The following is a 144,179-nucleotide window of genomic DNA, read 5'->3' as shown; positions in this document are numbered from 1 at the left end:
TGCCACCACTCATATCTTGTTTAATAGTAGTGTAAGTGTACATTTAAAAATCAAAAAAATATTTTGACTGTGAAACATCAGTCTGCTTTTTTGTGTCAGGCTCACAGCATATACTGTGTCCACTTGCCCAGTGCCACCACTCATATTATCTTGTTTAATAGTAGTGTAAGTGTACATTTTAAAAATAAAAAAACTATTTTGACTTTGAAACATCAGTCTGCTTTTTTGTGTCAGGCTCACAGCGTATACTGTGCCCACTCACAGTAGCTTGCACGCATAGTAGCACTAATTGAAAAAAAAAATGACAGGCAGAGGCAGGCCAACCCGCAGGGGCCGTCATGGTCTTGGTGCTGTGATTCCCTTTGGCCATAGAATAATGCCCAGTGTTAGGCCACGTACCATGAACACGAAAAGTTCTGATTAAATAGTTGACTTTATAACACAGGACACCCAATCTTCTACAGCTTCCGCTCGTAACCTTGACGCACCATCCTCCTCCTCTAGCTTAGCTTCGGGCACCTCTCAACTTACCACTCACCCGCCTGCCGCCACCACAGACACTAGCACCACAGCTGTCTCACTTGATCTGTCAGAGGAGTTATGTACACCTCAGTGTGAAGAAATGAGTGATGCGCAACCATCATTGACAGAGGATGTAAATAACTGTGATATGTCTCAGTCAGGCAGCATTACAGACATGGACGACGCACGGTATGATGATGATGATGATGTTGTACCCGCCGTTGCTTCCGTTGTTGAGTTGTCAGATACAAGTGAAGGGGTTGATGATGACGATGCGTCCGTGGATGTCACGTGGGCGCCCGGTAGAAGAGAAGAACAGGTGGAAAGTTCAGATGGGGATACAGAGAGGAGCAGGAGGAGGAGACGAGTTGGAAGCAGGGGGAGGTCGTTGAAAGGAGCTAGTGGCACAGTTAGACAGCATGCATCTGCACTCGGGGTCAACCAGACAGCACGCCAGTCAACGCATGCTGTTGCCACCACCAGAATGCCGTCATCGCAGAGCTCAGCAGTGTGCCATTTTTTTATGTGTCTGCCTCTGACAACAGCAATGCCATTTGCAACCTGTGCCAAAAGAAACTGAGTCGTGGGAAGTCCAACACCCACCTAGGTACAACTGCTTTGCGAAGGCACATGATCTCACATCACAAATGCCTATGGGATGAACACATGAGGACAAGCAGCACACAAACTCAAAGCCGCCATCCTCCTCCTGGTCCAGCATCTTCAGCCACGTCAACCACTGCTGTGCTCCTTGCCCCCTCTCAACCATCCGCTAATCCGTCTCTCTTCCGGAGCAGTTCCTGCTCATCTGCCCACAGTCAGGTGTCTGTTTGAGCGTAAGAAGCCAATGTCACCAAGTCACCCCCTTGCCCGGCGTCTGACTGCTGGCTTGTCTGAACTGTTAGCCCGCCAGCTTTTACCATACAAGCTGGTGGAGTCTGAGGCATTCAAAAAATTTGTAGCTATTGGGACACCGCAGTGGAAGGTACCCGGCCGAAATTTCTTTGCACAAAAGGCAATCCCCAACCTGTACTCGATTGTGCAAAAAGAAGTAATGGCATATCTGGCACACAGTGTTGGGGCTGGTCTGCAAAGCATGGTCAGGGCAGGTATATCACCTACACTGCGCATTGGGTAAACCTGCTGACGGCTGCCAAGCATGGAATGCCTGGCTCTGCAGAGGAGTTGGTGACACCGCCACGACTTGCAGGCAGGCCTGCTGTCACCTCCTCTACTTCTCCTACTCCATCCTCTTCCATAACCTCTTCCTTGGCTGAGTCCTCTTCTGCTGCTGCATCTTGCTCCACATCAACGGCACCCCCCCCAGCTCCCCAGGTAATATTCCACATCCCGGATACGGCAGTGTCACGCCGTCTTGAGGTTGACTTGCCTGAAAGCAGAGAGTCACACCGCAGCAGCACTCCTGTCCACCCTGAATGCACAGGTGGATCAGTGGCAGTCGCACCAACTGGAGAGCGGCAAAGTGGTTTCTGACAACGGAAGTAATTTGGTTGAAATTGGCAAGTTGACACATGTGCTGTGCATGGCACATGTGTGTAATCTGATTGTACAACGCTTTGTGCATAAGTACCCAGGCTTACAGGACGTCCTGAAGCAGGCCAGGAAGGTGTTTGGCCATTTCAGGCATTCCTACACGGCCATGGCGCACTTGTCTGATATCCAACCTGCCAGTGAGGCGCTTGATTTGCAACAGCCCGACACGTTGGAATTCAACACTCCTAATGTTCGACCGCCTGCTCCAACAACAAAAAGCTGTTAACGAGTATTTGTATGACCGGGGTGCTAGGACTGGGGATTTTTTTGCCACGTTACTGGACGCTCATGCGCAATGCCTGTAGGCTCATGCGTCCTTTTGAGGAGGTGACAAACCTAGTCAGTCGCACCGAAGGCACCATCAGCGACATCATACCATTTGTTTTCTTCCTGGAGCGTGCCCTGCGAAGAGTGCTGGATTAGGCCGTAGATGAGCTTGAAGAGGAAGAGTTGTGGTTTCCATCACCATCAGAAACAGCCTTATCAGCATCGCTTGCTGGACCAGCGGCAACGCAGGAAGAGGATTGTGAGGAAGAGGAGTCATAGGAGGAATGTGGCTTTGAGGAGGAGGAGGAAGACCAACCACAACAGGCATCCCAGGGTGCTCGTTGTTGTCACTTATCTGGTACCCATGGTGTTGTCGTGGCTGGGGGGAACAAGATACCTTCAGTGAGATCAGTGAGGATGAGGAACAGGACATGATTAGCTCGGCATCCAACCTGGTGCAAATGGGGTCTTTCATGCTGTCGTGCCTGTTGAGGGACACTTGTATAAAAAAGCTGAAGGAGAACGAACTTTACTGGGTGTCCACGCTACTAGACCCCCGGTATAAGCATAAAGTGACTGAAATGTTACCAAATTCCCACAAGTCGGAAAGGATGGAGCAGTTAAAAAATAAATTAAAAAGTATGCTTTACACAGCGTATAAGGGTGATGTCACAGCACAACGGGAATCTAACAGGGGAAGAGATGAAAGTAATACTCCTCCTCCCACGACCACGCCGGCAAGGACAGGACGCTTTCCAGACGTGTTGTTGATGGAGGACATGCAGACCTTTTTAACTCCTATGCATCACCACAGCCCTTCGGGATCCAGCCTCAGAGAATGACTCAACCGACAGGTAGCAGACTACCTCGCATTAACTGCAGATCTCGACACTCTGAGGAGCGATGAACCCCTTGACTACTGGGTGTGCAGGCTTGACCTGTGGCCTGAACTGTCCCAATTTGCAATCGAACTTCTGGCCTGCCCCGCTTCAAGTGTCCTGTCAGAAAGGACCTTCAGTGCAGCAGGAGGTATTGTCACTGAGAAGAGAAGTCGCCTAGGTCAAAAAAGTCTTGATTATCTCACCTTTATTAAAATGAATGAGGGATGAATCCCGAAGGGACTGACATTGGGCTATACATTCGAGTAAAAAAGGCCTGATGAGATGAGCTGCCTTGGGCTAAAAATGGTACACACGCTGCTGTATTTTATCTTCGAATGCCGGATGACTTGCGTGACTTATCCGCCAACAACTAGGGTTCAAGCCGCAATGTTTTAGGGCACTTTCTAACTGTCAAACAAACATCAATTTTTCTGGCTGCGGAAAAAGCAGCGGCTGCAACAATACCTAATTTTTCAGGCATGTGTACATGCCTAATTTTTCTGGCCTCTGGTGCTGCACTGTGGCTTCAAAACCCACTGGGGTACTGGGTGTCCAAGCATCTTTTTCCATCTCCCGGTTCCTAAAAATTATCTCCGGGTTCCTAAAATCGATGCCATACCTGTACTCGATTGTGCAAAAGGAAGTCATGGCATATGGGGTCTTTCATGCTGTTGTGCCTGTTGAGGGTCGGGGACCCTCGTATAAAAAGGCTGAAGGAGAACTACCTGTACTGGGTGTCCAAGCATCTTTTTCCTTCTCCCGGTTCCTAAAATCCATGCCATATACACGTCCCCTGATAGGGGACACCGCAGTGGAAGGTACCCAGCCACAATTTCTTTGCACAAAAGGCAATCCCCAACCTGTACTGGATTGTGCAAAAGGAAGTAACCTTACCATGGGTCGCAGAATGCATGTCTTGTAATTCTCTGTCTGGTAAATTATATATCTATCAAATCTATCTATTTATCTATCAAATCTTTCTAACTATCAATCGTATCTATCAAATGTATATTGCAACTATTGATCTATGTAATTCGTATCTATCAAATGTATATTGCATCTATTGATCTATGTAATTCGTATCTATCAAATGTATATTGCATCTATTGATCTATGTAATTCGTATCTATCAAATGTATATTGCATCTATTGATCTATGTAATTCGTATCTATCAAATGTATATTGCATCTATTGATCTATGTAATTTGTATCTATCAAATGTATATTGCATCTATTGATCTATGTAATCTATGTATCTATCTATCAAATCTATCAATCTCGTGGCCGGACTGTTTTGTGACAGCCACTTGTGTTTCGGCCAAATTTGAAGTAGGAGGACGACCAAGCATCTTTTTCCATCTCCCGGTTCCTAAAATCCATGCCATATACACCTCCCCGATAGGGGGAGTAACAGGTATTAAACTGATCAGAATAGTACTACTTAACACACCACTCATATCTGGTGGCACAATAGATTGCACGCGCAGTGCCCCAAATTTGAAGCAGGAGGACCGACCAAGCATCTTTTTCCATCTCCGGGTTCCTAAAATCCATGCCATATACACGTCCCCTGGCGCCACAACTGCCTCTGGGAACCTTACCATGGGTCCCAGACCGCACGTCTTGTAATTCTCTGTCTGGGAAATTATATATCTATCAAATCTATCTATTTATCTATCAAATCTATCTAACTATCAATCGTATCTATCAAATGTATATTGCATCTATTGATCTATGTAATTCGTATCTATCAAATGTATATTGTATCTATTGATCTATGTAATTCGTATCTATCAAATGTATATTGCATCTATTGATCTATGTAATTCGTATCTATCAAATGTATATTGCATCTATTGATCAATGTAATTTCTATCTATCAAATGTATATTGCATCTATTGATCTATGTAATCTATGTATCTATCTATCAAATCTATCTATCTCGTGGCCGGACTGTTTTGTGACAGCCACTTGTGTTTCGGCCAAATTTTAAGTAGGAGGACCGACCAAGCATCTTTTTTTCATCTCCCGGTTCCTAAAATCCATGCCATATACACCTCCCCCGATAGGGGGAGTAACAGGTATTAAACTGCTAAGAATAGTACTACTTAATACACCACTCATATCTGGTGGCACAATAGATTGCACGCGCAGTGCCCCAAATTTGAAGCAGGAGGACCCACCAAGCATCTTTTTCCATCTCCCGGTTCCTAAAATCCATGCCATATACACGTCCCCTGGCGCCGCAACTGCCTCTGGGAACCTTACCCAGACCGCACGTCTTGTAATTCTCTGTCTGGGAAATTATATATCTATCAAATCTATCTATTTATCTATCAAATCTATCTAATTATCAATCGTATCTATCAAATGTATATTGCATCTATTGATCTATGTAATTCGTATCTATCAAATGTATATTGCATCTATTGATCTATGTAATTCGTATCTGTCATGACTTATACCTGTGCCTTTAAGGATACCTGACACTAGTTGCCATCTGTATAAAAACCCCACCCACAGTTCATTCATTGCTTAGTAATTTTTTACTTTAACAGTCATCTACTTTATACTTTCCTGGAAGTTCTTTTACAAGCCTTTTGGACCGTTGACTCAAATCGTCTAACTTTGTTGCAATTACCTTTTGTGACTAAGTCTTACCAGCTTAGTTCTATATTACTCTCTGAACATTCAGTCTTCAGCTTTTCACGCTGCTGACAGTGTCTCCAGCTAATCACGCTGCTTACCGCAGCTGACTGTGTTACCATCGAAGCCGGATTGAGCGGTGACGTCACCCGCCTTCTCAGCTGTTCGCCTGTTACCATCTGGAAGCCGCAGCTCACGCTTGTTCCTCACGCTTTCTTAGCGTGTTTCAGATTCGATCCTCAATCTCTCCAGCTTACTTCTAAGCCTCCCAGATTGCAGTAATTCAAAACCTTTGCCTCCGGTTTTCATCTCACAGCAGCTTTAATTCCGGACTCTATCTGGTACAGTTATCTTATTAGGTTTAAGTTTTACTTGTCTGTTTGCTTACTTCCATACACCCTGCTTAAACCTCATTGAACCACTCTGTATATATATATATATATATTATTATAAAACTTATCACAAGGTTTTTAATATAATATAACCTGCCAAACTTGTTGCCACCCTTTGGCTATAGGTTATGATTATACTAACATTACCTAACAGTAAGGGTAGGATTGTTGCCTTATTAAATGAACTCAGTTTCATTTAAACTATAATTCCTTCCTAAGTCAACAATTCTTCCACAAACCATTTAACTCTTAAAGTGATACTATCTTTATACTAAGATAAACTTTTATCTACAGTTGGATTCACAAACTATTGTTGTACTTCTCTCTACAGGGAATTATAGGATCTTGACTGAGACCTGACATAAATTACTAAGCCCTTTACAATGAATCCAGTAGATATAGTGACCCATATGCAGACATTAACTGACAAGGTTGAGTCAATTACACAGGCACTAAACACTTTACAACATGAAAATTCAGCTCTTAAGGCCTATATAAAGGAAATTGCTGAAAAGCAAAAAACTACTAACACTTTAGAACCTAATGTTAGCCCACCTGAACATTTCCAGGGAGACAGAAAACATTTCAGAGAATTCAAGAACGCTTGTTATTTGCTTTTCTCACTTAAACCTCTCACTTACCCCACAGATCAGGTTAAGGTTCTTACTACTATCTCTTATCTCAGGGGGAACCTCGCATATGGGCCAACACATTTTTTGAAACAAATGATCCAATACTACAATCCTTAGAATTTTTTTTTAATGCAATGTCACAATTGTATGACAATCCCTATAAGCAGCTCACAGCTGAAAATGGTATGAGAGCATTAAAACAACTAAAAAAGCCTGTAGAGGATTATATAACTGAGTTGAAAAAAATTTTTAAGGACAGCGGTTGGAATGAATTATCGTTAAAAAACCAGTTCAGGTTAGGATTATGTGATTCACTTAAAGATGAATTGGCAAGAGTTCAATTGCCACAGACCTTGGAAGGGTTAATTAATCTCTCAATTAGCCTAGATAGATGTCTGAGAGAACGTAGATCTGAACGTAGTCCCAGTGATAATAATTTTAGACGTCCAAACTTTTCTACACCCTCTTCACAAAGCACACGTAGCCAAACATTACCCACACCTGAGGCCATGGACATAGGATTTGTAAAAGGTCCACTCAACCCCCAAGAAAAACTCAGAAGAAGGCAAAATAACCTGTGTATGTACTGTGGATCTGCACAACACACAGTAAAAGATTGTCCAATTCTGGGACGTCAGAAAAGGGGTAAGAAAACATATATAAATACCTGTTATAATGTACAAACTCCTAATTCTACAAACTGCTCACTCACACTTATTTTGCAGTGGGAGAACCAACGAGTAACCTCCAAGGCGATTATTGATTCAGGAGCTAGCACTAATTATATGGATTTGAATTTCACAAGCTTGAATAAAATACCACTTATTAAAAAGACAAATCCAGTGTTGCTCAGAGTTATTGATGGTAGTCAAATATCATCCGGCCCAATCTCACATCACACGATTCCCATAAAAGTGTCTATAGGGGGAACTCATATTGAATATGTGTCCTTTGACGTTATCTCATCTCCCATATATTCTTTGGTTTTAGGCTACTCATGGTTAAATTTACATGATCCCACTATATCTTGGAAAACCTCTGATATCTCATTCTTTTCTGATTACTGTAAAACTACCTGTTTTTCCAGTCATCACATTTTACAAACTGAGCCTAATAACATACCTTCTGAATACTCAGATTTTTCTGATGTGTTTTGTAAGAGAGAGTCAGAAAATCTTCCTCCCCATAGGAAGTATGACTGTCCTATAGACTTGGTCCCTGGGGCTGATATACCATGTGGGCATATTTTCCCTCTCTCAAAAAGTGAATTAGATTATTTAAAAACTTACCTAGAAGAGAATCTTCGCAAGGGGCTTATAAGACCATCAACCTCTCCAGCAGGAGCTGGAATGTTCTTTGTCAAGAACAAAGATGGCACAATCAGACCCATAGGCGATTATAGAGAACTTAATCGCAGAACAGTAAAAAACAGATATCCACTACCCCTGATTCCAGAGTTAATTGAAAGACTTGAGGGGGCTTCATACTTTACTAAATTAGATCTGAGAGGTGCATATAACCTCATAAGAGTAAGAAAAGAGGACAAGTGGCTCACTGCTTTCCGTACACGTTACGGACTGTACGAATATACAGTGATGCCATTCGGGCTCTGTAATGCGCCCGCCACCTTTCATTATCTAATAAATGATGTGTTTAAAGATCTGTTAGACATATATGTTGTCATATATTTAGACAACATACTCATATACTCAAAAAATAAGTCAGACCATATAAAACATGTTCGCACTGTACTCTTGTCACACATATGCAATTCACCTTTATTGTATACTACTGTCCCTTTAAGTTCTTATTACAAATTCCTTTAAATACCTCCCTCAACCTTAAGTCAGTGCTTGGTATTGATTTTCTGTCCACCCAAGCTCCACCCAAACCTCCCAACCTGCTTGGAGATCACTCAGTTCGGATACTGACAGCCTGTGCCTTCCTAGCTCCTCACAGACCTGCTACGCTAATCCGGAACTTGGCCTCTGTGACGTCACACGCCGTATTCAGCCGCCACAAGCCAGCTCTCACTGCTCTCACCGCTGACACCGCTGCTGCGGTTTACTCTCTACTACAGCCCGCTAAAGGTACCATTACTAAGAGGATCTCTCATAAGTTTTTGCCAATCTGACTTTAGTGTTTATTCCATATCAAGGTACTTGTTCCTTTTTTTCTGACACTTTGTTTTGCCTGACCCTCCGCTGCTTCAGTTACCTTATTTTTGGCCGTTAATTTTCATTTTGCGCATATATATTGTATTTCATATTTTCTACCTGTGATTTCAAGGAGGCAAGATACACTGCTGAAAACCTTACTTAATATTAGCTGCGTCAGCCATAGTTCAATCTGCTGCAACTTGCTTATCATATAACAAACTGCTTCATGTGTGTGTGCTGGGATTTTACTTGTTACACCGGGGTAATGCTCATGTAATTTCCTGCTACATACTTAGCAACAACCTTTCAAAATCATATATCAGCAGCTGTGGTCCAACTTCTATTTTTGTCTTCTTTCCAGACATTACAGGAATACCAAGCCCTGATAAAATGGACCCAACTGATATGTCAGCTCATATGCAAACATTAAGCACTAAAGTAGATATGTTAACTGAAGGGCTCACAGCACTCAAATTAGAGAATGATAATTTAAAAACATACATAAAGGAGGTAGTGGATAGAAAACCCCCTACCCAGGAACCCCAAATTAGTGTTCCTGAACCTTTTACAGGTGATAGAAAAACTTTCAGAGAATTTAAGAATTCATGCTACCTGTTGTTTACCCTCAAACCATATACCTATCCTAATGATAGGATAAAGGTTATGACCACCATCTCTTACTTAAGAGCAGAGCCCAGAGCATGGGCAAACACCTTTTTAGAGCACAACGATGACATCCTTAATTCCTTAGACTCCTTTTTCTCTGCCCTAGCACAAATCTATGATGACCCCTTTAAACAACAGACGGCTGAAACAGCTATGAGGTCCCTAAAGCAGAGGAAAAGAGAGGTTGAGGAATATATCTCCGAATTTAAAAGGTGGGCTCCTGACACCCAATGGAACAACTTGTCTCTGCGAAACCAATTTCGCCTAGGGTTGTCAGAAGCCATTAAGGATGAACTATCACGTACCCAAATACCCCCTACTCTTGAACAACTCATAGATCTCAGTATTTGCATAGATAGGAGGCTTAGGGAAAGACATCATGAAAGAAGTAGTCACGACTCACCCTATAGGCAAAAAACCACATCAACTCCACCCACAACACATTCAAAACCCCCAGCTGAACCTATGGATATCGCCTTTCTACGAGATCCTCTGAGCTCCCAGGAAAAGTTAAGGCGTCGCACAAATAATCTTTGCATGTACTGCGCATCAGAAGACCATGGGGTCAGAGACTGTCCCAACTTAACCCGTCAAAGAAAGGGTAAGTTGCTTACTCCCACTTCCTCAATAAAAAGCATTCTCAAATCTGCTCATTACTGTAAAATTCCTCTTGTCTTACAGTGGGACCAAACTCGGGTGACACTTCAAGGGATCATTGACTCTGGTGCCTCTCTCTCTTACATAGACGGTTCTTTCTGTAAAATTAATAAAATACCCCTGCATAAGAAACTGTCTCCTGTCTACTTAAGGGGGATTGATGGTAAGGTTCTCTCCACTGGTCCAGTTACCTTCGAAACCATTCCCATCTTAATGTCAACAGAATGCCATCACAGGGAGTATATTAAATTTGACGTTATTACCTCTCCTGATTTTCCTTTGATATTAGGGCTACAGTGGCTTCGGCAACATGATCCCTTGATATCATGGTCCTCACTCTCCTTACAATTTAACTCTGAGTACTGCAAAACTACCTGCTACCCACATCTACTTCTACAAAACACCTCAGAGAGTTTACAGTCAAATGTACCTATGGACTATGCAGAGTTCAAAGATGTATTTAGTAAAACCCAATCTGAAACTCTTCCTCCACACAGGCCATATGATTGCCCCATAGATTTACTACCTGGAGCAGTCATACCATGTGGTCACATATTCCCTCTCTCCAAACCGGAATTACTACACCTCAGATCCTACATCGACGAAAACTAAAAAAAAGGCTTCATCAGGCCATCAACCTCCCCTGCTGCAGCAGGTATCTTCTTTGTAAAGAATAAGGATGGTTCTTTAAGACCTATAGTGGATTATAGGCAGTTAAATAAAATAACCATAAAAAAACGTTACCCCTTACCGCTGATTCCGGAACTAATTGAGCGGTTGGTGGCTCTAAGATCTTCACCAAGTTAGATCTTAGGGGCGCATACAACTTGATCAGGATGCGGGCAGGAGACGAATGGCTGACTGCATTTCATACCCGTTATGGGTTATACAAATATGTGGTTATGCCATTCGGTCTCTGCAATGCCCCTGCCACCTTCCAGCACCTGTTCAATGACATCTTCAAGGATGTGCTAGACACTTACGTCGTTATCTACTTGGACGACATTTTAATTTTCTCAAAGACCCTCGATGAGCACAAGATGCATGTCCGTCAGGTTCTTACACGTCTACGAAACAATTCATTATTTGTGAAGGCCGAAAAATGTACGTTCCACGTAAACAGTATTCCCTTCCTGGGCTACATTATATCTGATATGGGAATACGCATGGACGAAAATAAGATCAAAACAGTATTAGATTGGCCTGTTCCCACAACTAGAAAACAAGTTCAAAGTTTTCTTGGTTTCGCCAACTTTTACAGAAAATTTATTAGGAACTATTCTACTCTGGCAAAACCACTCACTGATCTCACAAAACAAAATATCAAATTCGTCTGGTCCAACACCACCCAAGAAGCTTTCGACAAATTGAAGACAAGTTTCACATCTGCTCCTATCCTCAGGTATCCTAACACCGAACTCCCATTCACCCTTGAAGTAGATGCCTCAGACTTCGCTCTTGGAGCCATCCTGTCGCAAAGAGAGTCTCACCAACAACCACTGCACCCAGTAGCTTACTACTCTAGGTCCTTGACCTCTGCAGAAAGACATTACCCGGTGGGTGAGAAGGAGCTCCTTGCCATAAAGGCTGCTTTCGAACAATGGAGACACCTACTTGAAGGAGCCTCAACACCTACCATTGTATACACTGACCACAGGAATCTACAGTTTCTTAAATCCACTAGAACGCTTTCTGCCCGCCAAGTCCGCTGGAATCTCTTCCTATCACGCTTCAACTTCCTCATCACTTACAGACCTGCGAGCAAAAATGGCAAAGCAGATGCTCTCTCTCGGATACCACACACATTGGTAGATCATACCTTTAACCGGCACGTTATCCCAGAAAATAATTTCCTTCTCTTCTTGATAGATTCCCTACCGCTTCTACGGTCCGAACAAATCAAAGATCCATTAAAACCTCTACATCTCTTACGAAGGAATAACGACGGAGTTTATTGCCACAACCAGAAGTTTTACATTCCCCCTTCTCTACGTGACCAACTTCTACACTCTGCACATGACTCACCTCTTGGTGGACATTGTGGGTTGCAAAAAACGAAAGAACTCTTACAGAGGTCATACTGGTGGCCTACCATCCTTCCTGATGTCACTCAGTTCATAAACACCTGTCGAGCCTGTACCATCTCAAAAAGAAGTAAGAGGCCTCCCTTCGGACTCCTGCTTACCACACCTACTCCAGATAAACCCTGGCAAGAAATCGCCTTGGACTATATAGTAGATCTGCCAAAATCAGACAAAAACACAACTATACTTGTTGTAGTAGATCTGTTTAGTAAAATGCTCCACTTGATACCTTATCACAAGCTCCCAACTGCTGCTGAGACCATCCATTTATTGCTTGTGAATGTCATTAAACTACATGGACTTCCTAGTAAAATATTAACTGACCGTGGGTCTCAGTTCACTAGCTCTTTATGGTCTGCTTTCTGTAAACAGTTCTCCATTGACAAATCCCTGTCTTCTTCATATCATCCTCAGACAAACGGACAGACAGAGAGGTGCAACCAATGGGTGGAGCAGTTCCTACGAACATTTTGTCATAATAACCAACATTCTTGGTCCCAACAGTTACACTTTGCTGAATTCGTCTTCAACAATACTATACACTCAACCACTAAACAGACACCCTTCTATACCAACTATGGTTTCCATCCGAAATTCCAATATCTTCCAGACTTAGCCGCAAACCATCCTCACATATCAGACCTAACCTCTACCATGGATTCAAATTTCACTACTTTTAAACATGCCATTGAAGACGCAAAACTCATACAGAAAAGATACTATGACTTACGCCGTACACCTCCACCTGCATACTCTGTTGGAGATCTCGTATGGCTCTCCACCAAGAATCTTCGATTATCCACGCCATCTAGGAAACTCTCACCACTCTTCATAGGACCTTTTCCTATACAAAAGATCATAAATTGTAACGCAGTTCGCCTCACTCTGCCAACCACCTTAAAAATACATCCTACCTTCCACGTCTCCCTTTTGAAACCCTACCGCCATGTTCGTGACCGTGGCTTAGATGCCACTTTGCCTCCTGTATCTGTGGACCCTAACCTGGAATATGAGGTTGAGGATATTTTGGACAGCAGACTATCGAGGGGTGTGTTGCAATATCTTATTAAATGGAAAAACTACCCTTTGGAACATAACTCTTGGGAACCTTCTTCTAACATCTCCGCACCCAGACTGATATCCCGATTCCATCAGAGGTTTCCTGATCGGCCTCGATCTTGAGCTTCGGTGCCGCTCCTTGGAGGGGGTATCCTGTCACACATATGCAATTCACCGTTATTGTATACTACTGTCCCTTTAAGTTCTTATTACAAATTCCTTTAAATACCTCCCTCAACCTTAAGTCAGTGCTTGGTATTGATTTTCTGTCCACCCAAGCTCCACCCAAACCTCCCAACCTGCTTGGAGATCACTCAGTTCGGATACTGACAGCCTGTGCCTTCCTAGCTCCTCACAGACCTGCTACGCTAATCCGGAACTTGGCCTCTGTGACGTCACACGCCGTATTCAGCCGCCACAAGCCAGCTCTCACTGCTCTCACCGCTGACACCGCTGCTGCAGTTTACTCTCTACTACAGCCCGCTAAAGGTACCATTACTAAGAGGATCTCTCATAAGTTTTTGCCAATCTGACTTTAGTGTTTATTCCATATCAAGGTACTTGTTCCTTTTTTTCTGACACTTTGTTTTGCCTGACCCTCCGCTGCTTCAGTTACCTTATTTTTGGCCGTTAATTTTCATTTTGCGCATATATATTGTATTTCATATTTTCTACCTGTGATTTCAAGGAGGCAAGATACACTGCTGAAAACCTTACTTAATATTAGCTGCGTCAGCCATAGTTCAATCTGCTGCAACTTGCTTATCATATAACAAACTGCTTCATGTGTGTGTGCTGGGATTTTACTTGTTACACCGGGGTAATGCTCATGTAATTTCCTGCTACATACTTAGCAACAACCTTTCAAAATCATATATCAGCAGCTGTGGTCCAACTTCTATTTTTGTCTTCTTTCCAGACATTACAACTCTCTAGGTTACGTCAACACCACTTGTATGCAAAACCAGAAAAATATATTTTTAACTCCAATAGCATTACTTTTCTGGGTTATGTAATATCTCCTGAAGGAATTGACATGGAGAAAAATAAAATAAAAGCTATCTTGGATTGGCCTACCCCTACATCCAAGAAACATATACAGAGGTTTATGGGGTTTGCGAACTTCTATAGAAAGTTTATTAAAAACTTTGCTCATATATCCAAACCCCTCACTAGCCTCACAAAGAATAATATCAAATTCCATTGGACCGAGGAAGCACAAAAAACATTTGATACATTAAAACATAGATTCACTACTGCACCTATTCTGTCGTATCCTAACCCCTCATTACAATATGTCATTGAAGTAGATGCTTCAGACTACGCTATTGGTGCAGTTCTGTCACAAAGACAGAGTTTAAAACATCCCCTACATCCTATTGCTTTTTTTTCACGGGTCATGTCAGAATCAGAAATCAATTATGCAATAGGAGAGAAGGAACTTTTAGCTATTAAAGCCTCATTCGAACACTGGAGGCATCTGTTAGAAGGAACCTCTATACCCATTCTAATATACACTGACCACAGGAACTTGCAATATTTAAAAACAAACAGAACTCTTACAGCTCGCCAGGTCCGTTGGAATCTATTCTTTAATAGATTTAATTATTTAATAACCTATAGACCTTCTAACAAAAATTTGAAAGCAGATGCTCTCTCTAGAATGCCAGATAAACCTTTATCTCAAAACACTCAACACTCAATAATTCCCCATGATAACATCATAGGTCTCACAGAGGATATAACTAGTCTTTTAAAAACACATCTCATATCAGATTCTGATTTACCTAAAACACTAGTAACATTGGGAACCAATGGTCTTTACTATCATGACGATCTTGTATATGTACCACAGACCTTAAGAGAGAAAATCTTATATAGTTATCACGACACTCCTTTGGCTGGTCATCCTGGAATTTCAAAATCTATAGATCTGATTACCAGACATTTCTGGTGGCCAAGCATTAAAACAGATATTTCTAACTACATAAGATCTTGTAAAATTTGTACAGTCTCCAAGACACAACAACAACGTCCTTCTGGACAACTACTACCTCTTCCTATACCTTCACGACCTTAGAGTGACATTGCACTAGACTATATAGTAGAATTGCCTAGGTCCTCCAATTATACAACCATACTGGTTGTTGTAGACATCTTTAGCAAGATGGCACATTTTATTCCTGCCACCAAATTACCAACCGCTGCAGAAACAGCTCAGCTTCTCATACATCATGTCATCAAACATCATGGGTTACCACTTAGTATAACATCAGACCGTGGATCCCAATTCACAAGCAAATTTTGGCATGAATTATATAAAACACTGAAAATATGCCGCTGGTTAAGTACCTCTTTCCACCCCCAGACCAATGGGCAGACGGAGAGGACTAATCAATGGCTTGAACAGTTCTTACGTTGTTTCATTAACAACAAACAGGATAATTGGTCATCTCTCTTAACATATGCAGAGTTTGCGTACAACAACTCTGTGAATAGTACCACCAAGTTCTCACCCTTCTACATTAACTATGGGTTCCATCCAATTTTCCATCAGGAAGATTTACAAGATAGTTCTTGTCCACTAATCAATTAATTAATCAACACAATATCTGATACTTTCACTACTGTGAAAGACAATATTGCTCACTCTAAGACTTTGCATAAACTCTACTATGATAAAAAACATTTACCTTCGCCAAATTACAAAATTGGAGACAAAGTCTGGCTTTCCACACGTAACTTGCGGTTGCCATATCCTTCCCGCAAATTATCCTCCTTATACATTGGTCCCTATTCCATTAAAGCAATTGTGAATCAAAATGCTGTTACCCTCTCACTACCAGACAAATTCCGAATACACCCCACTTTCCATGTATCCCTGTTAAAGCCTTACAAACCTACACGGAATGATGATTCAACTCCTCAGGATCCTGATATACTCCATGAAGGGGACCAGGAATATGAAGTTGCATCTATCAAGGACTCTCGTTGTAGCGGGGGAAAACTGCAGTATTTGGTACACTGGAAGGGTTATCCAGATGAGGACGATTCTTGGGAACCTGCTACAAACCTCTCTGCACCCCGTTTGGTCTCTTTGTTTCACAGAAGGAATCCTGATAGACCCAAACCTTGATCCCCTGAGTGGATCTTTGAAGGGGGGGTTCTGGCATGACTTATACCTGTGCCTTTAAGGATACCTGACACTAGTTGCCATCTGTATAAAAACCCCACCCACAGTTCATTCATTGCTTAGTAATTTTTGACTTTAACAGTCATCTACTTTATACTTTCCTGGAAGTTCTATTACAAGCCTTTTGGACCGTTGACTCAAATCGTCTAACTTTGTTGCAATTACCTTTTGTGACTCTTACCAGCTTAGTTCTATATTACTCTCTGAACATTCAGTCTTCAGCATTTCACGCTGCTGACAGTGTCTCCAGCTAATCACGCTGCTTACCGCAGCTGACTGTGTTACCATCGAAGCCGGATTGAGCGGTGACGTCACCCGCCTTCTCAGCTGTTTGCCTGTTACCATCTGGAAGCCACAGCTCACGCTTGTTCCTTTCCTAGCGTGTTTCAGATTCGATCCTCAATCTCTCCAGCTTACTTCCAAGCCTCCCAGATTGCAGTAATTCAAAACCTTTGCCTCCGGTTTTCATCTCACAGCAGCTTTAATTCCGGACTCTATCTGGTACAGTTATCTTATTAGGTTTAAGTTTTACTTGTCTGTTTGCTTACTTCCATACCTCATTGAACCACTCTGTATATATATATATTTATTATTATAAAACTTATCACAAGGTTTTTAATATAATATAACCTGCCAAACTTGTTGCCACCCTTTGGCTATAGGTTATGATTATAGTAACATTACCTAAAAGTAAGGGTAGGATTGTTACCTTATTAAATGAACTCAGTTTCATTTAAACTATAATTCCTTCCTAAGTCAACAATTCTTCCACAAACCATTTAACTCTTAAAGTGATACTATCTTTATACTAAGATAAACTTTTATCTACAGTTGGATTCACAAACTATTGTTGTACTTCTCTCTACAGGGAATTATAGGATCCTGACTGAGATCTGACAGTATCTATCAAATGTATATTGCATCTATTGATCTATGTAATTCGTATCTATCAAATGTATATTGCATCTATTGATCTATGTAATCTATGTATTTATCTATCAAATCTATGTATCTCGTGGCCGGACTGTTTTGTGACAGCCACTGGTGTTTCGGCCAAATGTCCATCGGCTAAAAGTCCGTCCACGATTGCACGCGCAGTGCCCCAAATTTCAAGTAGGAGGACCGACCAAGCATCTTTTTCCATCTCCCGGTTCCTAAAATCCATGCCATATACACCTCCCCCGATAGGGGGAGTAACAGGTATTAAATTGATCAGAATAGTACTACTTAACACACCACTCATATCTGGTGCCACAGTAGATTGCACGCGCAGTGCCCCAAATTTGAAGTAGGAGGACCGACCAAGCATCTTTTTCCATCTCCCGGTTCCTAAAATCCATGCCATATACACGCCCCCTGGCCCCGCAACTGCCTCTGGGAACCTTACCATGGGTCTCAGACCGCACATCTTGTAATTCTTTTTCTGGCAAATCTATTTATCTATCAAATCTATCTAACTATCAATCGTATCTATCAAATGTATATTGCATCTATTGATCTATGTAATCTATGTATCTATCAAATCTATCTCGTGGCCTGACTGTTTTGTAACAGCCACTGGTGTTTCGGCCAAATGTCCGTCGGACAGAGCCGTTGTTGGGTCTAGCTGATAGGAATCCCCCCGCCCCATTATGACTTGTAGGATATTCTGCATGCCCTCCCAAAAAGGTGACAATTTAGGACATGCCCACCATATGTGTGTCATCGTCCCCCTTTCCCCACAACCCCTGAGATTTCCAGAGCCTAGCGACTAAGGACCTAGCAGAATTCAATGCCAACTGAATTAGTCATTTTCTTAATTTACATTTACATTTAGGTAACAGGTTCAGTAGGGCCGTTGTTGGGTCTAGCTGATAGGAATCCCCCCCGCCCCATTATGACTTGTAGGATATTCTGCATGCCCTCCCAAAAAGGTGACAATTTAGGACATGCCCACCATATGTGTGTCATCGTCCCCCTTTCCCCACAACCCCTCCAACAAAGGTCCGACGAGGCAGGGAAAATGCATTTAAGTCTGGTAGGTGTCAAGTACCACCTAGTCAGGAGTTTGTAATTTGTCTCTAAAAATCTAGCTGAGGATGAAGATTTTCTTGTATTATTAAAAATTTTAACCCACTCTGCTTCTGTGATAGTCTTATTCAATTCCCTATGCCAGCTTTCTATATAATCAGGAAGTTTCGAGCTCTGTGCATTAACTAGGAGTCTCTTAGCCCATGATAAGGTGTGATGTGCTGAACTTGTCATAGCGCATGTCTGTTCGAAGGGTGTGAGATTTCTTGTAAGTGACTGTTTGAGAGGGTGGGTATGGAGAAAATGGTGAACTTGGTTATATTTTAGCCACCTAACAAAAACTCCACCTAGGATGTCTGTAAGGTCTAACCTGTTTTTGAGTTTGCCCTCACTGAGTAAATTAAATAGGGGAACCGTGTAACCCATCTCCCAATTATTCAGGTTATTCCTGTCAAACATTACCCCCCCTAATAGCTCAGCATTCGGGGAAATTGGGGACATGGGTGATCTGAGTGTTGATATTCCTGGGAATCTCTTTATCAAAGTGTCCCATAATTCGAACACATGGTGTAAAAGCGGGTATGCCTTCAACCATGGGGGTCGATTCTGCCCTGCTATCCAACATAAAGCTCCAGGAGAGGGGGAGTGAAGTATATGTGAATCTATTGGAATCCAAGCCTTAGAGTCCCTATTTCTGTGCCACTCTATGATTCTCTGTAAGCCCGTGGCCTGATAATAGGTTTCTATTTTAGGCAGACCCAACCCTCCCTCTCTAGCTGACCTGTACATAGTTGCCTTCTTAACTCTGGGTTTTATGCTACCCCAAACGCAGGAATCTAAAACGTGTTGTATCTGAGTAAGGAGGCCCTGTGGTAGGGTGATAGGGACAGCTTGAATCGCGTACAGCAATCTAGGGAGTACATTCATTTTCAAAATTTGGAGTCTACCCCACCATGAAAAGGGACGGTCCTTCCAAGTCTTTAAATCTGTCAATATAGTATTAAGTAGATTAGTGAAGTTAAGCTCCAGGAGGGCTTTCATGTTTGGAGCAAGATACATCCCCAAATATTTGATCACTTGTGGTTGGTGTTTAAGAGTGCAGGACTGTAACAGGGTCTGAAATTCTTGAGGTGGGAGGGAGATATTTAAGATTTCTGACTTTTGTTCATTAATCCTGAAATTGGAAAAGTCACCAAATTGTTTGAGAACTTTCAGGACCTCAGGGACAGATGTCTGGGGTGATGATAACGTGAACAGGACATCGTCTGCGTATAGCGAGAGTTTACAATCTAGGCCTACTTTAATGCCGGAAACCAGCGGATTATTTCTTATTTTCTGTGCTAAGACTTCCATGCTGATTATGAACAAGATAGGGGAAAGCGGACAACCCTGCCTTGTGCCATTGTGGATAATGAAGGGATCGGACATCATATTATTTACTCTAACCCTTGCTGATGGTGCATGATAAAGGCTCTGAATTCTACGAAGCATACCCTCCCCCAGACCCACCTCCCTAAGTGTAGCAAATAAAAAATCCCAGTTTAGGCGATCAAACGCTTTCTCAGCGTCTGTGGAAATAACCACCATATCCGTGTTTGTATGTTTAGCGTGATCTATTAATTGAAGTGATCTGATGGTGTTATCCCTGGCCTCTCGACCAGGCACAAAGCCAGCCTGATCAGAGTGGATAATCTGTGGGAGTATTCGGTTCAACCTATTAGCCAGTATTTTTGTAAAGATTTTTAAATCAGTGTTCAATAAAGAGATGGGCCTGTAATTACCGGGATGTGTGGGGGGTTTACCTGGTTTGGGAATAACTGAAATCTGGGCTTCTAAGTATTCCAGGGGGATATGTCCTTCCTTATCTATATACCTATATAACTCTAATAGATGTGGCGCTAAGATATCCTTATATGTTTTGTAATATTTGTTTGAAAACCCGTCTGGTCCAGGACTTTTATGTGATGGAAGGTCATTAATAACTTTCAGTATTTCATGTAGTTTGAACGGTTCGTCTAAGCTCTCTTTGTCCTCTCTTTGAATCTTACTCAAATCTGCACTTTGAATATAAGTGTCTAAAAGTTCTGCTTGCGTTACCCGCTCATTACAGGGGAGATTGTAAAGATTCCCATAGTAGGTCATGAATGATTTAGCTATCAGATTTGAGTCCGTCGGCTAAAACTCCGGCCATGATTGCACGCGCAGTGCCCCAAATTTGAAGTAGGAGGACCAACCAAACAATCTTTTTCAATCTCCCGGTTCCAAAAAACGATGCCATATACACCTCCCCTGGCACCGCAACTGCCTCTGGGAACCTTACCCTGGGTCTCAGACTGCACGTCTTGTAATTCTCTGTCTGGCAAATTATATATTTATCAAATCTATCTATTTATCTATCAAATCTATCTAACTATCAATCGTATCTATCAAATGTATATTGCATCTATTGTTCTATGTAATATCTATCTATCAAATCTATCTATCTCTTGGTTGTGCAAATGGACTGTTTGCGGTTGTTTGCGGTGCGTTACACGGGGAGTTTGGTCTGTCACTGTGAAGCGGGCGTAACCCTTGCACTACCTGATCGATACATCATACCTGATGTTTTAAAGCACGTTATTCCAAACAATTTAGGAATGTTAGGTGATTTATGCCCTTTATGGCTTAAAACCAGACTCTGCACCAACTATGTAATTTTCCATGGGAGTTTTGCCATGGATCCCCCTCCGGCATGCCACAGTCCAGGTGTTAGTCCCCTTGAAACAACTTTTCCATCACTATTGTGGCCAGAAAGAGTCCCTGTTGGTTTTAAAGTTTGCCTGCCTATTGAAGTCAATGGCAGTTCGCCCGGTTCGCCGGTTTGCGAACAGTTGCGGAAGTTTGAGTCCGCCGTTCGCAAATCGAAATTTTTAGGTTCGCGACATCACTAATTATAAACAAAGTTAGATCCAATAATTGTGTTGTTATTAAAATTTTGGTTATGTAAGAAGTCTAGACTTGGTTATTTGTGTCACATCTGATTTATTTAACAGTGGATTTGCATGGTGCATGCGGGCAGGAGCTATATAGAACAGTGGCTGTACCATGGTTATCTGATCTTTCCCAAAATAGGATACTTAGGTGTTTGTGTGTTCCTTTGTAAGTTTATAGTTCGGGATTTTATTTGTAAATATGCAACTGGAGTTTATTGATCATCTGCAGTGATTGTGTCATTAGTATGATCTCATAGTATTGTGCATTGTAGAAGTTGCAGAACCAGGGTGTAGATGGTTCTTATAGGATTTTAATTCTGTGTAGTGTTTTGCGAGTGCTGTGTTTCAGGGAATGTCAGTATATGCGTTGAATTTCAGGTTAATTGTGGTTGTTTAAAGTTTGTGTCGGCTGTTAATGTTTTGTTTTGTGGAATGGACAAGTGGTTTTCACTGTTTTCTAAGAGATTGTTATGTTTTTCTCTTTTGTGACTGCGTGTGGAAGCGTGCTGTATGAATGGCATATTGAATAGTGAGGTGTATTTGATGTGGCTTGCTATTGAGAATAGTATTCTGCATGCATGAGTGGAGTGCATGATTTGTCTTTTAGTTTATTGTTATCTTGTGTTTGCATGCCACATGGGATGTTTCACGTAAACAAGGGGGAAGAATTGCTGAGTATCTTTGTGTGAGTTAGGTGATTATTATTTTAAGTAAGAAAGTGAACCTAAAATGTTTTTATTTTTCTATTCTGTTCATAACACAATATTTGTATTTGCAGGATGAGATCATACAGCTGTATCCAGAGATTAAAGACACTAACTTATTTATTTTTGAGTTTTCCATATTTAGGTAAAATCTGTACAGATAAAATTCCATAGTGCACTCTTCAAAAGATTGAAGATTGAATGCAAGTAAACCTTTTAAAGGGAGAACAAATGAAGATAAAAGACCTTTTGTCAAGCTTGTTTTAACCACCATACTGCAGTAAAAGTTGCTGAACTATCTTTGGATCCATTTTTTGCATTGCATGCTGGTACCAGCCCCAGAACTGGACTCTGGGTAATCCATGACTGTTTCCTCTGATGTGTGTCACCAGAACATAAAGACTATCCTTCTCTGGACTGTGCCTTGCCGGTTAATATTGAGGACCTGTTATGCTGTTACAGGGTCAACCAATTAATTTAGGGGAGTATTGTTTTAACTCGTTTACTTATATTTCTTGTTTTGTATGCTCTTGTATTGGTGTTATTTTCTGTTGATCATATTAGTTAGAAGTCAAATAGTTTTGTCTACAGAAAAGCATGCATTATTGGTATTAGTGCACATTGCAGTTTATGTACTTAAACAAAGTAACCCTTTAGATAAGCGTAACTCTAAACCTTGCAGTATTGTAACCTATTGAATGGCCCACTGAGTATAAAAAATATGTTTGCACCTTTATAGTTTAAAGAAAATGCTGCAATATATCAGAATATTTTAGACCCTTCACCCTATAGAACATAATGAGGACATTTCTCAGCTAGAAGTATATATTAATTATACAAAGAAATATTTATTTAGGGAGTAGCATAATTATAGTTTATGAAAGTAAATGTATTTTTCCCTTTTATTAATTGGTATGGTATCTGCAAAGTGAATTTGGTAATTCCAGATGTTTGTCAAAGAAAGGATTTATCTTACCATAAAGATGTGTTTATCTTTAAAATATTTTGTAGTTTTAAATGATGTTATGATTGTAATTCTTTCTTCATACAGGAGTGTGAGAGAATTTAGGTTGCATAAAATAATTAGTAAACTAGTAGTGTTTATATCAGATGAGATTGTTGACTATTAGGATCATAGTTGGAGAATTATAAACATTATAGATAGTAGCTGTGCAGAATAAAGCAACACTAGGTTCTTTTATTTTTAGTAGTTCAAAGTGACAGTGTAAAGAGATTCATTTATTTTTATTGACTGTTTTATTTTTTCATTTTTGCTACAGGGCAGGCCTTAGCATAAGTTTTAGCATAGCCATTCAGCCTCATGATGAAGTCTAGCAGTTTTCACTTGCTTAGTATTCATGAAGTATTGTTTAAAGCTGTTATGAGTTATTCTCTGTAAAAGTATCAATGTATTTAGTTTGTATTATATATCAACAATGTTATTTCTTGGTTTTAAATGGCATAGGATGAGTTAAGCTAAAGGAATTGTGATGCTTAAAAAAAGATGAAAGAAGTTTTATTTGGACATAATTGTGATTGTATTGGGGTGTGTACTCATCTAGTGCTGTTTCTGTTTCCTTCTTAGACTCCTTCTGACTCGAGTGCCTGCTTGCCATGGGGATCCACTGGCTGCCTTGTCTACCCCATGAATAAACCATCAGATTTCCAGCACCTCCCTGCGGAAGAGCATTGGATAAGCACCCCTACTGCAAATGAACTGTATTAAAGCAAAGTGTCTGAGGAAGGTGGATCGCTCTAAGAGGACAAAGACTGTTCTTAAAGTGATCAGAGGCCACCTACAGACAGTTGTGCTGTTGCCATGTCGTGCTTTACTGTGGAGAAAGAACTGTTGGACATATTGGGGGGGGTGCTAGCAATGCAGATGGAGAAATAAAAGATGCAGCGTTGTTTGGGTGTAGATGGGGGCTGGTTGGGTCTTTGTGCAGATAGACTGGAAGTTTTGGGGATGCTGGAAGGTAGACGGAAAGTATTGGAGGGGCCGCACCTATGTGCAGTGACAAATTGTGCCCTATTGGCCTATAAAATTATACACAACATGTGAATATTATTCTCTCGAGTATTCTCACATAGAGTTCTGTTACCGTAGCATTAGGCTCATACTGTTGATAAAGGCTTTCCTCATTTTCTGCGCCTGTCTATTTTTATGTTATTCTGTTAGAATAAAAGAGTGGTATGTTAGGAATTATTGTTAGGGTAAGTAGCGCCATCTTGTTCTTGAGCGCCATTTTGTCTTTTGCATCCATCTTGTAATGATTAATCTTTATTAGAATGGGTTATTCTGTAGTGAGAAATATATGCTTGTAATTTTACTCTGCAAAGCTAGCTAACCTTGTAAATGTCCCTGGCACTAGGCCTGGAGGGTACTATCTCTATAAGATGTTCAAACGACCTTGTTGTTCTCTGAGATGCACTGCTTATTATGACTATAGAATATTGTTTAGAGCTAGTGACTTTCCAGAATAACACTGTGTATAACTGTGTAAAATGATGCAGCCATAACGTCTCATCAAGTTAACCCTGTACAATGTAATTGGTGCCTATAAGACATGTTGTGTGTCTTTCAATAAACAGAATAGTTTTGGATCATTGCTGCAAGGTCTGAGTCTGTTCTAAGGATATCCTTATCAGGTAATCTACATCTGCTACAGGTGATAAAGTGGGCCAGAGGCTTAGGCCTGACCTGACACTCCCCCCATGAAACCAACACCTTACAGCTAGTGTTAATAATAATATATATTGTGTATCTGTTATGTGCTAGTGTTAATAATATATATTGTGTAACTGTTATGTGCTAGTGTTAATAATATATATTGTGTAGCTGTTATGTGCTAGTGTTAATAATACTGATTGTGTAGCTGTTATGTGCTAGTGTTAATAATATATATTGTGTAGCTGTTATGTGCTAGTGTTAATAATATATATTGTGTAGCTGTTATGTGCTAGTGTTAATAATATATATTGTGTAGCTGTTATGTGCTAGTGTTAATAATATATATTGTGTAGCTGTTATGTGCTAGTGTTAATAATATATATTGTGTAGCTGTTATGTGCTAGTGTTAATAATATATATTGTGTAGCTCCTAACGCTGGTTTTAGGCTACCGCCGGTATTTAGAGTCACTCAAAATAGGGTCTAACGCTCACTTTTCAGCCGCGACTTTTCCATACCGCAGATCCCCTTACGTCAATTGCGTATCCTATCTTTTCAATGGGATCTTCCTAACTCCGGTATTTAGAGTCGTTTCTGAAGTGAGCGTTAGACATCTAACGACAAAACTCCAGCCGCAGGAAAAAAGTCAGTAGTTAAGAGCTTTCTGGGCTAACGCCGGTTCATAAAACTCTTAACTACTGTGCTCTAAAGTACACTAACACCCATAAACTACCTATGTACCCCTAAACCGAGGTCCCCCCACATCGCCGCCACTCGATTAAATTTTTTTAACCCCTAATCTGCCGACCGCCACCTACGTTATCCTTATGTACCCCTAATCTGCTGCCCCTAACACCGCCGACCCCTGTATTATATTTATTAACCCCTAATCTGCCCCCCACAACGTCGCCGCCAGCTACCTACACTTATTAACCCCTAATCTGCCGTCCGCATGCCACCGCCAGCTACATTATCCCTATGCACCCCTAATCTGCTGCCCCTAACACCGCCGACCCCTATATTATATTTATTAACCCCTAATCTGCCCCCCACAACGTCGCCTCCACCTGCCTACACTTATTAACCCCTAATCTGCCGAGCGGACCTGAGCGCTACTATAATAAAGTTATTAACCCCTAATCCGCCTCACTAACCCTATAATAAATAGTATTAACCCCTAATCTGCCCTCCCTAACATCGCCGACACCTAACTTCAATTATTAACCCCTAATCTGCCGACCGGAGCTCACCGCTATTCTAATAAATGTATTAACCCCTAAAGCTAAGTCTAACCCTAACACTAACACCCCCCTAAGTTAAATATAATTTAAATCTAACGAAATTAATTAACTCTTATTAAATAAATTATTCCTATTTAAAGCTAAATACTTACCTGTAAAATAAATCCTAATATAGCTACAATATAAATTATAATTATATTATAGCTATTTTAGGATTTATATTTATTTTACAGGTAACTTTGAATTTATTTTAACCAGGTACAATAGCTATTAAATAGTTAAGAACTATTTAATAGCTAAAATAGTTAAAATAATTACAAATTTACCTGTAAAAGAAATCCTAACCTAAGTTACAAATAAACCTAACACTACACTGTTAATAACATATATTGTGTAACTGTTATATGCTAGTGTTAATAATATATATAGTGTAACTGTTATGTGCTAGTGTTAATAATATATATTGTGTAACTGTTATATGCTAGTGTTAATAATATATATTGTGTAGCTGTTATGTGCTAGTGTGAATAATATATATTGTGTAATTGTAATGTGCTAGTGTTAATAATATATATTGTGTAGCTGTTATGTGCTAGTGTTAATAATAAATATTGTCTAACTGTTATGTGCTAGTGTTAATAATATATATTGTGTAGCTGTTATGTGCTAGTATTAATAATATATATTGTGTAGCTGTTATGTGCTAGTGTTAATAATATATATTGTGTAACAGTTATGTGCTACTGTTAATAATATATATTGTGTAGCTGTTATGTGCTAGTATTAATAATATATATTGTGTAGCTGCTATGTGCTAGTGTTAATAATATATATTGTGTAGCTGTTATGTGCTAGTGTTAATAATATATATTGTGTAGTTGTTATGTGCTAGTGTTAATAATATATATTGTGTAGCTGTTATGTGCTAGTGTTAATAATATATATTGTGTAACTGTTATGTGCTAGTGTTAATAATATATATTGTGTAGCTGTTATGTGCTAGTGTTAATAATATATATTGTGTAACTGTTATGTACTACTGTTAATAATATATATTGTGTTACTGTTATGTACTAGTGTTAATAATATATATTGTGTAACTGTTATGTGCTAGTGTTAATAATATATATTGTGTAGCTGTTATGTGCTAGTGTTAATAATATATATTGTGTAACAGTTATGTGCTAGTGTTAATAATATATATTGTGTAACAGTTATGTGCTAGTGTTAATAATATATATTGTGTAACAGTTATGTGCTAGTGTTAATAATATATATTGTGTAGTTCTGTGCTAGTGTTAATAATATATATTGTGTAGCTGTTATGTGCTAGTGTTAATAATATATATTGTGTAACAGTTATGTGCTAGTGTTAATAATATATATTGTGTAACTTATGTGCTAGTGTTAATAATATATATTGTGTAACTGTTATGTGCTAGTGTTAATAATATATATTGTGTAACTGTTATGTGCTAGTGTTAATAATATATATAGTGTAACTGTTATGTGCTAGTGTTAATAATATATATAGTGTAACTGTTATGTGCTAGTGTTAATAATATATATTGTGTAACTGTTATGTGCTAGTGTTAATAATATATATTGTGTAACTGTTATGTGCTAGTGTTAATAATATATATTGTGTAACTGTTATGTGCTAGTGTTAATAATATATATTGTGTAACTGTTATGTGCTAGTGTTAATAATATATATTGTGTAACTGTTATGTGCTAGTGTTAATAATATATATTGTGTAGCTGTTATGTGCTAGTGTTAATAATATATATTGTGTAGCTGTTATGTGCTAGTGTTAATAATATATATTGTGTAACTGTTATGTGCTAGTGTTAATAATATATATTGTGTAACTGTTATGTGCTAGTGTTAATAATATATATTGTGTAGCTGTTATGTGCTAGTGTTAATAATATATATTGTGTAACTGTTATGTGCTAGTGTTAATAATATATATTGTGTAACTGTTATGTGCTAGTGTTAATAATATATATTGTGTAACTGTTATGTGCTAGTGTTAATAATATATATTGTGTAGCTGTTATGTGCTAGTGTTAATAATATATATTGTGTAGCTGTTATGTGCTAGTGTTAATAATATATATTGTGTAGCTGTTATGTGCTAGTGTTAATAATATATATTGTGTAACTGTTATGTGCTAGTGTTAATAATATATATTGTGTAACTGTTATGTGCTAGTGTTAATAATATATATTGTGTAGCTGTTATGTGCTAGTGTTAATAATATATATTGTGTAACTGTTATGTGCTAGTGTTAATAATATATATTGTGTAGCTGTTATGTGCTAGTGTTAATAATATATATTGTGTAACTGTTATGTGCTAGTGTTAATAATATATATTGTGTAGCTGTTATGTGCTAGTGTTAATAATATATATTGTGTAACTGTTATGTGCTAGTGTTAATAATATATATTGTGTAGCTGTTATGTGCTAGTGTTAATAATATATATTGTGTAGCTGTTATGTGCTAGTGTTAATAATATATATTGTGTAGCTGTTATGTGCTAGTGTTAATAATATATATTGTGTAGCTGTTATGTGCTAGTGTTAATAATATATATTGTGTAGCTGTTATGTGCTAGTGTTAATAATATATATTGTGTAACTGTTATGTGCTAGTGTTAATAATATATATTGTGTAGCTGTTATGTGCTAGTGTTAATAATATATATTGTGTAACTGTTATGTGCTAGTGTTAATAATATATATTGTGTAACTGTTATGTGCTAGTGTTAATAATATATATTGTGTAACTGTTATGTGCTAGTGTTAATAATATATATTGTGTAGCTGTTATGTGCTAGTGTTAATAATATATAGTGTGTAGCTGTTATGTGCTAGTGTTAATAATATATATTGTGTAACTGTTATGTGCTAGTGTTAATAATATATATTGTGTAACTGTTATGTGCTAGTGTTAATAATATATATTGTGTAACTGTTATGTGCTAGTGTTAATAATATATATTGTGTAACTGTTATGTGCTAGTGTTAATAATATATATTGTGTAGCTGTTATGTGCTAGTGTTAATAATATATATTGTGTAACTGTTATGTGCTAGTGTTAATAATATATATTGTGTAGCTGTTATGTGCTAGTGTTAATAATATATATTGTGTAGCTGTTATGTGCTAGTGTTAATAATATATATTGTGTAACTGTTATGTGCTAGTGTTAATAATATATATTGTGTAGCTGTTATGTGCTAGTGTTAATAATATATATTGTGTAGCTGTTATGTGCTAGTGTTAATAATATATATTGTGTAGCTGTTATGTGCTAGTGTTAATAATATATATTGTGTAACTGTTATGTGCTAGTGTTAATAATATATATTGTGTAACTGTTATGTGCTAGTGTTAATAATATATATTGTGTAACTGTTATGTGCTAGTGTTAATAATATATATTGTGTAACTGTTATGTGCTAGTGTTAATAATATATATTGTGTAACTGTTATGTGCTAGTGTTAATAATATATATTGTGTAACTGTTATGTGCTAGTGTTAATAATATATATTGTGTAACTGTTATGTGCTAGTGTTAATAATATATATTGTGTAACTGTTATGTGCTAGTGTTAATAATATATATTGTGTAGCTGTTATGTGCTAGTGTTAATAATATATATTGTGTAACTGTTATGTGCTAGTGTTAATAATATATATTGTGTAACTGTTATGTGCTAGTGTTAATAATATATATTGTGTAACTGTTATGTGCTAGTGTTAATAATATATATTGTGTAACTGTTATGTGCTAGTGTTAATAATATATATTGTGTAACTGTTATGTGCTAGTGTTAATAATATATATTGTGTAGCTGTTATGTGCTAGTGTTAATAATATATATTGTGTAGCTGTTATGTGCTAGTGTTAATAATATATATTGTGTAGCTGTTATGTGCTAGTGTTAATAATATATATTGTGTAACTGTTATGTGCTAGTGTTAATAATATATATTGTGTAACTGTTATGTGCTAGTGTTAATAATATATATTGTGTAGCTGTTATGTGCTAGTGTTAATAATATATATTGTGTAGCTGTTATCTGCTAATAAAGAATATAATAGGGACAATGTGCTCAGTTTCTGTCATTCTTATGAATTTGCAGCATTACTTAAAACATCAAACCCGTTTTTTAAATAGTTCCACATTTTCTTTTTGCCTGATAGGCTGCTGCTTGACATGTGACATATCAGTGTGTTTCTGGGAAATGTAGTTTTCTATAATCCCTCCCCTTACCTACTTCCTGTACAGCTGCATCTGGGTGAGTGAGTCGGGCTTTGTGTATTGTGTGATTATAAGTTTGTGTTTATTTCTGAACTGCTGAAAAATTATCAGTTTTTAAAAATGTTGTCCTTTTAGTGCAGGTTATTCACCTGCTTGTGCCAGACAATGAGATAGTAACTGCTATTTAATTGTTAGTGCTAGTGAAGGGTTATACACTCTCTCTCTGCTGTTCTCTGTCCTAGTAAAGGGGTTAATACAATCTGTGCTGCTCTCTGTGCTAGTGAAGGGTTAATACACACTGTGCTGTTCTCTTTGCTAGTGAAGGGTTAATACACACTGTGCTGTTCTCTTTGCTAGTGAAGGGTTAATACACACTGTGCTGCTCTCTGTGCTAGTGAAGGGTTAATATGCACTGTACTGCTCTCTGTGCTAGTGAAGGGTTAATACACACTGTGCTGCTCTCTATGCTAGTGAAGGTGTTAATACACACTGTGCTGCTCATTGTGCTAGTGAAGGGTTAATACACACTGTTCAGCTCTCTGTGCTAGTGAAGGGTTAATACACACTGTGCATCTCTGTGCTAGTGAAGGGTTAATACACACTGTGCTGCTCTCTGTGCTAGTGAGGGGTTAATATACACTGTGCTGCTCTCTGTGCTAGTGAAGGGTTAATACACACTGTGCTGCTCATTGTGCTAGTGAAGGGTTAATACACACTGTTCAGCTCTCTGTGCTAGTGAAGGGTTAATACACACTGTGCTGCTCTCTATGCTAGTGAAGGTGTTAATACACACTCTGCTGCTCATTGTGCTAGTGAAGGGTTAATACACACTGTTCAGCTCTCTGTGCTAGTGAAGGGTTAATACACACTGTGCAGCTCTCTGTGCTAGTGAAGGGGTTAATACACACTGTGCAGCTCTCTGCTAGTGAAGGGGTTAATACACACTGTGCAGCTCTCTGCTAGTGAAGGGGTTAATACACACTGTGCTGCTCTCTGTGCTAGTGAAGGGTTAATACACACAGTGCTGCTCTCTGTGCTAGTGAAGGGTTAATACACACTGTGCTGCTCTCTGCTAGTGAAGGGTTAATACACACTGTGCTGCTCTCTGTGCTAGTGAAGGGTTAATACACACTGTGCTGCTCTCTGTGCTAGTGAAGGGTTAATACACACAGTGCTGCTCTCTGTGCTAGTGAAGGGTTAATACACACTGTGCAGCTCTCTGTGCTAGTGAAGGGTTAATACACACTGTGCTGCTCTCTGCTAGTGAAGGGTTAATACACACTGTGCTGCTCTCTGTGCTAGTGAAGGGTTAATACACACTGTGCTGCTCTCTATGCTAGTGAAGGTGTTAATACACACTCTGCTGCTCATTGTGCTAGTGAAGGGTTAATACACACTGTTCAGCTCTCTGTGCTAGTGAAGGGTTAATACACACTGTGCAGCTCTCTGTGCTAGTGAAGGGGTTAATACACACTGTGCAGCTCTCTGCTAGTGAAGGGGTTAATACACACTGTGCAGCTCTCTGCTAGTGAAGGGGTTAATACACACTGTGCTGCTCTCTGTGCTAGTGAAGGGTTAATACACACAGTGCTGCTCTCTGCTAGTGAAGGGTTAATACACACTGTGCTGCTCTCTGCTAGTGAAGGGTTAATACACACTGTGCTGCTCTCTGTGCTAGTGAAGGGTTAATACACACTGTGCTGCTCTCTGTGCTAGTGAAGGGTTAATACACACAGTGCTGCTCTCTGTGCTAGTGAAGGGTTAATACACACTGTGCAGCTCTCTGTGCTAGTGAAGGGTTAATACACACTGTGCTGCTCTCTGCTAGTGAAGGGTTAATACACACTGTGCTGCTCTCTGTGCTAGTGAAGGGTTAATACACACTGTGCTGCTCTCTGTGCTACTGAAGGGTTAATACACACTGTGCTGCTCTCTGTGCTAGTGAAGGGTTAATACACACTGTGCTGCTCTCTGTGCTAGTGAAGGGTTAATACACACTGTGCTGCTCTCTGTGTTAGTGAAGGGTTAATACACACTGTGCTGCTCTCTGTGCTAGTGAAGGGTTAATACACACAGTGCTGCTCTCTGTGCTAGTGAAGGGTTAATACACACTGTGCTGCTCTCTGTGCTAGTGAAGGGTTAATACACACAGTGCTGCTCTCTGTGCTAGTGAAGGGTTAATACACACTGTGCAGCTCTCTGTGCTAGTGAAGGGTTAATACACACTGTGCTGCTCTCTGCTAGTGAAGGGTTAATACACACTGTGCTGCTCTCTGTGCTAGTGAAGGGTTAATACACACTGTGCTGCTCTCTGTGCTACTGAAGGGTTAATACACACTGTGCTGCTCTCTGTGCTAGTGAAGGGTTAATACACACTGTGCTGCTCTCTGTGCTAGTGAAGGGGTTAATACACACTGTGCTGCTCTCTGTGTTAGTGAAGGGTTAATACACACTGTGCTGCTCTCTGTGTTAGTGAAGGGTTAATACACACTACACATTTCTTTGTACTTTGACATGGTGTAGCTATAACCTTCATGATGCATTTGGATTATAATTTGGGTATCTCCAGATAGCACTATGAAAATACATTATATAGTACACTGACGCGCATATTAACACTGTCAAATAAAAATTAGTTAAACAAAATATTGCACACAAAAGTTTAAAAAATGACAGAGCAATATGGTTTGTGTACATGTATATAAGTATATATTATATGTATATGTATGGGAATAAATGTTACATATAAAAATGTCAGAGCAATATGGTTTGTGTACATGTAAATAAGTATATATTATATGTATATGTATGGGAATAAATGTTACATATAAAAATGACAGAGCAATATGGTTTGTGTACATGTATATAATTATATATTATATGTATATGTATGGTAATAAATTTTACATCTAAAAATGTCAGAGCAATATGGTTTGTGTACATGTATATAAGTATATATTATATGTATATGTATGGGAATAAATGTTACATATAAAAATGACACAGCAATATGGTTTGTGTACATGTATAAAAGTATATATTATATGTATATGTATGGGAATAAATGTTACATATAAAAATGACAGCAATATGGTTTGTGTACATGTATATAAGTATATAGTATATGTATATGTATGGGAATAAATGTTACATATAAAAATGTCAGAGCAATATGGTTTGTGTACATGTATATAAGTATATAGTATATGTATGTAAATAAATGTTACATATAAAAATGTCACAGCAATATGGTTTGTGTACATGTATATAAGTATATATTATATGTATATGTATGGGAATAAATGTTACATATAAAAATGACAGAGCAATATGGTTTGTGTACATGTATATAAGTATATATTATATGTATATGTATGGGAATAAATGTTACATATAAAAATGACACAGCAATATGGTTTGTGTACATGTATATGTATATATATATATATATGGGAATAAATGTTACATATAAAAATGTCAGAGCAATATGGTTTGTGTACATGTATATAAGTATATATTATATGTATATGTATGGGAATAAATGTTACATATAAAAATGACACAGCAATATGGTTTGTGTACATGTATATAAGTATATATTATATGTATATGTATGGGAATAAATGTTACATAGCTGCTGGGGGATTCTGTTAAATATAAAAATTAATACAATCATAAATTAAAAAATCTCAGTTAGCTGCAGAGTACAGCATTTCATATATGTGTGGAATAAAATAGTCAGATAATAATTTATGCTAGAAAGATTAAAAAGAAAGATTAGAAAATACAGTTAGTGAACAATTAATAATAAGGGTCAAAATAATAGTACTGAAATACTCTGCTTTTTATCTCATATGTATCTAATAAAATGTTAATATTATACATCTGTTTGCAACTAAATTCTGTTAAAATAACAATTTCCATCAATAAAAACATAATATAATGCTGTATCCTGAGATATTTTAGAACACAACAAAAAATCTCTCACATTTAAATAAACATTTTGTTTCCTCCTTGCTTATCCATATGATAATCACACCCTGATGGGGAGGCAGGGACTCTGTATTCATGTGACACCAGAGGGGACAATAGACCTCTATATGAGAACAAAAGTCCAGCAGGCCCATTTATCAAGCTCCGTATGGAGCTTGAAGGGCCGTGTTTCTGGCGAGTCTTCAGACTCGCCAGAAACACAAGTTATGAAGCAGCGGTCTAAAGACCGCTGTTTCATAACCCTGTCCGCCTGCTCTGAGCAGGCGGACAGGAACCGCCGGAAATCAACCAGATCGAATACGATCGGGTTGATTGACAGCTCCCTGCTGGCGGCCGATTGGCCGCGAGTCAGCAGGGGGCGGCGTTGCACCAGCAGCTCTTGTGAGCTGCTGGTGCAATGTTAAATGTGGAGAGCGTATTGCTCTCCGCATTTAGCGAGGTCTTGCGGACCTGATCCGCAGTGTCGGATCAGGTCCGCAAGCCCTTTGATAAATGGGCCCCCAGGTGTGACCCTCTCATTGTCTCCCAACTGACAAGTTGTACTCATGTGAGTCACACAGAGAAAGGTGACACTCCCACATTAGTATAAATATCTGTGTAACACTCAGTGATATCACAGGAGGAACCAGAGAGACTTCATACTTACAGAGCTTCTGCTAAACGGTAATATGCAAAACCTGACATAAATCTTTATTAATAGCTTCATACTGTTGTGTTTTATATAATGATGAGAAAATATTGTTCTGTATTTTGTTATGATAAAAATAAAATATGTCACTTTGTGACGGATACCCCTGCTTCCCCTGACTGGGTAGCTCCACCAAACGGGTCCTGCTTCCTCTCTTCCGACTGCATCTATGTAGCTGGCAAGCCTGTAGCCACCCCTGATGCCCGTCAGTACCGGTATGTGGGGTCCCATCCTGTGGTAGACTCCGGCTACCCATACTAGGTAGCTCTGCCAGAGGGTCCTTCCTATGTAGCCCAGGAAAGTGATTTTAGCTGGAGCCCACCCAAATAACTAGACATACTAGCATTCAAGTGAAACAGGAACTGATTTTATTAAAAAACATACACTCCTTTTATACACAAAGCTCATCTTGATAAGGCAGTGGACAATCCTACAATTTTCCCACCATTCCCCCCTTCCAGACAGACCCAGCTCTTGTCCTCCCTAGGGACTACCAATCCCCCAAAAAGTGGAGCTCTTGGGCAAAGGGCTGCTGGAGCGACTAGGGGTAAAGTTAGCGGGTGTACTGCTGTTCTGTGGCCAACTGGGAGTTCCAGGAGTCCGGCCAGCCTGAGAGGGGTTATGTTAGTGTCCGTTGTGAGGCGGCCGACCAGTAGTTCCAGGAGCCTGGCCAGTCTAGGAGTGTTTTCCCGGTCATAGATCAGCTATTCCATGACCAAGTGTACATAGCACAATAGCACATAGCATGCATATGGGAGATCCTCTAAACCAGGAAATGGACAAATCGAATGTAACAGGGAGTGAGCCATGTAGTAGGGGGGGGGGGGGTGGGGGGGGTGGGGGTATCCTTTGTTTTCTGGTATCCGTGACATATCCCCCCTCCAGTTTGGCAGACCCGGCTAGACCCTTAACGGGTTGGCCTGGGGCTGTCCGACAGTGGCTCTCCACTTCTGGAATGATGGATATGGTAATCCAATCTCCCCTGAGCTTGAGGCACCCTGGCGGGTTTCTGCGGGTGTTTATCCCCTGCGACCTGGGCGCAGGGATAGTCACACAATGCAAAATACCAAACAAGTTTTCCAAGGCCAGCTCCCAAACAGTTGCTCTCCAACAAGTTCCAGTGTCTTTAAGTTCCATGGCCACACTGCCTCCCTCTGTGACACCCTGTTGAGTACCGGCTGACCCACCCACAAACAAAGCCAGTGCTAGTTTCCCAGCTGTATCCCCACCCCAGACTGCAGGGTGAGGTTGCTCCTTGGTGGGGTATGCAAAGCTCGGGTGCCCAAACATGTGGCACCAACTTTATAAGCTTTTATCCTTCTTGCCCAATGCAACACCTGCCCCCGGTGAGAAATCCTCCTGGGCGCAAAAAGGGTAGAGACCATGCCCAGCTATTGGGGAGAGAGACGGCTGTCTCTCCTCCTGGGAAGGGGATCTGCTGCTGGGGAAGGAGGCCGACTACCTCTGCTCCCTGAGAAACTGTTCTGCTGCTGGGGCGAAAGAAAGAGATTCTGCCGCTGGGGTGAGAGACAACCTGTCTCTTCTCCCTGCAAGGGGTTGTGCCGCTGGGGAGAGAGACCAACCATCTCCTCTCCCAGGAAGGGGTTCTGCTGCTGGTGAGAGATATTGATATCCGTCTCTCCGTGCAAGGGGTTCTGTGTAAGGGGAGGGAGGATGACTACCTTCACTCCCGGGGGATGGATCTACTGCTTGGAGCGAGACCCACTGTCTCCTCTCCCTGCACCTGGCTCTGCCGCTGGGGAGAGAGACCGACTGCCTCCTCTCCCAGAAAGGAGTTCTGTGTAAGGGGAGGGAGGATGACACAGGGGATGGCTCTGACAAATTTAGGAGGGAGACCGACTGTCTCCTCTCCCTGCTTCTGGCTCTGCTGCTGTGGAGAGAGACTGACTGTCTCCTCTCCCGGGAAGGGGTTCTGCTGCTGCGGAGAGTTATCGACATCCATCTCTCCCTGCAAGGGGTTCTGTGTAACGGAAGGGAGGATGACTACTTCCACTCACAGGGAATGGCTCTGCCTCTGGGGAGAGAGACCGACTGTCTACTCTCCCTGCTCCTTGCTCCTCCACTGGGGATTGAGACTGATCGTCTCCTCTCCCAGGAAGAGGTTCTGTGTAAGGGGAGGGAGGACGACTACCTCCGCTCCCAGGGAATGGCTCAGCCTCTGGGGAAAGAGAACGACTATCTCCTTTCCCTGCTCCTGGCTCTGCCATTTGGGAGAGAGACAAACTTTCTCCTCTCCCTGCTCCTGGCTCTGCCGCTGGGGAGAGAGACCGACTATCTCCTCTCCTGGGAAGGGTTTCTGCTGCTGGGGAGAGTTATCGACATCTGTCTCTCCCTGCAAGGGGTTCTGTGTAAGGGGAGGGAGGCCCGATAGCCATCCTCCACCCACATCTCTTGCTGGTCCAGTCTATGTAGAACAAATAGCCATTCCTTCTTTGGCTGTTTTCCCTGGAAAAGCACTCTCAAGGTCCGTCAAACCCAGAACGTTGTTTTATTCATGGGAAGGACCTTTCTATTGTCCTGCTCCTGTTGAAGAGCCTCCCACTAGAGGTTCCGACGGATCAGGTCCCTCTGTTCCAGCTCGTCCTGTAGGTAAATAGCAAAATAAATTATACCGGACTAAATCTTACTACAGATAAGGTAAATAACAGTGCACATCAGACACCGTACGGTATATTCTGACTCTGTCAGATCAAGTGTAACCTTATCATGTGTGAAACAAACAGCGTAATCCAATGGTTAACTGTTGTGTGCAGACTTGGTAGCAATCTTCCATTTGTTTACCCCTTACAATGCAAGATACTTTGATACAATTTGTATACATTAAAGATCAATCATCAAAGTCTATATAAGTTTAACTCACTTGTATCCAAGACGATTGTTCTCAGTAGAAAGTTTCAGGTAAACGAGTAATGATCCACCAACCTCAGTGAGGTGCGATACAACAGTTGTAGATACTGTTGAAATCCAGACAGCCTCCCAGCTAGTCCTTCCAGTGTTGAAAGGGCTCCCCTACACACCCTTCTTAAAACAGGTAAACGTATAGAACAATATGTACAACACCTTTATGAACGACATATACCCATATTGTGACGACAGAAAGGCTGATGAAATGTAGTTAAAACTTCCATTTTATTGACATAACATAATAAAACTTGCAAAGGCACAGTGAGCTCAGACCTGATTACAGCTGACACGTTTCCTGCCACACTTGGCACTTCATCAGAGCTCTGATGAAGAATATACAAGATTAGCCAATAAACCTAGGTATTGCTTACTATATATAGTCACGTATCCCATCCCATGCCTAAGTATAACATGGAAAGTACGTAGTCGGGACTTAAATAATTTGCCTATCATGCGGAACCTTTAGCATCAGATATCTCACAAGATGAACCCAACAACCTCTCACTCTTAATCTGTTTACAACTGATTACATAGGACAGGTCATGTTGCCTCCTGACATTAGTAACCGATTCACTCTCTCTCTGAAGATTTAGTTAAAACTTGGTAAGATGTTCATATAGACATCTGCAGATAACTAGAAAAAGGTTCTTGAAAACCAACCAAACACACCAAACAACCAGGAACAAGACAAAACACTAAGACAAAAACAAGAAACAACAAGAATAAGAAAAACAAAAAACAACAAGAGCGACAAGAAAAACAAAAAACAACAACAGCAAAAAAAAAAAAAAAAAAGAGTGGAATAGTAAAAACAAAGATTAGGATACGGCAGGTTACCATAATCCCAACAAAACCAATTCCGTGTTTCTAGAAGTCACGTTGATGGGAGTAGCCATGTTAGTCCAGATATTTAGATATCAAAATAACAAGAGTATTGCATTGAGCAATGATTTTTTTTTAGAGAAAAGCTGAAAATACATTTATTCTAAAAATTTGAAGAAACATAAATGTAAAGCATTAAAAATAAAAACTATAAATAAAATGTAATAAATGTAAAACAAAATATATTTTGTTTCCTATAATTATGGGCATTGAACAAGGAAATGAAGATGTCTTGCAAAACATAGATAACAAATAACATAAAACATACATTAGTCATCTGAATAGGGATTACTGGGTGCAGCACTGGAGGATAATCTTGACAGATACGCTTATTACATTGTAGTATACGCTGCTGTGCATAGTAAATAAAAGGGTTTTGTAATATCTTTTGCATCATTTTTTTTGTAATAATTTAATTGCATAGCTGTAAAAATATTTGTGAAAATGATCCTAAGACTAAGCCCTAGAGCCTTTGTAACTTATTACTTCAAGCAACAAAACCACAGCATAACAAATAAGATTTAAACCATACAAATGTTGAGCAGTTAAAGGAACAGTAAATATTTTTTTTTTTTAAAGGAAAAATTGTTTATTTCTGTTTAAAACATACATGTGTCAAAAAAATACGATGATCATTTGCAAAACAAAGATTAAAGGCTTAGGCCTCGTGCTAAATATAGAGTCCATACATATCTCAGATAAATGAGTCCATAAGGAGTTCAATAGAGTCCAAACTGTAGAACCCCTTTGAAAGATGAACCAGTAAAGTTCCCAACATTGAGGGCCTTGCATTTTCACAATTTTTCCTTCTTTTTTGTAACAAAATAACCAAAGTAAACTAGTAACAATAAACATTGAACAGTTATAATTTCCATGTGTGTCCATTAATTCTTGGTCGAAGCATACATGTATCTGTGTGTTTTCATCTAAACAAATACATCTGGTATCAACGCAATATGACATTAAGGAGTATTAACATCTAAGCCTGGAATGTGAAAGTCCGTGACAACCCATAGAACACAACGTCATCTTAGGAAAGTAGAGGGATTCGTCTTGAGTAGTCTGTATGTAGTTGATTAGTGTATAGAAAGGAGTCGTGGTAGGGCCCTAAGTGGGTCTAGAATCCCACAGAAACAATATCTCTGCATGAGTGTCTAATTTGTTTATTAAAAGATAGTGATATCTTTCCAGCTTGAGATTGAGTTGTATCTCTTGTATCCACTCAGCTAGGGTGGGAATTGATTCTTTTTTCCACAGTCTTGGAATTAGTTGATTTGCACTGTTAATCATTATTTGTAGTAGTTTATAGTGTATTTGTGAGTTAAGTTTGGGGTATTTGTGGAACAGGTAGATAGTCGGGTCGTGAGGCATCGAAGTGCCAATGGTGTTTTGTATATATGGTATAATAGATGTCCAAAATGCTTGAATTTTAGGACAGGCCCACCAAATATAGAATAGCGTGCCCTCTTCCCTACACTGTCTCCAGCAGCGGTTAGAAGAACCAGGAAAGAGATGCTTGAGTCTCTGTGGTGTGAGATACCACCTAGTTAATAATTTCATGTTGGTTTCTATAAGTTTAGCCGAATGTGCCGACCGCTTCACCGCTGTGAAAATTGAATGCCATTCTGTAATTGGGATTAAAAATGGTAAGTCTCTATTCCAAGCTTTAGTAAATGTTGGTAAATCGGTTTCAATTGGTGTAGTCAATAGTTTATATGTCAGAGAAATTGTGTGAAAGTTAGAAGAGGAAGAACTGCACAGTATCTCAAATTGTGTTCGCTGCCTATTTAGGTGGGATTTATGTGAGGACTGAAAGTAGTGGCTAAGTTGGAGGTACCGAAACCACATACTGAAAAATCCATTGCCCAAGGATTCCATGGAGTGTCTAGGTAGTAAATTACCATCTTCTGTCAATACATAGGCTGGTAACAGAAGATGAATGTCCTTGGTACCTGTGGGGGTGAAAGTGAGTCCTGGTGGAAAGTTATCATTCTGTAGTATAGGTGTCAGTGGGGAGGGTATTGAGGACAAATTAGGGTGTGTTTTAACTATCTCTATCCATGTATTAAAAGTCTCATGTATGATTGGGTTATTAAGGTACTTGGTCTTGGATCGATATATATCAGTCCAACACATAGAGCCCAATTGGGTACAACCGGAGAGTTCATGCTCAAGTTTAACCCATTGTTTATGATGATGCTCTTCAAACGAGCACCAATCTATAATTCTTGAAAGAAATATGGTGTTTCTTTATTCCCTTATGTTTGGGACCCCTAAGCCTACCTGGGTGGTGTTTTTGTATAGGGTTGATTTGGCAATTCTTGGTGGTTTGGCTTTCCAAATATAAGCGTTAATGATTGATTGGAGTTTTGGGATCATGGCTTTTGGGAGGGGGATGGATACGGTCTGTAAAATATATAAAATCTTAGGGAGTAATGTCATTTTAGCTGCTCCTATTCTACCCAACCAGGATATAGATTTAGGGGACCAAGTCTCAGTGTTTGAGAGTATATGTGATGTTAGTGAGTCATAGTTGAGTTTGATTAACTCCTCTTGAGTTGGGGATAGATATATGCCTAAGTATTTAAAGGATTGAGTCTTGAATGTAAATGGGGCAATATATTGGAGGTGTATTAAGTCTGTCTGAGTGATGTGAACTGGTAGAATAACTGACTTCTCATAATTTATAGAAAAATTAGACAAGTCTCCATAGTCCTTGAGAATTGAGTGAGCCTCCTTGAGGGATCTTAAAGGATTTGTGAGCGTCATAAGGAGGTCGTCTGCAAATAGGGCCAGTTTGTACTCTGAAGTTTTGATTTTAATACCTTCCACTAAATTTGAGGAGCGTAAAATAGCAGCCAGAACTTCCATAGACAAAACAAATAGTAAGGGAGAAAGAGGGCAACCTTGACGGGTACCATTTCGGATTGGGAAGGGATCTGACAAGAGGCCATTGACCTTGATTTTGGCTGTAGGGACAGTATATAGTGCAGTAATTTTAGATATAAAATCTTTTGGTAAGCCAAATTTGTGTAAGGTGCATGTCAAAAACGTCCAATCCAACCGATCAAACGCCTTTTCTGCATCTGTAGAGATAAAAAGGGTTGGAATACTCTGTCTATATGAATATTGAAGTAAGTGTAATGCCTTAACTGTATTGTCCTTGGCTTCTCTTTGCGGGACAAACCGTGTTTGGTCATTGTGAATCAGATATGGAAGTGATAAATTCAGTCGATTGGCCAGGATCTTGGAATAGATCTTGAGATCTACATTCAGCAAAGATATAGGTCTAAAGTTTGATGGTGTATCTGTTGGTTTACCCGGCTTGGGCAGGACTGTAATAAGTGCCTCCAGCATGCTTGGTAGGAATGGATGTTCTGGGCCTATGGAATTGAAGAGTTGTAAAAGGTGAGGAAAGAGAATTGGTTTATAAGTTTTGTAATAGAGATTACTAAAGCCATCCGGCCCAGGGCTTTTACCATTCTTAAGTGACTGAATAGCGATGTCTAACTCCTGAGGAGTGATGGCTTGGCTTAGGAGCTGGAGGTGTTTAGGATGGACTTGTTGAAGTTGGTCTAAATATTTTTTGCATTTTTTAGAGCGTGTTCCTCAATGGGACGGGAAGGACATAGATTATAAAGTTAATTATAATAATTATTTTAGAGTTTGTGGTTTTTGAGGATGCATTAACCTTTAAGGACTGTACATAGGTAGAGGATTGCTTACTTTTAAGAGCTCAAGCCAAGAGTTTTCCTGGTTTGTTCCCTTGTGTAAAGTATTTTTGGCGCAAGAGAAAGGCAGTATTCTGAGCTTTAATATCTAGGAGGTCATTAAGTTGGAGTCTAGCTGTGTTTAACTTATTTAAAATATCTAAGTCTGTGGGGTGACGTTTGTGAGTGTAGTCTAGTTTGTTTATTTCTTGTGAGAGCGTGAGATATTTCTGTTTGGTTTGTTTGTTTTTAATGGCCTTATGCTTAATTAATGATAACACATTTATGTGCTTCCCACATAATAATCGGGTTAGATACACTAGGGGGTTGATATTAAAGTATTCCTGGAGGTCTTTTTCTATTTCTGAAGATATTAAGGGGTCTGACAACAGCAATTCATCAAGCCTCCATAGAAAAGGACGTATTGGGATCGAGGGCCAGAAAAAGGAGCTACTAACAGCTGAGTGGTCTGTCCAACTAGTAGGAATAATACGAGAATGGCGTAGATTTAATAAGGATAGGTTGTCGGCCATGATGTAATCAAGTCTGGAGTAGGATTTTTTTGGGTTAGAAAAAAAACCGTGTAATCACGTTTCTGTGGGTTTAGATGCCGCCAAGTGTCATGTAGGGTGAGTAGTGATAGGTTATTCCAAACCGAGTGTAGAGTAGTGCCCGGAAGTTTCAGGGTTTGGTTGGAACTATCCATTTTTGGGTCTAGTGGGAGGTTAAAGTCCCCCGCCAGTAACAGCGGGCCCTTTAGATACATTAGTATGGAATTAGTAATATGCTGGAAGAAAGAGGCTTGGTTCGTGTTTGAAGCGTAGATGTTTACAAGTGTTATTGGTTTCCCAAATAATAGGCCGTATAAGCCCAAATACCTGCCTTCCTCATCTTGGTCTTTGTGTATAAGTTCAAATGGGACTGATTTGTGTATGAGTATACTAACTCCATTGATTTTTTTTTTTAGTGTTACTGCTATGAAAATGATTTGGATAATGTGAAGAAAAGTATCTAGGTTCACTACCTTGTTTGAAATGGGTTTTCTGCAGAAACAGTATGCTGCCATTTTTATGGTGTAGGTCATGGAACGCTTTGGACCTTTTAAAGGGGGAATTTAGGCCCTTGGCATTGATTGTGAGTAAGGTAAACAACTGGTCAGGATTCTTTTGAGTCATTATGTCAATGTATTATTGAGTGAATTTGGAAGGTATCTCATTAATAAGTCACGGTCAAGGATACTGTTCAGGTTGGTATGGTATCTCACAGGGAGATCAAAAGGCGCGCTATTTTTAAACAGATAAGACAAGCATAGAAATTGGATCTGTGATCCCAGAACGTGTAATGTTCCCACAAATAGTTACTCCGTTTTTGTCTTCGTCAAGTGTTCTTGCTCAGTCCACTGCTTTGAACAAATAATGTTGACAGTCCGTATGTGTACGGTATTCTTCTGTGTTTCTGTGTAGGCAGCTCCTCTTGTTCCCAGAGAGCAAGGGTGTAACTGTTTAGAAATGAAGATAAAGAGGGCGCCACATAGCGTAATATTGTTTCAAAAAAGGAAAAATAACACAAGACAGAGAGGTAATATGCTTACCAATAATTGTGGTACTGTGCTGTGACCAGTACTATCTCGCCTGCTAGCACTTTAATCAGTGGCTAGTACACTGTTGGATGTGATCCTTCCCGGAGCTTATCCTTGGGTTAGGGAATCGTGCTGTGAGCGTTTTTTTGGGTCAGCAGCTTCCCTGTATTATTCAATTAGGTTTGAACTCTTAAGAAATGCACAACTTCCAGGTTTAAAATAATTATTTAAAAGGCTTTATTATAACGCGTTTCTCAACCGCCAAGGGTCGTTTCTTCAGATATCAAAGCGAATAAAAAATGTTACACATTTTAACAATTTATACACATTTGTTTGATTAAAAAGGAAGTTGTCACAAAAGTTACAAACCAATAGAAAACATTACATGATTCAACTGAGAAAGCCGGATAGAGGGCTTGACAGGTGTTACAATTAGTGTGAATTTGAACAGCATTGAATGGTCATGATTATTTTGGAATTAAAACAGCTGTAAACTTTGGCTAAAAAAAGTGTGAGATCTTCAATTTAACAACATCACATGTTTAAAAAGAAAAAAGTATAATCACAATTTAAATTTGAAATAATTACAGTAGACATGAAATGTTTTGAAAAATATACCAAAAAATGCACATAATATATATAATGTGGATGCTGTTGTATAATAAATTATAAAAAATGGTAAGCCTAAATGCTCTGTTTTGCTTATTAAAGGGACGTTTGCAACAAGCAATATAAACTTGAATTCAGGACAATAGTGTTATAAAAAAGATAAGCTTAAATGTTATGTTGCATATTAAAGTATCATTTGCAACAAACAATACATAAAATGTATATCAGCGTTTTTTATAATCACAATTTTGAAGGTTTCGGTTTAAAATAATTGTACTAGAAATGAAATGTTGTGAAAAATAATATACCAAAAAATTGCACACAATATATATAATATAGATGTCATTGTATAATAGATTGTGAAAAATTGGTAAACCTAAATGCTGTGTTGCATATTTCAAGGACATTCGCAACATGCAATGTAGAAAACGTGTGTCAGCACTTTATGAACTTAAGTTCAGGATGATAGTGTTGTAAAAAGAATAAACTTAAAATCTGAGTTGCATATTAAAGAATCATTTGCAACAAACATTACATAAGGTGTATATCAGCGCTTTGTAAACTTAAGTTGAAGATAATAATATTGAATGTAGGCTTGTATATGAATAATACAAATATGTAAAAACTAATCTAACTAAAATTTGTGTGTTAATTAATACGAGGAAGAGGTTAACAAAGTGACCCATAGGCATCTTTCAATAGATGCTGAACGATGTGCCCCATGAACATCTTTTATTAATTACTATTTATTATAATACATGTATCTGAAACTTGTCTATTTTTATGAACTGTCTGTTATAGAGAAAACTGTGATGTATTCTTGCGTGTCGTATCGCTTTAAACTATATTAGGTGTAAGTAAGATACCTTTTGATCTAATCTATTGATTTGGTGTATTGTCAGTTATGACCTAAAAACATGTGAAGTGACATTCACATGGTTGAACGGAAAGGTTTATGATTGTAACCGTTTTTTTATTTATATTTATATTTGACTTATGGTAGTATTCTAGTGCTATATCATAATTATTAAAGCACACTTCAGATTGTTTGTGCAGATTTCTAATTTTTTAAATTATATTGAAAAGGTGATGTGGGGAATATGTATTTGGTATGTGGTTGACATAGATGATGACTGAACCTTAGTGTTGTGGGAACAGATGATGTGTATGCAAATGTTGATAAAAGATATGTGTCTCCCAAAAAGAGTTTTTGGACCTATATCTTATCTTTATGAATGTGTGTAAACTATAATGATAGGTTGTATGTTTTGCATAGAGGTAATGGAATAATAATGCATAATAAAACAAGATAACATCAAACATAGTAATAACAAGTAGAACATTTTTTAACAAAAAATGAACTAACAGATCGTCCCTGCTTGAAATAGCAAGGATTGCGATAGAATATAGAATTCGTAACCTAATGTTACAATTCATATAGATAACTTAGAGTTCCTAAAAGGGGGCTAGTGGAGCCCCAGATTTTGGTAGATCATAAGTCCGTGAAGGCACATTGATAAATCTATCTAAAAAAAAAAATTTTTTTAGAAGGCATAGTGCTACAATATTATTAAACACAAAACACAATATTATTAAACACAAAACTAGTAACAATAAATTAGGAAGAGGGTCCCTTAGAAATCATGAAAAGGTTAGGGATCACAAAAATATTGGATCAATCTCACCCATTTTCTGAAGCACTTGCTGTAGTACTTTTCTGTCTCTTATGGGTTGCTTTTTGCCATGGTGTTCTTTGAGGTTTTGGAACTGTATGAGGTAGAGTATTCAGCTGTTTGGTAATAGGTGCAGCGTGTGGTTGTGGGTTGGAGGTGCAAGATTCAACTCTTTGCAGAAGTCTTCGATATCTCCTGGATCCATGCATGTTTTCCTCTGACCTTCCCATATCCGTTGTATATGGCAAGGAAATCCCCATCTATATGAGATGTTGTGATTTCTTAGCACAGTGGTGAGCGGGGCAAATTCCCTTCTTCTTTGCAAAGTTCTTATGGAAAGGTCAGCGTAGATGGAGAGTGCAGATCCTTGGAAGCGTAGTGGTTAAGAAATTCTGGCTTGCTTCATGATGTTTTCCTTTTGTTGATAATCTTGAAATTTTATGATCACGTCCCTAGGTGGTAAGCCCTCCTTGGGCTTGGGTCTGAGAGCTCTGTGATATCTGTCCATGACAGGAGGTGTTGTAAGTGATGAACTTTGAAGGTCTTTGAACAAATCTTGTAGATAGGTGTGAAGATTTTCTGTAGTGATGGACTCTGGTATGCCTCTTATTCTGATGTTCTGTCGTCTGCTCCTATTTTCAATATCTTCCAGTTTATCTTGGAGTTGGGAAATGACAGTATTCTGAGCTTGTACATTCTGAATAAGGCCTGCAATATCTGACTGCTGTGATTCAGATTCTTCTTCAAGAAATTCCACTCTGTCTCCTATCTCGTGCATTTCTTTACGTAGCTCTGAGATTTCTTCTTTGATACAGGATTTCACCTGGGAAATGAGAGTTGTAAAGTCTTGCTTAGACGGAAGAGTCTCTAGAAAAGCTTGTGTGATTTGCATAGACTCTGGAGCTCTGGTTGCCGTAGCAGTCTGGAGTTGTGGCACTTCATCAGCAGAGTCCATGGTCTCTGGAGATGAGTCTGGGTTTTCAAGTGGTTTGAAGAATTTATTCATAGAGGCTGTAATACTGTGATGACTTTTTTGCTCACCTTATCCTGCTTTGCTTGCCTTTTTGGAGACATTTCTGTGCTGCAGAATTTTGATTCGTCTGTATAACTGGGGCACTTTTATGTTAGTGCGTAGTAAAGTACTTTTGCCTCGTCTGAGGCAGTTTTTGGGAGGTAAGTTCTTATAGCAGTGGTGCCTTCCGTTTAGGTTCCCTGTCTTGTCCCTCCCGTTTCATCCGTGTACTATAGCTTTGGTATTGTATCCCACAAGTAAGGATGAAATCCGTGGACTCATCGTATCTTGTAAAAGAAAAGGAAATTTATTTTTACTTGATAAATTTGTTTCTTTTACGATACGATGAGTCCACGGCCCACCCTGTTTTTCTAAGACAGGTCTTTATTTTTGTTAAACTTCAGTCACCTCTGCACCTTGGCTTTTCCTTTCTCTTCCTAACTTCGGTTGAATGACTGGAGTGGGAGGGAATGGAGGAGCTATATATACAGCTCTGCTGTGGTGCTCTTTGCCTCCTCCTGCTGACCAGGAGGCGATATCCCACAAGAAAGGATGAAATCCGTGGACTCATCGTATCGTAAAAGAAACAAATTTATCAGGTAAGAATAAATTTTCCTTTTTTTGGCCAGACTCGGAAATACCGCAAATCCACTTACGTCAATTGCGTATCCTATATTTTCAATGGGACTTGCATAGCGCCGGTATTACGAGTCTTCCAAAAAGTGAGCAGTAGACCCTCTCCTGTCAAGACTGGTACCGCATTTTAAAGTCAGTAGTTAAAAGTTTTACACTACAAAGCCGTAGCATAAAACTCTTAAATAAAGTGCTAAAAATTAAACTAACACCCATAAACTACCTATTAACCCCTAAACCGAGCCCCCCCCCACATCGCAAACACTAAAATAAATAAATAAATTTAACCCCTAATCTGCCGAACCGGACATCACCGCCACTATAATAAATATATTAACCCCTAAACCGCCACACTCCCGCATCGCAAACATTAGTTAAATATTATTAACCCCTAATCTGCCGTCCCTAACATCGCCGCCACCTACCTACATTTATTAACCCCTAATCTGCCGCCCCCAACGCCGCCACCACTATATTAAAGTTATTAACCTGTAAGCCATGTAGTAGGGGGTGAGGGGTAGCCTTGGTTGTCTGGTATCCGTGACACACTTCATATAAGAAACTGAGTTTATATATTAAAAATGCCACTGCATTTAATTTGTTTTCTATATTTTGTAATGATGCGTTATATAATTTAATGTTTAATTCTTTCATTTAAAAATGATAATTTAATATATAATGATTTATAGCATTTTGTAAAATGAATGTTTGTAGCAGACCCAAACCATGTTTTCATGCTTGAGGGAGTCTGTCCAATAATACATTTGTGGGGGTTGTTCCTGTTATCCAATGAGCAACAGATTTATAAGTATCAGCCAACCAGAATCCTGTATTTCCCTATAGGTTTATAATTACCTGTAGAACCTAGATTAACCATTTTTCATTTAATTTCTTAATGACGTCGCTGGTCTATATATGGGGATGTTTTTTTAATATTGCAGTCTTGCTGCCAGCTGTGAGACTGCTATATTTTAGCAAGAGTGCAGTAGGGTCTAATAGTGCGGCAAGACTCGCTCTATTACAGACAGACAATACCTTAATAGCGCACGTCACAGTCGTTAAGGGTTTACAATGATTTTGAAGCTGCTATTAATATCACTCAGTTTATTTTCAGTCATATTTCAGTAAACCCTGTAGTATGTATATGTATGGAAATAAATGTTACATATAAAAATGTCAGAGCAATATGGTTTGTGTACATGTATATATTATATGTATATGTATGGGAATAAATGTTACATATAAAAATGTCAGAGCAATATGGTTTGTGTACATGTATATAAGTATATATTATATGTATATGTATGGGAATAAATGTTACATATAAAATGTCACAGCAATATGGTTTGTGTACATGTATATAAGTATATATTATATGTATGGGAATAAATGTTACATATAAAAATAACAGAGCAATATGGTTTGTGTACATGTATATAAGTATATATTGTATGTTTATGTATGGGAATAAATGTTACATATAAAAATGACACAGCAATATGGTTTGTGTACATGTATATAAGTATATATTATATTTATATGTATGGAAATAAATTATACATATAAAAATGACAGAGCAATATGGTTTGTGTACATGTATATATTATATGTATATGTATGGGAATAAATGTTACATATAAAATGACACAACAATATGGTTTGTGTACATGTATATAAATATATATTATATGTATATGTATGGGAATAAATGTTACATATAAAAATGTCAGGGCAATATGGTTTGTGTACATGTATGTAAGTATATATTATATGTATATGTATGGGAATAAATGTTACATATAAAAATGTCAGAGCAATATGGTTTGTGTACATGTATATCAGTATATAGTATATGTATGGGAAATAAATGTTGAATATAAAATGACACGGCAATATGGTTTGTGTACATGTATATAAGTATATATTATATGTATATGAATGGGAATAAATGTTACATATAAAAATGTCAGAGCAATATGGTTTGTGTACATGTATATAAGTATATAGTATATGTATATGTATGGGAATAAATGTTACATATAAAAATGTCAGAGCAATATGGTTTGTGTACATGTATATAAGTATATAGTATATGTATGGGAATAAATGTTATATATAAAAATGACAGAGCAATATGGTTTGTGTACATGTATATAAGTATATATTATATGTATATGTATGGGAATAAATGTTATATATAAAAATGTCACAGAAATATGGTTTGTGTACATGTATATACGCATATATTATATGTATATGTATGGGAATAAATATTATATATAAAAATGACAGAGCAATATGGTTTGTGTACATGTATATATTATATGTATATCTATGGGAATAAATGTTACATATATCAGAGCAATATGGTTTGTGTACATGTATATAAGTATATATTATATGTATATGTATGGGAATAAATGTTACATATAAAAATGACACAGCAATATGGTGTGTGTACATGTATATATTATATGTATATGTATGGGAATAAATGTTATATATAAAAATGTCAGAGCAATATGATTTGTGTACATGTATATAAGTATATAGTATATGTATATGTATGGGAATAAATGTTATATATAAAAATGTCAGAGCAATATGATTTGTGTACATGTATATAAGTATATATTATATGTATATGTAGGGGAATAAATGTTACATATAAAAATAACACAGCAATATGGTTTGTGTACATGTATATAAGTATATATTATATGTATATGTATGGGAATAAATGTTACATATAAAAATGTCACAGCAATATGGTTTGTGTACATGTACGTAAGTATATATTATATGTATATGTATGGGAATAAATGTTACATATAAAATGTCACAGCAATATGGTTTGTGTACATGTATATAAGTATATATTATATGTATATGTATGGGAATAAATGTTACATATAAAAATGTCACAGCAATATGGTTTGTTTACATGTATATAAGTATATATTATATGTATATGTATGGGAATAAATGTTACATATAAAAATGACAGAGAAATATGGTTTGTGTACATGTATATAAGTATATATTATATGTATATGTATGGGAATAAATGTTACATATAAAAATGACACAGCAATATGGTTTGTGTACATGTATATAAGTATATATTATATGTATATGTATGGGAATAAATGTTATATATAAAATGTCACAGCAATATGGTTTGTGTACATGTATATAAGTATATAGTATATGTATATATGTATGGGAATAAATGTTACATATAAAAATGTCAGAGCAATATGGTTTGTGTACATGTATATAAGTATATATTACATACTTGCCAACTGTCCCGTTTTTGCCGGGACAGTCCCGGAATTTGGGACCGGGTCCCGGGCATTTAAATGTCCCGGACTGTCCCGGCAAGAGTAGCAGGCAGCTGCAGCGCTTTTGAGTTATCTAGCGCAATCCCGTGTGTTTGCCACTCTGAGCTCCATCTCCTTTGAATTTTTCATTATCGCGCTGTCAGCACTGCGACGAGCACACCAGTGACGTCACCAGGCATCTCACGTGACCACCCCGCATTGCCGCTCACTAGAGCAGTGCACTACTGAGCCTTCCAACACACGCGGCAGCAGGAGGACACTGTCTGACAGAGCTGAGTCTGAGCTGAGAGTGTCTGTGTCGCACACCCTAAAAAAAATCATCTGCCTGATTTAGTATAGAGACAGCCGATCTGGACGAGGTGAGACTCAGCCCTAAATGAACCGGCTGCAATAAAAAGTTTTAGCCAACTGTTGATACACCGTGAATCACCAATGAATTATTTAAAAATATTAATAAAACAAATATTCTGTGACTTTTGACTACTTGTCAGACTTAGTCTGTTATGCTAGAAAAAAGGTTAATAAAAAATGACAAATTGTAAACTAACTGTGTTAGTAACAGAACCAGCAGCAGGTAGATATTAATTCCCAAATCTGAGGGGTAATTAAAAAAATGAAGTAAAGCTTCTAAATTTTTTAATTAATACCCCTGATATCAGCAAATGATCTGCCACTGTTATATACAGTTTATTTGTTATATCTGCTGGTACAGATATTTTTCAGTAAAGCTTCTTAATTTTTTAATTACCCTGGCTTATATTAGCAAATGATCTGCCACTGTTATATACAGTTTATTTGTTATTATCTGTTGGTTCTGTAAGTACAGATATTTTGCAGTAAAGCTTCTGAAGCTTTACTACAAAATATCAGTACTTACAGAACCAACATATTAGATAATGACTAATAAACTGTATATAACAGTGGCAGATTTTTATATATATATATATATATATATATATATATATATATATATATATCAGCCCCATAACAAATAGGCGGAGCTAAATTATGCTAATTATGTAGGTTTGGTAAAGTGGGCGGTACTTTAGGGCAGGGGGTGTGGTAAAACATTTCATGCAAGTAATTGATAGCTGCAAAGTGTCCCTGGAAATTTTTTTCAAATGTTGGCAACTATGATATTATATGTATGGGAATAAATGTTATATATAAAAATGACAGAACAATATGGTTTGTGTACATGTATATGAGTATATATTATATGTATATGTATGGGAATAAATGTTACATTTAAAAATGTCAGAGCAATATGGTTTGTGTACATGTATATAAGTATACAGGCAGTCCCCGGGTTACGTACAAGATAGGGACTTTAGGTTTGTTCTTAAGTTGAATTTGTATGTAAGTTGGAACAGGCACTTTTTTTAGGTGAAACTCTAGCCAAACATTTTTTTTTTGTTTTGGATAGCATAGGATAAAGTTTGTTTTGCTATCTGTGCCCCTGTTCAGAAAATTTCACATCACTTTCTGTCCTTGTGACAATTGGATTTTCAGTATTTTGGATTATCCTGGAAAGAAGGATTGTCGATAAAGCTCTATTTTCTCTGTATGTAAGTACGAGTTGTACTTAAGTCGGATGTCTGTAACCCGAGGACTGCCTGTATAGTATATATTATATGTATGGGAATAAATGTTACATATAAAAATGACAGAGCAATATAGTTTATGTACATGTATATAGTTTATGTATGGGAATAAATGTTACATATAAAAATGACACAACAATATGGTTTGTGTACATGTATATAAGTATATAGTATATGTATATGTATGGGAATAAATGTTACATATAAAATGTCAGAGCAATATGGTTTGTGTACATGTATATAAGTATATATTATATGTATATGTATGGGAATAAATGTTACATATAAAAATGACAGAACAATATGGTTTGTGTACATGTATATAAGTATATATTATATGTATATGTATGGGAATAAATGTTACATGTATATAGTATATGTATATGTATGGGAAATACATTTTACATATAAAAATGACTGAGCAATATGATTTGTGTACATGTATATAAGTATATATTATATGTATGGGAATAAATGTTACATATAAAAATGTCACAGCAATATGGTTTGTGTACATGTATAAATTATATATATATATCTATGGGAATAAATGTTACATATAAAAATGACAGAACAATATGGTTTATGTACATGTATATAAGTATATATTATATGTATGGGAATAAATGTTACATATAAAAATGACAGAGCACTATGGTTTGTGTACATGTATATAAATATATAGTATTAGTGATGTCGCGAATAGTTCGCCGGCGAATAGTTCCCGGCGAACATTGCTTGTTCGCGTTCGCCACTGGAGGCGAACATATGCGATGTTCGATCCGCCCCCTATTCGTCATCATTGAGTAAACTTTGACCCTGTATCTCACAGTCTGCAGACACATTTCAGCCAATCAGCAGCAGACACTCCCTCCCAGACCCTCCCAGCTCCTGGGCAGCAGCCATTTTAGATTCATTCTGATCCTGCATTCTTAGTAAGAGGAGGGATAGTGCTGCTGCTGATGATTTTATAGGGAAATTGATAGCTAGGCTAGTGTATTCAGTGTCCACTACAGTCCTGAAGGACTCATCTGATCTCTGCTGTAAGGACAGCACCCCAAAAAGCCCTTTTTAGGGCTAGAACATCTTTTTTTTTTTCTTGTGTAATTTTGACTGTGAAACATCAGTTTGCTAGTGTAATCTAATTGCAGTTGCCTGCCTGCCAGCGTGTGTGCCAGGCCCACTTGCCAACTAGTGCCACCACTCATATCTGTTGTAACAGTAGTGTAAATATTTAAAAAAAAACTTTTTTGACTGTGAAACATCAGTCTGCTAGTGTAATCTAATTGCAGTTGCCTGCCTGCCAGCGTGTTTGCCAGGCCCACTTGCCAACTAGTGCCACCACTCATATCTGTTGTAACAGTAGTGTAAATATTTTTTTTAAAAAACTTTTTTGACTGTGAAACATCAGTCTGCTAGTGTAATCTAATAGCAGTTGCCTGCCTGCCTGCCTGCCTGCCAGCGTGTGTGCCAGGCCCACTTGCCAACTAGTGCCACCACTCATATCTGTAACAGTAGTGTAAATTTTGTAAAAAAAAAAACTTTTTTGACTGTGAAACATCAGTCTGCTAGTGTAATCTAATTGCAGTTGCCTGCCTGCCAGTGTGTGTGCCAGGCTCACTTGCTAAGTGCCACCACTCATATCTGTTGTAACAGCAGTGTAAATGTTGTAAAAAAAACTTTTTGGACTGTGAAACATCAGTCTGCTAGTGTAATCTAATAGCAGTTGCCTGCCTGCCAGCGTGTGTGCCAGGCCCACTTGCCAACTAGTGCCACCACTCATATCTGTTGTAACAGTAGTGTAAATTTTTTTAAAAAAACTTTTTTTGACTGTGAAACATCAGTCTGCTAGTGTAAACTAATTGCAGTTGCCTGCCTGCCAGCGTGTGTGCCAGGCCCACTTGCCAACTAGTTCCACCACTCATATCTGTTGTAACAGTAGTGTAAATATTTAAAAAAAAACTTTTCTCTTGTTAAGTGTATCCAGTCCACGGATCATCCATTACTTGTGGGATATTCTCCTTCCCAACAGGAAGTTGCAAGAGGATCACCCACAGCAGAGCTGCTATATAGCTCCTCCCCTAACTGTCATATCCAGTCATTCTCTTGCAAGCCTCAACCAAGATGGAGGTCGTAAGAGGAGTGTTGTGTTTTATACTTAGTTTATTCTTCAATCAAAAGTTTGTTATTTTTAAATGGTGCCGGAGTGTACTGTTTATCTCAGGCAGTATTTAGAAGAAGAATCTGCCTGCGTTTTCTATGATCTTAGCAGAAGTAACTAAGATCCATGGCTGTTCTCACATATTCTGAGGAGTGAGGTAACTTCAGAGAGGGAATGGCGTGCAGGTTTTCCTGCAATAAGGTATGTGCAGTTAATATTTTTCTAGGGATGGAATTTGCTAGAAAATGCTGCTGATACCGAACTAATGTAAGTAAAGCCTTAAATGCAGTTATAGCGACTGGTACAGGCTTATTAATAGAGATACATACTCTTATAAAAATGTAATATAAAACGTTTGCTGGCATGTTTAATCATTTTTATATGTATTTGGGGCCTAGTTTTTTTCCACATGGCTGGCTTGAATTTTGCCTAGTAACAGTTTCCTTAGGCTTTCCACTGTTGTAATATGAGTGGGAGGGGCCTTTTTTAGTGCTTTTCTGTGCAGCCAAAAATACTGACAGAGACATTCAGCTTCCCTCTGCATGATCCAGGACATCTCTGGAGGGCTCAAAAGGCTTCAAAGTCGTTTTTGAGGGAGGTAAAAAGCTACAGTAGAGCTGTGGCAGTTGTTGTGACTGTTTGAAAAGAAAAAAAAAAAAAAAAAAAACGTGTTTGTCTTTTATTATTCAGTTTTGGGTATTAAGGGGTTAATCATCCATTTGCAAGTGGGTGCAATGCTCTGCTAACTTGTTACATACACTGTAAAAATTTTGTTAGTGTAACTGCCTTTTTTCAAAATGGAAACTATTCGGACCATCCTACCCATGATCCAAGAAGGTCAGTACATGACCACAGTGGACTTAAAGGATGCCTACCTTCACATACCGATTCACAAAGATCATCATCGGTTTCTAAGGTTTGCCTTTCTAGACAGGCATTACCAATTTGTAGCTCTTCCCTTTGGGTTGGCTACAGCCCCGAGAATCTTTACAAAGGTTCTGGGCTCACTTCTGGCGGTTCTAAGACCACGAGGCATAGCGGTGGCTCCGTATCTAGACGACATCCTGATACAGGCGTCAAGCTTTCAAGTTGCCAAGTCTCATACAGAGATAGTTCTGGCATTTCTGAGGTCGCACGGGTGGAAAGTGAACGAGGAAAAGAGTTCTCTATCCCCACTCACAAGAGTCTCCTTCTTAGGGACTCTTATAGATTCTGTAGAAATGAAAATTTACCTGACGGAGTCCAGGTTATCAAAACTTCTAAATGCTTGCCGTGTTCTTCACTCCATTCCGCGCCCTTCGGTAGCTCAGTGTATGGAGGTAATTGGCTTAATGGTAGCGGCAATGGACATAGTGCCATTTGCGCGCCTTCATCTCAGACCGCTGCAATTATGCATGCTGAGTCAGTGGAATGGGGATTACACAGATTTTTCCCCTCTGCTAAATCTGGATCAAGAGACCAGAGATTCTCTTCTCTGGTGGTTGTTGTCTCGGGTACACCTGTCCAAGGGTATGACCTTTCGCAGGCCAGATTGGACAATTGTAACAACAGATGCCAGCCTGGTTGGGGTGCAGTCTGGAATTCCCTGAAGGCACAGGGATCGTGGACTCAGGAGGTGAAACTCCTTCCAATAAATATTCTGGAGTTAAGAGCGATATTCAATGCTCTTCTGGCTTGGCCTCAGTTAGCAACACTGAGGTTCATCAGATTTCAGTCGGACAACATCACGACTGTGGCTTACATCAACCATCAAGGGGGAACCAGGAGTTCCCTAGCGATGTTAGAAGTCTCAAAAATAATTCGCTGGGCAGAGTACCACTCTTGCCACCTGTCAGCAATCCATATCCCAGGCGTGGAGAACTGGGAGGCGGATTTTCTAAATCGTCAGACTTTCCATCCGAGGGATTGGGAACTCCATCTGGAGGTGTTTGCTCAGTTGATTCATCGTTGGGGCAAACCAGAGTTGGATCTCATGGTGTCTCGCCAGAATGCCAAGCTTCCTTTTTACGGATCCAGGTCCAGGGACCCAGAAGCGACGCTGATAGATGCGCTAGCAGCGCCTTGGTTCTTCAACCTGGCTTATGTGTTTCCACCGTTTCCTCTGCTCCCTCGACTGATTGCCAAAATCAAACAGGAGAGAGCATCAGTGATTCTGGTAGCACCTGCGTGGCCACGCAGGACTTGGTATGCAGACCTAGTGGACATGTCATCCTTTCCACCATGGACTCTGCCTCTAAGACAGGACCTTCTGATACAAGGTCCTTTCAATCATCCAAATCTAATTTCTCTGAGACTGACTGCATGGAGATTGAACGCTTGATTCTATCAAAGCGTGGATTCTCCGAGTCAGTCATTGATACTTTAATACAGGCACGAATGCCTGTTACCAGGAAAATCTACCACAAGATATGGAGTAAATATCTTTATTGGTGTGAATCCAAGACTTACTCATGGAGTAAAGTTAGGATTCCTAGAATATTGTCTTTTCTCCAAGAGGGCTTGGACAAAGGATTATCAGCTAGTTCCTTAAAGGGACAGATTTCTGCTCTGTCTATTCTTTTGCACAAGCGTCTGGCAGAGGTTCCAGACTTCCAGGCATTTTGCCAGGCTTTGATTAGATTTAAGCCTGTGTTTAAACCTGTTGCTCCCCCGTGGAGCTTAAACTTGGTTCTTAAGGTTCTTCAAGGAGTTCCGTTTGAACCCCTTTATTCCATTGATATTAAACTTTTATCTTGGAAAGTTCTGTTTTTGATGGCTATTTCCTCGGCTCGGAGAGTCTCTGAGCTATCTGCCTTACAATGTGATTCTCCCTATCTGATTTTTCATGCAGATAAGGTAGTTCTGCGTACCAAACCTGGGTTTTTACCTAAGGTGGTTTCTAACACAAGAGGTTGTTGTTCCATCGTTGTGCCCTAATCCTTCTTCAAAGAAGGAACGTCTTTTACATAATCTGGACGTAGTCCGTGCCTTGAAGTTTTACTTACAAGCTACTAAGGATTTTCGTCAAATATCTTTCCTGTTTGTCGTTTACTCTGGACAGAGGAGAGGTCAAAAAGCTTCAGCAACCTCTCTTTCCTTTTGGCTTTGGAGCGTAATAAGCCTAGCCTATGAGACTGCTGGACAGCAGCCCCCTGAAAGGATTACAGCTCATTCTACTAGAGCTGTGGCTTCCACCTGGGCCTTCAAAAATGAGGCCTCTGTTGAACAGATTTGCAAGGCTGCGACTTTGTCTTTGCTTCACATTTTTTCAAAATTTTACAAATTTGATACTTTTGCTTCTTCGGAGGCTGTGTTTGGGAGAAAGGTTCTTCAGGCAGTGGTTCCTTCCGCTTAATCCTGCCTTGTCCCTCCCATCATCCGTGTACTTTAGCTTTGGTATTGGTATCCCACAAGTAATGGATGATCCGTGGACTGGATACACTTAACAAGAGAAAACATAATTTATGCTTACCTGATAAATTTATTTCTCTTGTAGTGTATCCAGTCCACGGCCCGCCCTGTCCTTTTAAGGCAGGTCTAAATTTTAATTAAACTACAGTCACCACTGCACCCTATGGTTTCTCCTTTCTCTGTTTGTTTTCGGTCGAATGACTGGATATGACAGTTAGGGGAGGAGCTATATAGCAGCTCTGCTGTGGGTGATCCTCTTGCAACTTCCTGTTGGGAAGGAGAATATCCCACAAGTAATGGATGATCCGTGGACTGGATACACTACAAGAGAAATACATTTATCAGGTAAGCATAAATTATGTTTTTTAAATGGTACCGGAGTGTACTGTTTATCTCAGGCAGTATTTAGAAGAAGAATCTGCCTGCGTTTTCTATGATCTTAGCAGAAGTAACTAAGATCCTTTGCTGTTCTCACATATTCTGAGGAGTGAGGTAACTTCAGAGGGGGAATAGCGTGCAGGTTTTCCTGCAATAAGGTATGTGCAGTTAAAATATTTTTATAGGGATGAAATTTGCTAGAAAATGCTGCTGATACTGAAGTAATGTAAGTAAAGCCTTAAATACAGTGATAGTGACTGGTATCAGGCTTATTAATAGAGATACATACTCTTATAAAAGTGTATTTTAAAACGTTTGCTGGCATGTTTAATAGTTTTTTACATATGTTTGGTGATAAAACTTATTGGGGCCTAGTTTTTTCCACATGGCTGGCTTGAATTTAGCCTAGAAACAGTTCCCTGAGGCTTCCCACTGTTGTAATATGAGTGGGAGGGGCCTATTTTGGCGTTTTTTTGCACAGCAAAAATTACAGACACAGACATCCAGCTTCTTCCTGCATGATCCAGGACTTCTCTGAAGGGCTCAAAAGGCTTCAAAAGTCGTATTGAGGGAGGTAAAAAGCCACAGTAGAGCTGTGGCAGTTGTGACTGTTTAAAAAACGTTTTTGTCATTTGTTATCCCATTTTTGGTATTAAGGGGTTAATCATCCATTTGCAAATGGGTGCAATGCTCTGCTAACTTATTACATACACTGTAAAAATTTCGTTAGTGTAACTGCATTTTTTCACTGTTTTTTCAAAATTTGGGAAAATTTGTGTTTCTTAAAGGCGCAGTAATGTTTTTTTATATTGCTTGTAAACTTGTTTTAAAGTGTTTTCCAAGCTTGCTAGTCTCATTGCTAGTCTGTTTAAACATGTCTGACACAGAGGAACCTACTTGTTCATTATGTTTGAAAGCCATGGTGGAGCCCCATAGGAGAATGTGTACTAAATGTATTGATTTCACCTTAAATAGTAAAGATCAGTCTTTATCTATAAAAGAATTATCACCAGAGGGTTCTGTCGAGGGGGAAGTTATGCCGACTAACTCTCCCCACGTGTCAGACCCTTCGCCTCCCGCTCAGGGGACGCACGCTAATATGGCGCCAATTAAGCAGGGACGCCCATAGCGATTACCTTGCAGGACATGGCTGCAATCATGAATAATACCCTGTCAGAGGTATTATCTAGATTGCCTGAATTAAGAGGCAAGCGCGATAGCTCTGGGGTTAGGAGAGATACAGAGCGCGCAAATGCTGTTAGAGCCATGTCTGATACTGCGTCACAGTATGCAGAACATGAGGACGGAGAGCTTCAGTCTGTGGGTGACATCTCTGACTCTGGGAAACCTGATTCAGAGATTTCTAATTTTAAATTTAAGCTTGAGAACCTCTGTGTATTGCTTGGGGAGGTATTAGCTGCTCTGAATGACTGTAACACAGTTGCAATTCCAGAGAAATTGTGTAGGCTGGATAGATACTATGCGGTGCCGGTGTGTACTGACATTTTTCCTATACCTAAAAGGCTTACAGAAATTATTAGCAAGGAGTGGGATAGACCCGGTGTGCCCTTTTCCCCACCTCCTATATTTAGAAAAATGTTTCCAATAGACGCCACTACACGGGACTTATGGCAGACGGTCCCTAAGGTGGAGGGAGCAGTTTCTACTTTAGCAAAGCGTACCACTTTCCCGGTTGAGGACAGTTGTGCTTTTTCAGATCCAATGGATAAAAAATTGGAGGGTTACCTTAAGAAAATGTTTATTCAACAAGGTTTTATTTTACAGCCCCTTGCATGCATTGCGCCTGTCACTGCTGCAGCGGCATTCTGGTTTGAGGCCCTGGAAGAGGCCATCCAGACAGCTCCATTGAATGAAATTATTGACAAGCTTAGAACGCTTAAGCTAGCTAACTCATTTGTTTCTGATGCCATTTTTCATTTGACTAAACTAACGGCTAAGAATTCCGGATTCGCCATCCAGGCGCGTAGGGCGCTATGGCTTAAATCCTGGTCAGCTGACGTGACTTCAAAGTCTAAATTACTCAACATTCCTTTCAAGGGGCAGACCTTATTCGGGCCTGGCTTGAAGGAAATTATTGCTGACATTACTGGAGGCAAGGGTCATACCCTTCCTCAGGACAGGGCCAAATCAAAGGCCAAACAGTCTAATTTTCGTGCCTTTCGAAATTTCAAGACAGGAGCAGCATCAACTTCCTTTGCTTCAAAACAAGAGGGAACTGTTGCTCATTCCAGACAGGCCTGGAAACCTAACCAGTCCTTGAACAAGGGCAAGCAGGCCAGGAAGCCTGCTGCTGCCCCCAAGACAGCATGAAGGAACGGCCCCCTATCCGGAAACGGATCTAGTGGGGGGCAGACTTTCTCTCTTCGCCCAGGCGTGGGCAAGAGATGTTCAAGATCCCTGGGCGTTGGAGATCATATCTCAGGGATATCTTCTGGACTTCAATCTCCTCCACAATGGAGATTTCATCTTTCAAGGTTATCATCAAACGAGATAAAGAAAGAGGCATTCCTAAGCTGTGTGCAAGACCTCCTAGTAATGGGAGTAATCCATCCAGTTCCGCGGACGGAACAAGGACAGGGATTTTATTCAAATCTCTTTGTGGTTCCCAAGAAAGAGGGAACCTTCAGACCAATCTTGGATCTAAAGATCTTAAACAAATTCCTCAGAGTTCCATCATTCAAAATGGAAACTATTCGGACCATCCTACCCATGATCCAAGAGGGTCAGTACATAACCACAGTGGACTTAAAGTATGCCTACCTTCACATACCGATTCTCAAAGATCGTCATCGGTTCCTAAGGTTTGCCTTTCTAGACAGGCATTACCAATTTGTAGCTCTTCCCTTCAGGTTGGCCACTGCCCCGAGAAATTTTACAAAGGTTCTGGGCTCACTTCTGGCGGTTCTAAGACCGCGAAGCATAGCGGTGGCTCCGTATCTAGACGACATCCTGATACAGGCATCAAGCTTTCAAATTGCCAAGTCTCATACAGAGATAGTTCTGGCATTTCTGAGGTCGCATGGGTGGAAAGTGAAAGTGGAAAAGAGTTCTCTATCACCACTCACAAGAGTCTCCTTCCTAGGGACTCTTATAGATTCTGTAGAGATGAAAAATTACCTGACGGAGTCCAGGTTATCAAAACTTCTAAATGCTTGCCGTGTCCTTCATTCCATTCCACGCCCGTCAGTGGCTCAGTGCATGGAAGTAATCGGCTTAATGGTAGCGGCAATGGACATAGTGCCATTTGCGCGCCTGCATCTCAGACCGCTGCAATTATGCATGCTAAGTCAGTGGAATGGGGATTACTCAGATTTGTCCCCTCTACTAAATCTGGATCAAGAGACCAGAGATTCTCTTCTCTGGTGGCTTTCTCTGGTCCATCTGTCCAAGGGTATGACCTTTCGCAGGACAGATTGGACGATTGTAACAACAGATGCTAGCCTTTTAGGTTGGGGCGCAGTCTGGAACTCCCTGAAGGCTCAGGGATCGTGTACTCAGGAGGAGAAACTCCTCCCAATAAATATTCTGGAGTTAAGAGCAATATTCAATGCTCTTCTAGCTTGGCCTCAGTTAGCAACACTGAGGTTCATCAGATTTCAGTCGGACAACATCACGACTGTGGCTTACATCAACCATCAAGGGGGAACCAGGAGTTCCCTAGCGATGTTAGAAGTCTCAAAGATAATTCGCTGGGCAGAGTCTCACTCTTGCCACCTGTCAGCGATCCACATCCCAGGCGTAGAGAACTGGGAGGCGGATTTTCTAAGTCGTCAGACTTTTCATCCGGGGGAGTGGGAACTCCATCCGGAGGTGTTTGCTCAACTGCTCCATCATTGGGGCAAACCAGAGTTGGATCTCATGGCGTCTTGCCAGAACGCCAAGCTTCCTTGTTACGGATCCAGGTCCAGGGACCCGGGAGCAACACTGATAGATGCTCTAGCAGCTCCTTGGTTCTTCAACCTGGCCTATGTGTTACAACCGTTTCCTCTGCTCCCTCGACTGATTGCCAAAATCAAACAGGAGAGAGCATCGGTGATTCTGATAGCGCCTGCGTGGCCACGCAGGACCTGGTATGCAGACCTAGTGGACATGTCATCTCTTCCACCATGGACTCTGCCTCTGAGGCAGGACCTTCTAATACAAGGTCCTTTCAATCATCCAAATCTACTTTCTCTGAGACTGACTGCATGGAGATTGAACGCTTGATTCTATCAAGGCGTGGCTTCTCCGAGTCAGTCATTGATACCTTAATACAGGCTCTGAAGCCTGTCACCAGGAAAATATACCATAAGATATGGCGTAAATATCTTTATTGGTGTGAATCCAAGAGTTACTCATGGAGTAAGGTTAGGATTCCTAGGATATTGTCCTTTCTCCAAGAGGGTTTGGACAAAGGCTTATCAGCTAGTTCTTTAAAAGGACAAATCTCTGCTCTGTCTATTCTTTTGCACAAGCGTCTGGCAGAAGTTCCAGACGTCCAGGCATTTTGTCAGGCTTTGGTTAGGATTAAGCCTGTGTTTAAAACTGTTGCTCCCCCGTGGAGCTTAAACTTGGTTCTTAAAGTTCTTCAGGGAGTTCCGTTTGAACCCCTTCATTCCATTGATATTAAACTTTTATCTTGGAAAGTTCTGTTTTTGATGGCTATTTCCTCGGCTCAAAGAGTCTCTAAGTTATCTGCCTTACATTGTGATTCTCCTTATCTGATTTTTCATTCAGACAAGGTAGTTCTGCGTACCAAACCTGGGTTTTTACCTAAGGTGGTTTCTAACAGGAATATCAATCCTTTTTGCTTCGGAGCATAATACGCTTAGCCTATGAGACTGCTGGACAGCAGCCCCCTGAAAGGATTACAGCTCATTCTACTAGAGCTGTGGCTTCCACCTGGGCCTTTAAAAATGAGGCCTCTGTTGAACAGATTTGCAAGGCTGTGACTTGGTCTTCGCTTCACACCTTTTCAAAATTTTACAAATTTTACACTTTTGCTTCTTTGGAGGCTGTTTTTGGGAGAAAGGTTCTACAGGCAGTGGTTCCTTCCGCTTAATCCTGCCTTGTCCCTCCCATCATCCGTGTACTTTAGCTTTGGTATTGGTATCCCACAAGTAATGGATGATCCGTGGACTGGATACACTTAACAAGAGAAAACATAATTTATGCTTACCTGATAAATTTATTTCTCTTGTAGTGTATCCAGTCCACGGCCCGCCCTGTCCTTTTAAGGCAGGTCTAAATTTTAATTAAACTACAGTCACCACTGCACCCTATGGTTTCTCCTTTCTCGTCTTGTTTCGGTCGAATGACTGGATATGGCAATGAGGGGAGGAGCTATATAGCAGCTCTGCTGTGGGTGATCCTCTTGCAACTTCCTGTTGGGAAGGAGAATATCCCACAAGTAATGGATGATCCGTGGACTGGATACACTACAAGAGAAATAAATTTATCAGGTAAGCATAAATTATGTTTTTTGACTGTGAAACTTCAGTCTGCTAGTGTAATCTAATAGCAGTTGCCTGCCTGCCAGCGTGTGTGCCAGGCCCACTTGCCAACTAGTGCCACCACTCTTATCTGTTGTAACAGTAGTGTAAATTTTGTAAAAAAAAAACTTTTGACTGTGAAACATCAGTCTGCTAGTGTAATCTAATTGCAGTTGCCTGCCTGCCAGCGTGTGTGCCAGGCTCACAGTGTATACTGTGCCCACTTGCCCAGTGCCACCACTCATATCTTGTTTAATAGTAGTGTAAGTGTACATTTAAAAAAATAAAAACTTTTTGGACTGTGAAACATCAGTCTGCTTTTTTGTGTCAGGCTCACAGCGTATACTGTGCCCACTTGCCCAGTGCCACCACTCATATCTTGTTTAATAGTAGTGTAAGTGTACATTTAAAAAAAAATGACAGGCAGAGGCAGGCCACCCCACAGGTGCCGTCGTGGTCGTGGTGCTGTGATTCCCTTTGGCCGTAGAATAATGCCCAGTGTTCAGAGGCCACGTCCCATGAGCTCGAAAAGTTCTGAGGAGGATATAGTTGACTTTTTAACACAGGACACCCAATCTTCTATAGCTTCCGCTCCGAACCTTGACGCACCATCCTCCTCCAGCTTATCTTCGGGCACCTCTCAAGTTACCACCACTCACCCGCCTGCCGCCACCACCAACACTAGCACCACAGCCGCTTCACTTGATGTGTCAGAGGAGTTTTTTACACATCAGTTGGAAGAAATGAGTGATGCACAACCATCATTGACAGAGGATGTAGATAACAGTGATATGTCTCAGTCAGGCAGCATTACAGACATGGACGTACGGTGTGATGATGATGATGTTGTACCCGCTGCTGCTTCCTTTGTTGATTTGTCAGATACAAGTGAAGCGGTTGATGATGACAATGCGTCCCTGGATGTCACGTGGGTGCCCGCTAGAAGAGAAGAAGAACAGGGGGAAAGTTCAGATGGGGAGACAGAGAGGAGGAGGAGGAGACGAGTTGGAAGCAGGGGGAGGTAGTCGCAAGGAGCTAGTGGCACAGTCAGACAGCATGCATCGGCACCCGGGGTCAGCCAGACAGCACGCCAATCAACGCATGCTGTTGCCACCACCAGAATGCCGTCATCTCAGAGCTCAGCAGTGTGGCATTTTTTTTGTGTGTCTGCCTCTGACAACAGCGATGCCATTTGCAACCTGTGCCAAAAGAAACTGAGTCATGGGAAGTGCAACACCCACCTAGGTACAACTGCTTTGCGAAGGCACATGATCGCACATCACAAACGCCTATGGGATCAACACATGAGTACAAGCAGCACACAAACTCAAAGCCGCCATCCTCCTCCTGGTCCAGCATCTTCAGCCATGTCAACCACTGCTGTCCTCCTTGCCCCCTCTCAACCATCCGCCACTCCCTCCCTCTTCCGGAGCAGTTCCTGCTCATCTGCCCATAGTCAGGTGTCTGTCAAGGACATGTTTGAGCGTAAGAAGCCAATGTCACAAAGTCACCCCCTTGCCCGGCGTCTGACAGCTGGCTCAGTGCCCCAAATTTGAAGTAGGAGGACCGACCAAGCATCTTTTTCCATCTCCCGGTTCCTAAAATCCATGCCATATACACCTCCCCCGATAGGGGGAGTAACAGATATTAAACTGATCAGAATAGTACTACTTAACACACCACTCATATCTGGTGCCACAGTAGATTGCACGCGCAGTACCCCAAATTTGAAGTAGGAGGACCGACCAAGCATCTTTTTCCATCTCCCAGTTCCTACAATCCATGCCATATACACCTCCCCCGATAGGGGGAGTAACTGGTATTAAACTGATCAGAATAGTACTACTTAACACACCACTCATATCTGGTGCCACAGTAGATTGCATGCGCAGTGCCCCAAATTTGAAGTAGGAGGACCCACCAAGCATCTTTTTCCATCTTCCGGTTCCTAAAATCCATGCCATATACACGTCCCCTGGCACCGCAACTGCCTCTGGGAACCTTACCATGGGTCCCAGACCGGACGTCTTGTAATTCTCTGTCTGGGAAATTCTATATCTATCAAATCTATCTATTTATCTATCAAATCTATCTATCGTATCTATCAAATGTATATTGCATCTATTGATCTATCTAATCTATGTATCTATGTATCTATCAAATCTATCTATCTTGTGGTTGTGAAAATGGACTGTTTGCGGTGCGTTAAACGGGGAGTTTGTTCTGTCACTGTGAAGCGGGCGTAACCCTTATACTACCTGATCGATACAACATCATACCTGATGTTTTAAAGCACGTTATTCCAAACAATTTAGGAATGTTAGGTGATTTATGCCCTTTATGGCTTAAAACCAGACTCTGCATCAACTATGTAATTTTCCGTGGGAGTTTTGCCATGGATCCCCCTCCGGCATGCCACAGTCCAGGTGTTAGTCCCATTGAAACAACTTTTCCATCACTATTGTGGCCAGAAAGAGTCCCTGTTAGTTTTAAAGTTCGCCTGCCTATTGAAGTCAATGGCGGTTCGCCAGTTCACGGACAGTTGCGGAAGTTTGAGTCTGCCGTTCGCGAACCAAAATTTTTAGGTTCGCGACATCACTATATAGTATATGATATGTATGGGAATAAATGTTACATATAAAAATGTTACAGCAATATGGTTTGTGTACATGTATATAAGTACTGTATATATTATATTATGGGAATAAATGTTATATACTTGTACACAAACCATATTGCTCTGTCATTTTTATCTGAAACATTTATTTCCATACATATACATATACTATATACTTATATATATGTACACAAACCATATTGCTCTGACATTTTTATATGTAACATTTATTCCCATACATATACATATAATATATACTTATATACATGTACACAAACCGTATTGCTGTGTCATTTTTATATGTAACATTTATTTCCATACATATACATATACTATATACTTATATACTTGTACACAAACCATATTGCTGTGACATTTTTATATGTAAGTATATAGTATATGTATGGAAATAAATGTTACATATAAAAATGACACAGCAATACGGTTTGTGTACATGTATATAAGTATATATTATATGTATATGTATGGGAATAAATGTTACATATAAAAATGTCACAGCAATATGGTTTGTGTACATGTATATAAGTATATAGTATATGTATATGTATGGGAATAAATGTTACATATAAAAATGACAGAGCAATATGGTTTGTGTACATGTATATAAGTATATATTATATGTATATGTATGGGAATAAATGTTATATATAAAATGACACAGCAATATGGTTTGTGTACATGTATATAAGCATATAGTATATGTATGTAAATAAATGTTATATATAAAAATGTCACAGCAATATGGTTTGTGTACATGTATATAAGTATATATTATATGTATATGAATAAATGTTACATATAAAAATGTCAGAGCAATATGGTTTGTGTACATGTATATAAGTATATATTATATGTATATGTATGGGAATAAATGTTACATATAAAAATAACAGAGCAATATGGTTTGTGTACATGTATATAAGTATATATTATATGTATATGTGTGGGAATAAATGTTACATATAAAAATAACAGAGCAATATGGTTTGTGTACATGTATATAAGTATATATTATATGTATATGTATGGGAATAAATGTTACATATATCAGAGAAATATGGTTTGTGTACATGTATATAAGTATATAGTATATGTATGGGAATAAATGTTACATATAAAAATGACAGAACAATATGGTTTGTGTACATGTATATAGTATATGTATGGAAATAAATGTTACATATAAAAATGACACAGCAATATGGTTTGTGTACATGTATATAAGTATATATTATATGTATATGTGTGGGAATAAATGTTACATATAAAAATAACAGAGCAATATGGTTTGTGTACATGTATATAAGTATATATTATATGTATATGTATGGGAATAAATGTTATATATATCAGAGCAATATGGTTTGTGTACATGTATATAAGTATATAGTATATGTATATGTATGGGAATAAATGTTACATATAAAAATGACAGAACAATATGGTTTGTGTACATGTATATAGTATATATTATATGTATATGTATGGGAATAAATGTTACATATAAAAATAACAGCAATATGGTTTGTGTACATGTATATAAGTATATATAATATGTATATATATGGGAATAAATGTTACATATAAAAATGACAGAACAATATGGTTTGTGTACATGTATATAAGTATATAGTATATGTATATGTATGTAAATACATGTTACATATAAAAATAACAGAGCAATATGGTTTGTGTACATGTATAGAAGTATATATTATATGTATATGTATGGGAATAAATGTTATATACTTGTACACAAACCATATTGCTCTGTCATTTTTATATGAAACATTTATTTCCATACATATACATATACTATATACTTATATATATGTACACAAACCATATTGCTCTGACATTTTTATATGTAACATTTATTCCCATACATATACATATAATATATACTTATATACATGTACACAAACCGTATTGCTGTGTCATTTTTATATGTAACATTTATTTCCATACATATACATATACTATATACTTATATACTTGTACACAAACCATATTGCTGTGACATTTTTATATGTAAGTATATAGTATATGTATGGAAATAAATGTTACATATAAAAATGACACAGCAATATGGTTTGTGTACATGTATATAAGTATATATTATATGTATATGTATGGGAATAAATGTTACATATAAAAATGTCACAGCAATATGGTTTGTGTACATGTATATAAGTATATAGTATATGTATATGTATGGGAATAAATGTTACATATAAAAATGACAGAGCAATATGGTTTGTGTACATGTATATAAGTATATATTATATGTATATGTATGGGAATAAATGTTATATATAAAATGACACAGCAATATGGTTTGTGTACATGTATATAAGCATATAGTATATGTATGTAAATAAATGTTATATATAAAAATGTCACAGCAATATGGTTTGTGTACATGTATATAAGTATATATTATATGTATATGAATAAATGTTACATATAAAAATGTCAGAGCAATATGGTTTGTGTACATGTATATAAGTATATATTATATGTATATGTATGGGAATAAATGTTACATATAAAAATAACAGAGCAATATGGTTTGTGTACATGTATATAAGTATATATTATATGTATATGTGTGGGAATAAATGTTACATATAAAAATAACAGAGCAATATGGTTTGTGTACATGTATATAAGTATATATTATATGTATATGTATGGGAATAAATGTTACATATATCGGAGAAATATGGTTTGTGTACATGTATATAAGTATATAGTATATGTATGGGAATAAATGTTACATATAAAAATGACAGAACAATATGGTTTGTGTACATGTATATAGTATATGTATGGAAATAAATGTTACATATAAAAATGACACAGCAATATGGTTTGTGTACATGTATATAAGTATATATTATATGTATATGTGTGGGAATAAATGTTACATATAAAAATAACAGAGCAATATGGTTTGTGTACATGTATATAAGTATATATTATATGTATATGTATGGGAATAAATGTTATATATATCAGAGCAATATGGTTTGTGTACATGTATATAAGTATATAGTATATGTATATGTATGGGAATAAATGTTACATATAAAAATGACAGAACAATATGGTTTGTGTACATGTATATAGTATATATTATATGTATATGTATGGGAATAAATGTTACATATAAAAATAACAGCAATATGGTTTGTGTACATGTATATAAGTATATATAATATGTATATATATGGGAATAAATGTTACATATAAAAATGACAGAACAATATGGTTTGTGTACATGTATATAAGTATATAGTATATGTATATGTATGTAAATACATGTTACATATAAAAATAACAGAGCAATATGGTTTGTGTACATGTATAGAAGTATATATTATATGTATATGTATGGGAATAAATGTTACATATAAAAATAACAGAGCAATATGGTGTGTGTATATGTATATAAGTATATATTATATGTGTATATATATGGGAATAAATGTTATATATAAAAATGACAGAGTAATATGGTTTGTGTACATGTATATAAGTATATGTTATATGTATATGTATGGGAATAAATGTTACATATATCAGAGCAATATGGTTTATGTATATGTATATAAGTATATAGTATATGTATATCTATGGGAATAAATGTTACATATAAAAATGACAGAGCAATATGGTTTGTGTACATGTATATAAGTATATATTATATGTATATGTATGGGAATAAATGTTACATATATCAGAGCAATATGGTTTATGTATATGTATATAAGTATATAGTATATGTATATGTATGGGAATAAATTTTACATATAAAAATGACAGAACAATATGGTTTGTGTACATGTATATAAGTATATATTATATGTATATGTATGGGAATAAATGTTACATATATCAGAGCAATATGGTTTATGTATATGTTTATAAGTATATAGTATATGTATATGTATGGGAATAAATGTTACATATAAAAATGACAGCAATATGGTTTGTGTACATGTATATAATTATATATTATATGTATATGTATGGGAATAAATGTTATATATAAAAATGTCACAGCAATATGGTTTGTGTACATGTATATAAGTATATATTATATGTATATGTATGGGAATAAATGTTACATATAAAAATGTCACAGCAATATGGTTTGTGTACATGTATATAAGTATATAGTATATGTATGGGAATAAATGTTACATATAAAAATGACGGAACAATATGGTTTGTGTACATGTATATAAGTATATATTATATGTACAGGGAGTGCAGAATTATTAGGCAAATTAGTATTTTGACCACATCATCCTCTTTATGCATGTTGTCTTACTCCAAGCTGTAGAGGCTCGAAAGCCTACTACCAATTAAGCATATTAGGTGATGTGCATCTCTGTAATGAGAAGGGGTGTGGTCTAATGACATCAACACCCTATATCAGGTGTGCATAATTATTAGGCAACTTTCTTTCCTTTGGCAAAATGGGTCAAAAGAAGGACTTGACAGGCTCAGAAAAGTAAAAAATAGTGAGATATCTTGCAGAGGGATGCAGCACTCTTAAAATTGCAAAGCTTCTGAAGCGTGATCATCGAACAATCAAGCGTTTCATTCAAAATAGTCAACAGGGTCGCAAGAAGCGTGTGGAAAAACCAAGGCGCAAAATAACTGCCCATGAACTGAGAAAAGTCAAGCGTGCAGCTGCCAAGATGCCACTTGCCACCAGTTTGGCCATATTTCAGAGCTGCAACATCACTGGAGTGCCCAAAAGCACAAGGTGTGCAATACATGACATGGCCAAGGTAAGAAAGGCTGAAAGACGACCACCACTGAACTAGACACACAAGCTGAAACGTCAAGACTGGGCCAAGAAATATCTCAAGACTGATTTTTCGAAGGTTTTATGGACTGATGAAATGAGAGTGAGTCTTGATGGATGATTGGTATTGCTCAAAGCGCCGGCAAAGCACCTGTTTGCCTGGGAGAGGTGAGACCTAGCTCTCACCTGAAGAGAATTAAGATAATGAGGAGGGGCCCAGGCGCCAACTAACGGAGGCTAGGTGTACTAAAGGATCTAGATATGATTTGTTACAATCAATGTGAAATTTATTACTTTCAAATAAAAACTTTTAAAATTATTCTTAAAAATCAGTGAATACATATACTCATGGATCCATGGTTGGTGACATACATAATAATATATCAACATTAAAACATGATTTAAAAACAATTGTGGATTTGTATGCTGGCTTGTATGATGTGACCTCTAACTAATAGTCTGTTCCAATAAGGTCTGCTGCGACCAGGGGATATCGAGGATAAATGTGATGAGAAAAATTAAGTGTCTCTTAGAAAAAAGTGATCACAAATTTCGGTGCTCCTATTTAGATCAAAAAGAGACCCAAAAATGAATTAGTAATATGGGTGAAAAAAAGGAGTGAAAAAATGAAAAAATGAAAAAATCAAACAGACGAAAAACTAAGAAACTTTCTTGTGTTTCAGATGAAACAATATGAATCAAATAAGATTCCCAAGGGATAGGTGATTATACATTTTAAGTACAAAAAACATATAAAGAAATAGTTGTTGCATATAAGGAAACAATTGTTGCAAAAAACGATCTGATTCCCAAAAAATAAACAATGTTATAGTCTAAGTGCAATAAAGAAACAATTGGTGTTGAAAAGTCTAATTGTGGTAAATCCAAATGAAAGCTGGACTGCTGGCTCCTTAGTGCAGCTAGATGAACAAAATGAGACAACGGTCTCAGGTGATAAAGAAAAACTCCCAAGTGTATAAAAGAAAAACTCCAAAGTGTATAAAAGAAATCGTCAATCCAACCTGTGAAAAAAGCAAATGACAGCAATGTGCAAAAAATCAAAAACAATCGACTAAGATTGAAAATGAACTCACCAGTACTGGTCTACGCGTTTCGGCCTTATATAGGCCTTTCTCAAGACTGGTTTTGTGTGCTTACTGGTGATCTTTTATAGCGTTTGTGCTATGAGAACCCGGATGTGGGAGATTACTCAGCACTTCCGGTTTACTGTAAAGTTCCGATATCTAAATCAATTAACTTCTTAATCCTCAAGTGGTGTATATGTTATATTGGTAACCTATCTTATTTTGTTAGTTTGTGATACTGTGTTGATCCATCAGTGGAAAAAATACGTCCACTATGTACCGCTTAGCCTCCGTTCGGGCAGTGACGTCACTTCCGGTTGGCGTGAGACTGCCTTAGTATGCAGTTTGTTCTATTTGTTTATACCTATCAACAGGGGCATCTGGTTTATGTTCCCCTCTTCATGTGGTCATTATAAATTGTGAAATTTGGAGTAAGTTATATAAATTATATAGATATTCATTGCGATCTGATTCCGCTTATCCTATTGGTCATGACGTCACTCACAGCCCTTCCGTTATTTGTGTTCTTGACAGAGAGTATTTGTATGTAACACACCGGGAATTGGTCCTCTGCCAATTCATAATAATAGCAGAGAGGGAAATGGTTCTTCTTTATAAATCAACTCAAGGGAAGCGATTCATTGTTAAGACACTCTATGTGATGTTAAGGTGTATGTCAGTCCTAATGGCCATATTTCTATGAACCTGTATGCTCCGGTGTATGCAGGAGATATATTTTTGTATTGATGGCTGTCAGGGTAGATGTATGTATATCCCTATAATAATGTTGTTTGGGATAGATTTAGGAGGAGACAGAGATTAGTGCCTTTTACATAAAAAGATATGTTACATTAGAGGATAATTATGCTCGGTGTCCTAAATTTGATGGATATGCTCGATGTCCTAAATTTAATAAATGTAATAGATAACTAACTATTATTACTATGACTCTGGAGAGCGTCCATTCAGACCATCACAATGTCTGATTTCAATGGTTAAAAGGTTTCTTAATCTACCCCTATGGAATTGGTCTTCAGTGTATATGAGACAAAAAATAAGAATCTGTACTAACAATTGTGGAGATCAAAAAGACCATATAGCCACTATCGGTCAGCCAATATTTCTGAGGATTAGTGGTCATATTGATGGTCACGCCGGTTGTTTTACTCACCTAGCTGTAACATAGCGTAAGGATAGGAATAAAAATAGAATTTCTGAGCCTGTGTATTTCTAGAGTTATAGACGTAGTTGACGTATTAGGGACGGTATAGATAAGAGGTACAATGATTGTCGATGGAGAGAACCTTTTGTTATAATATATGTGGGTCGATACAATTGACACTTCATCTGGGTGATCAGTTCCACGCTATAACATGTCAGAGCCGGGGTACCGAGATTTCAGGGATTTGGCAGGAGTATCTCAGCCTTTTGTTCCATTTCTGATGGTTAAACTCATCAGGTTGGAAGCTGTAACATGTTGATGCAATTGACGCTCAATCTGGGTGATCAGTTCCACGCTGTAATATGTCAGAGCCTGGATACCGAGAATTCTAGGGTTCGGCAGGGGTACATCAGCCTTTTATTCTTTTTCCGATGGTTGAACTCATCAAGTAGTTCAATCCCTCGTTGTGGTGAGTTTTGAAAGGATAACATTGGACTTACTTCTTGATGGTAGGTATTGTTTGGGGATTTTTGAAGTGTTCCAGGATAGTCAGGTATACATAAATTTTTGGAGTATTCCAGGAGAGTCAGGTATACCTGTGTGCATACACATCAAATGAATTCCAGATCATTCTTCTGTCTTGAGACTATTCCTTATGGGCGTCCGCTGGTATTAAGTAGGTGGGAGAGATCCTCCTTGTTGTTTAGTCCTTTTGGAAAAAGGCAGTCGAGGTTGAAGATCCATTTGGATTCCATGATACGGATTTTGCTTGTGTAGTCTCCACCTCTCCAGCTTCTTGTGACTTTTTCTATGCCCATAAATGATAGGTCTTTTATATTTCCTTGATGTTTGACTGTAAAATGGCGATACAGTGCCGTGTCCATGTTAAGTTTTCCAATGAGAAGTAGATGCTCCCGGATTCTATCCCTTAGAGGCCGGGAGGTCTGTCCCACATACTGCAGTCCACAAGTGCACTGCAGCAGGTAAATCACTCCGCTGTCACGGCACCTAATCAGGTTATGGATTTTGTGTTTCTCTTTCGTGTGGTGGCAACAGAAAGTTGTAGATTTGATACCATGCTTGCACGCTTTGCACGATGTGCAAGGGAAAAAGCCATTTAACTCTTTTCCAAAAACATCCTTGACACCTAATGTCTTCTTTCTTTGTAGGCTGGGAGCTAATTTACTTCTTAGGTTCTTCGTCTTCCTATAGATGAATCTTGGTTTCGGAGGAAGAATCTCGCCAATAATATCATCGTCCCTTAGAAGTGGCCAATGTTTTTGGATTATCCTTTCAATGATTTCCTTATTTCCACTATATTCGGTAATCATATTAATGTTTAGTGTTTTGTCTTCTAGTAGTTTTTCTTTTCTTTTGTATATCATCAACTCAGTTCTTTCGATATTGCTGATTTCCTGCATTTTCTGTTCCAATTCGGTCTTGTCGTATCCTCGGTCTATGAATTTGTTCTTGATTAATTCTGCCTGTTGTTCCCATTTTTCTTGGGTTGAGCAATTTTTCTTTGTTCTCAATAATTGTCCTTTCGGGATGTTGTCTTTCCAGGACTTATGGTGGCAGCTCATTCTGTGGATGAAATTATTGCTATCCACTTTCTTAAAGAATGTAGAAGTTTCTATTTTGTTTTCGACAATTTCGATCTTAAGATCCAGAAAGGTCAACTCACTCCTGCTCCAGATGTATGTGAATTTAAGGTTCTCGGTGCTTCTGTTCATCACTTCGAAGGTATATTTTAAGTCTTCTTCTGTCCCCTTCCATATGATGATGATGTCATCTATGTATCGGCATCATCATCATATGGAAGGGGACAGAAGAAGACTTAAAATATACCTTCGAAGTGATGAACAGAAGCACCGAGAACCTTAAATTCACATACATCTGGAGCAGGAGTGAGTTGACCTTTCTGGATCTTAAGATCGAAATTGTCGAAAACAAAATAGAAACTTCTACATTCTTTAAGAAAGTGGATAGCAATAATTTCATCCACAGAATGAGCTGCCACCATAAGTCCTGGAAAGACAACATCCCGAAAGGACAATTATTGAGAACAAAGAAAAATTGCTCAACCCAAGAAAAATGGGAACAACAGGCAGAATTAATCAAGAACAAATTCATAGACCGAGGATACGACAAGACCGAATTGGAACAGAAAATGCAGGAAATCAGCAATATCGAAAGAACTGAGTTGATGATATACAAAAGAAAAGAAAAACTACTAGAAGACAAAACACTAAACATTAATATGATTACCGAATATAGTGGAAATAAGGAAATCATTGAAAGGATAATCCAAAAACATTGGCCACTTCTAAGGGACGATGATATTATTGGCGAGATTCTTCCTCCGAAACCAAGATTCATCTATAGGAAGACGAAGAACCTAAGAAGTAAATTAGCTCCCAGCCTACAAAGAAAGAAGACATTAGGTGTCAAGGATGTTTTTGGAAAAGAGTTAAATGGCTTTTTCCCTTGCACATCGTGCAAAGCGTGCAAGCATGGTATCAAATCTACAACTTTCTGTTGCCACCACACGAAAGAGAAACACAAAATCCATAACCTGATTAGGTGCCGTGACAGCGGAGTGATTTACCTGCTGCAGTGCACTTGTGGACTGCAGTATGTGGGACAGACCTCCCGGCCTCTAAGGGATAGAATCCGGGAGCATCTACTTCTCATTGGAAAACTTAACATGGACACGGCACTGTATCGCCATTTTACAGTCAAACATCAAGGAAATATAAAAGACCTATCATTTATGGGCATAGAAAAAGTCACAAGAAGCTGGAGAGGTGGAGACTACACAAGCAAAATCCGTATCATGGAATCCAAATGGATCTTCAACCTCGACTGCCTTTTTCCAAAAGGACTAAACAACAAGGAGGATCTCTCCCACCTACTTAATACCAGCGGACGCCCATAAGGAATAGTCTCAAGACAGAAGAATGATCTGGAATTCATTTGATGTGTATGCACACAGGTATACCTGACTCTCCTGGAATACTCCAAAAATTTATGTATACCTGACTATCCTGGAACACTTCAAAAATCCCCAAACAATACCTACCATCAAGAAGTAAGTCCAATGTTATCCTTTCAAAACTCACCACAACGAGGGATTGAACTACTTGATGAGTTCAACCATCGGAAAAAGAATAAAAGGCTGATGTACCCCTGCCGAACCCTAGAATTCTCGGTATCCAGGCTCTGACATATTACAGCGTGGAACTGATCACCCAGATTGAGCGTCAATTGCATCAACATGTTACAGCTTCCAACCTGATGAGTTTAACCATCAGAAATGGAACAAAAGGCTGAGATACTCCTGCCAAATCCCTGAAATCTCGGTACCCCGGCTCTGACATGTTATAGCGTGGAACTGATCACCCAGATGAAGTGTCAATTGTATCGACCCACATATATTATAACAAAAGGTTCTCTCCATCGACAATCATTGTACCTCTTATCTATACCGTCCCTAATACGTCAACTACGTCTATAACTCTAGAAATACACAGGCTCAGAAATTCTATTTTTATTCCTATCCTTACGCTATGTTACAGCTAGGTGAGTAAAGCAACCGGCGTGACCATCAATATGACCACTAATCCTCAGAAATATTGGCTGACCGATAGTGGCTATATGGTCTTTTTGATCTCCACAATTGTTAGTACAGATTCTTATTTTTTGTCTCATATACACTGAAGACCAATTCCATAGGGGTAGATTAAGAAACCTTTTAACCATTGAAATCAGACATTGTGATGGTCTGAATGGACGCTCTCCAGAGTCATAGTAATAATAGTTAGTTATCTATTACATTTATTAAATTTAGGACATCGAGCATATCCATCAAATTTAGGACACCGAGCATAATTATCCTCTAATGTAACATATCTTTTTATGTAAAAGGCACTAATCTCTGTCTCCTCCTAAATCTATCCCAAACAACATTATTATAGGGATATACATACATCTACCCTGACAGCCATCAATACAAAAATATATCTCCTGCATACACCGGAGCATACAGGTTCATAGAAATATGGCCATTAGGACTGACATACACCTTAACATCACATAGAGTGTCTTAACAATGAATCGCTTCCCTTGAGTTGATTTATAAAGAAGAACCATTTCCCTCTCTGCTATTATTATGAATTGGCAGAGGACCAATTCCCGGTGTGTTACATACAAATACTCTCTGTCAAGAACACAAATAACGGAAGGGCTGTGAGTGACGTCATGACCAATAGGATAAGCGGAATCAGATCGCAATGAATATCTATATAATTTATATAACTTACTCCAAATTTCACAATTTATAATGACCACATGAAGAGGGGAACATAAACCAGATGCCCCTGTTGATAGGTATAAACAAATAGAACAAACTGCATACTAAGGCAGTCTCACGCCAACCGGAAGTGACGTCACTGCCCGAACGGAGGCTAAGCGGTACATAGTGGACGTATTTTTTCCACTGATGGATCAACACAGTATCACAAACTAACAAAATAAGATAGGTTACCAATATAACATATACACCACTTGAGGATTAAGAAGTTAATTGATTTAGATATCGGAACTTTACAGTAAACCGGAAGTGCTGAGTAATCTCCCACATCCGGGTTCTCATAGCACAAACGCTATAAAAGATCACCAGTAAGCACACAAAACCAGTCTTGAGAAAGGCCTATATAAGGCCGAAACGCGTAGACCAGTACTGGTGAGTTCATTTTCAATCTTAGTCGATTGTTTTTGATTTTTTGCACATTGCTGTCATTTGCTTTTTTCACAGGTTGGATTGACGATTTCTTTTATACACTTTGGAGTTTTTCTTTTATACACTTGGGAGTTTTTCTTTATCACCTGAGACCGTTGTCTCATTTTGTTCATCTAGCTGCACTAAGGAGCCAGCAGTCCAGCTTTCATTTGGATTTACCACAATTAGACTTTTCAACACCAATTGTTTCTTTATTGCACTTAGACTATAACATTGTTTATTTTTTGGGAATCAGATCGTTTTTTGCAACAATTGTTTCCTTATATGCAACAACTATTTCTTTATATGTTTTTTGTACTTAAAATGTATAATCACCTATCCCTTGGGAATCTTATTTGATTCATATTGTTTCATCTGAAACACAAGAAAGTTTCTTAGTTTTTCGTCTGTTTGATTTTTTCATTTTTTCATTTTTTCACTCCTTTTTTTCACCCATATTACTAATTCATTTTTGGGTCTCTTTTTGATCTAAATAGGAGCACCGAAATTTGTGATCACTTTTTTCTAAGAGACACTTAATTTTTCTCATCACATTTATCCTCGATATCCCCTGGTCGCAGCAGACCTTATTGGAACAGACTATTAGTTAGAGGTCACATCATACAAGCCAGCATACAAATCCACAATTGTTTTTAAATCATGTTTTAATGTTGATATATTATTATGTATGTCACCAACCATGGATCCATGAGTATATGTATTCACTGATTTTTAAGAATAATTTTAAAAGTTTTTATTTGAAAGTAATAAATTTCACATTGATTGTAACAAATCATATCTAGATCCTTTAGTACACCTAGCCTCCGTTAGTTGGCGCCTGGGCCCCTCCTCATTACCAGTGAGTCTTGATGGGCCAGATGGATGGGCCCGTGGCTGGATTGGTAAAGGGCAGAGAGCTCCAGTCCGACTCAGATGCCAGCAAGGTGGAGGTGGAGTACTGGTTTGGGCTGGTATCATCAAAGATGAGCTTGTAGGGCCTTTTCGGGTTGAGGATGGAGTCAAGCTCAACTCCCAGTCCTACTGCCAGTTTCTGGAAGACACCTTCTTCAAGCAGTGGTACAGGAAGAAGTCTGCATCCTTCAAGAAAAACATGATTTTCATGCAGGACAATGCTCCATCACACGCGTCCAAGTACTCCACAGCGTGACTGGCAAGAAAGGGTATAAAAGAAGAAAATCTAATGACATGGCCTCCTTGTTCACCTGATCTGAACCCCATTGAGAACCTGTGGTCCATCATCAAATGTGAGATTTACAAGGAGGGAAAACAGTACACCTCTCTGAACAGTGTCTGGGAGGCTGTGGTTGCTGCTGCACGCAATGTTGATGGTGAACAGATCAAAACACTGATAGAATCCATGGATGGCAGGCTTTTGAGTGTCCTTGCAAAGAAAGGTGGCTATATTGGTCACTGATTTGTTTTTGTTTTGTTTTTGAATGTCAGAAATGTATATTTGTGAATGTTGAGATGTTATATTGGTTTCACTGGTAAAAATAAATAATTGAAATGGGTATATATTTGTTTTTTGTTAAGTTGCCTAATAATTATGCACAGTAATAGTCACCTGCACACACAGATATCCCCCCAAAATAGCTATAACTAAAAACAAACTAAAAACTACTTCCAAAACTATTCGGCTTTGATATTAATGAGTTTTTTGGGTTCATTGAGAACATGGTTGTTGTTCAATAATAAAATTAATCCTCAAAAATACAACTTGCCTAATAATTCTGCACTCCCTGTATATGTATGGGAATAAATGTTACATATAAAAATGACAGAGCAATATGGTTTGTGTACATGTATATATTATATGTATATGTATGGGAATAAATGTTACATATAAAAATGACACAGCAATATGGTTTGTGTACATGTATATAAGTATATATTATATGTATATGTATGGGAATAAATGTTACATATAAAAATGACACAGCAATATGGTTTGTGTACATGTATATAAGTATATATTATATGTATATGTATGGGAATAAATGTTATATATAAAAATGTCAGAGCAATATGGTTTGTGTACATGTATATAAGTATATATTATATGTATGGGAATAAATGTTATATATAAAAATGTCAGAGCAATATGGTTTGTGTACATGTATATAAGTATATAGTATATGTATATGTATGGGAATAAATGTTACATATAAAAATGACAGAGCAATATGGTTTGTGTACATGTATACAAGTATACAGTACAGTATATGTATGGGAATAAATGTTACATATAAAAATGACACAGCAATATGGTTTGTGTACATGTATATAAGTATATATTATATGTATATGTATGGGAATAAATGTTACATATAAAAATGACACAGCAATACGGTTTGTGTACATGTATATAGTATATGTATATGTATGGGAATAAATGTTACATATAAAAATGTCAGAGCAATATGGTTTGTGTACATGTATATAGTATATGTATATGTATAGGAATAAATGTTACATATAAAAATGACACAGCAATATGGTTGTGTACATGTATATAAATATATATTATGTATATGTATGGGAATAAATGTTACATATAAAAATGACACAGCAATATGGTTTGTGTACATGTATATAAATATATATTATATGTATATGTATGGGAATAAATGTTATATATAAAAATGTCAAAGCAATATGGTTTGTGTACATGTATATAAGTATATATTATATGTATATGTATGGGAATAAATGTTATATATAAAAATGTCAGAGCAATACGGTTTGTGTACATGTATATAGTATATGTATATGTATGGGAATAAATGTTACATATAATAATGTCACAGCAATATGGTTTGTGTACATGTATATAAGTATATATTATATGTATATGTATGGTAATAAATGTTACATATAAAAATGTCACAGCAATATGGTTTGTGTACATGTATATAAGTATATAGTATATGTATGGGAATAAATGTTACATATAAAAATGTCACAGCAATATGGTTTGGGTACATGTATATAAGTATATGTATATGTATGGGAATAAATGTTACATATAAAAATGACACAGCAATATGGTTTGTGTACATGTATATAAGTATATATTATATGTATATGTATGGGAATAAATGTTATATATAAAAATGTCAGAGCAATATGGTTTGTGTACATGTATATAAGTATATATTATATGTATGGGAATAAATGTTATATATAAAAATGTCAGAGCAATATGGTTTGTGTACATGTATATAAGTATATAGTATATGTATATGTATGGGAATAAATGTTACATATAAAAATGACAGAGCAATATGGTTTGTGTACATGTATACAAGTATACAGTACAGTATATGTATGGGAATAAATGTTACATATAAAAATGACACAGCAATATGGTTTGTGTACATGTATATAAGTATATATTATATGTATATGTATGGGAATAAATGTTACATATAAAAATGACACAGCAATACGGTTTGTGTACATGTATATAGTATATGTATATGTATGGGAATAAATGTTACATATAAAAATGTCAGAGCAATATGGTTTGTGTACATGTATATAGTATATGTATATGTATAGGAATAAATGTTACATATAAAAATGACACAGCAATATGGTTGTGTACATGTATATAAGTATATATTATATGTATATGTATGGGAATAAATGTTACATATAAAAATGTCATAGCAATATGGTTTGTGTACATGTATATAAGTATATATTATATGTATATGTATGGGAATAAATGTTACATATAATAATGACAGAGCAATATGGTTTGTGTACATGTATATAAGTATATATTATGTATATGTATGGGAATAAATGTTACATATAAAAATGACACAGCAATATGGTTTGTGTACATGTATATAAATATATATTATATGTATATGTATGGGAATAAATGTTATATATAAAAATGTCAAAGCAATATGGTTTGTGTACATGTATATAAGTATATATTATATGTATATGTATGGGAATAAATGTTATATATAAAAATGTCAGAGCAATACGGTTTGTGTACATGTATATAGTATATGTATATGTATGGGAATAAATGTTACATATAATAATGTCACAGCAATATGGTTTGTGTACATGTATATAAGTATATATTATATGTATATGTATGGTAATAAATGTTACATATAAAAATGTCACAGCAATATGGTTTGTGTACATGTATATAAGTATATAGTATATGTATGGGAATAAATGTTACATATAAAAATGTCACAGCAATATGGTTTGGGTACATGTATATAAGTATATGTATATGTATGGGAATAAATGTTACATATAAAAATGACACAGCAATATGGTTTGTGTACATGTATATAAGTATATATTATATGTATATGTATGGGAATAAATGTTATATATAAAAATGACACAGCAATATGGTTTGTGTACATGTATATAAGTATATATTATATGTATATGTATGGGAATAAATGTTATATATAAAAATGTCAGAGCAATATGGTTTGTGTACATGTATATAAGTATATATTATATGTATATGTATGGGAATAAATGTTATATATAAAAATGACACAGCAATATGGTTTGTGTACATGTATATAAGTATATATTATATGTATATGTATGGGAATAAATGTTACATATAAAAATGACACAGCAATACGGTTTGTGTACATGTATATAGTATATGTATATGTATGGGAATAAATGTTACATATAAAAATGTCAGAGCAATATGGTTTGTGTACATGTATATAAGTATATATTATATGTATATGTATGGGAATAAATGTTATATATAAAAATGACACAGCAATATGGTTTGTGTACATGTATATAAGTATATATTATATGTATATGTATGGGAATAAATGTTATATATAAAAATGACACAGCAATATGGTTTGTGTACATGTATATAAGTATATATTATATGTATATGTATGGGAATAAATGTTACATATAAAAATGTCACAGCAATATGGTTTGTGTACATGTATATAAGTATATAGTATATGTATATGTATGGGAATAAATGTTACATATAAAAATGACACAGCAATATGGTTTGTGTACATGTATATAAGTATATATTATATGTATATGTATGGGAATAAATGTTACATATAAAAATGTCACAGCAATATGGTTTGTGTACATGTATATAGTATATGTATATGTATGGGAATAAATGTTATATATAAAAATGTCAGAGCAATATGGTTTGTGTACATGTATATAAGTATATATTATATGTATGGGAATAAATGTTACATATAAAAATGTCACAGCAATATGGTTTGTGTACATGTATATAAGTATATAGTATATGTATGGGAATAAATGTTACATATAAAAATGTCACAGCAATATGGTTTGTGTACATGTATATAAGTATATATTATATGTATATGTATGGGAATAAATGTTACATATAAAAATGACAGAACAATATGGTTTGTGTACATGTATATAAGTATATATTATATGTATATGTATGGGAATAAATGTTATATATAAAAATGTCAGAGCAATATGGTTTGTGTACATGTATATAAGTATATATTATATGTATATGTATGGGAATAAATGTTATATATAAAAATGACACAGCAATATGGTTTGTGTACATGTATATAAGTATATATTATATGTATGGGAATAAATGTTACATATAAAAATGACACAGCAATATGGTTTGTGTACATGTATATAAGTATATATTATATGTATATGTATTGGAATAAATGTTACATATAAAAATGTCACAGCAATATGGTTTGTGTACATGTATAAAAGTATATATTATATTATATGTATGGGAATAAATGTTACATATAAAAATGTCAGCAATATGGTTTGTGTACATGTATATAAGTATATAGTATATGTATATGTATGGGAATAAATGTTATATATAAAAATGTCAGCAATATGGTTTGTGTACATGTATATAAGTATATATTATATGTATATGTATGGGAATAAATGTTACATATAAAAATGTCAGAGCAATATGGTTTGTGTACATGTATATAAGTATATATTATATGTATATGTATGGGAATAAATGTTATATATAAAAATGACACAGCAATATGGTTTGTGTACATGTATATAAGTATATATTATATGTATATGTATGGGAATAAATGTTATATATAAAAATGACACAGCAATATGGTTTGTGTACATGTATATAGTATATATTATATGTATGGGAATAAATGTTATATATAAAAATAACACAGCAATATGGTTTGTGTACATGTATATGAGTATATATTATATGTATATGTATGGGAATAAATGTTACATATAAAAATGACAGAGCAATATGGTTTGTGTACATGTATATAAGTATATATTATATGTATATGTATGGGAATAAATGTTATATATAAAAATGTCAGCAATATGGTTTGTGTACATGTATATAAGTATATATTATATGTATATGTATGGGAATAAATGTTATATATAAAAATGACACAGCAATATGGTTTGTGTACATGTATATAGTATATATTATATGTATGGGAATAAATGTTATATATAAAAATAACACAGCAATATGGTTTGTGTACATGTATATGAGTATATATTATATGTATATGTATGGGAATAAATGTTACATATAAAAATGACAGAGCAGTATGGTTTGTGTACATGTATATGAGTATATATTATATGTATATGTATGGGAATAAATGTTACATATAAAAATGACAGAGCAATATGGTTTGTGTACATGTATATAGTATATGTATATGTATGGGAATAAATGTTATATATAAAAATGACAGAGCAATATGGTTTGTGTACATGTATATAAGTATATATTATATGTATATGTATGGGAATAAATGTTACATATAAAAATGTCAGAGCAATATGGTTTGTGTACATGTATATAAGTATATATTATATGTATATGTATGGGAATAAATGTTACATATAAAAATGACAGAGCAATATGGTTTGTGTACATGTATATAGTATATATTATATGTATGGGAATAAATGTTATATATAAAAATAACACAGCAATATGGTTTGTGTACATGTATATGCGTATATATTATATGTATATGTATGGGAATAAATGTTACATATAAAAATGACAGAGCAATATGGTTTGTGTACATGTATATAAGTATATATTATATGTATATGTATGGGAATAAATGTTACATATAAAAATGACAGAGCAATATGGTTTGTGTACATGTATATAGTATATATTATATGTATATGTATGGGAATAAATGTTACATATAAAATGTCACAGCAATATGGTTTGTGTACATGTATACAAGTATATATTATATGTATATGTATGGGAATAAATGTTACATATAAAAATAACAGAGCAATATGGTTTGTGTACATGTATATAAGTATATAGTATATGTATGGGAATAAATGTTACATATAAAAATGACAGAGCAATATGGTTTGTGTACATATATATAAGTATATATTATATGTATATGTATGGGAATAAATGTTACATATAAAAATGTCACAGCAATATGGTTTGTGTACATGTATATAAGTATATATTATATGTATATGTATGGGAATAAATGTTATATATAAAAATGTCACAGCAATATGGTTTGTGTGCATGTATATAAGTATATATTATATGTATATGTATGGGAATAAATGTTACATATAAAAATGTCAGAGCAATATGGTTTGTGTACATGTATATAAGTATATAGTATATGTATATGTATGGGAATAAATGTTACATATAAAAATGACAGAGCAATATGGTTTGTGTACATGTATATAGTATATGTATATGTATGGGAATAAATGTTACATATAAAAATGACAGAGCAATATGGTGTGTGTACATGTATATAAGTATATATTATATGTATGTGTATGGGAATAAATGTTACATATAAAAATGACAGAGCAATATGGTTTGTGTACATGTATATAAGTATATATTATATGTATATTTATGGGAAATAAATGTTACATATAAAAATGACAGAGCAATATGGTTTGTGTACATGTATATAGTATATGTATGGGAATAAATGTTACATATAAAAATGACAGAGCAATATGGTTTGTGTACATGTATATAAGTATATTTTATATGTATATGTATGGGAATAAATGTTACATATAAAAATGACAGAGCAATATGGTTTGTGTACATGTATATAAGTATATATTATATGTATATGTATGGGAATAAATGTTACATATAAAAATGACAGAGCAATATGGTTTGTGTACATGTATATAAGTATATAGTATATGTATGGAATTAAATGTTGCATATAAAAATGTCAGAGCAATATGGTTTGTGTACATGTATATAAGTATATATTATATGTATATGTATGGGAATAAATGTTACATATAAAAATGTCACAGCAATATGGTTTGTGTACATGTATATAAGTATATATTATATGTATATGTATGGGAATAAATGTTACATATAAAAATGACAGAGCAATATGGTTTGTGTACATGTATATAAGTATATATTATATGTATATGTATGGGAATAAATGTTACATATAAAAATGTCAGAGCAATATGGTTTGTGTACATGTATATAAGTATATATTATATGTATATGTATGGGAATAAATGTTACATATAAAAATGACAGAGCAATATGGTTTGTGTACATGTATATAAGTATATATTATATGTATATGTATGGGAATAAATGTTACATATAAAAATGTCAGAGCAATATGGTTTGTGTACATGTATATAAGTATATATTATATGTATATGTATGGGAATAAATGTTACATATAAAAATGTCAGAGCAATATGGTTTGTGTACATGTATATAAGTATATAGTATATGTATGGGAATAAATGTTACATATAAAAATGACAGAGCAATATGGTTTGTGTACATATATATAAGTATATATTATATGTATATGTATGGGAATAAATGTTACATATAAAAATGTCACAGCAATATGGTTTGTGTACATGTATATAAGTATATATTATATGTATATGTATGGAATTAAATGTTACATATAAAATGACAGAGCAATATGGTTTGTGTACAAGTATATAAGTATATATTATATGTATATGTATGGGAATAAATGTTACATATAAAAATGTCAGAGCAATATGGTTTGTGTACATGTATATAAGTATATATTATATGTATATGTATGGGAATAAATGTTATATATAAAAATGACAGAGCAATATGGTTTGTGTACATGTATATAAGTATATATTATATGTATATGTATGGGAATAAATGTTATATATAAAAATGTCACAGCAATATGGTTTGTGTGCATGTATATAAGTATATATTATATGTATATGTATGGGAATAAATGTTACATATAAAAATGTCAGAGCAATATGGTTTGTGTACATGTATATAAGTATATAGTATATGTATATGTATATGTATGGGAATAAATGTTACATATAAAAATGACAGAGCAATATGGTTTGTGTACATGTATATAGTATATGTATATGTATGGGAATAAATGTTACATATAAAAATGACAGAGCAATATGGTTTGTGTACATGTATATAAGTATATATTATATGTATGTGTATGGGAATAAATGTTACATATAAAAATGACAGAGCAATATGGTTTGTGTACATGTATATAAGTATATATTATATGTATATGTATGGGAATAAATGTTACATATAAAAATGACAGAGCAATATGGTTTGTGTACATGTATATAAGTATATATTATATGTATATGTATGGGAATAAATGTTACATATAAAAATGTCAGAGCAATATGGTTTGTGTACATGTATATAAGTATATATTATATGTATATGTATGGGAAATAAATGTTACATATAAAAATGACAGAGCAATATGGTTTGTGTACATGTATATAGTATATGTATGGGAATAAATGTTACATATAAAAATGACAGAGCAATATGGTTTGTGTACATGTATATAAGTATATATTATATGTATATGTATGGGAATAAATGTTACATATAAAAATGACAGAGCAATATGGTTTGTGTACATGTATATAAGTATATATTATATGTATATGTATGGGAATAAATGTTACATATAAAAATGACAGAGCAATATGGTTTGTGTACATGTATATAAGTATATAGTATATGTATGGAATTAAATGTTACATATAAAAATGTCAGAGCAATATGGTTTGTGTACATGTATATAAGTATATATTATATGTATATGTATGGGAATAAATGTTACATATAAAAATGTCACAGCAATATGGTTTGTGTACATGTATATAAGTATATATTATATGTATATGTATGGGAATAAATGTTACATATAAAAATGACAGAGCAATATGGTTTGTGTACATGTATATAAGTATATATTATATGTATATGTATGGGAATAAATGTTACATATAAAAATGTCAGAGCAATATGGTTTGTGTACATGTATATAAGTATATATTATATGTATATGTATGGGAATAAATGTTACATATAAAAATGACAGAGCAATATGGTTTGTGTACATGTATATAAGTATATATTATATGTATATGTATGGGAATAAATGTTACATATAAAAATGTCAGAGCAATATGGTTTGTGTACATGTATATAAGTATATATTATATGTATATGTATGGGAATAAATGTTACATATAAAAATGTCAGAGCAATATGGTTTGTGTACATGTATATAAGTATATAGTATATGTATGGGAATAAATGTTACATATAAAAATGACAGAGCAATATGGTTTGTGTACATGTATATAAGTATATATTATATGTATATGTATGGGAATAAATGTTACATATAAAAATGTCACAGCAATATGGTTTGTGTACATGTATATAAGTATATATTATATGTATATGTATGGAATTAAATGTTACATATAAAATGACAGAGCAATATGGTTTGTGTACAAGTATATAAGTATATATTATATGTATATGTATTGGAATAAATGTTACATATAAAAATGTCAGAGCAATATGGTTTGTGTACATGTATATAAGTATATATTATATGTATATGTATGGGAATAAATGTTATATATAAAAATGACAGAGCAATATGGTTTGTGTACATGTATATAAGTATATATTATATGTATATGTATGGGAATAAATGTTATATATAAAAATGACACAGCAATATGGTTTGTGTACATGTATATAGTATATATTATATGTATATGTATGGGAATAAATGTTACATATAAAAATGTCAGCAATATGGTTTGTGTACATGTATATAAGTATATAGTATATGTATGGGAATTAAATGTTACATATAAAAATGACAGAGCAATATGGTTTGTGTACATGTATATAAGTATATAGTATATGTATGGGAATATATGTTACATATAAAAATGACGCAGCAATATGGTTTGTGTACATGTATATAAGTATATAGTATATGTATATGTATGGGAATAAATGTTACATATAAAAATGACACAGCAATATGGTTTGTGTACATGTATATAGTATATATTATATGTATGGGAATAAATGTTACATATAAAAATGTCAGAGCAATATGGTTTGTGTACATGTATATAAGTATATATTATATGTATATGTATGGGAATAAATGTTACATATAAAAATGTCAGAGCAATATGGTTTGTGTACATGTATATTAGTATATAGTATATAGTATATGTATGGGAATAAATGTTACATATAAAAATGACAGAGCAATATGGTTTGTGTACATGTATATAAGTATATAGTATATGTATGGGAATACATGTTACATATAAAAATGTCACAGCAATATGGTTTGTGTACATGTATATAAGTATATATTATATGTATATGTATGGGAATAAATGTTACATATGCAATAACACAGCAATATGGTTTGTGTACATGTATATAAGTATATAGTATATGTATATGTATGGGAATAAATGTTACATATAAAAATGACACAGCAATATGGTTTGTGTACATGTATATAAGTATATATTATATGTATATGTATGGGAATAAATGTTACATATGCAATAACACAGCAATATGGTTTGTGTACATGTATATAAGTATATATTATATGTATATGTATGGAAATAAATGTTACATATAAAAATGTCAGAACAATATGGTTTGTGTACATGTATATAAGTATATATTATATGTATATGTATGGAAATAAATGTTACATATAAAAATGACACAGCAATATGGTTGTGTACATGTATATAAGTATATATTATATGTATATGTATGGGAATAAATGTTACATATAAAAATGACAGAGCAATATGGTTTGTGTACATGTATATAAGTATATAGTATATGTATATGTATGGGAATAAATGTTACATATAAAAATGTCACAGCAATATGGTTTGTGTACATGTATATAAGTATATATTATATGTATATGTATGGGAATAAATGTTATATATAAAAATGTCACAGCAATATGGTTTGTGTACATGTATATAAGTATATAGTATATGTATATGTATGGAAATAAATGTTATATATAAAAATGACACAGCAATATGGTTTGTGTACATGTATATAAGTATATATTATATGTATATGTATGGGAATAAATGTTACATATAAAAATGTCACAGCAATATGGTTTGTGTACATGTATATAAGTATATATTATATGTATATGTATGGAAATAAATGTTACATATAAAAATGTCACAGCAATATGGTTTGTGTACATGTATATAAGTATATATTATATGTATATGTATGGGAATAAATGTTACATATAATAATGTCACAGCAATATGGTTTGTGTACATGTATATAAGTATATATTATATGTATATGTATGGAAATAAATGTTATATATAAAAATGTCACAGCAATATGGTTTGTGTACATGTATATAAGTATATATTATATGTATATGTATGGGAATAAATGTTACATATAAAATGACAGAGCAATATGGTTTGTGTACATGTATATAAGTATATATTATATGTACGGGAATAAATGTTACATATAAAAATGTCACAGCAATATGGTTTGTGTACATGTATATAAGTATATAGTATATGTATGTATGGGAATAAATGTTATATATAAAAATGACAGAGCAATATGGTTTGTGTACATGTATATAAGTATATATTATATGTATATGTATGGGAATAAATGTTACATATAAAAATGTCACAGCAATATGGTTTGTGTACATGTATATAAGTATATATTATATGTATATGTATGGGAATAAATGTTATATATAGAAATGTCACAGCAATATGGTTTGTGTACATGTATATTAGTATATATTATATGTATATGTATGGGAATAAATGTTACATATAAAAATGACAGAGCAATATGGTTTGTGTACATGTATATAAGTATATATTATATGTATATGTATGGGAATAAATGTTACATATAAAAATGTCAGAACAATATGGTTTGTGTACATGTATATAAGTATATATTATATGTGGATAATCAAAGAGAAAATTATTAAAGCGCCAAAAGGACAAAGGCTGGGTCTAAGTGAAAATATATCATTTATTACAATAAATATAGAAAACAATTAAAATATGTCTGGAGTACATAAAAATATATAAATTATATATATATCCTGGATCCAAGATTTAACAATAAGTAAAACAATAAATAAAAGCAATAAGTAAAAACAGATGTATCAAAAACTTGATTTGATCAGTACTTCGAATGGTTTGGAAATCTGATTTGTTGTGAGCAATGGTGCAAGCTGTGTATCTAATGAGTGGCTGTCTAACTATGTCGACAGTGCTAAGGAGGGTAGATTGAATGTTGTTTGATAGAGTGTGAGTGCTCTTGTAACAAATTGGTGTGAAAAAAATAATAATAAATTGGGGTGAAAAAAGTTGAAAAAATGGTGCTAACAAAGGTTAACAAAGAATAGTGTAAACCAACGATGTAAACGCAACCAGCAATCCTTAGATTGTGTAGTGTAAGTGTGCAATTTGGTGATTCAAGTGTTAGAACATAATGGCAAACTCCAAAAAAGCCATATAAAAATATAATTTATATAAAATACAAAAAATCCAAAAATCCAAAATGATACTCTGATAGGGAGCTATTTTGTAAAACGTCTGCACTATTATTGTTCTTGTGTCTTTGACAGAAAGGATCAATATGGCAGAACACTGAACTGACCGATTGGGTCATCACTTAGGAGTCCTATCTACATCTCACACTTGAAAAAAACACTGGGAGGAATACCACCACATCTATTTGGGACATACAAGTACATTTCTTCATTTTTTCATTTTTTCATTTTTTAATTTTAATTTTTCTAATCTGACATTCTCCATTGTTGTTTGACTGTTCACTTTTCTCAGGACCATTTTGGATTTTTGGATTTTTTGTATTTTATATAAATTATATTTTTATATGGCTTTTTTGGGGTTTGCCATTATGTTCTAACACTTGAATCACCAAATTGCACACTTACACTACACAATCTAAGGATTGCTGGTTGTGTTTACATTGTTGGTTTACACTATTCTTTGTTAACCTTTGTTAGCACCATTTTTTCAACTTTTTTCACCCCAATTTATTATTATTTTTTTCACACCAATTTGTTACAAGAGCACTCACACTCTATCAAACAACATTCAATCTACCCTCCTTAGCACTGTCGACATAGTTAGACAGCCACTCATTAGATACACAGCTTGTACCATTGCTCACAACAAATCAGATTTCCAAACCATTCGAAGTACTGATCAAATCAAGTTTTTGATACATCTGTTTTTACTTATTGCTTTTATTTATTGTTTTACTTATTGTTAAATCTTGGATCCAGGATATATATATAATTTATATATTTTTATGTACTCCAGACATATTTTAATTGTTTTCTATATTTATTGTAATAAATGATATATTTTCACTTAGACCCAGCCTTTGTCCTTTTGGCGCTTTAATAATTTTCTCTTTGATTATCCACTTCCCTGACCGCTAGGGGTCAATTTATTAGAGCCAAGGGTCCCTTTAGCATTAGGCGCTTAGTGTCCACCCAAGAGCAGTATATATTATAAGTATATGTATGTGAATAAATGTTACATATAAAATGACAGAGCAATATGGTTTGTGTACATGTATATAAGTATATATTATATGTATATGTATGGGAATAAATGTTACATATAAAAATGACAGAGCAATATGGTTTGTGTACATGTATATAAGTATATATTATATGTATATGTATGGGAATAAATGTTATATATAAAAATGTCACAGCAATATGGTTTGTGTACATTTATATAAGTATATAGTATATGTATATGTATGGGAATAAATGTTACATATAAAAATGACAGCAATATGGTTTGTGTACATGTATATAAGTATATAGTATATGTATATGTATGGGAATAAATGTTACATATAAAAATGTCACAGCAATATGGTTTGTGTACATGTATATAAGTATATAGTATATGTATATGTATGGGAATAAATGTTACATATAAAAATGTCACAGCAATATGGTTTGTGTACATGTATATATTATATGTATATGTATGGGAATAAATGTTATATATAAAAATGACACAGCAATACGGTTTGTGTACATGTATATAAGTATATATTATATGTATATGTATGGGAATAAATGTTACATATAAAAATGACACAGCAATACGGTTTGTGTACATGTATATAAGTATATATTATATGTATATGAATGGGAATAAATGTTACATATAAAAATGTCACAGCAATATGGTTTGTGTGCATGTATATAAGTATATAGTATATGTATATGTATGGAAATAAATGTTATATATAAAAATGACAGAGCAATATGGTTTGTGTACATGTATATAAGTATATATTATATGTATATGTATGGGAATAAATGTTATATATAAAATGACACAGCAATATGGTTTGTGTACATGTATATAAGTATATATTATATGTATATGTATGGGAATAAATGTTACATATAAAAATGTCACAGCAATATGGTTTGTGTACATGTATATAAGTATATATTATATGTATATGTATGGGAATAAATGTTACATATAAAAATGTCACAGCAATATGGTTTGTGTACATGTATATAAGTATATATTATATGTATATGTATGGGAATAAATGTTATATATAGAAATGTCACAGCAATATGGTTTGTGTACATGTATATAAGTATATAGTATATGTATATGTATGGGAATAAATGTTATATATAAAAATGACACAGCAATATGGTTTGTGTACATGTATATAAGTATATATTATATGTATATGTATGGGAATAAATGTTATATATAAAAATGTCAGAGCAATATGGTTTGTGTACATGTATATAAGTATATAGTATATGTATATGTATGGGAATAAATGTTACATATAAAAATAACACAGCAATATGGTTTGTGTACATGTATATAAGTATATATTATATGTATATGTATGGGAATAAATGTTATATATAAAAATGTCACAGCAATATGGTTTGTGTACATGTATATAGTATATATTATATGTATATGTATGGGAATAAATGTTACATATAAAAATGTCACAGCAATATGGTTTGTGTACATGTATATAAGTATATATTATATGCATATGTATGGGAATAAATGTTATATATAAAATGTCATAGCAATATGGTTTGTGTACATGTATATATTATATGTATATCTATGGGAATAAATGTTACATATATCAGAGCAATATGGTTTGTGTACATGTATATAAGTATATATTATATGTATATGTATGGGAATAAATGTTACATATAAAATAACAGCAATATGGTTTGTGTACATGTATATAAGTATATATTATATGTATATGTATGGGAATAAATGTTACATATATCAGAGCAATATGGTTTGTGTACATGTATGTAAGTATATATTATATGTATATGTATGGGAATAAATGTTACATATAAAAATGTCACAGCAATATGGTTTGTGTACATGTATATAAGTATATATTATATGCATATGTATGGGAATAAATGTTATATATAAAATGTCATAGCAATATGGTTTGTGTACATGTATATATTATATGTATATCTATGGGAATAAATGTTACATATATCAGAGCAATATGGTTTGTGTACATGTATATAAGTATATATTATATGTATATGTATGGGAATAAATGTTACATATAAAATAACAGCAATATGGTTTGTGTACATGTATATAAGTATATATTATATGTATATGTATGGGAATAAATGTTACATATATCAGAGCAATATGGTTTGTGTACATGTATGTAAGTATATATTATATGTATATGTATGGGAATAAATGTTACATAAAAAAATGACAGAGCAATATGGTTTGTGTACATGTATATAAGTATATATTATATGTATATGTATGGGAATAAATGTTACATATAAAAATGACACGGCAATATGGTTTGTGTACATGTATATAAGTATATATTATATGTATATGTATGGAAATAAATGTTACATATAAAATGACAGAGCAATATGGTTTGTGTATATGTATATAAGTATATAGTATATGTATATGTATGGGAATAAATGTTACATATAAAAATGACAGAGCAATATGGTGTGTGTACATGTATATAAGTATATATTATATGTATATGTATGGGAATAAATGTTATATATAAAAATGTCACAGCAATATGGTTTGTGTACATGTATATAGTATATATTATATGTATATGTATGGGAATAAATGTTATATATAAAAATGTCACAGCAATATGGTTTGTGTACATGTATATAGTATATATTATATGTATATGTATGGGAATAAATGTTATATATAAAAATGTCACAGCAATATGGTTTGTGTACATGTATATAGTATATATTATATGTATATGTATGGGAATAAATGTTATATATAAAAATGACAGAGCAATATGGTTTGTGTACATGTATATAAGTATATAGTATATGTATATGTATGTAAATAAATGTTACATATAAAAATGTCACAGCAATATGGTTTGTGTACATGTATATAAGTATATAGTATATGTATATGTATGTAAATAAATGTTACATATAAAAATGTCAGAGCATTATGGTTTGTGTACATGTATATAAGTATATAGTATATGTATATGTATGTAAATAAATGTTACATATAAAAATGTCACAGCAATATGGTTTGTGTACATGTATATAAGTATATATTATATGTATGGGAATAAATGTTACATATAAAAATGACACAGCAATATGGTTTGTGTACATGTATATAAGTATATATTATATGTATATGTATGGGAATAAATGTTACATATAAAAATGTCAGAGCAATATGGTTTGTGTACATGTATAAAAGTATATATTATATTATATGTATGGGAATAAATGTTACATATAAAATGTCACAGCAATATGGTTTGTGTATATGTATATAAGTATATATTATATGTATATGTATGGGAATAAATGTTACATATAAAAATGACAGAGCAATATGGTTTGTGTACATGTATATAAGTATATATTATATGTATATGTATGGGAATAAATGTTACATATAAAAATGTCACAGCAATATGGTTTGTGTATATGTATATAAGTATATATTATATGTTTATGTATGGGAATAAATGTTACATATAAAATGTCACAGCAATATGGTTTGTGTACATGTATATAAGTATATAGTATATGTATATGTATGGGAATAAATGTTACATATAAAAATGTCACAGCAATATGGTTTGTGTACATGTATATAAGTATATAGTATATGTATGGGAATAAATGTTACATATAAAAATGTCAGAGCAATATGGTTTGTGTACATGTATATAAGTATATAGTATATGTATGGGAATAAATGTTACATATAAAAATGTCACAGCAATATGGTTTGTGTACATGTATATAAGTATATAGTATATGTATGGGAATAAATGTTACATATAAAAATGTCACAGCAATATGGTTTGTGTATATGTATATAAGTATATATTATATGTTTATGTATGGGAATAAATGTTACATATAAAATGTCACAGCAATATGGTTTGTGTACATGTATATAAGTATATAGTATATGTATATGTATGGGAATAAATGTTATATATAAAAATGTCAGAGCAATATGGTTTGTGTACATGTATATAAGTATATATTATATGTATATGTATGGGAATAAATGTTACATATAAAAATGTCAGAGCAATATGGTTTGTGTACATGTATATAAGTATATAGTATATGTATATGTATGGGAATAAATGTTACATATAAAAATGACAGAGCAATATGGTTTGTGTACATGTATATAAGTATATATTATATGTATATGTATGGGAATAAATGTTACATATAAAAATGACAGAGCAATTTGGTTTGTGTACATGTATATAAGTATATATTATATGTATATGTATGGGAATAAATGTTACATATAAAAATGTCAGAGCAATATGGTTTGTGTACATGTATATAAGTATATATTATATGTATATGTATGGGAATAAATGTTACATGTAAAAATGACACAGCAATATGGTTTGTGTACATGTATATAAGTATATAGTATATGTTTATGTATGGGAATAAATGTTACATATAAAAATGACACAGCAATATGGTTTGTGTACATGTATATAAGTATATAGTATATGTTTATGTATGGGAATAAATGTTACATATAAAAATGACAGAGCAATATGGTTTGTGTACATGTATATAAGTATATATTATATGTAGAGAAGTAGAAAAGAAGAGGGCGCCAATAGTGCACAATCTTATCCATATGATAATCACACCCTGAGGGGGAGGCAGGGACTCTGTATTCATGTGACACCAGAGGGGACAATAGACATCTATATGAGAACAAAAGTCCAGGTGTGACCCTCTCATTGTCTCCCAACTGACAAGTTGTACTCATGTGAGTCACACAGAGGAAGGTGACACTCCCACATTAGTATAAATATCTGTGTAACACTCAGTGATATCACAGGAGGAACCAGAGAGACTTCATACTTACAGAGTTCTGCTAAACGGTAATATGCAAACCCTGACATAAATCTTTATTAACAGCCTCACACTGTTGTGTTTTATATAATGATGAGAAAATATTGTTCTGTATTTTATTATGATAAAGATAAAATATTTCACTTCATATAAGAAACTGAGTTTATATAAAATGTCACTGTACTTATTTAATTTGTTTTCTATCATTTTTAATCATGTATTAATTTATGGTTTAGTTCTTTAATTTAAAAAGGATAATTTGATACATAATAATTTATAGCATTTTGTAAAATGAATGTTTTTAGCACAACCAAACCATATTTTAAAGCTTGAGGGGTCTGTCCAATAATACATTTGTGGGGGTTGTTGCTGTTATCCAATGAGCAACAGATTTATAAGTATTAGCCAACCAGAATCCTGTATTTCCCTATAGGTTTATAATTAACTGTAGAGCCTAGATTAACCATTTTTCATTTAATCTCTTAATGACGCTGCTGATCTTTCTGTGGGGGTGTTTTTTTAATGGTGCGGTTTCGCTGCCAGCTGTGAGACTGCGCTATTTTAGGAAGAGTGCAGTAGGGTCTAATAGTGCGGGTTTACAATTATTCTGAAGCTGCTATTTGCTCCAGTAATAAATATCACTCAGCTTATGGCCCTGTTGTATCAGTCTCATCACATTTACTGATCTAATGATAAATATCTTGTGATCTGCATATTATTTTATTTCTAATGAGGTTATTTTATAATACATTTCTTATTTCTATTAGCTGCACCTGTTTATCATCAGAACGTTTATCCCACTGATCTGTGACTGATTATTTCTATTAGCTGCACCTGTTTATCATCAGAACGTTTATCCCACTGATCTGTGACTGATTATTTCTATTAGCTGCACCTGTTTATCATCAGAACGTTTATCCCACTGATCTGTGACTGATTCTTGTTGTTAGTAAAGACCTTAGTAAGTGTATTCTGCACCTTCAGCTGCTGCTGTTTATGTCACATGATCACAGACTTAAAGGGACAGTGTCCTGTACATTTGTTTTCCCTTAAAAGGAAACGAAACCCAAAATGTTTTTCATTGTTTAGTTAGAACATTTAAACTTTTCAATTTACTTCTATTATAAAATTTGCTTCATTCTTTTAATATCATTTATTGAAGCAGCAGCAATGAACTACTGGGTGCTAGCTGAACATATAATCAAATGGGGGAGGGGGCGAGAACAGGACAAGAAGGGGTTAATAAGCACTCATTCCTATATTTTACGGTAACTAAGTTGAAACATTCAACTATTGCATGGATGTAAATTAAGTTAAAACTTATTGAAATTTATTATACCACTAAAAGAGAGTGTGATAAGATAGAATACTCTCACATATCCCTAAATAGCTCCACACTCGCACTGGACACTCACACAAACAACACAGATGCTGCAATATACCCAGACAATGCCACACAGACTCAACCACCCCCCTGTATTCCTGGCCAGTAACAGGATATGCTGGCTTCAGGTGACAGGGATGGTTTATGTACTGAGTGACATGTCCCTTGCAGCCGTAATAGGTATCGTGAGTGTCCAAAAAATAGAAAAAATATTAAAAACACTATGCTTGACTAAGCATACAAATGTGCTCCGCACAAACGCGTTTCGGCCGAGTGGCGGCCTTTCTCAATGTGCTAACTTCGGATTGACAAGACTAGTGTCTCATTATTGGTGCCTTATATATGTATTTCCTGTTTCAGTTGTCCAATCGCAGCGTGCATGAAGCGCACGCCCACCTCTAAGCCAATCCTGCGCTGTATACTATGCGCATGTCATGGATTGAGAGTCATTATTTGATTGGTCACTGATGAAACCTTTTCAGCCAATCCCTAATGACCTTCTATTTCCTATGGTCCGTATGCGGGATTGATGTTACGATAGCTGTAAATAAGGTCACTGTAAGTAGTGCAATACTATGTGCACACAGAGATTTAAATTCCTAGTGCCATTATGTGTAAGGACCAGGGTGTTAGCATTAACGTTGTGCATATAGTATATACACATAGCATGCCACACGGTTCTGTGTCATGGATCATAATTATGGCTCATTATTAAATAAATGTAAATAGCGCTAACATGGATTACATAGAGCATTCATTTCCAGCTAAATACAACACGATGATAAAAATGTGTGTAGTTTGAATATCCTATTTATATAGATCGTAGCACATTATATCCTAAATCTCAAAAATATAGCGAATGCCCAAATATGATGAAAATTATAAGTCATCACTACATAGATGTGATATCGTAGCACATATTAAAAAGCAACACTATACTCATGAGAATATGAATTCAGTGATTTACATTTCCACACCAATATAGATACTACCGTATTGAATTGTAATGTGCTTCATAAAAAGCATAATCCACTCAGCGTATCACAATATTATCTAAGGAATAGATAGAATTTTATATATTAATAAGGGTTAGCACCAGGGAATATTATATCCCTTTTTCCTATTATATTATTTTTCACAGTGCCAGACTTCTTTTTTCTTTTGTGCTAGCTGAACATATCAGGTGAGCCAATGACAAGAAGTTTGTATGTGCAGCCACTAATCAGCAGCGAGCGCACTATAGTGCATTGTTTGCTTTGTCACAAAAGTCTCCAATGGAACAAATCGGACTCAATAATTGAAGTAAATAGAAAGGTAATTACATTAATTGTGACTTTGCTGTTCCTTGTAATGTGTTTCTAATGAATTTTTATAACAGTGTATAAAAGAGAATAAAATGTATGGGAGATTTCCCCTTTAGGTTTATTTTTAATATAAAAAAATTGTTTCAAATATATTTCCATTATTGAATTTTACACAATGTTTTTAAAACACACGTTATGTGGCACCAGCTTCTACTTGTCATGTGCAAGAGTTTATATTATATACAGATATGAGTCTGTTATTGGCTTATCACTGTCACATGATACAGGTGCAGAACAAATTGTACACAATGTTTATAAAACGCACGTTATGTGACACCAGCTGCTACTTAGCATGTGCAAGAGTTTATATTATATACAGATATGAGTCTGTTATTGGCTGATCACTGTCACATGATACAGGTGCAGAACAAATTGTACACAATGTTTATAAAACACACGTTATGTGACACCAGCTGCTACTTAGCATGTGCAAGAGTTTATATTATATACAGATATGAGTCTGTTATTGGCTGATCACTGTCACATTATACAGGTGCAGAACAAATTGTACACAATGTTTATAAAACACACGTTATGTGACACCAGCTGCTACTTAGCATGTGCAAGAGTTTATATTATATACAGATATGAGTCTGTTATTGGCTGATCACTGTCACATGATACAGGTAATGTGACACCAGCTGCTACTTAGCATGGGCAAGAGTTTATATTATATACAGATATGAGTCTTATTGGGTGATCACTGTCACATGATGCAGGTGCAGAACAAATTGTACACAATGTTTATAAAACACATGTTATGTGACACCAGCTGCTACTTAGCATGTGCAAGAGTTTATATTATATACAGATATTTGTCTGTTATTGGCTGATCACTGTCACATGATACAGGTGCAGAACAAATTGTACACAATGTTTATAAAACACACGTTATGTGACACCAGCTGCTACTTAGCATGTGCAAGAGTTTATATTATATACAGATATGAGTCTGTTATTGGCTGATCACTGTCACATGATAAAGGTGCAGAACAAATTGTACACAATGTTTATAAAACACACGTTATGTGACACCAGCTGCTACTTAGCATGTGCAAGAGTTTATATTATATACAGATATGAGTCTGTTATTGGCTGATCACTGTCACATGATACTGGTGCAGAACAAATTGTACACAATGTTTATAAAATACACGTTATGTGACACCAGCTGCTACTTAGCATGTGCTATATATTATATACAGATATGACTCTGTTATTGGCTGATCACTGTCACATGATACAGGTGCAGAACAAATTGTACACAATGTTTATAAAACACACGTTATGTGACACCAGCTGCTACTTAGCATGTGCAAGAGTTTATATTATATACAGATATGAGTCTGTTATTGGCTGATCACTGTCACATGATACAGGTTATGTGACACCAGCTGCTACTTAGCATGTGCAAGAGTTTATATTATATACAGATATGAGTCTGTTATTGGCTGATCACTGTCACATGATACAGGTGCAGAGCAAATTGTACACAATGTTTATAAAACACACGTTATGTGACACCAGCTGCTACTTAGCATGTGCAAGAGTTTATATTATATACAGATATGAGTCTGTTATTGGCTGATCACTGTCACATGATACAGGTGCAGAACAAATTGTACACAATGTTTATAAAACACACGTTATGTGACACCAGCTGCTACTTAGCATGTGCAAGAGTTTATATTATATACAGATATGAGTCTGTTATTGGCTGATCACTGTCACATGATACAGGTGCAGAACAAATTGTACACAATGTTTATAAAACACACGTTATGTGACACCAGCTGCTACTAAGCATGTGCAAGATTTTATATTATATACAGATATGAGTCTGTTATTGGCTGATCACTGTCACATGATACAGGTGCAGAACAAATTGTACACAATGTTTATAAAACACACGTTATATGACACCAGCTGCTACTTAGCATGTGCAAGAGTTTATATTATATACAGATATGAGTCTGTTATTGGCTGATCACTGTCACATGATACAGGTGCAGAACAAATTGTACACAATGTTTATAAAACACACGTTATGTGACACCAGCTGCTACTTAGCATGTGCAAGAGTTTATTTTATATACAGATATGAGTCTGTTATTGGCTGATCACTGTCACATGATACAGGTGCAGAACAAATTGTACACAATGTTTATAAAACACACGTTATGTGACACCAGCTGCTACTTAGCATGTGCAAGAGTTTATATTATATACAGATATGAGTCTGTTATTGGCTGATCACAGTCACATGATACAGGTTATGTGACACCAGCTGCTACTTAGCATGTGCAAGAGTTTATATTATATACAGATATGAGTCTGTTATTGGCTGATCACTGTCACATGATACAGGTGCAGAACAAAATGTCAGAAATAAATCTACTGCTCTTTAGAAATTCATAGTACATTTTATTACATTGTATTGTTAGTTTGTATCTGTTCATTTTATTATGATCATTTTAAATGGGCTGAGCTGGCTGAGAGATCATATCTCATTATGTTATCAATCTATGTAAACACAAAGGCTTCCTTTTCTTATCTCTGTCCTAGATAACAATTACAAATTAACATTTTACCACCTGTCTCTCCCCTTGCATTGTGATTTAAAACAAATCACTACTGACCATGACAAGTACATGGGGTCTGCACAATAGAGCTGAGTACCTTGTGCTGTTGAAGCTCTAACTAATGTGAGTATTCTGGGTCTGCCTTCCATCTGGGGAGTGAAGATTACACAGTATTATGCTATGATGTGTTTCTTTCTCTTACTTCTGAGGAACATCATATGGACTATTTGTATTTGTGGTTCTGTCTCCATTAAAGACTCTTGTCACTTTGGTCATATTCCTGCTTATTTCTCTGTATTATAATCACTATTTGTGTGTGGGTTTTGTTACACATTTTATTTTTAGTAAATACAAAATGTCTGACAGTGAGGATCTGTAGAAAGTACAATATCAGTACTGTAGTATTAGATTTAAATTACATATAAACAACTCGTATTTAACATTTGTGTAAGTGCTGCTCTTTGATATAAATAATGGGGGGAAATGATTATAATATATTTGTAAGGTTGTGCTTTGTCCCACTCATAAATAGATTGTCTACACCTGAGCTTATAGCGTAACGTTCTGGAAAGATTCATATTTAAGGGGTAATTATAACACTCATAGAGCTAACTGTACTAAATGCTTGTGCTGAATCAATAGCACATATGTAATAACCTAAACAGCTGATCTGTATCACATGCAATGTAATTATAACACCCACAGAGCTAACTGTACTAAATGCTTGTGCTGAATCAATAGCACATATGTAATAACCTAAACAGCTGATCTGTATCACATGAATTGTTATGTGTGCCTTTAATTATACCATACGTACAGTTAATCAGAACCATTATTTATTATTATCTGTCTAAACCATTTAATATACTTTTTACAGACACGACCAGAGCACTGAGAGATATCAGGTAATGATGTAACTGGAGTCAATAAGGGAACCTTCTTCCTGAGCACAGACATTGGAGCCTGTTATCAGCATGAACTCATATGTGTTAGGTGAGTAAAATAGATATTATGCTGACTTTAATTACTGGGAAATAGAATAAATCACTCATTAAACAAATATAAACTATTATATTTATAGCCATACAGAGAGAAGCTCACTCACACGAACGAACAACTAGCTTAATACCATTGTTAGCCTGTTCTATGGTGATTTACTGCCTGGGTGCATCTTCTTTTAGCCCAGTAATGCTTTTCACAGAGTAGACCTTCCCTGTAGTATATCAGTCTGATCTCGCCTATTACGGTCAGTCCTGCGCTGAAATACCAGGCAATTCCTCTCTGAGCAAGGAACACATCAACCCCAAGGTGATCGTTTCGGCCTTCATTGGGCCTCATCAGTGAGGTACAGCCATATTCCTCTAAGCACACTGAGCAAGGAGTCCACGTCTGGTTCCCCTTTTTTTCTTAGGGAGACTAAATACATACACAGAGAAGCGCACTTACAGGAACAAACAACTAACTCAATACCATTGTTAGCCTGTTCTATGGCAATTTACCACCTGGGTGAATCATTTTTTAGCTTTAATGATCATGGGATATTTCCCTATCAGACCGATCCTGGCCAGTAGTTTTCTTATCCCAGTGTCAAGTGGCAAGATAAGGAAATATCCCAGAAAAAAATAAATAAATAAATGATAATGCAATACAATAAACAATAGCAAGTTATCATTGACTGAAGCTATGGGCGTATATATATATATATAATCCTTTAAATCATTGCTGTGGAAAGTCAGTGGAAACAACTCCTTATTTATTGCTGTCACAAATACAAGCCGATTTGAAAAAAGTTTTTAAAGGATCTTACCGCTGCCGCCACCTCCTCCTCTCCTGGCCGGTCTTAAAAGGACATTAAACACTTTGAGATGGTAATATAAAATGATAAATTGTATATATAAAACAACTCTGCAATATACTTTCATTATTTATTTTGTCCTCTTTGCATGTAATTCCATTCTGAAATTGTGAGCTTTTCAGTTCCTGTTAGAAATGGAAGTGCAGAACACTGTTAAATCCAGTACAACCATTGGCTGCACACTCTAGTGACCTATGTATAACTGACCCTAATTGGCCACAGCAGAGAAGGTAACACAAGTTACAACATGGCAGCTCCCAGTTTTTTATAGACACTAAAACTTTACACTTATTTTGTCACTTTTTAAACAACTAATGAAACTTTAAAAAATACATCTACAGGTTACTCATGGACTAATCTTTGCTTTGAATGCATCATTCTATCTAGCATGTATTTAGTGTTTAATGTCCCTTTAAGGTAGGTGCTAAGTCTTGTATGGGGTTCCGCTCTGGAATCACTCCTGTCTGTTTCTCTGGCGTTTTTTGCCTCCCCTCCTCTCAGCTCTCCTTACCCTCCTCGGGCCATAGTTGGGGGCGCGGTCACAGCTCCACTTGCTGACTCATCCAGTGACGAGTATACTCCTAGACAGCTGTTCTGAATGCCGGAACCCAATCCGGCTGTAGTATCTGGATTGCTGGTTATCACCACGTCTCACCATGCTCACTGGGGTCAGTTATAGCCAAAGGAGTAAAAACAAGGAGGAGCACCGGCTGCTGGTTGTATGATTAAAAAGTCTTACTTTATTTCACCTTAATAATAAAATCCTTATTAAGGCACAAACATGGAAAATATGTACAAGGGTTGGTCAGCAGGTAGCAACTGACATGTTTCGGCTCAAAGCCGTAATCATATGCTGCTACCTGTCACAATAAAAATTACACTTTTAAAAGCAACAGACCATTCCTATTGGTTATTCATTGATTAACTAATCCTTAACACTTGTTTCACTCTCAAATTTTCTATGTCCTAGTTCATCCTGTCTTTGATATTCCTATATTTTAGTATTTGGCTTTTGGGTCTGAACTCTCATGCAATGCCAGTGATCTAATACATATCAAGTGAGAGAGGGAGAAATAGAGAACACAATTTCCTAAAGATTGCATATAAACACATAGATAAATCTTGCTCAAAATTGCTATTTCCTTTTAAGACTCATTCTGTATTTGGAATTCTTATAATTCTGTATGCAGAGGTTAGATGAAGAATAAGAGAACACCTGTCATCTATCAAATTAGGTGTTGCTAGTACCCATTAGTACAACATTTTGCAACAATGCACAATAAAGATTCCAGCAGTTTTTCTTGGACTACAATAAAATCTTTCCACCTACTGATGGGGGGGGGATAGAGATAGAATTCTAGGAAGACAAGAAGTGTTTTGGATATTCAAGCTCCAAACTAGGGTCCCAAAAGGCTTTAATTTGGATTATGAACTTATGAACTATTGGTAATTTATACAGTCATTGGGCCATTTTTTGGGGCTTAGAGCCAAAACACTGCATACAGAATTATAAGAATTCCAAATACAGAATGAGTCTTAAGAGGAAATAGCAATTTTGAGCAAAATTTATCTATGTGTTTATATGCAATCTTTAGGAAATTGTGTTCTCTATTTCTCCCTCTCTCACTTGATATGTATTAGATCACTGGCATTGCATGAGAGTTCAGACCCAAAAGCCAAATACTAAAATATAGGAATATCAAAGACAGGATGAACTAGGACAGAAACTTTGAGTCAGATTTATCTCTGTGTTTACACATCTTGAGGAATAGTGTTTTCTTTAACTTATAAAATAATTTTTGACAAAAGAAACAATCAAGTGTGATCTAGATTTATCTATGTGTTTACATATTTTAAGAATTTCTGTTCCCTATATCTCTCTCTCTTTTTTGATATGTATCAGATCATCTGTATAGCATTTGAGTATAGATTTATACACTAACCACTGGAATAACAGAATTTATGCTTACCTGATAAATTACTTTCTCCAACGGTGTGTCCGGTCCACGGCGTCATCCTTACTTGTGGGATATTCTCCTCCCCAACAGGAAATGGCAAAGAGCCCAGCAAAGCTGGCCATATAGTCCCTCCTAGGCTCCGCCTACCCCAGTCATTCGACCGACGGACAGGAGGAAATATATATAGGAGAAACCATATGGTAACGTGGTGACTGTAGTTAGAGAAAATAATTCATCAGACCTGATTAAAAAACCAGGGCGGGCCGTGGACCGGACACACCGTTGGAGAAAGTAATTTATCAGGTAAGCATAAATTCTGTTTTCTCCAACATAGGTGTGTCCGGTCCACGGCGTCATCCTTACTTGTGGGAACCAATACCAAAGCTTTAGGACACGGATGAAGGGAGGGAGCAAATCAGGTCACCCAAACGGAAGGCACCACGGCTTGCAAAACCTTTCTCCCAAAAATAGCCTCCGAAGAAGCAAAAGTATATAATTTAAAAAAAAAAATTTGGTCAACAGGAACCTCATTCTTGAAGGCCCATGTGGAAGCCACAGCCCTAGTGGAGTGAGCTGTGATACTTTCAGGAGGCTGCCGTCCGGCAGTCTCAAAAGCCAATCTGATGATGCTTTTAAACCAAAAGGAAAGAGAGGTAGAAGTTGCTTTTTTACCTCTCCTTTAACCAGAATAAACAACAAACAAAGAAGATGTTTGTCTAAAATCTTCAGTAGCCTCTAAATAGAATTTTAGAGCACGGACAACGTCCAAATTGTGTAACAAACGTTCCTTCTATGAAACTGGATTCGGACACAAAGAAGGTACAACTATCTCCTGGTTAATATTTTTGTTGGAAACAACCTTCGGAAGAAAACCAGGCTCAGTACGTAAAACCACCTTATCTGCATGGACCAGATAGGGCGGAGAACACTGCAGAGCAGATAACTCAGAAACTCTTCTAGCAGAAGAAATTGCAACCTAAAACAAAACTTTCCAAGATAATAACTTAATATCTACGGAATGTAAGGGTTCAAACGGAACCCCTTGAAGAACTGAAAGAACTAGATTAAGACTCCAGGGAAGAGTCAAAGGTCTGTAAACAGGCTTGATTCTAACCAGAGCCTGAACAAACGCTTAAACGTCTGGCACAGCTGCCAGCCTTTTGTGAAGTAAAACAGATAAAGCAGAGATCTGTCCCTTCAGAGAACTTGCAGAAAATCCTTTCTCCAAACCTTCTTGTAGAAAGGAAAGAATCTTAGGAATTTTTATCTTGTTCCATGGGAATCCTTTAGATTCACACCAACAGATATATTTTTTCCATATATTATGGTAAATTTTTCTAGTTACAGGCTTTCTAGCCTGAATAAGAGTATCTATTACAGAATCTGAAAACCCACGCTTTGATAAAATCAAGCGTTCAAACTCCAAGCAGTCAGTTGGAGGAAAACCAGATTCGGATGTTCGAATGGACCCTGAATAAGAAGGTCCTGTCTCAAAGGTAGCTTCCATGGTGGAGCCGATGACACATTCACCAGGTCTGCATACCAAGTCCTGCGTGGCCACACAGGAACTATCAAGATCACCGAAGCCCTCTCCAGATTGATCCTGGCTACCAGCCTGGGAATGAGAGGAAACGGTGGGAATACATAAGCTAGGTTGAAGATCCAAGGTGCTACTATTGTATTCAATAGAGTCGCCTTGGGATCCCTGGATTTGGACCCGTAACAAGGGACCTTGAAGTTCTGACGAGAGGCCATCAGAACCATGTCTGGAATGCCCCATAATTGAGTTATTTGGGCAAAGATTTCCAGATGGAGTTCCCACTCCCCCGGATGCTCCTCCATCGCCAGGGAACTCCTTGTTTCCCCCTGATGGTTGATATATGTAACAGTCGTCATGATGTCTGATTGAAACCTTATGAATTTGGCCTTTGCTAGTCAAGGCCAAGCCTTGAGAGCATTGAATATCGCTCTCAGTTCCAGAATGTTTATCGGGAGAAGAGATTCTTCCCGAGACCATAGACCCTGAGCTTTCAGGGGTTCCCAGACCGCGCCCCAGCCCACCAGACTGGCGTCGGTCGTGACAATGACCTACTCTGGTCTGCGGAAGCTCATTCCCTGTGACAGGTTGTCCAGGGTCAGCCACCAACAGAGTGAATCTCTGGTTATTAGATCTACTTGTATCGTCGGAGACAAGTCTGTATAATCCCCATTCCACTGTCTGAGCATGCACAGGTGTAATGGTCTTAGATGAATTCGTGCAAAAGGAACTATGTCCCTTGCCGCAACCATCAAACCTATTACTTCCATGCACTGCGCTATGGAAGGAAGAAGAACAGAATGAAGTACCTGACAAGAGCTTAGAAGTTTTGATTTTCTGGCCTCTGTCAGAAAAACCTTCATTTCTAAGGAAACTATTATTGTTCCCAAAAAGGGAACTCTTGTTGACGGGGACAGAGAACTTTTTTCTATGTTCACTTTCCACCTGTGAGATCTGAGAAAGGCTAGGACAATGTCCGTATGAGCCCTTGCTTTTGACAGAGACGACACTTGAATCAGGATGTCGTCCAAGTAAGGTACTACTGCAATGCCCCTTGGTCTTAGCACCGCTAGAAGGGACCCTAGTACCCTTTGTGAAAATCCTTGGAGCAGTGGCTAATCCGAATGGAAGTGCCACAAACTGGTAATGTTTGTCCAGAAAGGCGAACCTTAGGAGCCGAAAATGTTCCTTGTGGATAGGAATACGTAGGTACGCATCCTTTAAGTCCACCGTGGTCATGAATTGACCTTCCTGGATGGTAGGAAGGATCGTTCGAATGGTTTCCATTTTGAACGATGAAACCCTTAGAAACTTGTTTAGAATCTTGAGATCTAAAATTGGTCTGAATGTTCCCTCTTTTTTGGGAATTATGAACAGGTTGGAGTAAAAACCCATCCCTTGTTCTCCTAATGGAACAGGATGAATCACTCCCATGCTTAACAGGTCTTCTACACAGTGTAAGAATGCCTGTTCGAAGATAATTGAGACCTGTGGAACCTTCCCCTTGGGGGTAGTTCCCTGAATTCCAGGAGATAACCTTGAGAAACTATTTCTAGCGCCCAAGGATCCTGAACATCTCTTGCCCAAGCCTGAGCAAAGAGAGAAAGTCTGCCCCCCACCAGATCCGGTCCCAGATCGGGGGCCAACACTTCATGCTGTTTTGGTAGCAGTGGCAGGTGACTTGGCCTGCTTACCCTTGTTCCAGCCTTGCATCGGCCTCCAGGCTGGCTTGGTTTGAGAAGTATTACCCTCTTGCTTAGAGGGTGTAGAATTTGAGGCTGGTCCGTTTCTGCGAAAGGGACGAAAATTTGGTTTATTTTTTGCCTTAAAAGACCTATCCAGAGGAAGGGCGTGGCCCTTTCCCCCAGTGATGTCTGAAATAATCTCTTTCAAGTCAGGGCCAAACAGTGTTTTACCCTTGAAAGGGATGTTAAGCAAAAGCGCTCTGCGCGCCACGATAGCAAACCCTGAATTATTCGCCGCTAATCTAGCTAATTGCAAAGCGGCATCTAAAATAAAAGAGTTAGCCAATTTAAAAGCTTGAACTCTGTCCAAAACCTCCTCGTACGAAGATTCTTTATTGAGCGACTTTTCTAGTTCTTCGAACCAGAAACACGCAGCTGTAGTGACAGGAACAATGCATGAAATTGGTAGTAGAAGGTAACCTTGCTGAACAAACATCTTTTTAAGCAAACCCTCTAACCTTAAATCCATAGGATCTTGAAAGCACAACTATCTTCTATAGGAATAGAAGTGCGTTTGTTTAGAGTAGAAACCGCCCCCTCGACCTTGGGGACTGTATGCCATAAGTCCTTTCTGGGGTCGACTATAGGAAATAATTTCTTAAATATAGGGGGAGGACAAAAGGTATGCCGGGCCTTTCCCACTCCTTATTTACTATGTCCGCCACCCGCTTGGGTATAGGAAAAACATCGGGGGGCACCGGAACCTCTAGGAACTTGTCCATCTTACCTAATTTCTCTGGAATGACCAAATTGTCACAATCATCCAGAGTAGATAATACCTCCTTAAGTAGTGCGTGGAGATGTTCTAATTAAAATTTAAAAGTTACAATATCAGGTTCTGCTTGTTGAGAAATTTTCCCTGAATCTGAAATTTCTCCCTCAGACAAAACCTCCCTCCTGGCCCCTTCAGATAGGTGTGAGGGTATGTCAGAACAGATATCATCAGCGTCCTCTTGCTCTTCAGTGTTTAAAACAGAGCAATCACGCTTTCTCTGATAAGTAGGCATTTTGGAAAAAATGCATGCAATAGAATTATCCATTACAGCCATTAAGTGTTGTATGGTAATAAGTATTGGCGCACTAGATGTACTAGGGGCCTCTTGTGTGGGCAAAACTGGTGTAGACACAGAAGGGGATGATGCAGTACCATGCTTACTCCCCTATTAGAGGAATCATCTTGGGCAATATCATATCTATGGCATTATAATCCCTACTTTGTTTGGACATTATGACACAAATATATCACATATATTTAAAAGGGGAGACACATTGGCTTTCATACATATAGAACATTGTTATCTGATGGTTCAGACATGTTAAACAGGCTTAAACTTGTCAACAAAGCACAAAAAACGTTTTACAATAAAACAGTTACTGTCCCTTTAAATTTTAAACTGAACACACTTTATTACTGAATATGTGAAAAAGTATGAAGGAATTGTTCAAAATTCACCAAAATGTCACCACAGTAACTTAAAGCCTTAAAAGTATTGCACACCAAATTTGAAAGCTTTAACCCTTAAAATAACGGAACCGGAGCCGTTTTTACATTTAACCCCTATACAGTCCCAGGTATCTGCTTTGCTGAGACCCAACCAAGCCCAGAGGGGAATACGATACCAAATGATGCCTTCTATAAGCTTTTTCAGTGGTTCTTAGCTCCTCACACATGCATCTGCATGCCATGCTTTCCAAAAACAACTGCGCATTAGAGGCGCGAAAATGAGGCTCTGTCTATGACTAGAAAAGGCCCCCAGTGAAAAAGGTGTCCAATACAGTGCCTGCCGTTTTTATTAAAACAATCCCCAAGATTAAACAACTATTAAAAGTAATAATCTGCCAAATATACTTAGTAAAGTAATCGTTTTAGCCCAGAAAAATGACTACCAGTTTTTTAAGCCCTAATGAAGCCCTTTATTCTTTTACTTAAACTAAGAAAATGGCTTACCGGTTCCCATAGGGAAAATGACAGCTTCCAGCATTACCAAGTCTTGTTAGAAATGTGTCATACCTCAAGCAGCAAAGTCTGCCCACTGTTTCCCCCAACTGAAGTTACTTCATCTCAACAGTCCTGTGTGGAAACAGCCATCGATTTTAGTAACGGTTGCTAAAATCATTTTCCTCTTACAAACAGAAATCTTCATCTCTTTTCTGTTCCAGAGTAAATAGTACATACCAGCACTATTTTAAAATAACAAACTCTTGATTGAAGAACAAAAACTACATTTAAACACCAAAAAACTCTAAGCCATCTCCGTGGAGATGTTGCCTGTGCAACGGCAAAGAGAATGACTGGGGTAGGCGGAGCCTAGGAGGGACTATATGGCCAGCTTTGCTGGGCTCTTTGCCATTTCCTGTTGGGGAGGAGAATATCCCACAAGTAAGGATGACGCCGTGGACCGGACACACCTATGTTGGAGAAATAGGAATTTCCTATACAGGAAAAGTCATAAGGAAATTTTGAGCCAGATTTATCTATGTGTTTATACTCTTCAAGCAATTGTTTTCCCTTTATCTATTCCCTTTCCACTTGATCATTGCTAGGTCCCATGTGCATATAATATGGAGCATAAGACTCCGATACTAGACCACAAGGATAGGGCTAAGCAGATTATTATAGAGCCAAATAAATGAAATATTCAGTAATAGAATTGTATAAGTCAACACATTGTGAGATATATATAAGTGGATGCTAAATGCAAGGATAAATACATCTAGAGAGATGATGGGAACGGTTGTCATGTCAATTGGTTAGCATGTAATATTAAAATTGTTTTTTTTTTAATCTATCAGCACTGGTCAGGAACTTGTGAAACAGAAAGGGTTCATTTACAGCTACCATAGCACTGAGAGTGAAACAAGTGTTAAGGATTAGTTAATCAATGAATAACCAATAGGAATGGTTTGTTGCTTTTAAAAGTGTAATTTTTATTGTGACAGGTAGCAGCATATGATTACGGCTTTGAGCCGAAACATGTCAGTTGCTACCTGCTGACCAACCCTTGTACATATTTTCCATGTTTGTGCCTTAATAAGGATTTTATTATTAAGGTGAAATAAAGTAAGACTTTTTAATCATACAACCAGCAGCCGGTGCTCCTCCTTGTTTTTATTCAATGCAATACAATACTCACAGTAGAGATGAGAAAGGAGGTAAGTGGTCCCAGAAAGCACGAGGAAGGCACCAGGTAGACAGTCCGAACCTTGAGGGAACCAAAGGATAAAGTAGTGAGAAATAATTAAAGCAAAGTCCAGCAACAGATAGGCAATCCAAGGAATCGGCAATTCAGGGGTTAGTCAGTCAGTAGAGTGGGCAGAGACAAGCAGAGTTTGGCAACAATATGGCAATCCAGCAGTTCAGGGGTTAATCAGTTGAGTGGTCAGAGATAAGCAGAGTTCAGCAACACTAAGGCAATCAGCAGTTCAGGGGATAAATCAGTAGAGTGGTCACAGACAGGCAGAGTTCAGCTACAGTAAGGCAATCAGCATTAGCAAACAGAGCAATAAAGCATAGCACCCAGGGAGCACAAGACAACCTATACTTGGGCAAGGTATAGGAAGTGAGGAGGTACTTACATAAGCACAAGTCCGCGCCAAGGATAGCAGACAGGTGAGCAGCAGCAGGAGAAAGACCCGGCCACAACAACCGCTGCAACCATGGCAACAGGCCGCTGCTGAGACAAAGTGGTGTGACATTAGCCCAGTAATGCTTTTCACAGAGTAGAACTTTCCTGTAGCATATCAGTCTGATCCGGCCTATAATGGTCAGTCCAACTCCGAAATACCAGGCAATTCCTCTCTGACCAAGGAACACAGCAACCCCAGATTATCGTTTTGGCCTTCATTGGGCTTCGTCAGTGAGGTGTAGCCATATTCCTCTAAGCACACTGAGCAAGGAGTCCTCATCTGGGGTTACTGTGTTCCTTGTTCAGAGAGGAATTGCCTGGTATTACGGTGCTGGACTGACCGGAATAGGCAGGATCAGACTGATATACTAAAGGAAAGTTTTACTCTGTGAAAAGCATTACTGGGCGAAAAGAAGCTGTACCCAGGTGGTAAATCACCATACAACAGGCTAACAATGGTATTGAGCTAGTTGCTTCTTCCTGTGAGTGCACTTCTCTCTGTATTTATTTAGTCTCCCTAAGGGAAAAAGGGGAAACCAGACGTGAACTCCTGGCTCAGTGTGCTTAGAGGAATATGGCTATACCTCACTGATGAGGCCCAATGAAAGCCAAAACAATTGTCTGGGGTTGCTGAGGAATTGCCAGATATTTTGACGCTGGACTGACCATAATAGGCGGGATCTGACTGATATAGTACAGGAAAATTATACTCTGTGAAAAGCATTACTGGGCTAAAAAGCTGCACCTAGGTGGTAAATCGCCATATTATTATTATTATTATTATTATCAGGTATTTGTAGAGCGCCAACAGGTTCTGCAGTTCTATGAACATAGGTGGTATATAAAAACGATTACAGGGATCAAATGGGGAGAGAGGGTCCTGCCAAGAGTTGCACTGTTGTAGTCGGCCCTTATGATGGTAAACTACAAACAGCTGGGCTCATAGGCTTACATGCTATGAGGTTTTAGGGGATAACAGTGGAGATATGAAGGTTAGTGTAGGTTGTAAGCGTCCCTGAATAGTAGAGTCTTCAGGGAGGACTTGAAGCTTTTAAAACTAGGGGAGATTTTTGTGGAGGAAGTCAGAGAGTTCCATAAGATGGGAGCCAATCTGGAGAAATCTTGAAGACGGGAATGTGAGGAGGTAACAAGAGAGGAGGAGAGTACAAGATCATGAGCGGAGCAAAGGGGACGGTAGGGAGAGTATCTGGAGACAAGGTCTGAGATGTAGGGGGGAGCAGTGCAATTGAGGGCTTTGTGTGTCAGCGTGAGAATTTTGTGTTTAATCCTGGAGGCAAGAGGAAGCCAGTGAAGGAATTGGCAGAGAGATGCGGCAAATGAAGAGCGACGTGCAAGGAAGATGAGCCTAGAAAGAGGCATTCATTATGGATTGTAAAGGAGCTAGGCGGCAGCTAGGGAGACCAGAAAGGATAGAGTTGCAGTAGTCGAGGCGGGAAAGGATGAGAAAGTGGATTAAAATCTTTGTTGTGTCTTGTGTAAGGAAATGTCTAATTTTAGCAATGTTTTTAAGGTGGAAGTGGCAGGCTTTAGCCAAGGACTGAATGTGAGGAGTGAAAGAAAGATCAGGGTCCAGTGTGACCCCAAGACATCGGGCATGTGAGGTTAGGCCATAGAACAGGCTTACAATGGTATTGATTTAGTTGTTAATTCCTGTGAGTGCGCTTCTCTCTGTATGTATTATATTTATATCTGCATCTTTTAATAACTTTTGTATCAACACCTGCTCTCAAAACACCTGCATCTCTACTTTCCCCTGCCCTGACCCAGCTCATGCAACACCCATAACTACACTTACACCTACCTTGTTCTCATGTGTGCACAACTCCCCCAGTGAGTGTTCTCTACCCCAGAACCACCACTGATTTGTGTGCTTAGTTTAACAGTGAGTATGATTAAAAGTAAGTTTGGGCTGATTATATCAATCAAACAACCACAGCCCAAAGCTAAACATCATCATAAGATCACTGCTCCTTAGCCTTTCAAAACATCTCACAATAATTATTAGTCTGTGATGATTAATACCTTGGGCCGATTTATTAACAGTCAATGCTGCTTATTCCACACGAGCCTTCTGACTCACCAGATTCAGGAGTTAAAAAGCAGTGGTCGACCCCCCCCCCCCCCCCTGCTAGTGACCGATTGGCCGTGAATGTGCAGGGGGCAGCATTATATTTCAAGTATTTCACCAGAAATAGTTGTGCAATGATAATTACTGACAGCATATGCTGTCGGCATTTAGTAATGTCGGGTGGTCATGTCCGCTACAGAGGATCATGTCCGTCCGACATTTAATAAATCGGCCCCATCATATTCTCACCTCACTGGTTGAGAATGAGCCGGGCAGGGCTTTATTTGCAGTTGCTTGTACAATGTTAAATGAGGATGGTGGATGCAACCTCTCTTGCTCAGAATACAGATGTACTTGTTCCCTGGCTGAGAACATTATCCACCTGCACCTTGTTTAAAGGGGCCCTATAACTTGTTTTCATCAGTAATCAGTGGTTTAGTTTATTATGATGTCAATATTTCTACATCATTTGTCTTTTGTTGTTTTAATTTGTAATTTACTGGTTAATCAATTTAAAAAGGAACACAAAAAAGAAAACATTTTATGGAGTGTAAATAAATATGATTCTTGTATTAAGATGGATCCCATTATAAAGAATAAACTTTATTTATTTTCTTCATTCCTTCTCTTTTTATTTAGACAATCACTTGAATAGTTCATATCCATCCTTCACTAAAGAAAGCATCAGAATGATACCACAGACTCCAAAAGTCTTAGACACTAATGACTATTCACAAACATTGGGGAAATCACAGCAGATACGTAAAGAAGATGATGAATGGGCAGGAACTGGGCAGCAATTATTATGTACAGAGAGTAATTTAGTCATCAAACAAGAGGACAACATTTACGCCTTATCTAGTGAAATGATTATCCCAGAGAAGAAACCACACACATTTACTGAGTTTAAAGAAGGGAAAAGTCTTACGTTTAGCCAAATGATTCATACAAAGGAGAAACCTCACACGTGTATAGAATGTGGGAGATGTTTCACATCTAAAGGAAGTCTTATGTATCACAAAAAGACCCACACAGGGGAGAAACCTTTAAACTTTACAAAATGTGGAAAAAGTTTTACAAATAAGAGTAATCTGAAAACTCATGTAAGGAGTCACACAGGAGAAAAGCCTTTCACGTGTACAGAGTGTGGAAACTGTTTTACACGAAAGAGTAGTCTGAAAACTCATGAAAGAATTCACACAGGAGAAAAAACTTTCACATGCACAGTGTGTGGAAAAAGTTTTACATATAAAAGTCATCTGAAAGCTCATGAAAGGAGTCACACAGGAGAAAAGCCTTTCACATGTACAGAGTGTGGAAAAGGATTTACACATAAGGGTAATCTAAAAACTCATGAAAGGAGTCACACAGGAGTAAAGCCTTTCACATGTACAGAGTGTGGAATGTGTTTTACACAAAAGAGTGATCTAAAAACTCATGAAAGGAGTCACACAGGAGAAAATCCTTTCACATGTACAGAGTGTGGAAAATCTTTTCCACAAAAATATTATCTAAAAACTCATGAAAGGTTTCACACAGGAAAAAAACCTTTCACATGTACAGAGTGTGGAAAAGGATTTACAGTAAAGAGTAATCTGAAAAATCATGAAAGGATTCACACGGGAGAAAAACCTTTCACATGTACAGAGTGTGGAATATGTTTTACACAAAAGAGTACTCTGAAAACTCATGAAATGATTCACACAGGAGAAAAACCTTTCACATGTACAGAGTGTGGAAAAGGTTTTACACAAAAGGGTGATCTAAAAGCTCATGAAAGGATTCACACAGGAGAAAAACCTTTTGCATGTACAGAGTGTGGAAAATGTTTTACAAAAAAGAATGATCTGAAAATTCATGAAAGGGTTCACACAGGAAAAAAAACTTTCACATGTACAGAGTGTGGGAAATGTTTTACACAAAAGAGTGATCTAAAAACTCATGAAATGATTCACACAGGAAAAAAAACTTTCACATGTACAGTGTGTGGAAAAGGATTTACAGTAAAGAGTAATCTGAAAACTCATGAAAGGATTCACATAGGAAAAAAAACTTTTACATGTTTATAAAGTGGAAAAGGGTATCGTATGTCAGACAGGTATAACAAAACACCAAATATTTACGCACAAAATAAACTTTATATACACTGTGTGAAAACCATTTAAGAATTATCCTAAAGAAGACAGACTCTCTAAATAGAAGAGTCAAAAAAGGATCCTGTTGTAAATAATACTTTCTGAATCCCAGTTACAAAATCTCTATATTGGAAGTGCTCTCCTGCTTTATTCCTCTATATATGTGCACCTCAGTTTCTCTCATATCAATGTGATAGAATCCAAACACCACACAGGAATATACAGATCTGTCTTATATGTCATACTGACCAGTTTACACAACCATTCACCACCAAATCACCCCCAGTGTTGTTTATTAATATGCCAGTGTTAGGAGTTGTACGTTTGTTTTACATAGGGGAGGAAATAATTACATTTACAGAATAAAGAGTCTTTATATGAATAGAGTGTTAGAGAATTATATAAACAAGAACATCAGTCTAAAATTATTGACATCTGGGAGATATATTTAATGTGCACATCAAGTGGATAAACCTTTTCTTATAGCAATAGATGCTTAGCATTGTACATGTTATATACCAGAAGAATTACTGAGGGGAACCTGATAGTATTTAAAGAGACACAATGGGCTAGATAACAAGGGGAGTGCTAATTTGCCCATTTGCTGGTGCGCAATAAATAATCAGCCATTACAAGTGGTAGCAATTAGCATTTTATAAAATTAACCAAATTAATCCAACATTTATAAAATTAACCAGAGTTCAGATCTTTGGTTAATTTTATAAATGTCCATCAAATGTCCCTAAATTTAAGCGTTAGTTTTTTTTTAATAAAAAAAATAAAAATGCACTTAGCAGTTTTTGGGGTCTAAAGTCAGCAGCTATGAGTTGTAAGAAAAAAACGGCACTGAAAAGTGTCTGTACACTGCGGTCTATGGGAACTGTGTGTTCCCTGTAAATATATGTGTATGCTTATATACATATATGTTTGTCAGGGTTTTTTCCCTGTTTTGTTTGCCATGTGCTGCTGGCAGCCATTTTACTCACCTCTCTTGCTGACTATGGTGCATTGTGGGGGATGCTGCTCATTTCCTGTACTTCCTTTTATGGCCAGACTGGTGTGCATCATCTGTGTGAGACAGGATGCAGTCTCAGAATTGTGATGTCATCACTTATTATTTAAAGGGCCTCTGTTCAGTATGCTTTGCCTTTGTGTTGTCTCAGATCTGTTTGTGAGAGTTCCTGTGTATTACCTGGCTGTCTGACGTCCTTCCTGGTTCCTGATCCCTGGCTTGTTCCTGACTCTGCTGTTTTCCTTGTTCCTGATTCCGTCTCGTCTGACTATTCACTTTGGCTCCTGGCTCGGCTCGTCGGACTACCAGCTCTAGTTTTGACTCCTGGCTTGTTATTTGACTTGTGGACTTTTTATTATTTTTTTTGTTATTAATAAAGGTGTGATTATTTTTGCACTTCTCGTCTCAGTCTGATTCCTGGCACCCTGACATTACGCAAAAGGCCATGAATCCTGATGGTGCTAATAATCCACCTTTACCTGCCATCTTTTCCAGGATGGATGAAAAGGATCACCGCTTGGATCAATTTGCACTAGCCCTGCAAACCCTGCTGACATGCACTGCACATTTGGACCAAAGTGTCCCACAAGTTATGACTGCTCCTGTTTTCGCTGCTGCACCTAGTCCTACCAGGAGCATGTCCGGTTCTGCACCTCTACCTCAGTGATATGGAGGTGATCCTATTCAGTGCAGAGGGTTTTTGAACCAGGTGGGCATTTACTTTGAGATGTTACCTCAGGCGTTTCCCTCTGACAGAGCTAAGGTGGGATTTCTCATCTTGTTACTCTCTGACACAGCTCTTGCCTGGGCTAATCCCTTGTGGGAGACTAATAAACCTGTGATTTCAAATTACCCTGAATTTGTGGCCTCCTTTCGAAGGGTATTTGATGTTCCGGCTCGCTCCTCCTCTGCTGCTAAATGACTCATGTCCATTCAGCAAGGTACAAGATCTTTTGCTCAGTATGCTATTGAGTTCCGTACGCTTGCCACAGAGGTTGGTTTGAACAATGAAGCTCTTGTTAACGCCTTCTTTCATGGGCTCTCTGATATGATTAAAGACAAAGTTGCTGCCAGAGATTTACCAGAGGATCTCGAGACATTGGTGTCTTTTTTTATCCTAATTGACATCAGACTCAGAAAGAGGCCCTCTTTCAAGGAGCGCTTGTGGAAGCCTCCTGTTCTGTTGTCTCCTACGTGTTCGCTCCAACCCATGCCTCCCTCTCCTCCCATGCCTCCTGGTCCCGAGTGACCAGGTACTGCTGAGCCAATACAGTTGGGATTCACGTGTCTCTCTGCAGCGGAGAGGGGCTTTAGGAGGAGGGAGGTTCTCTGCCTCTATTGTGGGTAACAGGGCCACCTTTTGAAGTCTTGTCCTACATGTCCGGGAAACACTCACACCTAAGGTCCTGTCGGGGGCAGACCTTGGGTGGTTTATCCTCGTCCCCGGAACCGCTTAAGGAGAAATCTTTGGTCATGGTTGTCCTTTCCTGGGTGGACTCCTCCATATTCACCCAGGCTCTTGTTGACTACAGTGCTGCGGGCTATTTCATTGACGGTGCTTTTGTATCAAAGCACTCCATTCCTGTTTTGCCTCAGTCCGTTCCACTTGCTATTGAGGCCATTGATGGCAGGCCCCTTCAGCCCACACTCGTTACTCACAAAACTGCTCCGTTGTCCATGGCTGTTGGGGCTCTGCAATTTGAAACCCTCCAGTTCCAGGTGATAAACTTTCCGCATTTTCTGGTTGTTCTGGGTTATCCCTGGCTCCAAAAGCACAATCCTAGTCTTGACTGGCGCAGGTCCGAAAATTTGTCGTGGTACTTGTAATGTATTTTCACTTGTCTTTGGAAACCAGTTAAAGTCTTGTGCACTTCTTCGGTATCTCAATTGCCAGAGGAGTACCGAGAGTTCCTAGTCGTTTTTGACAAGGTGTGTGCCGGTACGTTGCCTCCTTACCAGTCTTACGATTGTGCCATAGACCTGCAACCCAGAGCCATTCATCCTCGGGGCCGGGTTTACCCTCTATCTGTTGCATAGAATTGTGCTACGGAGGAGTATGTTGCTGATGCTCTGTCGCGGGGGATCATCCACAAATCCTGCTCTCCTGCAGGGGCTGGATTCTTCTTTGTGAAGAAAAAGGGCGGTGAGTTAAGACAATGCATCGATTATAGGGGTCTTAATCGTCTTACCATTAAGAAGGGGGGGGACTGGGGAGGCGCCCTACTGAGTTTCAGACGGTACTTCTTATAACAGACTACTCCAGGAGCTCGGTAATTCCTCCTTAGCAATCAGAGTTTTAACTATCTTTAACTTAATTAAAGGTTTAATAATTTGGAATTGCACATCCACTGACTCGGCTTCTATTCTTTTTAACCATTTGTGGAAAAACCTTTTTATAGATTTCTTTGCATCAAAACAAATATCGTATTGCTCCAGGATCATCTGGTTCTTCATCCCTCTCACAAAATGTGCGATGCTGGGTGCTTTTGAAGCTTTCCAATTACCTAAAATCAGTGTTCTACCTTGCAGGATTGCCATGTTAATGAGACTGGGGTTCTCATGCCAGTCTGTGCCCTGGTATAGAAAAAGCACCATTTTACTATTTATTTGTAATTTTTGGTCTAGCCACTTATTTAACCAAAATTGTACTTGATGCCAGAACTGCCGATTTTTTGGGCAGACACACAAGCAATGTTCTAGGTCTGCTTCTTTGGCACCACATTTATAGCATACTATATCCATATTCCTATACCACCTTGCTATTTTACTAGGTGTGATATACAGTTGATTAATTATTTTAAAGTGTGACTCTCTCCAAGTAGTAACCTTAGTTGTCCTAATTACTGTATTGAAACTATCTACTAGTTCCTCCCTTGTCACTATAACGTGTGTCTTCCTCCATTTACCTTTCAGCATCTGTAGATGGGTTTCTATTTTATGGTTCATTTGGAAATTATAAATCATGCTGATTGCGTATTTCTTTTGTGCAAACACTGTAATGATTTTATCTAGTCCTCCTAGTGTCCAATCATTCCCACATTTAACCTGTAATTCATTATGAAAGTGGCCGATTTGCAGGTAGGCAAAGAAATCTGTATTATCTAACTGGTATTCATCTTTCAGTTCATCAAATGACTTAACTATGCGTTATATTATCCTCAAGTTGTATCAAATTAACAATACCCTTCCTACGCCATCTATGGAAGACTCCATTTTCGCTGCATCGTGCTTTGAATTTAGGATTCCCTAGGATCGGTAGGTACTTTGACTTACACATATTCATTCCTACTCCTTTACCAAATTTATGCCAGGTCACTATTATATTGTTAAACGTTAACCGCTGCATAATCTTTTTTGGGAGGTTTTTTGTCTCACAATGCAGAAGTGCTTTCAGCGTATAAGGTGCACAAATATCTGCTTCTAACACTCCATAAGAGACATCATTTCCATCGGTAATCCAGTCTATCGCATATTTCGCCAATGCGGCTAGATTGTATAATTGGAGATCCGGAAGTGCTAACCCCCCAGCTTTAAGGGGGAGAGTTACTATCTCTGCTGAGCATCTTATTTTCCCTCCTGCCCAGATAAAACTATTATTCATCCTCATCGTTCTGATGTTACACAGGTTCTTCAGAGACTACGTGAGAAAGGCCTGTTTTGTAAACTCGACAAATGTGAGTTCCATCAAACTCAAGTAACCTTCCTAGGTTATGTTATCTCCGTTGCAGGGTTCTCCATGGATCCTGACAAGTTATCTGCAGTTCTGCAGTGGCCTCGCCCAGTTGGTCTTCATTCTATTCAACGTTTTTTGGGGTTTGCCAATTACTATAGAAAGTTTATTAAAAACTTTTCTTCCTTGGTCAAACCTATCACAGACATGACCCATAAAGAGAATGATCCACTCCATTGGTCACCTACTGCCATTACGACCTTTGATAGTCTTAAGACTGCCTTTGCTGCCGCTCCAGTTCTGGCTCATCCTAACCCTGTCCTGCCTTTCGTTCTTGAGGTCGATGCGTCTGAGACTTGAGTAGGTGCCCTCTTGTCTCAATGTCCTACGCCTGACGGTTCCTTGCATCCATGTGGTTTCTTCTCTAAGAAATTGTCTCCAGTGGAGTGCAATTATGAAATTGGTGACAGGGGATTACTGGCCATAATTTTGGCACTCAAGGAATGGAGGCATCTTCTCGAGGGTACTAGCGTGCCAGTGCTCATTCTTACTGACCACAAGAATTTAACTTATCTATCTGAAGCAAAACGTTTGTCGCCCCGACAGGCCAGATGGGCACTATTTTTGTCTCGGTTTAATTATGTGGTCTCCCACCTGCCTGGTAGTAAGAATGTTGGGGCTGATGCCCTCTCTCGACAATTTTCGCCTCTCTCCAAGGAGTTGTCTGTACCTACTCCTGTTATACCTCCTGACCATATTTTAGCTACCATACGTACTATTTGACTTCTCCCTTGGGGGAGGAGATCCTGGCTGCACAAACCAATGCACCTCCTGAGAAACCTAGTGGTAAGTGTTTTGTTCTTGAGAATCTTTGAACTAAACGTTTGCACACTTACCACTATCCTAAAGCCACAGGTCACCCAGGCAAGAACCAAAGGATTTGGTCTGTCACTCGACAATTCTGGTGGCCAGGTCTTCGTTCTGATGTTGCTGCGTATGTTGCCTCCTGCTCAGTTTGTGCACAGAATAAGACTCCTTGACGTCTTCCTGTGGGTCTTCTTCAACCTATTGCTAATGGTGAGCATCCTTGGACACATCTTTCCATGGACTTCATTGTTGAGCTCCCTGTTTCCAGTGGCAATACTGTTATCCTTATGGTGATAGACCGTTTTTCTAAAATGTCACATTGCATTGCCTTGATGAAGTTGCCTACCACTCAGGAGCTTGCTTCAATTTTTGCCCGGGAGGTCTTCCATTTACATGGGTTACCCAAGGAGATAGTGTCAGACCAGGGTAGCCAGTTTGTCTCCAGATTTTGGCTTTCCTTTTGTGCTCAAATGGGGATCCAGCTTTCCTTCTCAGCATATCACCCTCAATCCAATGGGTCTGTGGAACGGTCTAATCAAGCTCTTGAACAGTTCCTCTGTTGCTATGTCTCAGATCACCACAATAATTGGTCTGAACTGTTACCTTGGGCAGAGTTTGCTCGTAATAGTGCTATTAATGCTTCCTCCAAGTTATCCCCATTCATGGCGAATTATGGGTTTCAACTATCCTTGTTGCCCGATTCATTCATGTCTCAGGTTATTCCGGCTTTGGAGGAGCATCTCCAGCAACTCCGTTCCATGTTGGTTCAGATTCAGGATTGCCTTCATCATTCTATGCAGCGCCAAAAGTTCCAGGCTGATTGTAGGCATCTGCCTGCGCCTTCCTATTAGGTTGGTGAGAGAGTTTGGCTGTCCTCCCGCAACTTGAACCTTCGTGTGCCTTCCAATAAACTGACTCCCTGTTATGTTTCAAGAATACTCCTACGGGTCAATCCTGTGGCCTACGCTCTTGACCTTCCTCCTGCAATGCGCATCTCCAATGTTTTTCATGTCTCGTTCTTGAAACCATTGGTTTGTAATCGGTTTACCACTGTGTTACCTCATCCCCATCCTATCTTTGTTGACAACCATGAGGAGTATGAGGTCAGCAGCATTATTGACTCTCGTATGTCCAGGGGCCGTGTACAGTATTTGGTCCACTGGAGGGGCTACGTTCCGGAGGAGCGTTCTTGGGTTCCCTCCTCTGATGTTCATGCTCCCGCCCTCCTCCATGCCTTCCATGCCCGTTTCCCCAATAAGCCTTTTGTCCTCCCATAGGGGAGGGGTCATTGAGGGGAGGGTACTGTCAGGGTTTTTTCCCTGTTTTGTTTGCCATGTGCTGCTGGCAGCCATTTTACTCACCTCTCTTGCTGACTATGGTGCATTGTGGGGGATGCTGCTCATTTCCTGCACTTTCTTTTATGGCCAGACTGGTGTGCATCATCTGTGTGAGACAGGATGCAGTCTCAGAATTGTGATGTCATCACTTATTATTTAAAGGGCCTCTGTTCAGTATGCTTTGCCTTTGCGTTGTCTCAGACCTGTTGGTAAGAGTTCCTGTGTATTACCTGGCTGTCTGACGTCCTTCCTGATCCCTGGCTTGTTCCTGACTCTGCTGTTTTCCTTGTTCCTGATTCCGGCTCGTCTGACTATTCGCTTTGGCTCCTGACTCGGCTCGTCTGACTACCAGCTCTGGTTTTGACTCCTTATTATTATTATTATTTTTTTTTGTTATTAATAAAGGTGTGATTATTTTTGCACTTCTTGTCTCAGTCTGATTCCTGGCACCCTGACAATGTTTTTGTGTTAATGTGTGTATATACACTTATAACAAATAATATATACTGTATGTATATAAACATATACATATATATTTAAATTTGCTGCCATTGCTTGTTCTCATGCTGTGTCTCACGGCATTAGAACGAGGCTCCCATTAGAGCATGTGAAAGTGTGATCTCATTTTGCGCTCCATTTATAATCAGGCTCAATATCAGTAACTGGTACATTTGTGATCATAATCGTTTTAATTTAAATGGCTACTATAACCTACATGTATTCTGGGTATGTAATATGTGTGTCATGTGATCATAATCAGTTTAATTTAAATGGCTATTATAACCTACATGTATACTGGGTATGTAATATGTGTGTCATGTTCTGTAACTTGATATTATGTCTGTTAGATGTTTTCATTTCATGTTGGTTAGAAGCCACAAGAACTGATAATAGCACATACTGTATATATAAAGGGAACATTATATGTCTGATAAATCCCTTTGTATCAAGAGCACAAGTGTTAGGTATATGTATACCATGTGTGCATATATCATGTAATGCTGCTTTTTACTATATAATGATATACAATGTTTTTTATGCAAATAAAGTGATTGTAATCCAGACCAGTATTTGTGTTTTTTTGTCTAATTAAAAACTAAATATCACAGAAGCCAAATCTTCTCTTTATTAGTTCTATCCCCTTAACAATACCTCAGACCTCATTTCCCTTCTCTACCAATGATTATTTCAATATAGCAGCTACATGGAATTTGTATATCTCTTCTTTGTTATAAAAAATCTTTATCTCATTTTGCAGAAGTACTTTAACCTTAGCCAGAAATATGACAAAAGCCCTGAACCCTTTATTATTCAATTTGTTGCAAACCGGAATGAAATCTTTCCTGGCTTTGACCATTTCTGCTGCAAAGCCTTGGTACATAGATATTCTGTTACCTTGAAATAGTAGAGTCTTTCACCTAGATTACGAGTTTTGCGTTAGGTTTAAAAAGCAGCGTTGGCCGGTCCCAATGCTGTTTTTTAACGCCCGCTGGTATTACGAGTCATGAAGGTACAGGTGTACCGCTCACTTTTTCCAGACTTGGAAATACCGCAAATCCACTTACGTAAATTGCATATCCTCTTTTTTCAATGGGACTTGCATAGCGCCGGTATTACGAGTCTGACAAAAAGTGAACGGTAGACCCTCTCCTGTCAAGACTGATACCGTATTTTAAAGTCAGTAGTTAAGAGTTTTACACTACAACGCCGTAGCATAAAACTCTTAACTAAAGTGCTAAAAAGTACACTAACAGCCATAAACTACCTATTAACCCCTACCACATCGCAAACACTAAAAGAACATTTTTAACCCCTAATCTGCCGAACCGGACATTGCCGGCACTATAATAAATATATTAATCCCTAATCTGCCGTCCCTAACATCGCTGACACCTACCTACATTTATTAACCCCTAATCTGCCGCCCCCAACGTCGCAACCACTATACTAAAGTTATTAACCCCTAAATCTAAGTCTAACCCCCCTAACTTAAATATAATTTAAATCTAAATAAAATTACTATAATTAACTAAACTATTCCTATTTAAAATGGAATATTTACCTGTAAAATAAATAATAATAACCCTAGCTTAGGGTTTATATTTATTTTACAGGCAAGTTTGTATTTATTTTAATTAGGTAGAATAGTTATTAAATAGTTATTAACTATTTAATAAACTACCTAGCTAAAATAAAGACAAATTTACCTGTAAAATAAAACCTAACCTAAGTTACACCTAACACTACACTATAATTAAATTAATTCCCTAAATTATATACAATTAAATACAATTAAATAAAATTAGCTAAAGTACAATAAAAACCAAACACTAAATTACAGAAAATAATAAACAAATTACAAGATTTTTAAACTAATTACACCTAATCTAATCCCCCTAACAAAATAAAAAAGCCCCCCAAAATAAAAAAGCCCTACCCTACACTAAATTACAAAGAGCCCTTAAAAGGGCCTTTTGCGGGGCATTGTCCCAAAGTAATCAGCTCTTTTACCTGTAAAAAAAATTACAAATTCCCCCAACATTAAAACCCACCACCCACACAACCAACCCTACTCTAAAACCCACCCAATACCCCCTTAAAAAAACCTAACACTAATACCTTGAAGATCACCTTACCGAGAGAAGTCTTCATCCAACCGGGCCGAAGACCTCAACGAAGCTGAGAGAAGTCTTCATCCAATCCGGGCGAAGTGGTCCTCCAGACGGGCAGAAGTCTTCATCCAGACGGCATCTTCTATCTTCATCCATCCGGCGCTGAGCGGGTCCATCTTCAAGACATCTGACACGGAGCATCCTCTTCTTTCCATGGCGACTGAAGAATGAAGGTACCTTTAAGTGACGTCATCCAAGATGGCATCCCTTCAATTCCGATTGGCAGCCAATCGGAATTAAGGTAGAAAAAATCATATTGGCTGATGCAATCAGTCAATAGGATTGAGCTGGCATTCTGTTGGCTGATTGGAACAGTCAATAGAATGCCAGCTCAATCCTATTGGCTGATTGCATCAGCCAATAGGATTTTTCCTACCTTAATTCCGATTGGCTGATAGAATTCTATCAGCCAATCGGAATCTAAGGGTCGCAATCTTGGATGACGTCACTTAAAGGAACCTTCACTCTTCAGTCGCCGTGGAAAGAAGAGGATGCTCCGCGTCGGATGTCTTGAAGATGGACCCGCTCCGCGCCGGATGGATGAAGATAGAAGATGCCGTCTGGATGAAGACTTCTGCCCATCTGGAGGACTACTTCTGCCGGATTCGTTGAGGACTTTGGCCCGGTTGGATGAAGACTTCTCCCGGTAAGGTGATCTTCAAAGGTTAGTGTTAGGTTTTTTTTAAGGGGTATTGGGTGGGTTTTAGAGTAGGGTTGGTTGTGTGGGTGGTGGGTTTTAATGTTGGGGGGATTTGTAATTTTTTTTACAGGTAAAAGAGCTGATTACTTTGGGGCAATGCCCCGCAAAAGGCCCTTTTAAGGGCTACTTGTAATTTAGTGTAGGGTAGGGCTTTTTATTATTTTGGGGGGGCTTTTTTATTTTGTTAGGGGGATTAGATTAGGTGTAATTAGTTTAAAAATCTTGTAATTTGTTTATTATTTTCTGTAATTTAGAGTTTGTTTTTGTACTTTAGCTAATTTTATTTAATTGTATTTATTTGTATTTAATTTAGGGAATTAATTTAATTATAGTGTAGTGTTAGGTTTTATTTTACAGGTACTTTTGTATTTATTTTAGCTAGGTAGTTTATTAAATAATAACTATTTAGTAACTATTCTACCTAGTTAAAATAAATATAAACTTGCCTGTAAAATAAAAATAAACCCTAAACTAGATACAATGTAACTATTAGTTATATTGTAGCTAGCTTATTGTTTATTTTATAGGTAAGTATTTAGTTTTAAATAGGAATAATTTCGTTAATTATAGTAATTTTATTTAGATTTATTTAAAATATATTTAAGTTAGGGGGTTAGACTTAGGTTTAGGGGTTAATATGTTTATTATAGTGGGGGCGGCAGATTAGGGGTTAATAAATATAATGTAGGTGGTGGCGATGTTGGGGGCAGCAGATTAGGGGTTCATAAGTATAATGTAGGTGGCGGCGGTGTCCGGAGAGGCAGATTAGGGGTTAATAATATAATGTAGGTGTCGGCGATGTCGGGGCGGCAGTTAATAAGTGTAAGATTAGGGGTGTTTAGACTCGAGGTTCATGTTAGGGTGTTAGGTGTACACATAAATTTTATTTCCCCATAGGAATCAATGGGGCTGGTTAGGAGCTAAATGCTGCTTTTTTGCAGGTGTTAGGCTTTTTTTCAGCCAGCTCTCCCCGTTGATGCCTATGGGGAAATCGTGCACGAGCACATTACACCAGCTCACCGCTGACTTATGCAGCTCTGGTATTGGAGTGCGGTAATGAGCAAAATTTTGCTCAACGCTCACTTCTTGTCTTTTAACGCCGGGTTTGTAAAAACCCTTAATACCAGCGCTGTCTGTAAGTGAGCGGTGAACATAAACTGCTCGTTAGCACCGCATAGCCTCTAACGCAAAACTCGTAATCTAGCCTTTTGTTTGTAAGTCCTAAAAATGGTTGCCTTATCTCTAAACGTGCAAATCGTGCTATAATCGGCCTTGGCTGATCTCTATAGGTCTTCATGTTAATTTTGTGCACTCTTTCTACTAAGAAAGTACCCTTCTCTGCCTTAATGCCCAGCAGGGCTGGCAGTTGAGACTCAATAAAACCCTCCAATTCTGCTGCCTTAATTGTTTCTGGTACATCCATAGTCTTAGGTTTTTCCTCCTCAACCTATTTTCCATATCTTCTACCTTAAGTATCAGGCTTTTATTTTGCTATTCTAACTCACTAATTCTATCTAAAGTATTCAGTTGTGCATCCTCTAAATCTAAAATTCTTTGTTTGGCTTCTCCTTGTCTTTGTTGAAAGTTTTTAATTTCTTTTTTTTTTTTTTTTTTTTTTAAACAATTTTATTGAAACAGTAAAACATTGCACATGTTACATATCATTATGAAAAAAATACAGCCATAAAAAGACATTTCAATTTGAAAGGATCTAATGCAGAAGACATACAGTGGCAATCTAGATTAACATCATGATAAGATCCCTACGCTGTATAGCTCCAATAGTCACAAAGTATTACTAGTTGCAGTCCTGTTTCAGAGGGTATCGATAACAGGTACCCAGTCTTTGTTTTAGTATCATTAGTGGGTAATGGTCAGGGTTCGGGGTATCTCTCTGGTTAGGATATGAGGTGTGTTCAAGATAGTACGAAAGGTGCTAATGAGGTGTCTGTGCTATAAAGGGGGGGATATAAGATGGGTGTTCGGGTCTTTAAGCGAGTGTAGATATTCCTCCCAAATGAAACACAAATCATGGAATTCCCCTAAGTTTCCTATTTTGGTATAGTGGTATTGTTCTAGTTTTAGAGCTGTGGTTACTCTGTCTCTCCAGAACTGTAGTGTTGGTAATGTATTTTTTTCCCAATTATAAGGGATGTATCTCTTGGCCGTGTTTACCATAAGCGTTAACAGTTTGAGTCTATATATACAACGTATCTGGGGACGGACATTGAACAGAAATGTCAACGGTGTGTGGGGGACAGGGGAGCCCAGAACTGTCTCTATTTCCCTGCCTATGTCTAGCCAGTATTTCTTTACAATGGGGCAAGCCCACCAAACATGTGTAAATGTGCCCCTGGCTCCACATCCCCTCCAACAGTTTGTATCATAAGAAGGGATCATCTTCCCCAACCTATCTGGAGTGTAATGCCATCTGCATAGTAGTTTAGTGTTCATTTCAGTAATCTGCAAAGAGGAGGCGGAGGAACTCATCTGTCTAAAAATTGTATCCCAAATTTTGGGTGATATGTGTTCATCTAATTCTGATTCCCACTTTTGAACATATGATGGTTGGTGTATGGCTTGATGTGAAATAAGCAATTTATAAGACATGGATAAGGTGCCTTTGCTTGGTAATGGTGCATGGCACATGGACTCGAAGGGTGTCAGGGGTCTAGAGATGTTGTTCTTGTTGGCATGCGTCTGGTGGCTATGTGAAACTTGGTGGTATGTCAACCAGTTATGCTGGTTAAGGTTTAATATATCCAAAACCTCTCGTTTAGTTTTAAGCTTTCCGTTTTGTAAGACCCTGTACCAAGACATGCTTTGGTTTATCATTGAAATATTCTGAGCACTTGTATGAAGTTGAAAGGGGAGCTGAGTATCGTGGGTCAGGAGGGACAGCGATGATTGAGGGGATGAGATAGATTTCTGTGACCTTAGGGTTTTATACCATAACCGAAATGTTTCCTGGACAGTGAGTGGGTCAATAGGCTGAGCAGGGTCGGCGCGTGCCTGAGTGGCTGGAGTCCAACACCGGTCTCCAAGCTGTGTGGCCCCACTGAGTTTAGTTTGTAAGGTCACCCATTCCTTATGAGCCATGTGCTTACACCAGTCTACTATCCTTGCCATGTGAGTTGCCTGTTTGTATAATTGGAGATTTGGTACCCCCAATCCTCCGTGCAGTTTATTACGGTATAGTGTTTGGGTGGCGATTCTTGGGCGTTTATTACCCCAAATAAAGGAATTTATTATTTTTTGTAGCTGATATAATGACTTATCTGGGATGGGGAGAGGAATTGCCTGGAGAAGGTATAAAATTTTGGGGAGGATGATCATTTTTATAGAGTTGATTCTACCTAACCAGGACAAGGGTTTTTGTTTCCAAGAGGTCAAAGTGGTTATGATATGTGTTTTAAGGGGTTCGAAATTTAACGGGATAATTTTGTGCAGATGGGGGGTGATGTAAACACCTAGATATTTTAGTGCCACAGGTTGTTGCTTAAATTGGTGCATTTCCAAATGGTGTAGCTCGTATTGTGGGGTTCCTACATTAATAAATTCTGACTTGGAGTAGTTAATTCGGAAATATGACATCTCTCCAAATTCATGTAGCTGTGACATGAGTGCAGGTACTGAAGTTTCCAAATTTGTAAGGGTTAGGATGATGTCATCTGCATATAGGGAGGTCTTATATTCCATATGATCTATGACTATGCCCTTAATTTTCGGGTTGGATCTAATGTATGTGGCCAAAACTTCCATTGCTAAAATGAATAACGTGGGGGACAGGGGGCAGCCCTGTCGAGTGCCGTTCTTGATGGTGAATGGGTCAGATAGACAATCATTTAACTTAATTTTGGCCGTGGGGTTATTATAGAGGGCGAATATTTTGATAAGGAACTCGGTGTTAAAGCCAAATCTTAGGAGCGTGTGTTTAAGGAAAGACCAATTCAAGCGGTCGAATGCTTTTTCAGCATCCATAGAAAGGACTACAGTGGGGATGTTTTGTTTACTTACGTATTCCATGACATTAATTATTTTAGTGGAGTTGTCCCTTGCCTCTCTGTATGGGGTGAATCCTACCTGGTTTAAGTGAATAAGGTGTGGGGAGTACATTATTTAAGCGAGTGGCAAGAATTTTAGCGTATAATTTAACATCTACGTTTAGTAGAGAAATGGGGCGGAAATTTGAAGGGATCGTGGCCGGCTTGCCTGGTTTAGGCAAAACTACAACATCGAGGGTGGGAACCTTGCCCCCTGATTTATTTCAGTAAAAATAGTAGCCAAGTGAGGGGCTAAGGTGTCTTGAAAAACTTTATAATATTTCGTGGAGAACCCATCTGGCCCTGGGCTTTTCCCATTTTTAAGTGTTTGTATGGCTTTTTTTATTTCAGGGACAGTGAAGGATGAGTTAAGTTGCTTTAATTGGGTCTCAGTAAGCTTGGGTAAAGGGCAGTTTTTGGTGTATTCGCCTAGTATCTTCTCAAAACTAAGCGAATCATTGGAAGAAGGCAGGTTATATAGCTCTGAATAGTAGGCGTGAGAATTGCAGGGGTAGTGGTTAAAGGTGGTTTGTTTGGGGGCTTTAATTCATAGATATGTGATTTAAGTTTTTTCTTCTTCAGAGCTCTTGCTAAGAATTTACCAGCTCTGTTGTTCTCGTAGTGGAAGAGACTATTTAGTTTGTGTGAGAGGTTGTGGTGTTCTATTTGTAAAAAGTCATCTAGAGCTTGCCTAGTCTTTGATATTTCGGCCAGGATATTATCATCTAGAGGGGAATGTTTATGTGAATGCTCTAATTCAGAAAGTCTAGTAGTCAGGTTGTCATATTCTACCCTTTGTTCCCGTCTCTTTTGGGCTTTTAATTTTATAAGTTCGCCCCTGAGGAGGCACTTGTGCGCCTCCCAAACCGTGAACTGATTAGGAGTTGAGGGGACATTTATTTGCAAATATTCCTCCATAATTTTATTCAAACCATCAACTGTATCTACTTTGGTGAGCAAGGTGTCATCTAACCTCCATACAAATGGTATATCCATGTGTTCCGGCCACACAACATGTAACAAGACTGCTGAGTGGTCTGACCATGCTGTAGGTGATATTAAGCATTTTTTCGCATATGTAAGACCCTTTTGATCAGTAAGGAAATAATCAATTCTGCTGTGTGACTTGTTGGGGTGGGAGTAAAATGTATAGTCCTTAGTGTTGGGGTGTTGAAGTCTCCAAATGTCATATAGTTTGTGTAGTTTAAGTTGTTTCCAAAAATATGCGTGAAATTTCGTCTTATGTGTGAGGCAGGGGTTATTGCTATCCAAATGGGGCTGAAAGTGCAAGTTGAAGTCCCCCCCTATGTAAATAGGACCGGTGGAAAGGTCTCGGATACGGCTGAACAGTTTTACAAAGAAAGGCTTAAGCTTACTGTTAGGGGCGTATAAATTGATAAATGTAATTGGTCTTCAATACAGAAGGCCCACCAGACCTAAAAATCTGCCCTCACTATCTGACTCCTGTTTAATCAATGTAAAGGGTATGTTTCTCTTCATTAGTATGCTAACCTAGCATTTTTTAGAGGGACCCGTGCTGTGGAAGTGTTGTGTATATGTTTGTCCTAAGTATTTTGGGGTGCTTCCCTTTCTAAAATGGGTCTCCTGGAGGAAAAGTATATCGGCCTGCCTCTTTGAAACATCCGAAAGGGCTTTTGATCGTTTACATGGGGAGTTAAAACCCTTGGTGTTCTGGGAGAAAAGGACTAAGGAGTGTGGTACTTTAGAATTATGGTAAGGCATTATCTAGGTAGAAAAATACGCTATATTTGTAAGTATCTGAGCATGTCAAACATACAATGGCTGTATTACAGGGTAAAGAACATTTCCAAATAGTAACATAATCTGAGCATGTATTATCTTCATACATATAATCAAAACAAACAATATAACTATGCATGAATGCATCATTAACACTTTGTGAAGTGCAAAACTGTAACACTAAAAAGACAAACAAATCTCTAAGTCTGAGAACATACATAAAATGAGATATAACACAAAAGGGGGGTATACAATCATAAGGTCCTATATTTTGGAAGCATAAAGTTCTTGCTTATCCCAGAACAGGAATAAGACTTTAAATATAAGTATCTTGGGGTCATTGGTAGCCCCAAGCAGGGGCAGCGTATCTCTTCATGTAGTGGCTATCAGTCTCATATTAGATATGCATACGTTAATAGGCTACATACGATACCTGTCTCGGCGTGGCTGTCCTATATTCAGAGTTCAGCATATGTCCAGTAAAGAAAAAAAATAAAATAAAGCAAAATACAATATAATATTGAGCTTTGGTATCTGGACTCAAAAAGAGGCAGCACTTGAACAAAAAGTGTATGTTATGTCTCTAATCCTCTTCAGACTCAGAGGCAGGATTGGTTCTAGATGAGGGTTGTTGCTTCCTGGATGTACTTGCCGTTGATATTGTTTTATCCGTTTTGGACATCTTGGTTTGCCATTTTGCCGGGTTGTTATTTGACCTTTTATTGGCTCTCTGTTGGTCTGTTGTCAGAGGAGTTAAGTCCATTGAGTGGTCAATGCTCAAATCTTTGCTGAAGGCGTTCATATCTTCTGGGTTGTTGCAAATCCATCTTTTATCATCTTGAATAACTATGAGGTGTGTGGGGAAACCCCATCTGTACAGGATCTTCTAGCTTCGGAGCAGTGTCGTTAGAGGAGTAAATTCTTTCCTTCTCTGCAGTGTTCTTGAAGAGAGGTCCTGGTAAATTTGTATAACATTACCCCTAAATCTCACGGGCTGTTGTCGACGTGATTGGTTGAGAAGCATTTCTTTTTCAAGAAAGTTTTTAAATCTAATGATAATATCTCTAGGTGGAGCCTTGTCTGGTGGTCTAGGCCGAAGGGCCCTGTGTGCCCTTACCCATAAAATATCTTCTGTGTATGATTTTTCTTTAATAGCAGAGAAGAGGGCTTGCAGGTATTCTGGAAAGTCTCTAGGCAGGATAGACTCAGGGATACCTCGCAGGCGCAGGTTTTTCCTCCTGCTCCTGTTTTCTAGGTTGTCTATTTTGTCTAATAATGCCTCTATATTCTCTTGGTGTACAGCGGTATTATTCTCTACACAGGTAATATCTTCCCTGATCTCTTCAGTGTCTGCTTCCAGCATTTCAATTCTAGAGCTCATGGTGTGAATTTCTTGTTTGAGCTCTGTGAGTTCTTCTCTGAGACATGTTCTGAAAATTTCTGAGATTTCCTGTTTAGATGCAAAATGTGATAGGAGAGAGGCAGGGATTGTGTCAGTCTCCCCTGGTGTTGAATCAGTTACAGATCTTTGAGATTGTGTGCTGGGGGGAGATTTGCTTTTATTAGCCAGAGCAATTGTAGGAGAGTGATCTGTAGTAAAAAAGGAAGGCATTGTATGCGTTTTATTTACTGACAGTTTGGTTAATTTATCAGTTTTGGATGGCCTTCTGGATGCCATTTGATAAGATGATATAATATCCTCTCTATTTCGCTGAGAAAAGGACTTGTATTAAAGGCACCCCTTGTAGTTAGTGTCCACCTTGTAAATGATATGGAGTAGGGGGTATGATATGGTATTGTGGGTAGTAATCCCTAGAGAGGTGTTCTCTATCTTGAAACGTCTTTATTTTGTATTTGTGTAACCTGCTTGGTAAAGCAGGGGTAGCGTAAGCCTCCACTATTTGGTTGTAATATCTCAGAGGCTGTCGGTAGTGCCGGGTGTCCCTTTAGTTTATGCGCCTTATACTCGCTACCCACGTGGCTAAGGTTTTTCTCTTTTTTCCCAGTCTCACCTCAGTGCTGCGAGCAAAGGCTCTGCTGCGGTAATTTTGGCTCCTATGCTGGCACCCGAACTGCTGCGTTAGTGTAGTGTTGACTGCAGGGCTCTATGCAGCTGAAGTGTAACGGTCTGGTTGTCGATATAGGCAAGATGGCACCTGCAGTGTTCTCAGCCTCGGCCCGTGATAAACCCTCTGCGGCTTCGCCCGACAGCGTGTATGATTGCAGGAGATGTCCTTCCTGTCAGTATGCGTTCTGCTCACAGTTAGCTTTCCATATAGTGTGGTATGGGCATTGGAAGCGACCCCAGATAGCTGTTTTAGGACCCTATGTGCGGAGCTCCGGTTTTATGCGACCATCATGGTTGCTACCAAGCTCCGCCCCCTGGAAGTTTTTAATTTCTACTGGGAGGAGTTGAATATCTCTATGTACTTCCTTTTGTACTCCCTCAATTTTAGGGATTAGTATCTGTGTTAGTTGTGTAATGATATCTGTGTTTTCGTTCTCTACTAAGTCTCCTGCTATTAGTTGCGGTTGCTCCACTGATCTATCTAGTGATTTCACCTTGTTTGTTCTTGGGTGGCATATTGCAATTACTAAAGTATTTTTTCCATTAAACAAATAAGTGAGGGGCTGCACGTTCGCATCCACAAACTAATAGTAAAGTAAGACAATATAACACACTTGTACTACTATAGTTAACTTATCGCACAGTTTGAGCTCATATATATATATATATATATATATATATATATATATTGCCTTTAACCTCTATTAGGATTTTACAACATATATTGCAAACAATTATTTTGCTATTAATTAAGCTGCTAGGAGAGTCATGTAAACTTGCAACTCTTAAGGAAAATAAAGACCAACATTTATACAAGTCCTCTTTTCTCTTCATGCTTTCTCGCCTTTCTTCTTTCAGGACCCAGCAATAGATGTCCCTTGAAATGCTTTTCTCCCAACATTAGTAAAGGAAAAAGTCCCCAATCTGCTCCAAATGGGATTTATACGCCTGTAGATTTCATACCCTGCCAATGGGGCCCCTACCCAAAAACGTCACTGCCTCTGTGCTTTCAGATTGAGGGCCAGACCTTCCTTTTACCTAGGCGTAAATTGGTAAATTACTCTCCATTGGCCAACCACTGCAAATTACCACCTAGATTACGAGTCTTGCGTTAGCCTTTAAAAGCAGCATTGAGGGGTCCCAACGCTGCTTTTTAACGCCCGCTGGTATTACGAGTCAGTCAGGAAAGGGTCTACCGCTCACTTTTTTACGCAATTTTAGCTTACCGCAAATCCCCTTACGTCAATTGCGCATCCTATCTTTTTAATGGGATTTTCCTATTACGATCGCCTGAAAAAGTGAGCGGTAGACCCTCTCCTGTCCAGACTCCTACCGCATTTAAAAGTCAGTAGTCAAGAGTTTTATGGGCTAACGCCGTAACATAAAGCTCTTAACTAAAGTGCTAAAAAGTACACTAACACCCATAAACTACCTATTAACCCCTAAACAGAGGCTCCCCCACATTGCAAACACTATAATAAAATTATTTAACCCCTAATCTGCCGACCGGACATTGCCGCCACTTTAATAAATGTATTAACCCCTAAACCACCGCACTCCCACCTCGCAAACACGGGTTAAATTTTATTAACCCCTAATCTGCCGTCCCTAACATCGCCGACACCTACCTACATTTATTAACTCCTAATCTGCCGACCCCAACGTCGCCGCTACTATATTAAATTTATTAACCCCTAAATCTAAATCTAACCCTAATCCCCCTAACTTAAATATAATTTAATTAAAATTAAATTAAATTACTACTATTAAATAAATTAATCCTATTTAAAACTAAATACTTACCTATAAAATAAACCCTAAGATAGCTACAATATAAATAATAATTACATTGTAGCCATCTTAAAGTTTATTTTTATTTTACAGGCAAATTTGTATTTATTTTAACTAGGTACAATAGTTATTAAATAGTTATTAACTATTTAATAACTACCTAGCTAAAATAAATACAAAAGTACCTGTAAAATAAATCCTAACCTAAGTTACAATTACACCTAACACCACACTATAATTAAACTAATTACCTAAACTACCTACAATTAATTACAATTAAATTAAATAAACTAAATTACGGGAAAAAAAATCCGCTAAATTACAGAAAATAAAAAAAGAATTACAAGAATATTAAACTAATTACACCTAATCTAATCCCCCTAATAAAATAAAAAAGCCCCCCAAAATAATAAAATTCCCTACCCTATACTAAATTACAAATAGCCCTTAAAAGGGCCTTTTGCGGGGCATTGCCCCAAAGTAATCAGCTCTTTCACCTGTAAAAAAAATACAATACCCCCCAACATTAAAACCCACCACCCACACACCCAACCCTACTCTAAAACCCACCCAATCCCCCCTTAAAAAAACCTAACACTACCTCCTTGAAGATCACGCTACCTTGAGCCGTCTTTACCCAGCTGGGCACAAGTGGTCCTCCAGAGGGTCCGAAGTCTTCATCCTATCCAGCCAGAAGAGGACATTCAGACCGGCAGAAGGCTTCAGATGGCGGTACATATCTTGTAGTTATAGGCTGTACCGCTCACTTTTTGGCCTGCCAGGCAAACTCGTAATACCGGCGCTATGGAAGTCCCATAGAAAAAGGACTTCTTTAGAAGTGCAGTACTGACATTGCATGACGGCCAAAAAGGTGTGCGGTACACCTATACTGACAAGACCTGTAATAGCAGCGTTAGGGAAAAAGCATTATTATGAGTAGTGATGTCGCGAATAGTTCGCCGGCGAATATTTCCGGCCGAACATAGCTTGTTCGCCGCAGCGGGCGAACATATGCGATGTTCGATCCGCCCCCTATTCGTCATCATTGAGTAAAATTTGCCCCTGTATCTCACAGTCTGAAGACACATTTCAGCCAATCAGCAGCAGACACTCCCTCCCAGACCCTCCCAGCTCCTGGACAGCAGCCATTTTAGATTCATTCTGATCCTGCATTCTTAGTGAGAGGAGGGATAGTGTAGCTGCTGCTGATTTTATAGGGAAATTGATAGCTAGGCTAGTGTATTCAGTGTCCACTACAGTCCTGAAGGACTCATCTCCCAAAAAGCCCTAGAACATCATTTTTTTTTATATTTTTTTTGCCTGTGTAATTTTGACTGTGAAACATCAGTCTGCTAGTGTAATCTAATTGCAGTTGCCTGCCTGCAGTGCCACCACTCATATCTGTTGTAACAGTAGTGTAAATTTAAAAAAAAAAAAACTTTTTTGACTGTGAAACATCAGTCTGCTAGTGTAATCTAATTGCAGTTGCCTGCCTGCCAGCGTGTGTGCCAGGCCCACTTGCCAACTAGTGCCACCACTCATATCTGTTGTAACAGTAGTGTAAATTTAAAAAAAAAAACACTTTTTTGACTGTGAAACATCAGTCTGCTAGTGTAATCTAATTGCAGTTGCCTGCCAGCGAGTGTGCCAGGCTCACTTGTCAACTAGTGCCACCACTCATATCTGTTGTAACAGTAGTGTAAATTTAAAAAAAAAAACTTTTTTGACTGTGAAACATCAGTCTGCTAGTGTAATCTAATTGCAGTTGCCTGCCTGCCAGCATGTGTGCCAGGCCCGCTTGCCAACTAGTGCCACCACTCATATCTGTTGTAACAGTAGTGTAAATTTTCTAAAAAAAAACTTTTTTGACTGTGAAACATCAGTCTGCTAGTGTAATCTAATTGCAGTTGCCTGCCAGCGTGTGTGCCAGGCCCACTTGCCAACTAGTGCCACCACTCATATCTGTTGTAACAGTAGTGTAAATTTTAAAAAAAACACTTTTTTGACTGTGAAACATCAGTCTGCTAGTGTAATCTAATTGCAGTTGCCTGCCTGCCAGCATGTGTGCCAGGCTCACTTGCCAACTAGTGCCACCACTCATATCTGTTGTAACAGTAGTGTAAATTTAAAAAAAAAAACTTTTTTGACTGTGAAACATCAGTCTGCTAGTGTAATCTAATAGCAGTTGCCTGCCTGCCAGCGTGTGTGCCAGGCCCACTTGCCAACTAGTGCCACCACTCATATCTGTTTTAACAGTAGTGTAAATTTTTTAAAAAAAACTTTTTTGACTGTGAAACATCAGTCTGCTAGTGTAATCTAATTGCAGTTGCCTGCCTGCCAGTGTGTGTGCCAGGCCCACTTGCCAACTAGTGCCACCACTCATATCTGTTGTAACAGTAGTGTAAATTTAAAAAAAAAAACTTTTTTGACTGTGAAACATCAGTCTGCTAGTGTAATCTAATTGCAGTTGCCTGCCTGCCAGCGTGTGTGCCAGCCCCACTTGCTAAGTGCCACCACTCATATCTGTTGTAACAGTAGTGTACATTTTTTAAAAAAAAAACTTTTTTGACTGTGAAACATCAGTCTGCTAGTGTAATCTAATTGCAGTTGCCTGCCTGCCAGCGTGTGTGCCAGGCCCACTTGCCAACTAGTGCCACCACTCATATCTGTTGTAACAGTAGTGTAAATTTAAAAAAAAAAAACTTTTTTGACTGTGAAACATCAGTCTGCTAGTGTAATCTAATTGCAGTTGCCTGCCTGCTAGCATGTGTGCCAGGCCCACTTGCCCAGTGCCACCACTCATATCTGGTGTAACAGTAGTGTAAATAATTAAAAAAAAAACCTTTTTGACTGTGAAACATCAGTCTGCTAGTGTAATCTAATTGCAGTTGCCTGCCTGCTAGCGTGTGTGCCAGGCCCACTTGCCCAGTGCCACCACTCATATCTGGTGTAACAGTAGTGTAAATAATTTAAAAAAAAACTTTTTTGACTGTGAAACATCAGTCTGCTAGTGTAATCTAATTGCAGTTGCCTGCCTGCTAGCGTGTGTGCCAGGCCCACTTTCTCAGTGCCACCACTCATATCTGGTATAACAGTAGTGTAAATAATTTAAAAAAAACAAAAACTTTTTTGACTGTGAAACATCAGTCTGCTTGTGTAATCTAATTGCAGTTGCCTGCCTGCCAGCGTGTGTGCCAGGCTTACAGCATATACTGTGCCCACTTGCCCAGTGGCACCACTCATATCTTGTTTAATAGTAGTGTAAGTGTACATTTTAAAAAAAATGACAGGCAGAGGCAGGCCACCCCGCAGGTGCCGTCGTGGTCGTGGTGCTGTGATTCCCTTTGGCCATAGAATAATGCCCAGTGTTCAGAGGCCACGTCCCATGAACTTGAAAAATCCTGAGGAAATAGTTGACTTTTTAACACAGGACACCCAATCTTCTATAGCTTCCGCTCCGAACCTTGACGCACCATCCTCCTCCAGCTTATCTTCGGGCACCTCTCAAGTTACCACTCGCCCGCCTGCTGCCACCACCAACACTAGCACCACAGCCGCTTCACTTGATGTGTCAGAGGAGTTATTTACACATCAGTTGGAAGAAATGAGTGATGCGCAACCATCATTCACAAAGGATGTAGATAACAGTGATATGTCTCAGTCAGGCAGCATTACAGACATGGACGTACGGTGTGATGATGATGATGATGTTGTACCCGCTGCTGCTTCCTTTGTTGATTTGTCAGATACAAGTGAAGCAGTTGATGATGACGATGCGTCCGTGGATGTCACGTGGGTGCCCTCTAAAAGAGAAGAAGAACAGGGGGAAAGTTCAGATGGGGAGACAGAGAGGAGGAGGAGACGAGTTGGAAGCAGGGGGAGGTTGTCGCAAGGAGCTAGTGACACAGTCAGACAGCATGCATCGGCACCCGGGGTCAGCCAGACAGCACGCCAATCAACGCATGCTGTTGTCACCACCAGAATGCCATCATCGCAGAGCTCAGCAGTGTGGCATTTTTTGTGTGTGTCTGCCTCTGACAACAGCGATGCCATTTGCAACCTGTGCCAAAAGAAACTGAGTCATGGGAAGTCCAACACCCACCTAGGTACAACTGCTTTGCGAAGGCACATGATCGCACATCACAAACGCCTATGGGATCAACACATGAGTAGAAGCAGCACACAAACTCAAAGCCACCATCCTCCTCCTGGTTCAGCATCTTCAGCCACGTCAACCACTGCTGTCCTCCTTGCCCCCTCTCAACCATCCACCACTCTGTCTCTCTTCCAGAGCAGTTCCTGCTCATCTGCCCACAGTCAGGTGTCTGTCAAGGACATGTTTGAGTGTAAGAAGCCAATGTCACAAAGTCACCCCTTGCCCGGCGTCTGACAGCTGTCTTGTCTGAACTCTTAGCCCGCCAGCTTTTACCATACAAGCTGGTGGAGTCGGAGGCGTTCAAAAAATTTGTAGCTATTGGGACACCGCAGTGGAAGGTACCCGGCAGAAATTTCTTTTCACAAAAGGCAATCCCCAACCTGTACTCGATTGTGCGAAAGGAAGTAATGGCATGTCTGGCACACAGTGTTGGGGCAAGGGTCCATATGACCACTGATAGCTGGTCTGCAAAGCATGGTCAGGGCAGGTATATCATCTACACTGCGCATTGGGTAAACCTGCTAACGGCTGCACCGCCACGACTTGCAGACAGGCCTGCTGCCACCTCCTCTACTCCTCCTACTCCATCCTCTTCCATAACCTCCTCGGCTGAGTCCTCTTCTGCTGCTGCGTCTTGCTCCACATCAATGGCACCCCCCCAGCTCCACATGTACTATTCCACATCCCGGATACGGC

The 144,179-nt window shown here is 37.4% G+C and overlaps 1 protein-coding gene across 1 annotated transcript; it reads left to right on the top strand.

Annotated features, from left to right (window-relative positions):
• Positions 1-30,597: 30,597 nt before the first annotated feature.
• LOC128659732 (gastrula zinc finger protein XlCGF26.1-like) lies at positions 30,598-127,356 on the top strand. The gene is made up of 3 exons (XM_053713312.1): positions 30,598-30,629; positions 105,339-105,454; positions 117,911-127,356. Exons 2-3 carry the CDS (start codon positions 105,436-105,438, stop codon positions 119,338-119,340), a joined length of 1,449 nt encoding a protein of 482 aa, XP_053569287.1. The 5' UTR covers positions 30,598-30,629; positions 105,339-105,435; the 3' UTR covers positions 119,341-127,356.
• Positions 127,357-144,179: the final 16,823 nt, after the last annotated feature.

The sequence above is a fragment of the Bombina bombina genome, chromosome 5 (assembly GCF_027579735.1).
Source record: "Bombina bombina isolate aBomBom1 chromosome 5, aBomBom1.pri, whole genome shotgun sequence".
NCBI lineage: Eukaryota > Metazoa > Chordata > Amphibia > Anura > Bombinatoridae > Bombina > Bombina bombina.
The sequence above is the reverse complement of the archived record's forward strand: the minus strand, read 5'-3'. Positions and strand labels throughout refer to the sequence as shown.